The sequence below is a fragment of the Blastomyces gilchristii genome (genome assembly GCF_000003855.2).
Source record: "Blastomyces gilchristii SLH14081 genomic scaffold supercont1.20, whole genome shotgun sequence".
Lineage (NCBI taxonomy): Eukaryota > Fungi > Ascomycota > Eurotiomycetes > Onygenales > Ajellomycetaceae > Blastomyces > Blastomyces gilchristii.
In genome coordinates this window covers 642,745-764,640 of record NW_003101663.1, presented here as the reverse complement: position 1 = coordinate 764,640, position 121,896 = coordinate 642,745, and the positions used below count along the sequence as shown (strand labels likewise).

The window sequence follows — 121,896 nt, the reverse complement described above, 5'->3', positions numbered from 1 at the left end:
GATAAAATAAAGAAAGACTGTAACAAAACAAATTATTAAAAGATAGTATATAGCTGTTTTAACAGACTATATCTGGTTCATTTCCTCCTCTTCATATTCAGATAATTCTGAATTTAGCCATTTTCTTGTAGCTGCTTGAGTTTCTGATAGAAAGTCTATTAAGTATTTAATTCCTGTCTCAGTTGAGAATAAGAATCTCATATTTAATTGATTTAGATCATACTTCTCTTTCAATCTGACTCTGAGACTATTGTATAATGCACAGTGCATTACAATATGCTCAGAATTCTCATTTGTATTACAGAATGAGCATTCTATTGAGTCAAATCTATCATCAAATCTTTGTATATAAGATTTGAAATAGCCATGTCCTAGTTTCAGCTGTATTATAGATGAGAATATTTTCTTTTTACATTTAATTGAACAAGATTTCCACTTGGGCTTTGTTTCAAATCTTGAATAATATATACTCTTCTTTTGTTTCTGCCAGCTTTCATTCCACTTGTGTAAACAAGATTCTTTTATTTTTCTCTTTATAAAAGATCAGGACATAATTTTTTGAATAGATCTGCTTAATTCTGCACTCTTTTTTACAGCTGAATCAGCCAATTCATTGTCATGAATATTCATATGAGCAGGAACTCAGTGTAGATGAATAATCAGCTTTGATGTTCTTCTCTTTTGAATTTTCAAAACAGAGTTTAAGATCAGTTCAAGGTTCATTTGACTATTATGAATCTGACTATTTCTAAGTCTTTTTAAAGCAGCTTGACTATTAGAGAATATTCATGTCTCTTTCAAACAATTTCCTCTTCTATGAGATTTTATTTCAATGAGTTTGAAAGCTTTCACTATTGCAAATAGTTCAGCATCAAAGACTTCACATTCAGAGTCTATATTTCAGAAATCTGAGATAAAATTGATATTATCTTCAGTATAAGCAATGTCTGCGCCTAATCTATTCAAGTTCTCATTTTTTGAGCCATCTGAATAAATCAGAATAGAGTCTTTTATATTGATTGTAGAAATCCTCTTTGAATGCTGTTCATATTCTTTCTCTTTTAATAGTTCACTTATTTATACATCTATAAGAGATTCAAGCTTTTCTCTCCAGAGAGATAACTTCTCATGATCAACTTTTTCAACATTTAAAGAAGAAAATTGATTTTTAATCAGAGAGCATAGTCTGTACAGTTGAGAAGGCATTTTCTTTAAAGAATTATTTTCATTTCAATCAAGAAATCTATTTCAATCCAGTTCATTTCCAGAGTTAATTGATGGAAATGAAGAAGAGACTCTTTCTCTGATTATATGATTTGAGCTCATCTTTATAACTCTCAGAGCATAGTTCATACAGGCCTTTTCAAATCTAATAGCAGAAGAAGAAATTGAAGCTTCAATTTTCATTGCTTTAATAGGAGATGATTTGAATGCTTTCAGAATTCTTCTCAAGGCTCTGTTTTGCAGACTTTGAAAGAGTTCAGTGAAATTCTCTTGATTATTTTATCAAACTTAAACTTCATAATCAGCTACTGATGTAATACAGGCTATATATAACTGTCTCATAGCCTGAAAGAATAGACCTCTCTCTGTATTTGATAGTCTGATTATGTTATTCAATAGTCTTTCTGCCTTGACAGTTCTTTGTTGAATGTGATATTTAAAATTCAACTTGAAGTTTAATCATACTTCTAATCATTTGACATTTACACTGGGTTTAATCTCTCTATTTAAAAGAGTTAGAGATAGTTCTTTCTCATTGAATCTAGAAAAGAAATGAATTAACTCAGTTTTATTCATATTAAATTGAATTTGATTGATATCTGCTCTAACAAAGATTTCCTTTGCAGCTTCTTCAATCACTTTCAAATTCTCTTTAATAGTTTTTGAGCTGTAGACTAGATCAATATCATTCACATAACTCAGAGACCACACTATTCTCATACTTCTATTTTTAAATAGATATGCAGTGTATATTGCAAATAAAATGAGCAAGATTGAAGATCCCTGTGATACTTCTATTTTTATCTCAGTCTTGTCTTGTTTCATTCCATCAAAGAAGAGTTGTATACTTCTTTTAGACATAAAACAGTTAACTCATTTTATTAGAGAAAGTGGCAGTTTTAATATCTTTAATATCTGAATTAACTTTGACTTTGAAACATGATCAAATGCTTCTTTTATATCAATAAAAACTGCAGTTGAGACCAGACTCTCATGCTTTGCTATTTGAATATCATGAATAACTGAGAGAACAGTGTCAATTGCAGAACACTGTTTTCTATCTCTCATTTATTCACTGAATAAAAGAGAATCATCTATAGAGCTTATAAAAGATAGTTGAGTAGCTATTATCTTTTCTAAAACCTTTCCTAGGCAGTTCAATAGAGATATTACTCTATATGACTTAGAAATTGAAATTTTTCTATTAGGTTTTGCAAGAATCACTCCAGTGACTTCTCTCCAGCATTCAGAATGATATCCATTTTTCAAGAGATTGAAAAAGAGCTCAAAATATTCATTCTTTAAGTAGGAATATGTATTCTGAATAATCAAGTGATTAATTGAATCAGAATCTGCAGCAGTTTTAACAGAACTTGAGAAGATAGCTGACTCTAATTCATCTTGTGTAAGATCAGGTCATTCTCAGTCATTTTCATCAATGTAGTTGAGAAGTAATATATTCTCTTCCTCTGAATCTGAATCTGAATCTGAATCTGAATCTGATGAGTTCTGAAAGAGAATTCTCATGAAAGCTTGACATTTTTCCTCAAAAGAGTTTGCTGTATATGATTCATTCTGAAACTCATATTCTAAGGCTGGAAGTTTTGCTACACTTCTTGTTTTAGTATAGTTAAAAGCTTTAAAAACTTCCTTCTCTTATGCTTCTTCAAGAAATTTATTCCAGCAGTCTGTTTTAGCTCTTTTAATATCTGAAAAATATTCATTTCTGACAGCTTTGAACTCTTCATCAGATATTACATCATTCTTTCAATCTCTTCTAGCAGTAGCTAATTCTTTCCTTTTAGATGAGATATTCTCATTTTATCAAGGTTTTGAATACTCAGAAGATTTTCTCTTTGAAATATTATCTCTAACACTTGTTAGAATAATAGATGTAATAAGCTTCACTCTATTCTTAAGCATTTCATTTGAGATATCTTGATCAGAATTTCAATATAGCTCATTCTGTCTCTCAGATTTTAACAGTTTTATGCTTTCTTCAACTGCTTTTCAATCAGCTTTTTCAAAGTTATACTGATTAGAGAGAAGAGGATTTTCACTCATTTGTTTTTCACTCAGTTCAATATCAAATTGAATAATCTCATGACCTGATCCTGATGTCTCATTTAAATTAATAAACCAGTTTACAAGTCTTCTTTTCATTAGATTTTATGATATGAAGATTAGATCTATAATAGACTTCTGTTTCATGTCTTTTCTAAAGAATGTTTGTTGATCAGACTTATTAATCAAATCTATTGAATGCTCAAAGATTTATTCAATTAGATTATCAGCTCTTACTGCTCTCTTACATTCTGAATTTCATCAGAGATGATGTGTATTGAAGTCTTCTACAATTATAGAGTTTCTTGATAAAGTTATGTTCAGAAATCCTCTATCAATTGTTCAGATATTGTTATATTTCTTCAATGACTTTTCATTATAGATATTTATGAGCTGTATAGTATTAAACTCATTTTCTTTATCTATAATGTCACTCACCAGAATATCAGGGTCAGACATGATATCAAATCTTAGATTAAATTGATATCTTGATCTCTTTCTTTCATAGATTACTACTCTTGACTTTATCTCAGACTTTTGAGGTAAAAAGCAGTAGTAGCTTGAGTGAGAAATGACATATTTTTGCTCAGCATCAAAATTCAGCTCCTGAAGCAGTATAAAATCAACTTTTTATTCAAATACAATTTGAAGACAAGAATAAATGCAATTTGAGTTTCTATTCACATTATTTTGAATAAATGTGATTTTTGAAGAGTTTTTAAACTTTTTTTATTATTTTTATTGTATATTTATACTAAAAGAGAGTAGAGTAGAATCTAATCACTATCATCAGATAGTAGATTATAACTGTTCTGAAAAGTAGAAATCTCAACTGCTTGCATTATATCTAGTTTATCATCAGAGTCATTTCTCAATTCTCTAATCTTAACAGAAGTTTGAGAATTCAAATTCTATTTACATTTCACTGAAGAATTGAAGTTTGAAGACTTAGATAATTGAGAGTTTCTTCTTTTTGAGCTTGCAGTTGTGAGTTTACTGGCTTGACTATTCTCTTCAGTTCTAGGTTTACTCTGAGCTTCATCTTTTCTCCAGTTCTTTTGAGTTCTTGGAGCAAACATACATTCTTTTGAGCTAGATGCATGTTTTTCTTTGCAATTAGAGCATTTAAGCAGAGTGTGTTGACATATTTCATCTCTTTTTGAGCATGTTTCACATTTATGCTCACTAGTTTTATGATCTCTGGCACAGAATGCACATTTTGAGTCTCTGAAACAGAAGATTGCAAAGTGTTCATATCTTTGACAGTTTGAACACTGTGTTTGAGTTTTGAGATTCATTCTTGAGTCTTTATATTCATGAACTCTCATTTTCAAACCTGCTACTCTTACTTCAGAGATTCTTTAACTATTTTATTGTCTTTATATATACTAGAACAGAGACATTTCTTCTGCTTTGTCTGAACTCAATTGAATTTAGTCATATAGACTTCTTTCTCAGTTGAATAGAGTTGTATTCTTCTAATTCATTTTTGAGAAGTAGCATTTCTTCTTCACAGTCAAAAATTTCAACTGAAATATCATGAAGAATGAATTTGTCTCACTTTTCATCTCTCTCAGATAGAATTATTGTGTTTAACAAAGATTCTACTGCTGATCTTCAGAGATTCTCATTCTGAATAAGGAATTCAGCACTGAATTCAGGCATTGTAGTCAGAATGATGGAGTTTTCAAAGAAGAATGACTCAATTGAAGCTATAACTGGTTTTTGAACTTCAATATCAGTCATTAACTGAGAAAAGAACTGCTGATTAATTTCATTTCTAATTCTGAAAATGAGGTTTGAGCTTAGCTTATTTCTCTGCAATATGTTCTGATTTGAGACTTTGAGAATAAGTCTTCTATCTCTGAAGATTTGAAGATTTTTCTCTTTTTACATTTTTTTCTTCACTCTTCTATCACTAGAAGTATGAGCAGTATTCTTCTCAGTTTTCTCAGAATTTTGAGCAGATTTTGAGATAGCAGATTTAGAGACAGCAGGTTTAGAGGCAGCAGATTCAGCTGCTTGAGCATATATTTTCTTCTGATTTAAAGAAGAAGAAGAAGAAGAAGTAGAAAAGAAAGCAGAGTAAACTGAAGAGTCAGTGATTGTATTAGAAATTTTCAAAGTTTTTTGAACTGTGTTTGAAATTCCAAGTTTGAACTTGATCATTTCCTGTAGTTGTCTAGCCTGAGTATGAAGAATTAACAGAACTTCTTCATTCATCTCACTCAGACACTGCTTTTCAAGAATTTTACTTGCTTTTTCAAGTTTCTGTATTTCAAGAACTTGTTGTTTCTCTATTTCTTCTTTCTTTCTTCTCTTCAGAATTTCAATCTCAGGAATAGCATTTGAGAAAGCATCTTTTTCCACATCAACTGAGTGTACTTTTGAACTCATTGTTCTTACTCAATGAAAAGTTGATCAGACTAATTCAATTGAGATATTTATTAAACTCTTTTGAATTGAAAAGTTGATCAGACTGTTTCAATTAAGAGATTTCTAAGTCTGTTTTCAATTGAAAAGTTGATCAGACTATTTCAAAAGAAGAATAGCAGACTTTTGTGTATAAAACACCTGATTTTTTTCACACTAGTTCAGTAACTAGGTTAGATTTTTGAAGAGAATCTAATAAACTAAAATTGATTTTTAAGATAAATCAATAAAATCTTTACAATCTCTTTCTTGGGATACAGTGAGAAAAAGTATGATATCAATTGATAGTAAATCAGATGATATGACAGTTTTTGAGAGAAAAACTGACAAAAAATAAATTAATTTTTTGCAGAGAAATTGATTAAAACTATTCAATTTTATTCTAAATTATTCAATTCTTCTCACACAACAAGTGTGCAACTCAAATCAGTTAATAAAGAGTGTAAAAAAGAATTAAGTATTAATAAAAGCTCTTCAGCCACTGAAAAAGTAATTCTTATTTAAAAGAATATGAAATTATGACAGAAAACAACTCTGTTTTTAATTCTTTATAAGAATATTGTGTAAAATCCAGAGAAAAACATCTTACTTTTTCAAGAGAAGTAAAAAACTATTTCTAAGATCTTTTTTTTTTTGCATTAACTGCTGCAGAAGAATGAGATAGAAACTGCTAAGATATGCACTACTGTATACTCTCTATCAAGACTTTCCCTCTTCAGAGTCTTGATATTATAGAGAATATAAGTCTGTTTCTATATAATAATGTAAATATTGTCAGCAGGATGTAGAGAAACTGGTTATTTATATCTCAAAATAGAAGACTTTGTCAATGATTATATCAATATAGAGTTAATTCTCAAATTCAATAGAAATCTAGTGTTGCTGTTCTCAATCCCTTGCAGAATCTATTGAATATTGAGGTATTAAAACTAGATTTAATATATCTCACTGTGCAGGGATCAAAGGCTCAGTCAGACCTTGGGGTATACTGATTTTATAGTTGTCGTGTCTGCCGATTATGTATCGAGCACAGTTGCTGAGGTATCTTTTTGTACTTTTCTGTCGCGGATGGGCCAGATTGAGAGGGGTGGTACGAGGGTGAGACTCGGTGTTGATGTCTAGATACACTGAAGACAGACCGCGGAGGTTGCACTTCAGAAGTGGCTGTTGGTTATGTACTTGATATTATCGCCGAGGTATCTTTTTGTACTTTTCTGTCGGGGATGGGCCAGATTGAGAGAGGTGGTACGAGGGTGAGACTCGGCGTTGATGTCTAGATACACTGAAGACAGACCGCGGAGGTTGCACTTCAGAAGTGGCCGTTGGTTATGTGCTTGATATTATCGCCGAGGTATCTTTTTGTATTTTTCTGCCGGGGATGGGCCAGATTAGGAAGGGCGGTACGAGGGTGGGACTTGGCGTTGGTGTTTTGGAACATCAAAGATGGACAGGGTTTTCGCGGAGGTCGCTCCTCAGATATCTCCACAACTACAGATCGGGGATCTTCCAAAATCAAGAAGATTGGTGCATATGGCTAGGTCTCTTCACCTTACAATTTGTATGGCAATTTGGCCCGGGGTTGTGGTGTGGTAGGGGGGAATGGGGGATAATCCCACGCAGGAGTTCCGAACGACGTCTGGTTCACGTTTGGCTGGATAACTCCACCACCACACGGGGTATGCGGTCGGCGATGGGGTCAAAATGCTCGTATGATCGAGGGCTTTTCGATGGATCTATCGGCGGGTTCTTATTCGAAAAATCGAGCGAGTTCGTGGTGGAGCGGTTGGAAAGATTTGTATTGATATCAGAAAGTTTCAATATCTGAATCTTTTTCTGATCAGAGTATTGCACTCAATGATCAATTGTCTGATGCAATTGAAGAGTCTGAACAGTCATCTCATATATTGAACTTTATCATATTCTAATATTCTGTATCATATTCAGTGATGTAACTGATTTGTTTATTTATTGAATATCATGAAATCATTGTTATTATTTAGAAGAGATACAAATTACATTAGCAATGTTTCAAATCTATGATATTTAAATTATTAGTCAATCTATTCAAAATTAACAGTAGCATTATCAAAAAGTGTTATTAAAAAGTAATATTAAAAAGTATTATCAAAAAACATTATCTTTTACAAAGTGAATATAAAAGTTACTTGAGTAATCACTTTCATCTCATTCTTATTTCAAGAATCAGTCATCTCATTATTCTTTGTCTCAATGTTAAGATTCTTTATCAGTGTTTACATCACAAGTTAAATCACATGAGTAATGCAGAGAATATGACCTTGTTTATCATTTCAGAAATGCAAAGTCAATTTTTACTTCAAGCTCTTCATTATAGTGTAGTTATTTACAGTATTATCAGTTATAATTACAAGAAGACTGAGACTAATATTTCAATAGTTATTTTTAATCACAGTTATTAATATCTCTGTTATATAATTCTCAGTATGACTACTAATCAATGATTTAAATCTAATTAATGTCTCTTGATAAGTTCAGTTCTCATCAATGTAATAACATGTAACTCTTATAAATGCAAGATTATTTGTACTAGTTCATGCATTCACTGTAAGAGACACTCTTCAATGATTCTTCAACTCTGATTCTAGATGTTGTATATTAACTTTGTAATGTGTCTCAAGATTGAACTGAAGACAGAATTGATGTGAAATATAAAGATTTAAATTAAGTATTTAAAGAAGTGTTCAGAATTCAGAGTTTTCAATTAATCAAAGAGAAAGATTCAGAGATATACACATACAAAGTAATTATTCACAGAAGTTATTAGATGAGAGTTGTGAAATCAGAGTACTGATACAGAGTTATTTTCATATAATTTTCTTCAAATTAGAAAGTTAGTATTATTAAAAATCATTATCTGATAGAGTAACTTACTAGCTCAGTAGTAATTTTCTGATTATTTTTCTTTTATTATCTATATTCTGATAACTTCAGATGTCAGAAAATTCCTTCAGAGTTATAATTAGTTTATAATAAATATTTTTAAATGAAGTTATAGTGATTGTAGTAAAGAGATAACTCTTCAGTAATCTGCAATACAATCTGTTGATAATTATTTCATAGTTCATCTCAATGTTTATGTTGAGTTTTTCATAAATTTCATGACCTGAAATCAGATGTGAAGAATGAAGTGATTATTCACTATAATTGAAAGAGAGTATTCTGTGTTATTATTATTATTATTATTATTCTTTCATTATACTCATATGCAAGCGGAGCTTATGATGAGTCCTTGCGTGATGTTAAATACAGGTCAAGTGTTGATTATACAGGAGGAAATACAGGTGTTGAGATCACGCCAAGATAATAAGAACATAGGAAAATACAAAGAAGTGACAATTAGATACATGCAATAATAACTTCCCAGCTCAGGAACATAGAGCAATTCATTGAAGCGATTTGTACACCTCTGTATTTATTAGAAACCTGAGGTGCTTGAGTTCTGGATTTAATGCATCCCCTGCGGGTTTCGAACCCACGCGCCTTGGTTTCCCACGCCAAGGTGCTACCGGGTGGCCGCATTAACCATTCGGCCACCGGGGCGAGTATTCTGTGTTGAATTGTAAACAATGTAGACTTTATAATTCACAGTGATTTCTTGAAGAGTTTATGAATCTTCAATAGAAGTAAAAGAAGTGAAAGAAGTAAATTCAGAAGATATGATAATAATTTGAGAAAGATGATAATTTATTTTCAATAACTGATCACTGATGTGTGTAAGAAGAATTAATATAAGAGAAAATAATCTTGTTTCTTAGCTTAGTTATAATTTTAGTACTAACTCAGATTGAATATCATTGATGTATAAAAGTAAATAAATAATCTTGATTAATCTCTGTCATATTTCTTGAAATATATTAATATTGTAAAAGAGAGTATTATTAAATTACATTATCAGATAATATTATTAAAAATATATTAATATTATAAATATCAATGTTGAAAAAAATGTTGATACTTATACATTATAGTAATTTGTGAATCATGATAGTTAAATATATATATATATATATATCATTCCTGACTTGATTACAACTTGTACAATAATTTTTGAAAACTCAAAATCAATTTTAATTATTAATAATTAAAAACTTAAACTTATAACTAACTAATATAAAAAGAAAAAAAATCTACTTCTTCTCTTTCTCATTCTTCTTATTATTCTTCATAATTCACTTCTTATTCTTCTTCTTCTTCTTCTTCTTCTTCTTCTTCTTCTTCTTATCTGAGATAATAATCATCTCAAAATCTCTCTTCACTATCTTCTCAGAGAAGAGTTTCTGCTGCTCTCTCTTAGCCAGGTTAATCTGTGTCTCAAAATCCTGTATTTTCTGATCTGTTGTCTCAGGTTTCATCTCAGTAGTAAGCAGATTGACATGCTCAGAGAGCAGGACTGTCTTCTTAATATTCTGAATCATGAAGCATATTTGAGACCTGAACAAGGCCTCAATTTCCTTCTTCTCTGCCAGCTTCTGCTAATCAATTAGAGAACAGAAGTATTATTAAAAATCATTATCTCTCAATAAAAAACTTACCAGTTTTGACTTCTTTGTCTCTTACTTTAATATCTTCTCAATCTTCTTCTGCTATTACTTATTTACAGTAACACTCTTCTTCTCTCTCTCTCTCTTTATCTTGATCTTAAATCATTCTTAAAACTTCTTCTGATCTTATCACTATTATATGAGACTCTTCACTGTCTTCTTTTTCAATCTCTCACAGATGATGTTATCTGCATTATTTCTATACTTAGTTCAGTCTAAATCTATCAGAAGTATTACTTAAAATTATTATTATTCTACTTTCTTACAGAGTCTCTTCAAGATATTATAATATATTTTACAATCTATCTCTCTGTACTTGAATACTTTCTTCTTCTCTCTCTTCAATCTGTGATAATACTCACATGTCTTAATAATTCACAGAACTGCAGAATATTTGAAGAGAGATGACATAATTAATTTTAATAAGTATTAAAGAGAGAGTGAAGATAGATAATAATATAATAATAATAATAATAGTGATGATAATAATAGTAATAGTGATGATAATAATGATAATAATGATGATAATAATGATGATGATGAAAGAGAAAGTGTATTGAAATATATTATTAACTTATCAAATATAAAGAGATAAAGAAACTATTAACAGCTTTCAGAGATATACAGAAACAGCTACAATGTTGCATAGCAACATTATCTTCATTCAATGCATGCACTATTGATATTCTTTGTATACATTTATCATATAATCTATATCAGAAATACATGCAGAAAACAGATCTTTGTTGCTAGAAAGAATGATTACAGCAATTCTCTGTTTTCATATTATAAAGATAAGTTATTCTCATTTCTTTCTTCTCTCTTTTCTCTTCTTCTTCAATTCATCACTAAGTTTAAGCTAGTATGAAAACTATTAAAACACTCATAGAAACTCTCAAATTGAAGAGTATAAACTAATTAAATTTTAAATGCAGATGAATTAAATTAATTCAATAATACTAATTATTTATTTTCTCTTTAATAAAACAACAGTCACATCTTCTCTCTCTCTCTCAAATGAAACATGACTCATGAAAAGTGAGTATCATATCAGACTATAATGATTAATACAGCCTCAGCATGCAGAGCTGTATACACACAGTGTGTGCTGAACTGAAAGACTGTATAAGTTGCAAACTGATAGCAGTATTTCAGAGAGAGCTGTGCAGTGTGAGAAAGCTGCAACTCTTGATCACATGTGCAGAGAATGAATTGCTACAGTAAGTGTATATGTATTGCATGAAAGTAACACTTTTTGATAACACTCAGTCTCTGATATCATGAAAATAGAGTCTCTCTGTGAGATTCATTTTTATCAGAAGTTAGAAAATCTTATATTTTTCAAGATCATCTTCACACACCTTATCTGTGAAATCAATGAGAGAAATCATCAATTCCAGTATTCTGTTCTTAATATTATTCAAGTGACAGCAGAGTTCACCCTGATCATACTTTTTAAATGTATATTTTCTAATTATTCACATTTATACAGATATATACTGATTATTTATTAGATAATATTAAGACAATGACTTATTACAGCTGTGTTACTCTCACTGTGAGAAATACACAGTTGATAATAAACATTGTAAAGACTCTGAAGAGTGAGTATTTTAGAGATACTGTGACTCTGTGATCTTGATTTTTTTTATTTTTATTTTTTATTTTTTTCTTTTTCTTTTATTTTTTTTTTTTATTTTGATTTTTTCTTGTATTTATTTTATTTTTTGTTTTTTATTTTTTTTTGTATTTTATATTTTTTTCATAATTAAAATTATATGAATTATAATCTGTGTTTAGAAAAGTAATAATATTTGATAACACTCTCTATTGAATTTTCAATAAATAAGCACTATATTATGATATTATGTAAGTGAGAAGTAATTTCATAATCTTATTTAATGCTATTCTCAATAATGAGATCAGAATGAAAATGTGACTAAGAATTCAAACATATTCTTTATCTGAAACTAGATTTTTATTTGAAAAGTGAATCTGAAACCTTTAATATTTAAAATAATGTGATTTGAAATTAATGTGATGAACACAAATCATAATCAGAAGTAATACTTTTAGATAACATGATAACTGTAAAGTTTGATTCTGATCTCAGACACGGTCACACGGTCAGTCTAAGTATGACAGAATATAAGAATCTCACTTCTATATAAGATCAGCAGATTACTCTTTCTTAATAATAAAATACTATTGAGATATTACTCTGACTATTCTTACTTATGAAATAAAAGAAGAGTATTCACTCATTATCTATATAGAATAACTAAATACTGACTTCTTATTAAAGAAGTCAGTGATTTGTTTTTCTTCTACTGAAAGATATATAAGAGTTACTGTATTTCTCATATAATCTTCTTAGTATACTAAGTATTATATCTGTGATATTCTTATAATAACTCTGTAGTCTACAAGCTTACTACTTAAGTAAGATAGTTAAGTTTACTTATACAGCTTCTCAATAACTATCTTTATATAACACTGCTGACTAGTTATTACTTCAGTTCTATTATATTATATACAGTTACAGATTCTATAATAAATAAGTCTGAACTCTCTCTATTATTCTAAATATATTAATACTTTATATAATTAATAATAGTCTTTTAAGTCTGTGAACAGTCTATTGAAACAGATATATTATCAGAAATTAAGTTTTATTACTATGAGATTTATAGTTCTGATATATCTTCATTGACAGCAGTCTGTAAAAAGAAAACTATTATTCAAAGAGCTTACTATATTATCAGATATTATAGAGAATATCTCTTATTAACTTTATTCTTAACTCAATTAAGAAAACAGCTGCAGTTATTATCTTTAATAATTAATTTATCTCTTAGTTCTATAGATCTCTCTTCAGTCTTTTATCAATTATCTATATTATCATTTAACTTATTCTCAAGTTAATCTTATTTCACTTTACAGATATGCTTTTACTACAGTTACAGTTCTATCTCTTCTATTAATAAGCTGTAAAATCAATCTTGCAAAGTCTTCTGTTTTGAGCTTAGCTCTGCAATGTCTTTGTACACAGAGGCTCGTGTGCATTAAGATATTTTAATAATTAGTTGGGTAGAGGTGAAGTAAAAACATTTCATTCATTCATGTACATGTACGTCTGAATAGCCATTGCATAACTGCTATCCAACTTTGTCTCCTTATCACGGGCACCCTGCCCCACGATGGACTGACTACGCATGCAGTTAATCCGAGTCCGACTGAACTCATGGCCACAGTCCTGGTTCCAAGCCAGCTGAAGTCCAGGAGACCGCCGTCACAATCCAATCCAGCTTCCACATGTTATAAAGGGAGCAAGAGAGTCCCATGACAGCACACCACTTGTCAACTTCCGGGAGCTACGGAGTTGAAGATACCTAGTATCTTCTTCCTATAGGCAGTAGAAATGAATGAAACCCGTAAAGAATACAGAAAGAGGCAGAGGACCGCCACTAGGAGGATTCTAAAGCACCTTGATAACTACCACCACCACGACCATCGCCATACAGAGCTGTAACAAGGGACAAGGCAAATGAGGAAAAGGAATCAAAAGCTCATAGATATACAGGGTTCCCACCCAAGCCAAACCGCCGGGTACGTTTAGATGCTTAAAACTTGGAACCCGTTCACTCCTTCATTCCGCTATTGCCATACGCCTTCTACACCTCCTACATCGGCTCAGCTGTCCCCAAAACGAGCAATTTTCAACTTGAATATGAACCCTGTTTACTGCCATGCTATGAGTAAAATGGTACAATTTTTCATTCCCAAGAGTCATCTAACCACTGCTCCAGCTGCTAAAGACCATAGAGAATTCAAAATATAACTGTATTCAAAAGATTTTCATCACATCATAAGATCATAATTCAGGCCATCAGCTAGCCATCGAGATATGTATGCGTATCCAGGTTTTTTGTAAAGCTCGAATGAAACGTTTCATTCTCTTTCTCTTCCCAGTAGAGGTAGGCCATGAAGCGAGCATAGAAATCTTCGTAAAGGGGCACTCTATTCTTGATCCCAAAGGTCCATGCGTTCAGCACCTCTAATGGATATACTGCATTTTCACCTTGGTACATATCCTGAATAAACTGCCACCAATATATTAGTATCCCACTTTTCCAAAATCTCTACACAAAAGAAAAGGGGGGGTTTAAGTGACATCTCTACATACGTTCCTCATCAACCAACGTCCTCTCCCTCCAACTCTCCTCCACCCACTCAACCCCAACAATATGCGGAATTTGCTTCCCAACCCCAGCCAGGGATGAAATCGCCCTCCTTATTTCAGCAACGTTTGTCACTAGCATGCCAGCCTTATCGCCGGAACTTTTGCTGTCGACTACAATATGCGTGATACGTGGATCCTTCATGTCACTGTCGTCCGTGATGGCTTCGCCGCCGGCGAACTCCACAAGGTTGGAAGCGAGCTGGAGGCGCTGTGCTAGGATATGTGGTTTTTTGCCTTTTTCGTCGTTGGACTTGGATGGAGGCGTGGCAAAGTATATGACTAGTCCTTTGAAAAGCCAGCCGGGGGATAATGGGTTGTTCGATACTGTTGCGGTTGGTGATTCTTGTTCATTCAGGCTGTGGGATTCGAGTTGGGATTCTAGTTGGGATATACTGGAAGGGGGTAGACCTGGCGCTGGGGCCATAGCGTCGAGGAGCTGTGGGGGGTGTTAGTTACATATTATTGTTTCTCCTTGTGAAGGGAGACGTTTATCTTTTACAAACGGGAAGACATGAATAAGGAATGGAATGACCTTTTTGAGTTCCGAGGCATCGATATCTCGAGCATAGCTATCGGAGTATTTATCGACGTTTCCGGCAATTTCTTCCTCTTGATCTACCGTTGTGAAGAACATGTGTCTTCCAGAGTTGATAAATTTCTGGTCAGGTAATATGTACGGCAGGAAACGAAAGAAGGAGAGCGGATATGAACTAACTTTGGTTCCAACGGAATAAGCAGGTCCGGAAGGCCATGATCCCTTTCGTTTTGTGATAAGCAGTCGAAGAGCCATGATGGCCGGATGACGTTCTCCTTCGCGTTCTTTTGAAGTGAAGCTACCTTAACAGTCCCTGGGATACGTTAACATAAGCCTTCCCGCATGCCATGTTCAGATTACATTATCATCTTCTACTTACTGCGATCAGCGATGCAAATTGTATTTTCTGCGGCTGTATTTGTCTGATATATCTTGCCGCCATTTGCTTTCACGAGTTGTTCAAGCTGCGCCTTGGTTTTCTTAGGCTGGTGAACCGATTCGGTCATGACAACTAATGAGCTTGTGAGCACATCATCCAAACGCAAGGAACTGGGGCCACCTACAAAAATTGAGTCCATTAAACAATTTCCCCGATGGACCCGCATATTTAGTCTTCTTGCCTCCGTCGTAACCGGCAACTGTCAAGGGCTTCTTCGTAGTTCTCCTATGCCGTAGCTTGCGAGAATCGTCAACCTTGAATTCCTTTTCTTTCACTTCCCTTTCGATATTTGACTTGAGGTCCATAAACTCCTGGATCGACAAGGCACTATGCCAGTCCTTATCCATGCGTAGCCTTTTAAAGCGCGGGAACCGCACCGTCAGGCCGAGGCGGAACTGGTCAGTTGGGGTAACTGATGAGGCCTTTACGCAGAGAACAACAGAATCTTCAGGCTTTATCCATACGTCAGGTCGTTCGTATTGTAGATCACCTCCAGCAAGTTCAATGTATTCAGTGGGGGGTCGTTTTGGATCCCAATCAATCCACTTCCCATCGGTATGATGGCGAATATTTGCATAATCAGCAGCAGTAAAACCTCCTCCAACTTTACAAAATGAATAGCATTTTGTAGGATGATCCCCCTTTTTGGCATGTGATTCATCTACTCTTAGTCCACATAGGAAACTTGATAGAGCGCCGCCTCGACGACCAGAGCCATAATATCCGCCAATTACGATGCAGTCGAGAGATTCACCAAACTCAGTCATATATTCGGGTTTAACCTTCATCCAGTCATCGTGACGTTCATTTAGACGGTATGGAGAGTTGGGGTTCTTCAGAACAAGGCCTTCAGATGCTTCGGCGACGACTTTCCGGAGTAAATGTTCGATATCAGCGGCACTGTGGCCAATTTCGTAAGTGTGAATTTCGAAACGGCGATGCACAGGAATAACGCTAGCTTCAAGTGCTCTTCTGCGGTCCTTCAACGTGTATCTCGTGAGTGGTTGGCCGTTTAGGAAAAGGATATCAAATATACGAAATAATGGCCTCTGCCCTGTCGAGAATGGATTCCTTTGCTCGGCTAGTGCGGCACTCTTGAGAGTCCCGAAAGGAACAATCGCATCATGCTCAGGGTCCCAGGTAATCATCTCTCCATCCAGGATGATGCTTTGAACACCATCCGCAAAGGCCTTCTGGAGATGTCTCGTGAGCGCCCCGTTCTCGTCAAAGAATCCATTACCGTACAGATACGTATATTCCTTGGCCTTTCGCGACCAGAATACAAACCTCTTCCCTCCAGGTATCGAATCGTCGGACTCCATATGGAGCTGCATACGTTCTCCGTCAAGCTTCTCCTCAATCCAAAAAGTTGGATCGTCTTCGGCCAGCCTCATCTTTTGGATCATACGTTCAAACGATTGCATTTGAAACTGAGCGAGCTGAGGCTGAAAACACTGCATCAGAGTGACCTTGGCTTCATCCCCTTCCAAGCGAATATCTGGGTTATAAAGCTCCCAGCAGACTCGGCGAAGACTGCTAGAAATACTAAACAATGCCTCTGCATCCGGGTGCCAGATATTGAAAAGTGTCCGTTCTGTGGCACCGACTTTCATTTGTCGTAGAATAATCCGGATAAGCCACATCAACTCCTCAGGGTTCATCATTCTGTAAAAATATGCAAGAATAGGCACCTGCTCATCTTCCTTTGAAGCTGCGGACAATTTATCTAGTTGCTCATTAACTTCTTCGATGGTCATGTCGCCCACCTCAGTCCTCAACGGCCTCTTTGATATGACTTCGAAACAGCGTCCGGCAAAGTCACCAGCCATTCTGCTCGCAAAACTCTGCCCGGGAACTTTCCAGTTCAATAAGCTAAACCCATCCTCGGAGTTCTTGTCGATTTTCATGACTTTCACCAGCAACTTGCCGATGGCTTTCTCCTTCAATCCATACATAGCTCGATCTCTGTCTTTCTCTGGAATGATCAAGCGAAATGCAGGAAATATATCGTCACCCACTTCTTTCTTCCATCGCGAAATGAACCTCTGAATTATGTCCCTTCGCCGCTCTTGTGGGCTTAGATGGACGGCAGCACCATGTCCATGAGGGCCGACCTTTCTTCGCGCAAGCGCCGGGCCGGTTGGACGCTTTTTGTTTTCATTGAGAGGGTTAAATAGGGTTAGGAATAAGTCATGAAATGGTAGGGTGGGTGAGTGGTTACGAGGGCGATTGGGATATCTAGGAAGGTGTTATCAGTCATTTTCAAGGGGTGCCTATTTTTATGTGTATTTAATGAGGCTTACCTCTCGTCCAGGTCAGCTTCGCCGTTCGGGTCTGCCTGTCGTAGACCGTCTGGTTCTTGTTCTCCATCCGAATCCATCCCGAAAACAAGAGAATAAATATAAAGGATATGTTGATGGTTGGGTTACAGAGTTTCTGGCAAGCATTGCCATGGAGCAATGACCGTGGACGACGGCGCCCTCTATATATACTCTGTACATGGTCTCCAGGCAGCACATCGCGAAGGTCGCGCCAACGCACGTGATCTGATGTCATCCACATGAATTCACAATTAATTGTCTCAGGAAAAACTTCAAATATATAAAATAACGGCACCTATTTGTTACGGGATGAAGATTAACTTTACCAGGGTGGATAGCAGCAGTAGACTAGATCATATTAGAACTGAATCTTGAAGAAGAAGAAGAAGAAGAAGAAGAAGAAGCTATCTAAGCTAGAGGTGAGCGGGTGGATATGAGATGGCGAGGCTTGTATGAGTCACCTGACCATGCCCTATGCCCTAAGATCCTTATATTCTGCCTTCTCACCTCCGCCGCAGGTCCTTCCTTCTGTGGTTAAAAATACATATATATATATGATGATACATTAATATTTGTGATTCATTGCTAGTGAGACAAGCCCTGCTCTAGTTACAGCTGATAAGAATTCATTGCTAGCAGAACAAGCCCTGCTCTAGTCACAGCCAGCAGAACAAGCTCTGTCTCAGAATTTCTAGCAGAACATACTCTGCTCTAGAAATTACAGTAGTGAGAACTCTCAGCCCTACTATATATTAGAATTATATGCTAGCAGGATGAGCTCTGCCCTAGGTTCAGTGCTGATTATTGTATTAGATCACTATGTTGATATTATTATAATCTGTGATATTGAACTTGAAATGAGAGAAGTATATCTACTTAACTGATTATTTCAGCTGATACACTGAGAATAATATTACTGAGTGAAGAAGACTGCAGTCAGTGTAAGTAGTACTTATAGAAGATCTTTATATGTGATTGAGTATTGATAAGATGAGTGAGATTTATTCACTCATTAAACTAAGATTCTTTTTCAAGTTAATATATGAGAAACTTGACTTTGTTTTCTCTTATAAGTTTCATATCTAAAATCTCATCAATATCATAGTCTTCATTCATATTATCTATCTCTGAGTGAATAATCTCTGAGAGTGTGTGATTGTTATTGATTTCTATAACTCTGTGAGATTCTAGAAGAGAGATATGAAAAACATTATATATACAGTATAATGAGAATAGTGATAGCTTGTAAGCTTGAGTGTCAATACATTTTTATACTGTGAAGAGTTCTAGAAACTTATGATTCAACTTCTTATTAAGATATCTTATTTTTATATTTTTATCATTGAGAAAGACTAAATCTTCTTCTTTGAATTCTTGAGAATTGTTACAGATATAGTAAGTCATGAGATCTTGAATATATAGTAGATAAGAGTAAGTCTCTTCTTGAGCTTCTCTGATTAGTATTATATGATATTCAGTATCTGAGTGATTCAGTTCTGAGACTGAGAAATTGAGTATAGTCAGTGATGATGAATGATGTTCTAGATTTATAAAAAAGAGTATAATATCTAGTGCTGAATAAACTGAATTGCTGTATACAAACTCTGCAAGAGTTAGAAGATTCATTCAGTTAATTTAAAGATAGTCTATATAAAGATAAATATAGATTTCTAACTCTCAGTTCTGTTTTTCTGTTTATTTATCAGTCTGTGAATAATATACTGTTGAAAGTCTGTGATCTGTGTTCAGAGTTTGTAAGAGAGTTTGTTAAAATTCTGAGATAAATAGATAATTTCTGTCTGAGATGAGAATAGTAGATATATTATATAGATAAACTATGTTATTAATGAAAAGATAAGTAAGTGTCTCTGAAGTAATATTAATGACTGTAGATATGTAGTATGACCTCTTTAATTATTTACAGATAATGATTAGAATAATATTAAAGATAGCTTCTGTTACTGTACAGAGTAATTTAGAAAGATCAATGATGAAGTTGAGTGTAACTGTATATCAGTTAACATTTGAAATAAGAACTGGTGTTAGCTCACTGTATATACAATGTGATATAGGTTTTACACACTTACATGTCTCACACTTCTTGCAATATTTATCAATTTCTTGATATATATGAGATCAATAGAATCAGTGTTGAATTAGACTGTATATTTAACAGAAATCAGAGTGATCAGTGATAAGAGCATCATGAAAGTATTCTAAAAGAAGTTACTTTATAAGAAGATGTTCAGAGACTACAATACAATTCTGATAGAAGAGCAGTTCATTCTCAATAGCTTAATTCTCTAGATAATTATAATTAGTAAGAGAGATAAGAGATTCAAGATTCTTTAGAAGATGTTAGTATATAATGTCTAGAAGTGAGCTGAGAGTGAGATCATTCTGAATATCTATAGCTATCAATATAGTAACTATTCTGACTTAATAAAGATAATCTTACAATCTGTTCAGAAAGTAATGAAAATTGTTATTAAGCTCTGTCAGCTTCTCTGACTTTGATCTGTAGTCTGAGTACTGATTAGAAGTATCTGTTAAGTTTTTATAATCTTTCTTATACTTAATAACAATGTCTAGCTCACTCAGATACTGTGTTCAGCAGATCTGATAATAACTGAGTACTTTAATTGTTAGAAAGAAAAGAAGATTATTATAATCACTATAAATAACTATTTCATGATAATTACTCTGTATAAAGTGACTTCAATATCTGATTAACTCTATAATAGTCAGCATTTTCTGATCATATATATTATAATTATATTCTACATTTGTCATTTTTCTGCTGTAGAATGTAACTGAGTGTAGATATTCATCTGCTTCTTTCTGTATAAGAATTTCACTTATAATATAGTCACTGATATCACAGAAGATTATGATTTCTAATTTATTAGAGTAGAAGATGAGAAGAGAGATCTTGATAAATTCATCTTTCAGCAGCTGAAAACTGAAGCCTTCAGTGTCTATTCATAGAAAGATCTTATTAGCTTTCAGTAGATTTATCATTGATAGAGTAACTTTACTATAGCAGTGTATGAAGTAGTGATAAAAGTTACAGAATCTCAGAAATTCACAGATATCTTGAATAGATTTAAAAGTGAGTCATGATACTATAGCTTCTACACACTTTGAGTTCATTCTTATGCTGTGATGATCAATTATATAGCTCACAAAGTCAATTTCTTTCTGTAGAAAGCAGTATTTAAAGAGGTTGTATATCAGCTGAGCCTGTCTGAATTTCTGAAGCATCTTTCAGACATGTTGTCAGTGAGTCTCTAAACTATCATCTTTTATGTATATGATAACATCATCTATGTAGACCACAGTAAATTTATCTATATATAAGAGAAGAACTGTCTGAATATACTGTTGAAAGTGACTGAGAGAGTTGCAGAGACTGAAGAAAATAACCAGATATTCATAATTTTCATAATATGTTTTAAAAGCTGTGAGATATTCATAACTCTCTGTAATTCATAGCAGATGAAAGATGTGAACCAGATCTAGCTTTATAACTTATTGAATTCTGTTAAATCTTTTCAGAAGCTCTGAAATTAGAGATATTATATATTAATTTTTGACTGTGATTGTATTTAGATTTCTGTAGTCAATATAAAATCTTTTAGAGCTGTTCTTCTTGAGAGTGAATAATACTGAAGATGCATGAGAGCTTTTACTAGACTGAATAAATTCTTATTTCAAATTCTCATCAATGTACTTCTTCAGAAGCTGTAGTTTCTTCTCACTCATATTATATAGTGAACTCTTCTTGAGAGTTTTATTATTTATCAAAGTTATCTTCATATCTGTATCTGAACATGGGGGAAGAGAGTTTGCTGTGAGTAGATGAAAAACATTCTGAAAATCCTCTAATTGAGGTAGCAGAGTGTCTGATACTGATTGTGTTAATTCAGAGAATTGTAATCAGGCTATGATGAGAATCATTTTCTCTCTAAGAGATTCTCATAATAGAATATCTTCTATATCTTATTAATATATCTGAAATCTGTTGAATATCTGACCTGTGTTTCAATGAATGTCGGGGTTCATGTTATATAGCCAGAGCATGCCTAGGATAAGAGATAAGACTATTGACATAGAGTGAAAGTAGTGTGTGATCAGCTGTCTGTCAGAGTTTGACAGAGTCAGTTTATAGATAAAGAGAGCTGTTTAATATAAGCAGTACTGTAAATTCTTCAGAGAGATCTCTGCTACTGATATTTTAACAGTATTTAATACTTCTATCACTTTTGAGATTATGATATTTGACTCTGTATCAGAGTTAACTAAGACTGAGAGAGTGACACAGCTGAGATATTTTATATTAGAAAGAGTGTTGAAGATATAATGTATAAAACATATCATGTTATTGAGAGCTGAGACAGTATTGAGAATTAATATATTATAGCAAATGATCTTCATGAATAAGATGTATTCATTAATCTGCTAAGTGAAGAGATTAACTTAAGACTTGTTTATACATGTGACTGTCTCTAGTAACATGCTGATTCATTTTTTAGTTTTGAAGAGAAGAATGAAGAGCATGTGACAGCACAATCTAAGAAGACTGTGTATGAGTAATTATTAATAATCATAGATATAGAGGTATTCTGACAGTTATAGATCTCTACAGATAAGTGTATAGAGACTGATATTAGATGAGTATAGCATTCTGCTATTCAGTGTCTTATTTATTCATATCAGATGCAGGCATCTTCACATTGATATTTTCAGTATTTATTATCTATAATGTTCAGATTCTTGTTGCTACTGTATAATAATCTGAAACAATCTCTGTTGACAGTGATATTAGAGATTGTATTATTTCATATAAAATCAAATTTAACTTAACAGTTCTATGAGATGAGTTAACATAATATGAAAATATAACTCTTTATTATTGTGACAGCCTTCTTTCATTCAGTGAAGAATACTGATCAAGTATTAAAATAGACTTGATTAATCTGATAAAGAATTAATGTTATCAACTTAGTACAGAATGTAATATATAGTATAGAATCATTTCATTTCAAGTCTGCTATAATAATCTTAAAGTCAGTAATAAAGTCTACAGCACATTGATTGTATTGCATATAAAGAGAGTTTATTCATAGCTCTGCAGTGAGAGCTGTGTTGATCTCTCAGTAGTTATCACAGAGTCATATCTTCAGAATATCTCAGATGATAATATACATATCATATTTTATTTATATTCACTGAACACATTAATAAATCTTAGAGCTAAGATAGCTGATACTGAAAGAGATTTTGAAGACTTCATTGATAATAAGACATTCACAGATATTATCATTCATATTTAGTAGTCAGAAACAGATGTCACTAGTCTTATCAAAGATATCTGATTCACACAATTTCATCTTAGTAATAATAATTATAAGTTGATGATGAATCAGAGCTGAGAGTATATCTTTCATATAAGTGATGACTTTCAGTATTTTCAAACATTAGATGAGTTGTGCATTGACATCAGTTATTTAATAGTTCTGAGTGATTAGTTCATTGACTTGATCTGTAAGAGCTTGAATTTGTGTGATTTGACTGAGTGCCATTTTTTTTTGCTGCAGAACACTGCATATGAAGATGTAGAAAAAAAAAATGCTGCAGATCTATGACTGATAGTGAGATGAGAAGATTCAGTAATGTTACAGAATGAAGATTAACTTTACCAGAGTGAATAGCAGCAGTAGACTAGATCATATTGAAACTGAATCTTGAAGAAGAAGAAGAAGAAGAAGAAGAAGAAGCTATCTAAGCTAGAGATGAGCGGGTGAATATGAGATGGCGAGGCTTGTGTGAGTCACCTGACCATGCCCTATGCCCTAAGATCCTTATACTATTCTATTGCATCAAATCATTATAACTGAGCACTTGTTATCCTTTGTCTTCTTTAAGTTTCGGGTTTTTTTTTTTTTTTTTTTTTTTTTTTTTTTTTTTTTTTTTTCCCTCTTTCCTCAGTGCTTTTATTTCGAAAGCACTCAGTCGATCCTTCATTCTTGTTACTTGTAAATAGAGCAGAGGAAGTAAATTATATTGGAGAGAAAAAAATCGCAGGTTATCATTGCGGAACAATGGTGGTAAAATTATTATTTAATACGGATGTTACGGGTGATCCAAAAATAATCCAACCTTGAAACTTCATGGAGATTACCCGATCTGGTATGGGATAGGGCTGAGAGGCCAGGCTAGCTGAGTTAACCAACGTCCCATCCTACCCCTGAACAACAATGCTCAATGCGACCTCCCAAGATAGCTTGACTGCTTCGACGGTATGGTATGATACGCTTGTCGAGTCCCTTCAGGCAGCATACAGCCTCACATAAGCAGTTACCTATTATAGCCCGTACAAACTTCTCAGTTTCAAGCAATCTAATATCAAATACCGTGGAGCGTTTCACATCGCGAATTCCTTCCGGTCGATCAAGTGCCGTGAAGCGCACATCAACAATTATGATGAGCCAGTAGAAAGATACATATTCAAGTTTTGGAACCGCCCAAGTATATAGAAAGAGAATATCATCGAGTACGCCCACCAATCAGATGCCCCCATGACGGACGACGATCTCAATCGCGACTTGGGCTCACGAGCAGGGTCTCAACGGCCCAAACAGCCACCTGCAGTCCCATCCAAACCCAATGTTCAATCCGCCGCTCTGCGTGGAGCGTCATTAGCCTTTGATGCGAATGGATCAGGCAAGCTCACAACAACACAATCTGCCAACAGCACGAGGAATTCGAGAAGGCTTGCCGCGATGGATCTGGGCCCCCATAGATTCGAAACACAGGATGACGATATGCAGCAGGATACATTCCCCCAAAGTTCTGCGGGGATAGTCGGGGACCGGATTAAACTGTTTAGCGAAGCTCAAGAGTCCACATTATCACAGACTGGATCCAATCGCGACTCAAACACATCTCGCCCAGGAACGGTTGGTCCCCAGCAGATCGCTGCCGAGCTGGCTGTAGGCAAATCTACAGCGCGGACTTCACCAGCAGTACCGGCTAGGGGAAATCGGGGACTTAGTTCACCAGTTCAGCAAAACGACCACAGCCAAGGTCTCTATGATGGACCATCTGCTTCAAGTATTTTACCGGATCTGATGAGCCGAAACGACTTCCTTGGTGGACAGAATAGCCCTACGAGGGCATCGCCAGTCGTTGCAGATAAGAACAAGCAGTCTAATGATCCTCGCGGGCTTCAGAATGTTGGCCCCGGGGGACCGGATGGCCTGCCAAGGAAGGAGCCTACGGGATCCTCTTTACCTTCCAGCTCAGTTAACAGGGAGATATCACAGCCATCACCGCAAGACCTACAAAAGAGGCCTTCTTTTTCTCCAGGCAACCATGGCCCTCCGTTACCACCAAGGCTGCCAATGGCTACTGCGAATAAACCCAGCCCATCACAACAAAAGATCCCAGCGAAGAATCTAGTTACCAAGGCCGCCATCACCATTGGAAACGAGCCAAATTCTGCCAACACAGCAAGACCTATGAGTATCCGTTCCGCGATTACAAACACCGGAGACCCAAGATCCCAATTGTTACCTTCCCGATCTTCCCGATCGAGCCTGCGACCCCATCATTCAGGGTTGTCTGAAAGTTCATTGGCTGGTGCTTTAGCAGCTTCATCTTTAGCATCCTCAAGAGCACCATCCCCGTCCAAAAAGACTCCTCCACCACCACCACCACATCGAGGTTCTCGCTCCCGCGCTTCACTAAACCCCCTACATAGCCCTCACAAGAATGAGTCTCGTACGTCCAGTCCCGCCAAGGGAATGAGACAAACGTTGCGCCAGGAACCAAAAAATGACGATGAAGCCAAACGGCTGAAAAAGTTCCACCGTCATCGTATAATCAAAACGCATCCAAACAAGCATCGTGAGGGCGATCGAAAACGGTGGCGAGATCGAATTACGGACCGCGAGCGGAAACGGTATGAAGGGGTATGGGCTGCGAACAGAGGCCTGTTGATTGATGAACGCAGCCTCCCTGGGGCCTCAGGGGCCCCGCTACGAGATATGGTGTTGAATCTCGTGGTGAAGGATATATGGTCCCGGAGCCGACTACAGCCCATCATCCTTGGGCAAATTTGGGATCTTGTCTGCCACGACAGTAGGAGGATGCTCACTCGCCAGGAATTCGTGGTGGGCATGTGGCTAGTCGACCAGTGTTTGAAAGGACGAAAGCTTCCAATTAACGTCTCCCAGAGTGTATGGGATAGTGTTCACATTCCCGGGACTAGCTAGATTCCGATACCTTTGATTTATTATTACATGTAACTATTCATAATGATGTATTCTTATGGGATGTAGTTCTGCAAAATAACCAATAATAGCAAGCTCGGGTCGGGTCGAGGAGTTCATAAAGAAATCTACGGGCTGTACTCCGTACACATCAATTTATGGATACTCTCAATGCCCGCGTCTCCTCTGCTCAAGCATGGTGCTCTCGAGCTGTTGTTGTTCACAAAAGCGTCCGCCATTTCAGAGAGTATAGAGCAAACCCCGGATCAGCCACATCGGGGTTTGCAGCACCCATGGCTTCGGCGCTGCTGAATAAGCCGGCAAACCGCCAACACATGACCGTGACCAACGCTAACATCGACCATACATACCATAACCACCCACAGTGCTTGCACAGGAAAAAACAGTATACATACGCTGTTCTTCTGATTCGAGGTTATTGCTTTTATCATCTCTACTGGCCTCAGTGTAGTCAGAATTCGCCGGGTATAGTTGGGCAGCGATTTGGCTTGCTTTCCAGGGGGGAGGAAAAGCTACAATTAATTGCATTGACTGCCATATCGTGTGCCTCTTAGCTCCTTGATGGATAGCGGCACCGGCAAGGACATGGTGATGGCTTCACTCCATGACCACCAGAATAGCCAGGCCCAATTTGAAAAAATCAAAAAGCAAACGGCGCGCAAGAAGTTTGCCAAACCGCCTGTCAAGGTAGCTTGTCTGTCCTGGTGAGTGTGTTCGTCCTCCTCTTGCACTTGGGGCATTTTGATCCAGCCCTTTTCAAAGTGTGGATGATGCATGTTTGCTTTTTTTTTTTTTTTTTTTTTTTTTTGCCCCCCCCCGCTCACACTTCATACGTTTGATGACCTTTGATGGACTCTCATGAATAACCCGAAATTCGCCATTAGCCGCGCTTCCAGAGTAAGATGCGATGGAAAAGAGACATGTTCAGGGGTATGTCCAATGTCCCTGCCCCCAGTCCCAGCGATGTATGGACAAGCAGAGCGGAAGCATTTTTTTTGCTAAACACTATTATTTTTAAACCCAGTGCGCCAGTAAGGGGAAAGAATGCAGCTATCTCCCTAGCAAACGGGGAGGCCCACGGAAAAAAAAAGTGGGACAGCCCTCGTCCCTGGGTTTGGAACCCCATGATAAGTCATGGGTGTCAACATTCCCTCTTACCCGCGTACATGAAGGTAAATGAGCACTATCTGATAGTTAACTATTATGTTTGCGTTTTTTTTTTTTTTTTTTACTTGTGGCCGGAAGACTAAAAGTACTTATCGACCTATCTTTATTAGCGGTGTTTGATCAATTCGACTCCCTTGCTGTGCCAGGAGCTGGATTGAGACATCTTGACTTTTCTCCGGAAGTCCAGTCGATGTTTGAAGATTTAATGGTACCTGCTAGTGGAGATGTATCGCGTGCTACGCTAGCTACAGAGCCCGTTCCCGTTAATATGCCTAGCCAGGATCCCTCACGGGTAAGGGTATACGGTAACGAACATGACATGTAGGTGTTTCCATGCCTTCCATGTAGGAATGATAGATGATACAGCGTTCACTCTTCTAGGCGCCATAGAAATTTTGCTAATCTGGTTTGCAGATTAAATGGATATTACATATTTATCCATCTATATTTTCCGATATTCCCTCCTGCACATGCTCCCATCGCAGTGGACCGCCCCCTGGATTCCCCAGGGAAATCTTCTAATCCAAAATTACAGGCCACAGAAACACCCTTGGGTTATATACCGAAGTCGCCCATAAGCCTTGCAATATCAGCCATTCTTGCACTCGTTCCCCATCCAAAAGACCCAAATCCTTCTTCACCAGAGTCAGTGCTCCTTCGAAGGTCGTATGCTCAGTGGTTTTCTAAAGCCTCCTTGGACAGCGTTGAGGCGGAATCCGATCTTGCGGAGTCCGCCGCCAACCCTTCTCAGGCCCTTCTCAATGAACATCCCGTCCCTAAACGACCATCGCTTCACCCGCACGTACCTGTTGAATTAGAAGCCGTTCTAGCACTTCTAATTCTTAGTGTTTACGAGTATGCCCAGCGAGGAAATCTTGTCAAAATGCGGCACCGTGCTGGTCAGGCTTTTGTTACGGCAATGAATATGTCGTTGCATGCGTTGCCACCTGAAGATAACATTTATTCTGAAGCGAAACGACGCGCTTGGTGGATGACCGTATGCAAAACTCTAGTCCCATGGAAGTTTATCATATCCATTGAACTAATATATATATGGCCCTGCAGTATTACAGCGTTTGCCAAGGTTCAATCGTGAGCACGACTGTAAGTTTTACTAAAGACGCTAGGATATATATTTTTCGAATGCTGTGGCTGAGATTTATCTTTCGATGAAAGCCTCCTACAATCATTCTCAACGACCCGCGATTTGTGACCCCGTTTCCGCGTTTTGCTTCGGACCCAGAGGTAAGATTAATTCATATTTTAATACCCAGGTCCGTGATCTAATTCATCTACCGTCTAGGGTTGGTCAATCCTAATGCGAGCCCAGCACGCTCTTGTTGCTGGGACTCAATTCATTCTTGATCTTAATCAAGCCCTAAAAGCCCGAGGCAACATGTCATATATATACGAGCGGATGAAAAAAGTTGACGCTTGGATTCGGCCCGTTTTGGCCCACGCCACGACTACCCCATCTATGCCTCCCTTGAATGGGATGACTGATTCTGAATCAATAACTGCGCAAAGTATCCGAAAAATATCCCTTCTCAAGCTTTCGAGGTAAGATCACTCCGTATAATTGCGCTCCTTTTTTTTAGTGTACATGAACAGCGGAACTGATGGTAACAGCGCCCACATCAAAACTCACCGTTTCCGTGCATTCTTGGATATCCCCATTTTTATCAAAAAACACTGCGACCTCACTTGCGCCAGCATAGGGTACCTAGGGCATGAGGCCGACGCACAAGGAAGCTCAAAGCTTTGCTGCGCTTCAACCAACTTATCTAATATTCCTACAATACCTCCGTCGGGTCAATCTCCATCCTCTTGCTCGACAACATCAGATGTCTCTGGCGCCACCACATCCTCCTCAACTTGGGTTAACGAGGATGCGTTTCCATTCACGAATCACGAATCAACGGAGATCTGTTTAAACTCCGCTCTCACCATCGCTCACATGTTCCGCACCCTCCCGTATCCGACCCCAATATACGATGATAAGGATCTAGTAAGTATCTCCCCAAGGTCGCGATCGCCTTCGGATGATCCTGCTTCCGCCCTTCCACGGACTATGCCTTCTTTTGCTTGCTGTGCCATGCAGAGCAGCTATGCCATGCTCATGCTTTATTATAAATCTCGAGTCATAGACCACACTAGCAGTGTAGAAGGAAACCCACTAAAACCCTCTGACGACTTAGCGGATGAGCTTCAGTATGGTTTGGAGTGTGTGATATCTGCCGTTAGAAACTATTCAATAGCGTTTGAGGCGCTGGATGGAATGAGAGGTTAGTAGTTTACACTTTTGTTGAGAGCTCCTTTGTTGGAATAAATCTAATCATTGCCCTCTTTTGGTCGTGCTAGACGAAATTGAAGGCGCTTTCATGACAGCTTTCCCGCAGCCATAATTAGCCCGCAGAGTTTCTTCGACTATCTTAAATCTAGTCTTCCCATCTCGGAAATCACGTCAAGCCTCTGCTCCCGCTCTCTGGCTATCGCGAACGACCAAGCGGGATGCTAAATTTGCAGCGGATACATTTCACTTATCTCCTCTCTCTCTCTCTTTCCTCTTTTTTTTTTCGCTCTCTCCTCACTTGCAGCGGATTTGAATGATTCCATGACCCACCCTCACTTTACGCCTGATTTCACATATATTTATTTCCAGGATATATTTCCCTTCATATACATAATCTTTCTGGATATGTTAGCCTCATTTTTCATCATACCCGCCAATTTTCTTCTTCCTTCTCCTTACCACCTCCCTTTTTTTTCGTCTTCATTTTCGTTTTTCACTTTTTTGTTTGGGATGTCGCCTGTCCATTTATTTAGGTTGGCCTAGAGGTCATATTTCTTCCCGGATACCTCTCTCCCTTGTATATTACACATCTTTCTGCCTTTTCTTTCTTGCAATTTTTCTCGTCTATATACCAATATCGTTAGTCGCCACAGTCCCTCAGTTAGCAATCAATGCATAATGCGTGGCGTATTTTTTTCGGACTTATTATACACCCTTGTTTCCCTTAACCCTAACACATTCCACGTAGCTTCTTCACTTTCTGACATGTTCCTCTGTAACTTATAAGATGCGTATTTGGTTACCGTTACTAAATTACATTATCTATTTACATTAGATCACATCACCATCCCCCCCCCCGCGTTGAACAGCTCGACAAAGGAATATCATATCCAAGACAGGCAGGAACCAGGACGGAATAAACGACACACATCAACAAGATAGTAGAACGTGTGCGTACACAGGACAAAATCTATCTATAATGCCGCTAAAGAAAGAAGCAGTGGGCAAATGAAGAATTCAGAAGAATAGAAAGCAGCGACATTCCAAACGCACCGCTTTTCCTGGGAAACGAGAACAACGCCATTCACTGACCACGCTGTAAAATAGATATAGACAGGAGAAGGTCAAAGAGGCATCGCTCAAAGCTTAGACCTAATCCCTTCAAGGCGAAACTTGACATCTTTCAGTACCTTGCTGGAAGGCTTCCAGTCGTCAAACAGCTTCAGGAGCTCCGAAGTTTCCTCGGATAATTCGCGTCGCACGTATTCTTCCTCCAGGACACCTCGCATGGCGAAAGGGAGGATGTATGGGTTTCCGTTTGGTGAACGGCTCGATGTGTTTATTTCTAGTTTGGCATTGGGAACGGGAAGCGTTTCGAGCGTGAACTCGATAGCGAGTCTGAAAGAAAACGAATTGTCAATAGATTGCACATTTTGCTGAGGGTATCTCATGTATTTTTTTTTTTTTTTTTTTTTTTTTTTTTTTTTTTTTGGCGCTTTGTTTGAAGAGAGGAGACTGTAAAATCTCACCGGTAAAGTGTTTCGTCGTCATATAAACGGGAATGGCCTTCGCCAGAATATAAACTTCCAGCAAGGGGAGAGCTAAGCTCCCGAATAAGCCCGTGATCAGATATTCCAAGGTTACGTAGTTTCATCGCGAAACCAACGAGTTGTGATAGGCTGTATGAAGGGGTGTTGTCAGAAAATGTTGCCTTTTTGACCGAGGATATAGATATTTTCTCACAAACTGGGAGCGTGGACTCTGCCATTCACAAAGACCGCTCGGTAAATATGGGGATGCGAAATAGTTGAAAAAATAGATGACTGGAATTGAATGAAATCAGCATTTTCTATGCTTCCCATATGCACAGCAACACTCCTACAAGAATGTACATACCTCTAATGACACCAGTTGATCATCTATGCTTCCCACATACACAATCTTCACGCCGAAGTCAAGAGCAGTTTCAAGCGCTGCCAAGTGGTCCTGTGAGACCTTGCTCTTTTGGTTCGCGAAATCGAATAATTCGCCAGCTGATCCACTAATCCAGCGAGATCGATACTCGGGAAATGGCCCTAGATTGACACCCGCCATGGCGCATATGCCAATATGTGCAGAGCTCACACAACCAAAAGCTATCAGCTTCGCAACCAGCATGGTCGCGACCGGAACACCCTGGCTATGGCACGCTACCAAGATGAAATCGGCCTTCTTGATATCATTGATATGATTGAGGAGCAATTTCCAAAGCAAATCTACACGTTCTGAGATGCGCCCCTCACCTTCAAGAGCTATTTTCTGGATTTCACACGAATATCCATGGGACTCCGTCCATGAGGAAATAGCCTTCGCTGCCATAGTTGAAAATTTGACGGATGTGCCTGTCGGTTGCCCAAGGACAGTGCGAATTAACGGTGCTGGAAATAATCCATGTACCCCGATCGCAAGCGCACGTTTCACACGTGGTGGGTCATTTGTCAGTGTTACATGGCGGGGTTCGGGGTAGTTGTAAGAGAAGAGCAAACTACCAAGTTGCCGAATAATACTAGGCCGCTCGGGTACAGGGAAGCTAGCCTTTAATGTGGGAAGCACCTGGTTAGGGAACGAAATCTTCGTTGTCGAAGCAGCAGGAGACCTTTCCTTCGTAGGTGCAGTGGTCTTTTTAATGCTTGAGTTGGGTTGTTGGCCGGGCAATACTGCTTCTGCTGGAGTTGGCGTCGCTACCTCAGGTTCCGAAACCCTAATCGACGCCGATGCCTGGTTTTGATATTCCGCAGTGCCAGTTGAATCCTCTGTTCGTTCTAGGTTCTTAGTGCTTGTCCCAGCAGGCCTTGTCTGTACCTCTCTGTACCAAAAGAACCAACTATATGACGATGCTGCCCTTGAAGGAGCGACTGTCATATCAACATTGCTGCTGTCCGATAGGAGTGCCTTGTGGTCGGTCTGCAGATCTATATCACTAGACTCTGCAGCGGGAGTTTGAGTGTCCGCACTTGTTCTACTCTCTTGCGCATGACTCTCATTTTGCCAGTTTTCCGCTTGTTGCGAGGAAGCGGATTTACCACCCCACAAGAACCAGGCTCGCTTTGTAGGAGCTGGGTCCTCAGGGGCAGTAGATTTTTGCTCAATTGTAATTGTAGGCTGTTCAGTATCATTTTGTTCGGTTTCTTCGTCTGCACGGGGTAACGGTTCATCTTTGTTAGATTGTATGGCTACTCCAGCAGCATTGGCCGACTGATCTGCTTGCCCTGGCTTCGGAGTGGATTCGCCGCCGATTCTTGGGAGCGGAATCCAACCAAGCCAGCCTGACGTCTGAGTAGGCTGTGTGTTTTGATTTGTTTTTTTATCTTGATTACTATCCGGAATGGTGTCCGCCGGATCACTGAGTTTCTTGGTAACTTTGCCGTTTTGGGCGTCTATCGAAACAGTCGGTAACATGGGCGCTGAGCCACCAGTTATACTATGCTGTGTGTCGCCTTCAACTTTTTTGTCGGATATCGACATATCCGGAACGGAAGCGGAGCCAATTGAAGCAATATTGATCCGTGTGGTGGCTACTTCCGCAGGCAGTGACCTCGTGGATCCTCCGATTTTCTTCGTAAGTCCGATGGAGGGCGGCCTAACAGGTCGACTTTGGTTATGAGGCGTTGAAACTGACGAGTTCCGCTCCGGCGTCAAAGCTGCTTCAGCAGAAATGCTCTCACGAGCAACTTCCGTGACCGCGGGTGCCTTGGGCTTGCGGGGCCAGGATGGGTTATACCAGGTCTAATCAATTACTCAAAAATTACCACAGAACTTCCTACACAACGTAGCAAAATCTGGCTTTCTTACCGTCCTATTATCATTTTTAATGTCTAGCGTTCGCGTCTCTGCGGAAGCGTCAGAGTCCACGGGGCCAGCCTGAGAGGCGGCTGCTGGCTCGCCGTTTTCGTCGTTTGGATTCACCCGCTTTCGCGGTCCCGCGGGCGCCATCGATAGGAGAGGGAACTCATAACACAGAAAACAGTCAATATGACAAGTAACTATTGCGGCAGTGTTGGGGTCGGCAAGGAGGGCGAGAAAAGAACCGTTGGAGGAGAGTCGTGGAAGCTGTTCGATCTGTTGTCTGTTGTCTGTTGCGCCGCATCGTGGCTCAGGAAGGGGCTTGGCGCGGAATGACCATGATGTAATATCATATGGATGTTTGCATTTGTCATGTGATCGGGCTTGAGGGCTGTGGCTGGAGCGAGATGTCTTGGCAGGCACCAGCCTCATCTGGAAAAAAACATCGGAAGAAATGCGGGAGAGCAACAACAGCAGCCACAACGGTCGAAAAACATACCGCAACGGCCAATTTGTTCGGCAGCACTGGTTGGATTCATGTTCCTGATTGTCTTCCAATCCCTGCAGTTTCGGTTTAATTGATCCGCCTAGCAAAGGTCAGCCATGGCCATCCAGAAGAAGGTAGGTATGCGAAAGCTCCTCGCGCATTCAGTTTTTGATCGCATTCTAACAGTCACTACTAGCATGGCAAAGGCCGCTTGGACAAGTGGTATAAGCTAGCAAAGGAGAAGGGCTATCGAGCTCGTGCTGCTTTCAAGTTGATCCAGCTTAACAAAAAGTATGGGTTCTTGGAGAAGAGCAGAGTTGTAATCGATCTTTGTGCTGCACCTGGCGTAAGTTCCTGTAACCATGCCCCTCCGGCTCCCTGTTGCTCCATGTATACTGATCAATGTTCCTGGACCATTGTAGTCGTGGTGTCAAGTTGCTGCAGAATGCATGCCCTCACAGTCTCTAATTATCGGCGTCGACCTGGCGCCCATAAAACCGATTCCCAAAGTCATTACTTTCCAGAGCGATATTACCACGGATAAATGTCGTGCTACGATACGTCAGCATCTTAAAACGTGGAAAGCAGATACTGTTCTCCATGATGGTGCACCAAACGTTGGTGTAGCGTGGGTTCAAGATGCTTTCTCTCAAGCAGAGCTCGTACTTCAGTCTCTGAAGCTCGCCACCGAATTCCTGGTTCCAGGAGGAACATTCGTTACCAAAGTCTTCAGGTCAAAAGATTATAATCCGTTATTGTGGGTATTTAAACAGCTTTTTAACAACGTGGAGGCCACAAAGCCCCCTTCGTCACGAAACGTTTCTGCCGAAATTTTCGTTGTCTGCCAAGGTTTCAAGGCCCCCAAACACATCGACCCAAAATTCCTTGATCCTAGACATGTCTTCGCCGAGTTGCAAGATCCTACTCCAAACCACGAGGCAAAAGTGTTTAATCCTGAGAAAAAGAAGCGGAAGCGAGATGGGTACGAGGAAGGAAATTACACTCAATTCAAAGAAATTCCCGTCAGCGAGTTCATAAACACGACTGATCCAATCTCAATTTTGGGAGAATACAACAAGTTGAGCTTTGAGCAGTCAACTGGTGGAGACCTTGCTTTGGCAACCCTCGCGCGACTTCCAGAAACCACAAAGGAAATTCAACTATGTTGCGAAGATCTCAAAGTTTTGGGGAAGAAAGAGTTCCGTAATTTGTTGAGATGGCGAATAAAAGTGCGGGAAAAGTTTGGATTAGCTGTGAAAAAAGGGCCTAGTAAACCAGATGAGAGCGAAGAGGTAGCTGAGGTAGAACCAATGGATGAGGAGCTTGCAATCCAACAGGATCTACAACGGATGCGGGACAAGGAGACGTCGAGGAAAAAGAAGGAACGAAGAAAGGAGAATGAGCGAAAACAAAAGGAAATAGTACGGATGCAGATGCATATGACAACCCCCATGGAGATCGGTATCGAACAATCTGGACCTATTGGAGAAGGCGCTATGTTTGCACTTAAGCCCGTTAACCGTGCCGGTGATGTAAGCCAAATAACAAGCGGCAAGATGGTGCCTGTTGAAAGTGACGATGAGGAGGACGATTCGTCAACCATTGATGAGGACTCAGATGAAGAGGAAGATCGGTTAGAGCGCGAGTTAGATTCCATGTACGAACGATACAGAGCTGATCGGGAGGATCGGGATGCAAAATTACGCGCCAAAAAAGCTCGCAAAGACTTTGAAACGGAGGAATGGGAAGGGATTTCTGATTCCGATAAAGAGGGTAGCGAGGATACAGATGGCGACGATACTAGGTTGCACGATGCAATTCCGCGACCTGCTGTTGATAGCAAGGGCTTGTCTAACAAAGCTGCGATGTTTTTCGATCAAGATATATTCCAGGGCTTAGGAGACCTGGGTGATGAAGATGAGGAAGATGAGGGAGGTGAGACAGGTTCTGAGGGAGAGACTGCAGCTCAGCAGCAAGAAAATGGAGCGGAAGATGATGAGTATTCTGATGTTTCTGAGAGCGACGATGATAATTCGGAGACCCAACAGCCCCCAAAGCTTGACAGGAAACAAACATCCGAGAAACGTGAATCCAAAAGTAAAATGAACCCGAAGGGAAATGATATATCCCCTGACTTTGAAGAGGAGGAGAAACAAGATCCCCGAAAGAAAAATGGACAACTTGGTAAACCTTTGCCCTTCTCAAGTTATTTCCTGGGTCTAGAAGTAATCGACACTAACAATTCATGTCAGACATCGACATAATAACAGCGGAAGCCATGGCTCTTGCCCAACAAATCGTCACGGGCGAGAAAACAACACAAGACGTCGTCGACGACGGATTCAACAAGTACACTTTCCGCGACAACGACGGACTCCCCGAGTGGTTCCTAGATGATGAAGGCAAGCACTCCAAACCCCTACGACCAATCACCGCCGCCGCAGCGGCCGCAATCCGCGAAAAGATGCGCGCCATAAACGCGCGCCCTATCAAGAAGGTGCTGGAAGCCAAGGGCCGCAAAAAGTTCAGGGCTGCACAGCGGTTGGAGAAACTGCGCAAGAAGTCTGCGTTGCTGGCTGAAGACGAGGCGCTGAGCGAGAAGGATAAGGCGCAGACGATTGCGCGCATGATGAGTCGCGCGATGAAGAAGAAGCCAAAGCAGAATGTGAAGCTTGTTGTGGCGAAGGGGGCCAATAAGGGTATTTCTGGCAGGCCCAGGGGGGTCAAGGGGAAGTATAAGATTGTGGACTCGAGGATGAAGAAGGATATTAGGGCGGAGAAGAGGTTGGCGAAGAAGAGGAAGAAGAATTAGGGGTTGTTCTTCTTTTTTTTAAGGATGATGGGGATTTTGTTTTGTTAATTGTCTAAATTTAGTATATGGCCTACATTCTATGCTCACTTGCGGGAGGAGTTTAGAGTATGGGATGGATAAAAATAAGATCAAAGAGAATAACTATGCTACTTCTCTCCTTCAGCTGGGCTTCAAGCTCGAAATGATGCTCTCAAATCCTAATTAAGTGCTGGCTCTGGTCGAACGGTTTGAAAAGAAAAATGAAAATTTAAGCGCAGGATGCTATCATCTTTATCCATTTCTCCACTTTAAGATAATTTCCCCGCCCAATATACTTAGAATCAAAAAACATATCATCCTTATTCAGTCATTGTTTACTCCGTAAATGTCATTAGATACAATGAATTTATCATCATGAAGCGCAAAAGAGAGATAGTAATGTACAAACATACATCCCTGCCATTCAGACTACTTCCATCAGCCATATATACACTTTTTTCCACATCTGCCCCCCTCCCGAAAGTCCCACTCACCCGGCACAATAAGTGCTCTTCCTTCTCAAAAACTCCCCATACCTCCACAATAACACAGGCGCCACAATCCCCAACCCCGCCGAAATGAACGCCAACAATGCATTCCCCCAGCCCAAACCCAACCGAGCATACAGAGTAGGCGCAAAGAGCGGGAAACTAAATCCAGCCAACGTCCGCAAAAAAGCAGCCGCGCCCGTCGCGGACGCAGCATATTGGGTGTATGCATCTACAACGTAGGCCTGCGCGCACTGGAAGCCGATGATGAGGCCCGTTGCGAAGATGGCAGATGCGATGTTGGGGATTATCCAGTGGATGTGCGGCTGCGCGGTCCAGCCGTAAGTCATGAGGCCGATGGGCACTAGGAGTCCACCGGGTAGCATGAGGGGGATGCGGAATTCGGGACGGCCTGGGTCGTTATAGTGGGCTTTTAGGCGTATGTAGATCTTGGGGTTGGTTAGCTTCTTTGATTTTAGATTTTGGGATTCCGCTAGAAGTTAGGGATGGATTGAGGTGGGAGATCTGGGTTAACCAGGGGTAGATGAAGCATATACAACTTCTTTACTGACTCTGTCCATGATTGGAGCGCATATTTGCAGGCCTATCACAAACCCGACGCCTAGAGACAGGTAATTTAAACTTGCTATGTCGGTGGTTTGTTTGTATACTCCTTCCCAAACGAGGGGGAAAGATGAAAGGCTGTAGAGAGATGTTAGTTATGTGTTTTGTCTCCCTCACGTATGGGAGAAACAAAATATTCATTAAACAGTACTACTTACACCAGATACATGAGCCCATATAAATATGCTCGATATAACGCGAGGGCCTGAATTGTTGGCTGTGTGCCCAGCATAATGAACGGCCTAACAAGGCTTTTGCGCAAAAGGATACTGAATGTACTGTTTTCCATTTCCCATTTGGTCCGCAAAGCATTATTTCCGGTGCTCTGTCGTAGCTTTTTAGCTTTATTTGCCAAAAGTTTAGGTGCATAGGTTTCCTTGAGGAAAAGAAAAGCCACAACTTGGACACCTGCGTCAGCAATGGAGACGGACCAAAAGATCCAGCGCCAGGTAGTGTGTTTTGCTATAAACCCCCCAGCTTTGTGGTAGTTAGTTTCAAGCGTGATTCTTCGAAGGGCTTGTGCCGTGTCAAGTGTATTTCACTCACCAACAGGGCCAATAGCAGGGCCAATGAAAGGAGCCAAGCTATATACAGCTATGGATTTCCCACGCTCCTCAGCTCTCCAACAATCGCTAATGACTCCTCCACCCAGCTATTTTTGCCAGAAAATTAGGGCGAAAGGAAATTATGCATGCTTTTTTTAAGGGACGGACGTACAGCTTGTGGTGCGCTTCCTCCAAGACCACTAAGAAACCGAAACGCCAGGATTTGTTGCTTGGTTTGCGCAAAACCACATGCAGTGTTAAAAACCAAGTAGAATAAGTTTGCCAGCTGCAGGATGGCTACTCTGCCGAATATCTCTGACAAAGGGCCCAGTACAAAAGGGCCAACAGCATATGCCAGGAGGAATATTGACATGACTAAGACTTGCTCCATAGACGAAGTAATGTCAAATTCCTTCCCTATCGTGGCTAACGCCGGTGCCACCATGGTGGATGACACAGGCGAGATGAAGGTGAAGGACGAGACGATAAGCACGGCAGCCCACTTCGCAGAATGAGCCCAATTGAGAGGATTTTCAGGGTCTTCTGGACCAGACCAAGTAACCTGTCCCATTCAGCAAACTAGACCATTGAGGAAACAAGAGTCGGGGGATTTACCAGATTTGGATCTTTACTTGAGCTTTGTATTAATGCCAGCCTGGCGGCTTCAGCACCTTGGTATCCTTGATATTGTCCACATCGGGTCGGATCTTAGATACAGAAAAGGATGAGTCTCATAATAAAGGAAACGGCTTGAGGCTTGAACTCCTTGTGGTTGAGCTACTCACTACATTCTTCAAAATTGTCACTTGAGAATCTACCGTTGGGAGAGTGATAGACGTATTCCGCAAACGGTGTGAAGCTTAACGGTGGGAGTTGATATTCATCTACAATCGTAGAAGTGCGAGAAATGACGGACGGGATAGAAGGAGAAATCCTCCCATTGCGGGAATTGCGTGTTTCCATTGAAATTTTGCGAGAAGCCCCAACAATAGAATATGGTGAAAGTAAACGAGTGTATGGCGTTCCGATCTTAGATGAGATCAGGCATAAAATGCAGATCCATCTGGCATTTTGAAGACATCAGAACATCCGAAAAATATCGGAGACACTTTTCAGGAACCTAGGAAAACTGTTCCACACCGCCACGATCATTTGACTGACCATGCAGGATTCAAAGACATTCTGCACTGCTAAGAGTGGTAACCCTGCATAAGAGAGCCTTAGGAATTGATTCATCATCATTACTATGCCCACATTGTAACAAGTAACAAGAAACCTGATCAATTAGAGATACTATACTCGGTCGGAGCTTTGCCCTGAATGTCAGGATCAACGGTGACACTGCTTTTTAGGTGAAATGGTTCTAAGCTTCTGCTAGCGCTCGTATTATGCATGCAAGTTAAAACCAATCAACATCCCGAAGCACCCACGGAGACTGTGCGGAGAATAATAATGTGTAGAAGATGTATGGACATGCGGCATGCCATGCTATAGTTAGAAAAGCATCGAACTGATGACGACTCGTGGCTGACGTGGTTAAGCAGCCACAGCCGACGTTGGATTAAGAGTGGATCAAGCTATGGGGCAGCTATGGGGCAGCTGTGGAGCAACTGTGGAGCAAGACATGGGGCCGAGGCTGTGGCTGTGCCAGTGCAGCTAACCAACAGCCTGGGAATGAAGAATGAATGGAGGAGCAACTACTCCGTACTCTGTAACGAAGCAAGGCAATTCATATTAGTACAAGGCTAGCGACAACGGATTCTGCATTGTTCATCCCTCAGCCCTATCCTTGTATGTAATGTACATGTGACTTACCTTTCTTCCCCGGCGGCGATGCTCGGCTAAAGTTGACCCTTGAACTCGGCCACCCGAAATCCATGCCCTAGATTTTGCTGGTATCTAGAGTATCATGCTATGATCGGACGTCCACCTTAGTGGTAGCCCTATGGCGATGACGACCACTCCTGCGAGCATATACTTCTTGATACAACGGGAAACTTCTGCCTTCAAGGGCTACTCTCTAGGTATCTAAAAGACAGTCAGAGACACCTTTGTCTCGGAGAAAACTGCAGCAGTAGATCCCGACATTGCACTGCCCACGTTTCGAGTGAGACAACCGAAAACACCAGAGCTACCTGTGAGTCTGCACCCTTAAGCGTTGCTGGGTGACTGGCCTTGCATAGGCCCTGGTTGAAACCTTCCCGTGTCATCCCATGCTGAGCTAGATTGCCCATGATTTGTTGGAGGAGAAGGTTGGCAGGGGCAGTGGTAGGTAGCCGCTGGTGATGGAGCCAACGGGCCGAGTCCGAATTCGGTTGCTGGCCACGTTATAGATTTCCTTTTTTGCTCAAGTAGGGCTTTCGGTGTTATCCTGCCAATGAAGGAAAATTGAAAATTCTCTTCTTCCATGCCCGAAGCCGGTAGCGAACCCGGCGTGATTCCCAAGGCCTTCCTCCTATTGGCAGTGATAATCCTTCGTTTTGTTGGTTCATCGACTTGCTTGACTGATTTGGTTTTAAGGAAGTCGGATACGCGTCACTATATACGTGTATCTTTTGCGCAGGCCGTTTCCATGCTAGAATAGAATATAGGCTAAACGTCGAACAGAAATGTGAAAAGCTTCCATCGATGAAGAACGGAGTGAACCAGGCTATCAAGACATCATTTCCGCAAGGCGCACGGTAGTTAGTACGACTGATTTCACATGAAGTCAAATGACACTGATATCGAAAGATCGGGCCGCAGCAAGATGACTTTTGCATACGCAGCCCGGTGGTGGCAGGGCTAGTAGGACCATCAGGAACATAAATTAGAGCCGGAGGACGCATATTGTTGCATAGAGTAGATCAGTATCCTCTCGTTGAAACATGTTGTTCCATGAACAAATCATACATTCGCTTTATTCTCTCGTTATATCCATATTTGCCCTTATCAAGCAATCTTATACGCTCGTTTGCACACCCTCGAAACCGCGATCCAAGACAAAAATGATAGCACAGGTCATTCCCATGCAGATGCGCAACGATGATCCCATCAATATCCCAATTCCACCGCCAGAAGTGCAATCACCCTTGCGCATCCTTGTTTGTCCATCGGGATTCAAGGAGAGTCTCGATACACTTGTCGTAGCTGATTGCATCGAAAAGGGAATCAAACGCGTCCTCCCAAATGTAATCGTGCAGAAAGCCCCCTTATTCGACGGAGGAGAGGGGTTCGCCCATGCCCTTGTTGCCACCACTGGTGGAGAACTTCGACATTTGAAAATCACCGGCCCTGTTAACATTCCTCTCATCTCGCATTATGGTATCCTTGGTGGGGACCAGTCGAAGAAAACTGCCGTTGTAGAAATGGCTGCTGCCGCAGGGTTGCGCTTGGTTCCCAAAGACTCTCGTGACCCAACCATCACAACTACTTACGGAGTCGGTGAGTTGATGCGCGCAGCCCTAGATGAAGGAGTGGAGCGACTCATCGTCGGCTGCGGCGACTCAGGAACCAACGATGGAGGTGCTGGCATGCTCCAGGCCCTGGGTGCACATTTTTTTGATATCCACGGAAATGAGCTTGCGCCGGCAAGTGGCGGCGCAGCCCTTTGCACAGTTGCAGATATAGACCTTTCCGGCCTCCATCCCCGTTTAAAATACGTTGAAATTGAAGTCGCGTGCAACTGCCAGAACATCCTGTGCGGTCCTAAGGGCGTTGCACGTGTATACGGACCGCAAAAAGGCGCGACCCCCGCCGAGGTCGAGCTACTCGACACCGCACTGAATGCCTACGCTTCCGCCGTCAGCAGAAAGCTAGGGCGCGACATATCCACCGTCCCTGGCAGCGGAGCTTCTGGCGGAATGGGTACCGGCCTCCTACTCCTCGGTGCCAAGCTGCGGCCCCGTTACGAGGCAGTGACAGAATACTTCGGCATCAACGACGACCTGTTCAGAAACTGCCATTTAGTATTCACTGCGGAGGGACGCCTTGACTCTCAGACGCCGCAGGGCAAGATCCCCGCAGAGGTCGCTTTGCGTGCGAAGAAGCATGGGTTGCCCGTCATTGCGCTTGCGGGTACAGTTGGCCCCGATGCTGCGGCCAATTATTTGATTGGCATCGACGCTTTTGCGAGTATAATGCAAGGACCGATACCTCTTGAGGTCGCTATTGCAGATGCAGAGCGGCTTTTAACGGATGCGGCGGAAAGTGTGATGCGTGTGTTGATGTTGGGCCAGTCGCTGCGAGTTCGAGATAGCGTCGTCGCTGGTGGACGCGCTTCCTTGCTGGTGCAGCCTCCTAAATAACTCATTTATATGTGTATTAAGGTGGGCTTGCTTGCTTGAGTGACTCACTTGCTTGTGGATTATGTTACCAATGTACAGATTATATATACACACATTTTGCCCCTCTGCTCTCCACGTAGTTTGTCGTTCCTTTTGTTTGAGCTAATGTTCAGTTTCAATATCTTAAATGTATTGATCAAAATTCTAATGATCAATGATTGTTAATATATTATAGTTTTCGAGAAAAGGCTTCATTTCTTTGACCATTCTTGATTTGATGAATGAGGCTAGGGATGCGTGATTCAGCAGAGATGGATGGACGTTGCCTTCGCTTGACCCAACCTCATCATCTACGGCAATAAATATATAGTTACTCTCTGCTCTGTATTGAGTATTATGTGGAATTAAGCTTTTACACTGAAAAACATTTCAAAAAATTCATTTGACTCAAATGTCACTATTGGCTGCTGTAATTATCAAAGAATAATAACTTGTCCTGATTGACTGAAGTGATAAACTTCAGTGATAGTATAGTAGTTAGTTACTCTGTTGCCATTTGAACCCTGCTATGAGAATGCTCAGTCTGAGTGTCATAGTGAATATTCCAATCCACAAGCTTTGTATCTTGGTATAATAAGATCAAGACATTGGAGCACTCAGTCTGCAAAATGACCACATCCAGTGAGTTCCACACATCTCTCTCTTTCTTGTAGACATCCCATCCCCTTGGTGGATACACTGTTGCAGCAGCCGTTTGTAACGGCTGATGCACCATACAAACACGGGCTGACCACGATAAATAAGCAACCGCAACTTGTTCTAAGTCGGGACTGAACACCATAAACCGTGGAACAGCTGTGCTCCCGGTCCGAGCTAAATAAATAAGCGGGGGATCTTGCATGAACCTCCGTCTCTGCTCTATTTATTAATAGTTCCAGTTTAGCCTGCCATTACGCCGCTCGTCCCGCCCCTCCTTAATGGGGGTATAAATTCAGCAGAGAGTGCTTCCCCGCGGCTCTCAGTAGGTCCTAAGTGCTGAGGAACTCATCAAATTCAAAGTGTAAGAAGGTAGACAAAATGAAAGACATCAACAACTTGCCTATCGTTCATTGTAGGAATGTCAACCAATCACCCCGCCCCCCCCCCCCCCATGTTAACCGGCCAAACAATGTGAGGCCCCAGGAGGATATCGTAAAACCTAGTACATACGGAAACTTTTTTTTCTCGATGAGGCTGTGATAGAGAGTGAGATAAACTCAGCATGCCTACCCTCTCGTCGGGGACTAAGGTTGTATCATCCTACGCCTATGGCAGGTCTTTGTGGGGAAAGATGCGCCAAGATCATCGCAGAGCTGCCTGACGGAACCACCAAAAACAATTTCCTGAAAGTGGTGTTCTCGGAGCTCTCTTGTGAGAGGCTATTTTCCTTGCTGACATGAACGTGCTATGCAGGTCTTCAAGGGGCCAACTGGTTCGATCATGTGCGAGGGAGAATTCGAATTCATGAAGTCTCTTCACAATGTCATGCCAACCATTACCCCGAAGCCGTGGGCCTGGGGGGAATATAAGAAGAAAGAACGTTACTTCATGCTCACAGACTTCAGGGAAGGTCGGCGGTGAGCAGCGGTCAAATTTACAGCAAGGTTTGGCCCAAGCTGCACAAGAAGTCCGGTTTCCCAACTGGCAAATTTGGCTTTCATACCACACTACCTGTCACGGTACAGCAACTCAGGTCACTGCGAGATGGAAGGACTCATGGGCCGCACTTTATCGAAAACAACTAGCCCATACATATGTTCACGACGGATCTCGACAAAAACGGACGCTGGCCTGAATTCGAACGGCTCTGCGATCTGACGTTTGAGTAAAGTCATTTCAAGACTTCTAGATCCTCTTCAGAGCGAGGACAGAAGTATAAAGCCGTGCCTCCTTTCATGGAGACTGTTGGGATGAGAATACAGCAAGATACGTGGAGACGGGAGAACCATTTATCTTCGATGCCGGCTCGTTCTAACGGCCACAACGAGTACGAGGTGGTGGGAACCTGGAGAGCATCTCGACATCGGTTGAGCAGTAACTAAGGCTTATGTAAGGGCCTATAAGCGCAACTTTGCCGGTATGTATCTTGACATGAAATTGTTGTGATTCCCCGAAGGCTAATAATACGGCGAAGAGGATGATTGGGGTGGCAGAAACCTGCTCAATTCCTTGGGATTCAACATTGGAACCGCTATCTTGATTCCAGGCTGCAACCAGTGAGAAGTGGAAGTCTTACGCTCATCCTTTCCCCCGAAATTAATACTCAAATATATACATATGTATATATATATCTCTCTTGTAGGGTATTCGAAGATATGAAGGAATTGTGCCGCACCTACTGCCCTGGTGATTATCGTTTACTTGTTAAAGGGCCACAAATCCGCGCGCAAGATGATATGTACTCGGAGGCAAAGGAAGCAGAGGATGAGGAAGAAGAAGGAGGAGGAGGAGGATGAGACTTATTCCCGTAATCTGGTTGCAGGCCCAAGTCTAGGTCAAGTCGATCTTGGAGGTTGGGTTGGATGTTAGTTATCCCACCCAACGAGTGCTATGAACTTTTAATGAAGCGTACAGAGTACTCTATAGTTACTCCGGTTTCAGACACAAGTGATCCTATCATGAAAAACACGTAGGGGAATATAGAGCTCCAGGCCAGGGCTCAAGGCTTCGCTAACCGATAGACCCCTATATATATATGTGTGTGTGCGCGCTTTCATCAGCCCTTTCCAGTTGCTCTCGCTGCGTTTTCTCCTTTTCATTTCTCATAATGAGAATATCTGTGTGGCATAGCGGAATAGCCTCTCTCAATTTTGAGGCTATGGGTTTGTTTGTGCTTGAGCATCGACCCTATACATGTATGTATTATTACGCTTACGGGCGACATAAATAGAAAAAGCACACGAACTCAAGCAAGGATAGGCATTAGGCATCTATCATGAAAGCAGGCTTTACCTCGAGTCAACAAGCATAGACCATATAGGGACCGAATTTTCAGCCATTAAGACACAAAAAGCAAAAAATCAAAAACCATCTGTGTTCTCTCGCAGGGCATGATAACTGTCTTGGCAAGGATATGAGTATTGGGGAATAATGTGAACGAAAAAAATAAAAATAAAAATAAAAAATAAAAATAAAAAATAAAAAATAAAAATAAAAATAAAAATAAAAATAAAAATAAAAAATAAAAATAAAAATAAAAATAAAAATCGAAAATGATAAAAAAAGGCAGAAGAGAAGAGCCATCAAAAACACTTTTGAAGTATGGTATAAAGTTAACCGCCCGAATTTTTTATCCCGAACTTCTCTAATCATCTACAGAAATTGAAAAAGAAAAAATATATATATATATATATATATATACGTGAGAAAATCTTTCTTCTAAACGCAAGAAAGGGACCGATGACCATCAAGGGAAAGGGGAAAAATACAAAAGAAAGGAAGTCACGATTCCTCCTTCCCCTCATGATTAACCACCAGGAAAGAACAGAACACAATCGCCGCACCAAGCCAGTACAGCGCGCTAGAGTACTGTCCTTGGATGAAAATCTGCGCAACAAGCGAAAGTGGAATGGTCAGGCTGAGGCCGACGGTGACCACCAGCGGTGTTGTGAGGAGCATGGCATATGCCCAGAGGATGTCGGAGACAAGCGAGGTTAGGGAATTAACCTGGGTATATCGTTAGCCTTTTTAAATCCATAAAAATGTTTTTCAGGAAGGCAAAAGAAAGAAGGGGGAGGAAAGGAGTGCGTATATAAAACACATACAATCACAATCAACCAAATCCGTCCCGTATGCGGCAACTCAAACGTCTCCCAGCCCGCCACGTGAAGTATGATCATACACGGCCATAGTAGGACAGTATTGATGAACCCCACCAGCCCGAAGAACAGCGCCATGTTAACTCTACTCTCATCTCCAACCTGCTTCTTCATCACGATCGTATACACGCCGTATAAGATGGCGCTGAAAGCGGCCATGGCGTCGCCAATGGCGATTTCAGTGGCCGATTTGTGCGGGAACGAGCCGCGGTTTTCATCGTTGTTGGCGCCGGATAGGTCGACGCGGGAGATTAGGACGATTCCGGTTAGAGAGGCGAAGACGCCGAAGGCTTTGCGGATGGTGAATTTCTCCACGCCCAGGACAGCGCCGAATATCAGGGTCCATACACCTGCGGGGATACATGGGTGAGATTAGTTGAAAACAAAAAAAGAAAAAGGTGCATGGGAAGAAGGGGGGGGGAATACAGCCAGAGCATGTGCTAGAAAGTGGAAAGCTTAGAGGAAACGAGTGTAGTTCATACCACTTGTGGATGTTAATATGGTCGTACTTCCGACGGTTGTGAATTGAAGACACGCTGCGGCGAAGTAATTTGCCTATTTTTGCGAGATTTATCTCATGTCAATAATCCAATTTTCAACAAAGGAGCCCAGAATACATAGAAGCTTTCCCACATACCATAAACTATACAGATATGTTAGTGAATGAACCCGTTCTAACAATCAAACCCAAAACAAGAAAGGAGGGGGTGGCCATTTCTTACCCACACCAAACAGAACTCCAAGCTCAACTTGGCCGTAGCCTTAAAACCCAATCTCTCCGGAGGAGCATCCATCTTATCATCGTCGTCGTCACCCAGCGCGCCATCATCCGCCTGCAGCACCCGCTGGTATCTCTCCCCCGGCACAGAATCCCCGGGCGCACTCACATCATCATCCGCTGCTAGAAACGGGCGATATTCGTGCGCGGCCCCGTGTGAATCCAGTTGCTCGAGAAGCGCGCGGAATGTAGTGTCTTTGGATAGTTTCCCGGCTCTCCATATGCGGAAGAGTCTATGGCCGAGAATTGAGAGGAGGGGGACGATAAAGAAGGTAGTGTTGACGTATGTAACGAAGAATGGCTTGGAGTAGGTATCGTCTGAAAAGATAGTCTGCGTGGAGAAGGGAAAGGAGCTGTTAGAGTCCCGGTTTTTGGTTCCATAGGGGTGTGTTGTTATGTATGCAAAAATGAAAAGGGAAGAGATAAAATAAATCCCGACACCAACATGTTAAACTGACTCAGAAACGGCCAGTTCAATATGCAATAAATATCCAAGCAAGCAACATTCATACAAAGAGAAAAAGAAGAAAAAAAAAAAAAAAAACTCACACTGGCCAAAAAGTTCGACGTCGTCCACAGCACAACCACAATCAGAAGCAATATAATTCCCAATGTCCGCCTGGCGATCCCCAGGGGCAACTTCTTCGCACCGCTCCGTTTCCGCTCTGAAGTCAGCGACCGGGATGTGGATCTGGACCTAGGCCGTGCAGGCGCAGGAGCAGACACAGATGACGTGACGCTTCCCGAAGCTTCATCATCGACCTGCATGTTCTCAACAGGAGTCCCATCATGGTGGTGATGCGGCTGCTGGTGCTGTTGCAACAGCTCTCCTCCATCACCTCCTCCGTCCATCAGCCGCTCCGTACTCCTTTGCATTTTTTCCTTTCGCGTGTTCTCCGTTTCGGGATATGGAAATAACCCTCCAGCTTCCGCCCCCCCGTTTGTTTAAGATGTGTGGGCAATATTATGATCTGGATGTGATAGGGTGAATCACAGTAACTACTCCTCCAGAAAGAGCTATGGTGAGTGGTCGTGGGATCTCTGCCATGTGCATAGTGAGCTATAACGAATGCGTGGGGACCGGGGAGATATATCGCTCTCAGAGGAGGAGGGATGCCACATTTGGTCTCCCCACCGGGAAAGAGAGGAATGGATTTGTTGTTTTCGTGGCTCGTGGGGATTTTAGCCAGAGCTGAAAAAGTTCAGCATCAACAAAACTTGCATGGTTGTTTGTTGCACGCTGACGGACAAAGTTGTAGCAATTGAGTTAAAATGCAGGCCGTCGTCCCCCGGTTTACTACTGGGACTAGCGCGGGAAGATCTGACCAAACGCGAACCATCTGCGGGGATCCGTATTTTGTAACTCCAATCTGTATAGAGGTCTCATAAACAACTGGCAAAAAGATCCGCCTTCATCTACGGAATAGAGTGGAGGATAGGTATGTACGGGAACATGTTCCCTCGTTGTAAATAGCTGTTGTTAAGCAACAAGTTTCCTTTAGTCACTCTAGACATCTAACTTTCCAAACTCTATTTCTCGTGGCATGGCCTGCTGGGCCTTTATATTTCCAAAATAAAGAATAAAAATTCAATACATTACTGGCTCCGTTCAATATCCACATGTATGTTCAGAAAAAACCCCGCTCTGTCAACTTCTCGAGAGGGTGGGAATGAATTAAGTATAGCGAGAAACTATATAGGTAGCAATATCAAAAAGTATTGACAAAAACGCCAGGAACACCAAGATGAACAGAACAAGTGGGGAAGGGGAAAAGGAAAAGACGGAAGAAAGATGAGAAATGCTCATGGAGAAAAGTAGAACAATATTTCCACGTAACAAAGGGAGGACGCCTCACTGAAAAAACATCTTCCACAGGACTTTGGGAAAGGTGCAAAAACAAGATACTTTCCAACGGGTGATTGATGCGTAGATGACAGTCTAAGGTTATCAGGCATGGGGGGGTATGGGTAAGACTTGATGGAATGGAAAATATTAGCAGGCACAGCTGTCACGATCGTTATCAAGGTGGATGTTAATGGGATCAGCAAAATCTCCGCTGTACTCTTCTGATTCTTCCTGCACCAGAGCGCTCTTCGCGATTTCTATTTTCAGAAGCATCATAAGTTAGATCATAGAGATGAAAACGCTTTCGTGAGGAATGCAGCTCCTTAATAAAAACCTACCTTCAAAGGCCTGCTCGACATTGATCGCCTCTTTGGCGCTAGTTTCGAAGTAAGGAATATTCCCTTTGGACTGACAATATGTCGTGGCTCGTTTTGAAGATATCATTCTTTTGCTTTCTTCCACGTCGATCTTATTCCCCAGCACGACCTATAACCCGGTGACCATGTAAGCGCATACCCTTGAGAAGGTAGAAAGAACCGGCAAATAATATATATGTGTGACCTGCTTGGAACTACTTACAAAGGGAAAACTTTCAGGGTCCCGCGGGCTCGCCTGGATGAGGAATTCATCCCGCCAGCTATCCAAGGTCTCGAAGCTTTTGGAATTATTCACGTCGTATACCAAAACACAGCAATCGGCTCCGCGGTAGAATGCCACCCCTAGCGACTGAAATCGCTCCTGCCCGGCCGTATCCCAAAGCTATATTCAGAGAAGAGATAGCAAAGGAGTCAGCAATAGCTCTTGCATACCGCAAGGGAGTCATGTTCGCCAGGCAGGACGGCGAGACAACAGGTAAACAAGGGAGAGGCCATACCTGCAGTGTCACCAATCGGTCATCCACCAAAACGTCCTTTGTAAGATAGTCCGCCCCGATCGTCGCCTTGTAACTTGAGCTATATTTCTTGTTGACCTGCCATGCTCCCAACATAAAATGAAATAAATAAGCTTCATGTTCTTCTTCCCATAGTCATCCAATATTCATATATCATAACGGAAATTGCCGCAGATGGTAGACAAGGAGCTCAGTGCAACTGACATATTGGTTCATCAAACTCGTCTTTCCCACGCCGCTATCACCAAGGACGATGACCTATATATTTCCAAAGAACAGAGAGAGCACAGTTAGTAAGGTGGCAAGTTGGAAGGCGGTTTGCTGTGACGAAACAGCCAACGAAACGAACCTTCAAGAGGAGCTTCTTTCGGGTAGCCATATCTCAGACGTAACCGCTCAGGCGAGGATGTACACCACAATAGAGGGAAAGCGGAGGGGGAGAGGGAGAGGGAGGGGACGGGCGGGAAGGGATTTATAATAGAGGTTGGCGGCAGGGGAAGAACTGCTGGGGTTGGATCGTTCGAGAAGTGCGGAGAGAGAGAGGCCTGGATTGGGTAGTTATTTGGAGGAGTAAGGCGACCTAGTCCAATTCCACAAGCTGTCTCTGCCTGGGCTGTCTGGGTAAGTCGGCGATAAGGACAACACGTGGAGGGGGAATAAGAAGCGGGGTTATATATAGTATTAGAGTCAAGTATATGTGTTGGGAAGAACAAGCGACTCAATGCGAGGATGAGGATGAGAAGGGTGTGTGATGTTGTCGATTATTATTATTAATTGTCGATGGGGATGTTATGGGGAAGAGGAAGCATCAGCCAACCACAGCCACAGCCACAGCCAACCAACAGCCGTTCACTTGAACTTGGCCAATGCCGGGGGCGGAGGGGGCTAGCCTGTTTGGGGACTACTACTAGGCCTGCCGCTGCCTTTTGAGGAAATCTCTGCTTGCACGGGAATGACGTTTTTTACTAATGACGGAGTTGTATGTAACATACATATCATATCAAGGGATTATTAGTTATTGATAAATATCAGAACTGTTGAGGGAATATCAGAACCACCGCCATTCTTCTTAGTTGTTCAGGTAGTAGACCTGGGATGGGCGTCTCTTGTATTGTACCTAGTACGCTGTAATACGTAATACACCAATATCAGAGTTTCCTTCCTCTGGTCTTGTACTCCGTACAGATTGAAGCAGTGGCCATATAATCACGTATCGTATCACCTTGTACTCTGTATGTAGCTTAGGGATAGTTATACCTCTATAGTCTGTAAGATGGGGGTGCGGCCACTCAGAGCATCCCATTTTCGTCGCTGTTTTAAGCTCATTCCTGGCCACGTGACTCAAAACCTACGCCGCTTTTATTTCAATATCACACCTTATCTCAGCAAGCTCAGACGCTTCTCCAGATATTCATTGCAGGAAGCAGAAAACTTGACCTCGCTAAGTGCGCCACTTGACCTCATTATGTAAGCTGACCTCGCAAATGTGGCCCGTGCCACTACCTGACCTTGCTCAATACATCTTTTCTTGTAATTTGAAACCACTCTTTCTTTCTTAATTATTTACCATCAATTCTACAATCAATTCAAAATCAATTTAAAATCAATTTAATACTGAAATTATTCTTGAATTTAATAATAATACTGAATTGATTATTAACTGATTTTCAATCAATTATTAATTACTTAAATATACAGATTAAATCTATTTTATTACTATAATTAATTAATAATTAATTCAGAATCAATTCAAAATCAATTCAAAATTAATTCAAAATTAATTTAATACTGAAATTATTCTTGAATTTAATAATAATACTGAATTGATTATCAACTGATTTTCAATCAATTATTAATTACTTAAATATACAGATTAAATCTATTTTATTACTATAATTAATTAATAATTAATTCAGAATCAATTCAAAATCAATTTAAAATTAATTCAAAATTAATTTAATACTGAAATTATTCTTGAATTTAATAATAATACTGAATTGATTATCAACTGATTTTCAATCAATTATTAATTACTTAAATTATAACATGACAGAACTGAAGCAGAGGCTAGTCAGTGATATTATGTAAAGATAGTTATTTGAAAAGCTGTATAAGTGAGCTTAACTATCTTGCTTAAATAGCAAGCTCATAGGCTACAGAGTTATTATGAGAATATCACAGATATAATACTTAGTATACTAAGAAAATTATATAAGATACATAGTAACTCTTGTATATATTTCAGTAGAAGAAAAGATGAATTACTAACTTCTTTAATAAGAAGCTAGCATCTAGCTATTCTATATAGATAATGAGTGAATACTCTTCTCTCATTTCATAAGCAAGAATAGTCAGAGTAATATCTCAGTAGTATCTTATTATTAAGAAAGTGTAATCTGCTGATCTTATATAGAAGTAAGATTCTTATATTTATTAATCAGATCTTTCTATAATATATCTGAATAATATTATAAAGTGATTAAAAACTAGTTTAGACAGAATAAAATTATTCATATGAAAGTAATAAGTTATATGAAATTATAATAAGATCTTGATATAATTAAGAGTATGATAATACTCTTCTCTTTAAAAATATAGTTCTGATACTCTCAAGATTACTGAATTAGAAATTATCTTTATTATATAGTAACAGTTATTAACTGATTAACAGTGCATGTACTGTATATAATATAAAGAAATAGATAAGTTTTTCTACTAACTGTATAGATCTTTCTTTTCTCATCTTCATTCAAATTAAATATATGATAAGTGAGTTTCTTATATATTAATTTAAAATATGAAAAACATAGTTAATAAGTAGCTTTATAGATCTCTTAATATATTTCATTCTATATATAAAATTCTCTATAAAAGTGATATATTTTAGAGATAAAGTTAATAGTAGTGATAGAATTTTTTGAAAAGATCTTCTCTCTCTTTATAAAATATTTTTCTTTTCTCTCTCTTAATTATAATAGTGAGTGTATGAGAGTATCATTCTTAAAGAATAATAAAGAACTTATTCTGACATTTTCTAGTAAGTAAATATCTTTATAATGCAGCTGCAGTCTCTGTAACTGTTAAGAAAGCTCAGTTGAAGATGAAGACAGCAGTGTTGACAGACTGTAGAAGTACTGCTCTTATTATCACATCTTCTTCTTCTTCTTCTTCTACTTCTCTTACAGCTATAACAGTAGTTACTATATCTTACAGTGAGATGTTATCTCTTCTGTCAGTCAGTTCATTCATATTCAGTTCTTTCTCTGTCTCTCTCACTGCTGTTACAACACTGCTCTCTTTCTCAGTCAATACAGTGATATATAATCTCATATGATCATTCAGAGAGAAATCTGAGAAGAGCTTGATTTCAGAGACAGTGACTCTGAGAAGCTTAATCTGTAGTTTCTCTTTCACAGCACACTCAAGCTCTGCTCAGACTGCTACTAAGTTGAATTCACAGAATTCTGCAGTTTCTTTATCTTCTCTCTGTGAGAAGGCTTCAGTGTAATCTCTGATCAGTATTACTACTTATCTACACTATGCTAAGCAGCTGAAGAAGAAAGAGATTTTATATACTTATTTCTTCTTTCACTTCTGTTATTTTTATTATATTTATAATAATAACTTCTGTCTCTCTGTAAGTATTATCTCACAGAAAGATATTATATCAGCTCTGATAAAAAGTCTAGATACTTAAGTAGTATAGAGTGAGAGTCTCAGAGCTCTAAGTATTAATAAATTCTATTAAGACTGAGAAGATTCTTCTTACTCATCTGTAAAAGAAGATGAAAGTATGAATCTCTGAGATGAAAAAACATCTCAGAATAACTAATCTTAAGAAGAGATTAGTCAGTACTGCTATTAAAAGTATTATAAAGATTAATTACTGATTAAAAAGAATCTCACTTCAATTGAAACAGATGACTGAGATACTTTATAAATTAATAAGTTAATACTTTAAGTATCTTTTATACTCTTCTACAGCATGCTTCTCTGCAGTATTATAGTATTAACTTCTCAGTAGATAAAAATATCAGTGCTGAAGACTTTAACAGTGAAGAATGAGTTTAATAAAGATATAATTATTAATAAGTAAACTCTGAAGTTCTCTCTTTTTACTTTTTCAGTAGACTGCAGTCTCATTAGAATAGCAGCAGCTCACAGATTAATAATATCAATCTTTTTTATTAATTTCAAATATTTCTTTCTTTTCTTATTAATCACTTCAGAAATTTTACACTTGTGTAGTCTCATTAAACTTCTAAAAAACCTCTTTGAGAGAAAATAGAAGAAGAGTGCTACAGAGTTTATAAGATATCAACTTATTACTATGAGATTATCTCTAAAAATTCTTTAAGAAAAAATAAGAAGTCTCAAGCAGTATTTCTTACTCAATGTCTCTGATATGTAACAGAGTAATCTCTAGACTGACCGTGTGACCGTGTCTGGAATCAGAACCAGATTTTTTAATAGTTTTATTATCAATTTGACTGATCTCATTACACAGTTTTATCATTAGATAGTAGTCTCATACTGTCTCAGTGAAACTTACTGTCTACTCTTATCACATTTTTCAAATGAGACCATGATTTTCACTTCTCAATTTAAATTATTTTTATTGCTTTAAATGACTTTAAATCTCATTTGAGTGTTATCAAAAAGTGTTACTTTTTAAAAAATTAAAAATAGTCTAAAAAAAACCTTAAAATGTCTAAAAATAGTAACTTTATGCCAAGAATGAGACTAAATAGAATCAAATGGAACTACTTTCTCATTTTTTTCAAGTCATGATTTCATTTTAAGATCTGATATATAGTCACTTTACATGTTTTTTTGATAACCAGTCTCAGCGGGATTCACGTCAAGAAATGTATGAGACCAGACTAAATAAGATCAAATGTGAAATTCATGATTTCAGCGGCTAGTCTAGTAATCTCTACTAGCTATCTCATAGCTTGTAATCTCTTTCTCAGTATTTTTCAAATATTTAAGTAATTCTTATAAATTCTCTAATGATAAATAATCTTCTTATTTCATAAGATATTGAAGCTTACTGTAATATGTTTACTTATTCAATATTTTCTCTATAAAATATTCAGTATCACTCTCTATCTTAATATTATCTGACTGAGATAGCTCTATTTCAGAGCATTGCTTATAGAGCTTTAAATAGAAAATATGAAAAACAGAATAAATTGATTTTAATTCTGTGAGTAATTTCAACTCATATATCTACTTACTTATTACTCTTATTACTAGAAAAGATTCTAGTTATCACTCACTGAGCTTCTTATACAGTCTTATTATCTTAATATTCTTTGCTGAAAGTAGTACTTAATTCTCTATTAAGAACTTCATTGAAAGATATTTTTAATTATAGTATTTTATCTACTGTTTCTAAGTATAGTAGATGCTTTTCACTGTCTTCTTATAAATTTTATTTAAAAGTTTCAATCTTACTTTTACTTTTAATACTGAGAAATACTTCATTCTCTGTATCTATTCAATATTCTGACTGTCTATTTCTCTCTTTAAAACATTATTTATAATATCACTGAATAATGAAGAATTATATTTATAATAAGTATAGAAAGAAGATATCTTTAAGATTACATTCTTTATATTATTATATATAAATTTGATGATTAGAAGATATTTAAGTCAATCATTCTGATAATATAAATAGAATACTTAAAGATACTATTCTAATATCTGATTCTGATGTTCAGTCTAATCATCTGTCTGCAGATGAAATACAGTACTGAGAAGACATTTTATTATAAGATAATAGTAAAAAGCTGATCAGTATTTACTGATAAAGAGAGATTCTTAATCTGTTATTAATAATTTCAGAGTACTGTAATTATAAATGATAATATCTAAAAACAGATCAGTCAATTCAGAGGCTTTAATCTTTTTATAAGTAGAAATATATCTGATCATCTTTATAAAGTAATTAATAATAACTAAAATTGAGTTATATTCTTTGTGTAAGAAATCCCGCTTCTCATGAATTCTTTACCTCTATTCCTATCTCTCATGTAATTAATAGAGCTAGCGGCTCTTGGCTACACACAACTATATAGACTGGAGTTCACAAATACTATTTATAACTCAGCTTGAATGCTATTATACATTTGATCTCTACATTTTATCTTTCTATCATGAATACTTCTAGTAGTTAACAGTACATATCATGTCAAGCTGTAAATACCTGAATAATCATCTGTGAGCACTTATTCTTACATTTCAAGCTCAGTCAGTCAGCAATCACTTATTATAACTGAAAGAACTAGAAACTTATATACTTTAATTTCTGTGAACTCTACTGCAGATACTCAGAAGCAGTTATCTGAATCATGAATAATCTCTGTGAAAGAAGTCTCAGAGAACTTATCAATCACTTATAAGATATTATTCTCTATATCTGTGACAGAGAAATTCTCTGAACTCATGAATAAATCAATCTTAGTGAAGAACATTCTTGAGTATCTTCTACAGAATCAAGCTATTTTTCTATAAGAAATACTTACTGTTTGTAAACACTCTTAAACTGAGTCTCTAGACATAATCTTCAGAGATACTTATGAACTGAAAAGAAACTTTCTTAAGCTATAATCACTTAAGATTACTTATCAAACTACAATCTATAAAAGCTTTTACAAGTTTGTATTTGAAATTGACTTACAAGCTCAGCTGTGTGATATGAAAGATAAAGAAGCTGTTATCTATATAATAACAGATCTCTATTATACTGAAGTTAAGAACTGACTGAATTATTTAGAGAATAATTATAAGAGATTCTACTGATCTATTCTCAAGATCTATCTAGAGAATAAGTTGAGAGATTCTGTAAGTCAGACAGAGAACATCTGAACTGTAATCATCAATATTAGAAAAAGAGATGAGAAATCTGATGAAGACTACTTACAGTACTTTATAAAATTATGATGTAAATTAAGATCTGTGAAAATAGAGCTCTGAAACAAGATCTGAATAATGATATTTATAAAGAAGCTGAATAAAGATATATAGAATAAGCTCATTGAGTAAGACTCTAAGTTCTTAACTCTGAAGAAACTGATGACTCTCATTCACTACTTACAGATTACTGTGAGAGTCACAGATCTGTGAAAAATGAATTATTAATCAGCTCTATAAGAGTCAGAATAACAGAGAACAGATTTATCAGAAAAAGATAATAAGATATAGAGAGATTTGTATCTGACTACTGAGCAGAGAGAAAGAGCTTCATAAGCTCTTATAAACAGAGTATATAATAGAGAGACTAAGAAAAAGAGACTCTACTTTATCTGTTCTAAATCAGAATATCTTTATACAAACTGTCTGAATAAATTAAAATAGAAATTTAAGAAGTTACAGACAGAGTCAGTAACAGTCTTCTTAAAGATCTTAAAGTTAATATCTGAATCTGTTACTTCTCTGATAAAAATACTTGCTTATAAAGAGAGATTATACTGCAGTACTGCTATCTCACAAGTATGAAAAGTATTAATGAACTCAGAATTTCAAATCACTATAATGTCTCTAAAGCTTGCAGAGTGAATAAGCTGAAAGATGAAAACTGAGAATCTACTCTTATAATAAGCAGAATATAAGAACTCAGATCTGAGAGCTGAGAGACTTATAAGAATTATTTTTGAATTGCAAGATCTCTCTGAAATCTGAAGAAGATTTATAAAAACTGTGATTATCACAGATATCACAGATAATATGTATTTAAGACTTATATAACTTTAAAGATATAATTCATACATAGCTGTCTGTAAGTTAGGTTTATACTTCTGATTAGTGTTAACAGACTTACTTACAGAGATAGAATCAGTTGATACTGTAGAGTTAATTAGAGAAGATAAGCTTATCTATATAATAACTTTATAAGTGTCTGAGAATCTCACAGTTATGAAAACTGAGCTTCAGATATTAGAGAAATACTGAGATCTTATAGAGATATTCAGCTCAGTAAAGATAGCTGAGCTTTCTTCTCACTATGAGAAGAATCTGATAATAGATTTAATAGAAGAATAAAAACTCTTCTGAGAATTAATCTATAAGCTCTTTCATTATAAGACAGAGATCTTACAGATCTATGTAAAGAAGAATCTGAAGAATGACTTTATCTAATCTTCACAGTTCTTTATGAAAGTCTCTGTAATATTTGTGAAGAAGAAGAATAAAGATCTCAGATTATATGTAGATTATCACAATCTGAACTTTAAGATAATAAAGAGCTGCTACTCTCTGTCTCTGATTGAGAATATGATTAACTGTCTTACAGAAGCTATTATATTCACATAACTGAATATAATTAATATATATATATGACTGTGAATATAATCTGAGAATGAATAAAAGACTGTCTTTAGAACTGCACTGAAATTATTTAAATATCTAGTAATGTCTTTTGATCTGATTAATATCTCTGTGATATTTCAGTCTTTTATCAATAAAATACTTTATGTATATCTGAATGTCTTCATGATAATATATCTGAATAATGTGATGATATACTTTACAAAGAAGAAAGAACACACTGAGCATGTATGAAGTATATTAAAGATCTTAGATGAGACAGAACTGTATATTAAACTTACAAAGTATAACTTCAGTATCTATCAGATTAATTTTCTAGAATATATAATTATCACAGATGATATTCAGATGAAATCTTCATAGATTGAGACTATTCTATTATAATCAGAGTTAACTAGTATTCATGAGATTCAGATCTTTCTAAACTTTGTGAATTTCTATAGAGGATTTATCTTTATATTTATGAGAATCTTCTTGACTCTTATAGATATGCTGAAGAGTGAAAATAAGAAGAAGTTATTCTATGAATAGAGAATGAAAAGATTATTAAGAAGAGAGAACTGTAAGAACTTTCTTATCTCAGAAGCTTATAAGATCTTTATAAGATTAAAATAGATATTCACAGATACAGTGATACTGTTTCACTTTAATTTCTTACTCTTAATTAGATTAAAGACAGATATCTTCTTCTTTATAATTTCAGAAATAGTCTTATAACTACAGTTAAATAAGAACTGAGTTTCAGTGATCTTTTTCTTATGAAAGATATAACTTATAAAGATTAACTATAGTATTCATAATCAGAAGCTTTTTATAATAGTGAAATTCTTTCATCACTGATATCACTACTTTGAGAGTCTTATAACAGTGATTACTATTAGAACTGATTATAACAGCTTATAATAGTTTACTTTAATTAAGAAACTCTCACAGCAGTAGATTCACTGAGCTCAGAGACTGAGTGAGTTCTGATTCAAGATAGAATATATTAAGAGAACTAAGAACTCAGTGAATGAACTCTCTCACAGATCAGACTATATTAAGAAGATTAGAGTAATAGATACAGAGAGACTAGAGAAGATAGAAAAACTTCACAGAATGCTCAGACTGAGTGTTGTGAAGAGATTAACTGAAGAGTCTCTCAATTCTCTGTAAGAGAAGAGAAAAGAGAAAGAGAAGAAGTCTGTATAACTACTTCTTATAACACTGAGAGTCAATACTCTGAGAATCTCTGTGAGAATTCTTGAAAAGAGTATCTATAATCTGAAGAGTTTGCAGGCTTTGAGAAGCACTGTAGAAGATCTGATATAAGAGAAAACAGAGTATAAGTCTTTATAAGATCTTTTATTTAGATTATCTGAACTGCAACTGAAGAATGAATATACTCAGTATATTCAGAAACTGCTCATAACAGAGATTAACTCTGCAGAAATAAAGAATTGAAGAGACTTAAATAATCTCTTATGAAGAGAGAGTCAGATTTATATATCTGTGAATAAGTTTCTATATATAGAACTTATTAAAAGATATTATAACTCTTCTCTAGTGAGTCATTTTACAGATACTAGAACTTATAAGTTACTTATAAGAAAATACTTCTGACTGAAGATGTGAGAACTTATAAAGAAGATAGTGAATTCTTATGCTATTTATCAGGATTTGTGAGTAGTACAGTTCAGACTATATAGAGAACTTACTTCTCTACTCATTCTGCAGAAATCTTGAAAATAGCTAGAAATAAATACTCTTATAAGCCTCTCTGAAAGTAAGAATATATATAATATCTGCTTTGACAGTGTGCTGATGATAGTGAATCACTTTATCAAGATAACACACTTTATACTCACTTATAAGAACTTAAAGTTAAAGAATTTAACTTACATCTTCATCTGTAATATAATTCAATTGCATAGATTATCTGTGAATATTATCTCAGACAGAGAATCAATCTTTATAGAAGAGTTTCAATCTGATCTGATAACTATACTGAAGATCTTATAAGATTTAAGTATAGCTTTTCATCAACAGACAGATGATCAGATAGAATATCTAATAAGTATATTAAAATAGTATCTGCAGTACTTTATCAATTATAATCAGAATGACTGAGTGTATTGATTATTACTCACAGAGTTCATATATAATAACTCAAAGTATATTAGTACAGATAAAACTCTCTTTAAGATACTCACTGAGACTCATTCATGAATAATCTTGATAAATTCACAAGAGTACACTATAGAGTGTAGTAATGCTTATGAATAAGCTGAGAGAATTCAGAAGATTCAGAAGAAAGCTTATAAATTCTTAAGAAAGACTTAAGAGTATCAGAAGAGATACTATGACTTCAAGCATATTATAAAGAGTTTTAAGAAAGATAATAGAGTCTGACTAAGTCTAGAAAATATTATTATATGAAGATCTAGTAAGAAGCTGAATTTCTGTAAGAATAAGTGCTCACAGGCGATTATTTAAGTGTTTGCAGCTTGGTGTGATATGTACTGTTAACTACTAGAAGTATTCACAGTAGAAAGATAAATGTAGAGATTAAATGTATAATAATATTTAAGCTGAGTTATGAATAGTATTCATGAACTTCAGTCTATATAGTTATATATAGTCAAGGGCTGCTAGCTCTATTAATTATACAAGAGATAGAAATAGAGATAAAGAATCTGTGAGAAGTAAGATTTCTTATATACTCTCTTCTCTCTAAGACTTCATCTGTGAAGCCTTTCACTGAGTGACTTCATAGAATCAGCTCAGCACTGCAGTGATACTCACTAAAAACTCTTTATATCTATAAAAAATCTCAGTGAGAAAAAATCTCTTATTACTGTAAAGAGAAAAGAGTCTGTTACTCAGTTTCTTATTTCATGAAATTCTTTATAATTTACAGATTCTTCTCTGACTATCACACAGATTCATCTCATATCTTTTATATAGAAGAGTTTCAGTTGACTCTTAATTATTTCTATAAGATTCTTATGTAATTATTACACAGATTCATCTTACAGATGAATCACTCTCTGTAAGATTACTCTCATTAAAGAGAAGTATTCATAAGTTAATCTTTCACTTATTCTTATAAATCATTATTCTTTGATACTGTAGAATTATGAGAAATTTTTCATTCTTTCATTAACTCTGTAGAATTGTAGAATCAAGATATTTATAATCTATAATCACTCTTTATAGTCACATAGAAAGATTCAGGTCTGTAATTCATAATTACTCTTATTTACTAGAGTAATTTAATTATTTCACAGAATCACTCACAGTGTAAGTAAATCTCTTTAAAGTAGTATAAATATTTCAGATCTGTCTGTAAAATCTCATCTTCTTTTCTCTTTTTCTATAATAGCTCTTATTCTTATAAACTGTGAGTATCTTCATTCATCTGTGAAGTGTTTTTATTCAGATAATAGAGAAAGAGTGTTTCTGATAATATCTGTATATTAATTCAAGAACTTGTTAAGAATAAAAAAATTTTTAATTTTAATATCTTTATAAACAATGTCTGACTGCTGCTGAGCTTTTTATAAGTGTCTTCATAACTTCTCTAATTATTTTTTACTGACTGATGAAGCAGAAATACTGCTGCTTATAACTGTGTCTTCATCTTTCTCAGCTCTGTCACTGCACCTGATCTTCAGATCAGTAGCTCATCTCATGTCTTTCTCAGATCAGTCTCTGACTTCAAGTAGTACAGTCTCTTTCTTTACTGTAAGTCTTCTTATAAGTAATTTCTTACAGACTCTAGTTAACAGTTCTTGTAAAGCTCTCAGTGTTATCAGTGTCTTCTACAGTTCTGTGAGCCTATGATCACCTTCTCCCTGTTCACACAATCTCTGATCAGATATATGTAAATATGCCTAGATTCTCTATCAATGATTCTCACACTGCAGCGCATTTCTGCAATCTCATTGTTAATGAGAGATGAGTCCCTGAGTATCTGTAAAATCCAGGTAATCAAGGTAATGTGAATATTATAAATTCATAACAGAAGTTAATCTAAATAGATGAGCTCTCTCTCTGTATTATTATTATTATTATTATTCTTCCATTATACTCATATGCAAGCGGAGCTTATGATGAGTCCTTGCGTGATGTTAAATACAGGTCAAGTGTTGATTATACAGGAGAAAATACAGGTGTTGAGACCACGCCAAGATAACAAGAACATAGGAAAATACAAAGGAGTGACAATTAGATACATGCGATAATAACTTCCCAGCCCAGGAACATAGAGCAATTCATTGGAGCGATTTGTACACCTCTGTATTTATTAGAAACCTGAGGTGCTTGAGTTCCGGATTTAATGTATCCCCTGCGGGTTTCGAACCCACGCGCCTTGGTTTCCCACGCCAAGGTGCTACCGGGTGGCCGCATTAACCATTCGGCCACCGGGGCGCTCTCTCTCTGTGTCTCAATTGTTTTCAGACTGAATATCTCAGTATAACTGAGAGAGTGAACACAGCTTTATAAGAAATATCTGATCACATATATAGACAGTCAGCTTTCAAGATTCTGCTGCAACTGTATATACTCTAATATCTGACTTCTCTGAAGTCTGTGTATTTCTAACAGTCTTTATATCAAATGTAATAATTATCTGTATCACAGATATAATACTTTCTGCTTCTTTGAAAAGAGAAATTAGTAGTTATGAGAGAATTGAGTGTCATAGATAATAAGAATGTGAGTTTAAGTTTTCTTTATTTTTTCTTTATTAGTCTTTAAATTGTATTCACAGTTCTGTTTATTTTCTTATTTTTTAACTTTAATAAGAATATGATTTCTTCTTCTCTTATGTACACTGTAGACTGTTCATCTCAGTAGAAACTCATTATCTTATAGACTAGAATTTATAAATAACAGTATTAATATCTTTATCACAATCAGATTCTTAGTGAAGACTGTATTATTCTGACTTATTAGAATTTATAATATAAAAGTCATGTCTCAGCTTCTGCAGATGTCTTATCTATCTGAATAATTCTTAAATGAACTTATTCATCTTATCAGAATACTTTTATCACTGAATCTTGAATCAGAGTTTATAATCTCACTTCTCTAAGTCAATAATTTCTTTGATCTGATATTCTCTTTCACTCTCTAGTACTTTATAAATAGAGTGATAAATTACAGAGTTCTCTTCTGAGAATTTCTTATATTCACAGAGTAAAGAGATATGAAAAACATTATATATCTATAATTTAGATAATAGTTTCAATCTGTAGAACTGCAAACTAACTTTCTTCATAATCTTATAAGACTCTATTCATAAGAGATTCAGCTTCTTACTAGATCTTCATATAATGATGTTTTCTAGACTCAGTCAGACTCTATCATCTTTCTTAAAACTCTTTATAATATACTTAAAGTTATAGTATCTCTTCTAATACTCTTGAGTCTTTCTTAAGAATTTACAGACTTTCTCTCAGATCTTCTGAATTCTCTCAGTCTGTTCATAAGTATTATTACACTCTATAGTGTACTCTCACAGATTTATCAAGATTATTCATAGATAAGTTTCAGTGAGTATCTCAAAGAGAGTTTTATCTATACTGATATGTTTTAAGTTATTGTATATGAACTCTGTGAGTGATAATTAATACACTCAGTTATTCTAATTGTAATTGACAAAGCACTGCAGATACTGTTTTAATATACTCATCAGATATTCTATCTGATCATCTATCTGTTAATGAAAAGCTGTGCTTAGATCTTATAAAATCTTTAGTATAGTTATCAGATCAGATCAGAACTCTTCTGTGAAGATTAATTCTCTATCTAAGATAATATTTATAGATAATTCATGCAACTGAATCATATTATGAATAAAGATATAAGTTAAATTCTTTAATTTCAAGTTCTTGTGAGTGAGTATAAAGTGTGTTATCTTGATAAAGTGATTCACTATCATCAGTATACTGTCAAAGCAGGTATTATATATGTTCTTGCTTTTCAGAAGACTTATAAGAATATTCATTTCTAGCTATTCTTAAGATTTCTATGAGATGAATAGAGAAGTAAGTTCTTTATATAGTCTGAACTACACTATCTGTGAATTCTGATAAATAGTATAAGAATTCACTATCTTCTTTACAAGTTCTCACATCTTCAGCTAGAAGTATTTTCTTATAAATAACTCATGAGTTCTAGTATCTGTAAAATGACTCACTAGAGAAGAGTTATGATATCTTTTAATAAGTTCTATATATAGAAACTCATTCATAGATATATAAATTCAGTTCTCTCTTTATAAGAGATTATTTAAGTCTCTTTAATTCTTTATTTCTGCAGAATTAATTCCTGCTGTAAGCAGTTTCTGAATATACTGAGTATATTCATTCTTTAGTTACAGTTCAGACAATCTGAATAGAAGATCTTATAAAGACTTATACTCTGTTTTTTCTTACATCAGGTCTTTTACAGTACTTCTTAAAGTCTGTAAACTCTTCAGATTATAGATACTCTCTTCAAGAATTCTTATAGAGATTCTCAGAGTGTTGACTCTCAGTGTTATAGAGAGTAGTTATACAGACTTCTTTTCTCTTTCTTCTCTCTTCTCTTATAAGAGATTGAGAGACTCTTCAGTCAATCTCTTCACAACACTCAGTCTGAGTATTTTATAAAGCTTTTCTATCTTCTCTAGTCTCTCTATATCTGTCACTCTGATCTTCTTAATATAGTCTGATCTATAAGAGAGTCTGTCTGCTGAGTTCTTAGTTCTCTTGATATATTCTATCTTGAATCAGAACTCACTCAGTCTCTGAGTTCAGTAAATCTACTGTTATAAGAGTTTCTTAATTAAAGTAAACTGTTATAAGCTGTTATAATCAGTTCTAATAGTAATCACTGTTATAAGGCTCTCAAAGTAGTGATATTAGTAATGAAAGAATTTCATTATTATAAGAAACTTCTAATCATGAATGCTATAGTTGATCTTCACAGATTATATCTTCTATGAGAAAAAGATCACTGAAACTCAGTTCTTATTTAACTATAGTTACAAGACTATTTCTGAAATTGCAAAGAAGAAGACATCTGTCTTCAATCTAATTAAAAGCAAGAGATTAAAGTGAAACAGTATTACTATATCTATGAATATCTGTTTCAATCTTATAAAGACTCTGTGAGCTTCTGAGATAAGAAAGTTCTCACAGTTCTCTCTTCTCAATAATCTTTTCATTCTCTGTTTATAAAATGACTTCTTTTTATTTTCACTCTTCAGCATGTCTGTAAGAATTAAGAAGATTCTTACAAATGCAAAGATAAACTGTCTATAGAAATTCACAAAGCTCAGAAAGATCTGAATCTCATGAATACTAGTTAACTTTAATTATAATAGAATAGTCTTAATTTGTGAAGATTTCATCTGAATATCATCTGCAGTGATTATATATTCTAGGAAATTAATTCAGTGAGTACTGAAGTTGTACTTTATAAGCTTAATATACAGTTCTGTCTCATCTAAGATCTTCAACATACTTTACACATGCTCAATATGTTTTTTCTTCTTTGTAAAGTACATCATCACATCATTCAGATATATTATTATAAAGATATTCAGATATATATAAAGTATTTTATTAATGAAAGACTGAAATACTGCAGAGATATTAGTCAGATCAAAAGACATCACTAGATATTGAAATAATTTCAGTGCAGTTCTAAAGACAGTCTTTCATTCATTCTCAGACTGTATTTACAGTCATGTATATATATTAATCACATTCAGTTGTATGAATATAATAGCTTCTGTAAGACAGTTGATTACATTCTCAATCAGAGACAGAGAATAGTGACTCTTTATTATCTTGAAATTCAGATCACAGTAATCTATACACAATCTGAGATCTTTATTCTTCTTCTTTATGAATATCACAGAGACTCTCACAGAGATCTGTGAAGATTGAATGAAGTCATTCTTCAGATTCTTCTTTATATAGATTTACAAGATCTCTATCTTATAATAAGAGAGCTTATAGATTGATTCTCAGAAGAGTTTCTACTCTTCTATTAAATCTATTATCAGATTCTTCTTATAATGAGAAAGAAGCTCAGCTATCTTTACTGAGCTGAATATCTCTGTGAGATCTCAGTATTTCTCTGATATTTGAAGCTCAGTTTTCATGACTGCAAGATTCTCAGATACTTGTAAAGTCATTATATAGATGAACTTATCTTCTCTAATTAACTCTGCAGCATCAACTGATTCTATCTCTGTGAGTGAGTCTGTTAACACTGATCAGAAGTATAAATCTGACTCATAGACAGCTATGTACAGATTGTGTCTTTGAAGTTATATAAGTTCTAAGTATATGTTATCTGTAATGTCTGTGATAATCACAGTTTCTGTAAATCTTCTTCAGATTTCAGAGAGATCTTGTAATTCAAAGATGACTCTTATAAGTCTCTCAGCTCTCAGATCTGAGTTCTCACACTCTGCTTATTATAAGAGTAGATTCTCAGTCTTCATCTTTCAGCTTATTCACTCTGTGAGCTTTAGAGACATTACAGTAATCTAAGATTCTGAGTTCATTAATACTTCTTATACTTGTGAGATAGCAGTACTATGATGTGATCTCTCTCTGTAAGTAAGCATTTTCATTGAGAGAGTAACAGATTCAGATGTCAGCTTCAAGACTCTTAAGAAGACTGTTACTAACTCTGTTCATAACTTCTTAAATTTCTATTTTAATTTATCTGAACAGTTTGTATGAAGATGTTCTGATTTAGAACAGATAAAGTAGAGTTTCTTTTTCTTAATCTCTCTGTTATATACTCTATTCACAGAAGCTTGTGAAGCTCTCTCTTTCTACTTAGTAGTCAGATATAAATCTCTCTATATCTTATTATCTTTTTCTGATAAATCTGTTCTCTGTTATTCTGACTCTTATAAAGCTGATTGATAATTCACTCTTCACAGATCTATGACTCTCACAGTGATCTATAAGCAGTGAATAAGAGTCATTAGTTTCTTCAGAGTCAAGAACTTAGAGTCTTACTTAATAAGCTTATTCTGCATATCTTTATTCAGCTTCTTTATAAATATCATTATTCAGATCTTGTTTCAGAGCTCTGTTTTCACAGATCTTAATTTATATCATAATTTTATAAAGTACTGTGAGTAGTCTTCATCAGATTTCTCACCTCTTTTTCTAATATTAATAATTACAGTTCAGATATTCTCTGTCTGACTTATAAAGTCTCTCAACTTATTCTCTAGATAGATTTTAAGAACAGATTAGTAAGATCTCTCATGATTATTTTCTAGATAATTCAGCCAGTTCTTAACTTTAGTGTAATAGAGATCTGTTATTATATAGATGATAGCTTCTTCATCTTTCATATTACACAGCTGAGCTTGTGAGTCAATTTTAAATACAAACTTATAAAAGCTTTTATAGATTGTGATTTGATAAGTGATCTTAAGTGATCACAGCTTAAGAAAGTTTCTTTTCAGTTCATAGATATCTCTGAAGATTATGTCTAGAGACTCAGTTTGAGAGTGTTTACAGACAGTAAGCATTTCTTGTAGAAAAATAGCTTGATCTTATAGAAGATACTCAAGAATGTTCTTTACTGAGATTAATTTATTCATGAGTTCAAAGAGTTTCTCTGTTACAGATGCAGAGAGTGATATTCTATAAGTAATTGATAAGTTCTCTGAGACTTCTTTCACAGAGATTATTCATAATTCAGATGACTGCTTCTGAGTGCCTGTAGTAGAGTTTGCAGAGATTGAAGTATATAAGTTTCTAGTTCTTTCAGTTATAACAGATGATTACTGACTGACTGAGCTTGAAATGTAAGAATAAGTGCTCACAGACAATTATTCAGATGTTTGCAGCTTGATATGATATATACTGTTAACTACTAGAAGTATTCACAGTAGAAAGATAAATGTAGAGATCAAATGTATAATAGTATTTAAGCTGAGTTATGAATAGTATTCGCGAACTCCAGTCTATATAGTTGTGTGTAGCCAAGGGCCGCTAGCCCTATTGATTACACGAGAGATAGGAATAGAGGTAAAGAATCCGCGAGAAGCGGGATTTCTTACAATCTCTTATAGATAGAGTCTTACAAGATTATAAAGAAAATTAGTTTACAGTTCTACAGATTGAAACTGTTATCTGAGTTATAGATATACAATGTTTTTCATATCTCTTTACTTCATGAATATAAGAAATTCTCAGAAGAGAACTCTGTGACTCATCACTCTGTTTATAAAGTACTAGAGAATGAAAGAGAATATCAGATTAAAGAGATTATTAACTCAGAGAAGTGAGATCACAAGCTCTGATTCAAGATTCAGTGATAAGAGTATTCTGACAAGATGAATGAGTTCACTTAAGAATTATTCAGATAGATAAGATATCTGTAGAAGCTGAGATATGACTTTTATACTGTAAATTCTGATAAGTCAGAATGATATAGTCTTCACTAAGAATCTGATTATAATAAAGATATTAACACTGTTATTTATAAATTCTAGTCTATAAGATGGTAAATTTCTACTGAGATGAATAGTCTGCAGTGTATATAAGAAAAGAAGAAATCATACTCTTATTAAAACTAAAAAATAAGAAAATAAACAGAGCTGTGAACACAATTTGAAGATTAATAAAGAAAAAATAAAGAAAACTCAAACTCACACTCTTATTATCTGTGATATTCAACTTCTTCACAACTATTAATTTCTCTCTTCAAAGAAGCAGAGAGTATTATATTTATAATACAGATAATTGTTGTATTTGATGTGAAGACTGTCAGAAATGTATAGACTTCAGAGAAGTTAGATATCAGAATATATACAGTTATAGTAGAGTCTTGAGAGCTGAGTATCTGTATATATAATTAGATACTTCTTATGAAGCTGTGTCTACTTCTTCAGTTATACTGAAGTATTCAGCCTGAAAATAATTAAGATATAAAGAGAGAACTCATCTGTTCAGATCAACTCTCATTGTGAATTCATAGCATTTGTATTATCTTAATTACCTGAATTTTACAGGTATCTGAGAACTTATCTCTTATTGACAATGAGATTGCAGAAATGCGCTGCAGTGTGAGAATCATTGATAGAGAATCTAGACATATTCACATATATCTGATCAGAGATTGTGTGAGTAGAGAAGAGATGATCATAGATCTGTGAAATCACAGAAGACACTGACAACACAGACAGCTTTACAAGAACTGTCAGCTAGAGTCTGTAAGAAATTACTTATAAGAAGACTTACAGTAAAGAGAGAAACTGTGCTGCTTGAAGCTAGAGACTGATCTGAAGAAGATATGAAGTGAGCTACTGATCTGAAGATCAGATGTGATGACAGAGCTGAGAGAGATGAAGATACAGTTATGAGTGATGATGTCTCTGCTTCATCAGCTAGTAAAAAGTAATCAGAGAAGTTACAGAGACACTCACAAGAAGCTCAGCAGCAGTCAGATATTATTTATAAAGATATTAAAATTGAAAAAATTTTTATTCTTGAGAAGTTCTTAAATTAATATACAGATATTATTAGAAACACTCTCTCTCTATTATCTGAATGAAAACACTTCACAGATGAATGAGAATACTCATAGTTTATAAGAATAAGAGCTGTTACAGAAAAAGAGAAAAGAAGATGAGATTTTACAGACAGATCTGAGATATTTATACTTAGACTAGCCGCCGGGATCATGAATTTCACGTTTGATCTCATTTGGTCTGATCCCATACATTTCTTGACGTGAATCCCGCTGGGACTGGCTATCAAAAAAACAGGTAAAGTGACTATATATCAGATCTTAAAATGAAACCATGACTTGAAAAAAATGAGAAAGTGGTCTCATTTGATCTCATTTAGTCCCATTCTTGACATAAAGTTACTATTTTTAGACATTTTAAGGTTTTTTTTAGACTATTTTTAATTTTTTAAAAAGTAACACTTTTTGGTAACACTCAAATGAGATTTAAAGTCATTTAAAGCAATAAAAATAATTTAAATTGAGAAGTGAAAATCATGGTCTCATTTGGAAAATGTGACAAGAGTAGACAGTAAGTCTCACTGAGACAGTATGAAACTACTATCTAATGTTAAAACTGTGTAATGAGATCAGTCGAATTGATAATGAGACTATCAAAAAATCTGGTTCTGGTCTCAGACACGGTCACACGGTCAGTCTATTTATACTACTCTAGAGAGATTTACTTACACTGTGAGTAATTCTATAAAACAGTCAGATCACTCTAGTAAATAAGAGTGATTGTTAATTGTAGATCTGAATCTTTCTATATAACTATAAAGAATGATTGCAGATTACAGATATCTTAATTCTACAATTCTACAGAGTTAATGAAAGAATGGAAAATTTCTTATAATTCTACAGTGTCAAAGAACAATGATTTATAAGAATAAGTGAAAGATTAACTCATAAATGTTTCTCTTTAATAAGAGTGATCTCATAGAGAGTGATTTATTTGTAAGATGAATCTGTGTAATAATCATATAAGAATCTTATGAAAATGATTGAGAGTTAATCAGAACTCTTCTATATAAAAGATGTGAGATGAATCTGTGTGATAGTCAGAGAAGAATCTGTAGATTATAAAAAATCTCATAGAATAAGAAACTGAGTAACAGACTCTTTTTTCTTCATAGTAATAAGGGATTTTTTCTCACTGAGGTTTTTATAGATATGAAGAGTTTTTAGTGAGTATCACTACAGTGCTGAGCTGATTCTATGAAGTCACTCAGTGAAAGACTTCGCGGATGAAGCCTTAGAAAGAGAGGAATATGTAAGAAATCTCACTTCTTACAGATTCTTTACTTCTATTTCTATCTCTCACATAATTAATAGAGCTAGCAGCCCTTGGCTACACACAATTATATAGACTGAAGTTCACAAATACTATTCACAACTCAGCTTGAATACTATTATACATTTGACCTCTACATTTTATCTTTCTACTGTGAATACTTCTAGTAGTTAACAGTACATATCACGCCAAGCTGCAACACCCGAATAATCACCTGCAAGCACTTATTCTTACACTTTGACTCTTATCAACTTCAGTAGATCAACTATGAAATTCATTGATAGATTCTATTATAAGCTCTTTAGAACAGGCAGTGATATTAATTTACTATATTACTTATACTACAGAATCTTTATTCTTTAACAGATATTATAAGTCTTAATATACTCTTTAATATCTGTTCAGAGCTTATCTTAAATATATTTATATTTTAGAAGCTTTTCAGTCTTCTCTAACTCAAAGTACTCTGTATGAGAATCATTATAATAAATTCTTAATAACTTTTAACACACTGCTCTGCTATGAGAGATGAAGACTGAATTATTTAGTAGTAGAAGTTTATATTCTTCTAGTTATCAGTAACTTAATTTCTTAGCAGCACTGCTCTGCTCAGAGTCTGTCTCTTTTAAGTTCAAATCAGATTCTTTCTTCTTCAACTTCTGAATTTAAGCTGTAGTAGAGATATCTCTCTTCTGTAACTTATTAATGAATTTTAAAAGTAGTCAGATTGAAAGATTATAGACTGTTTCATTCTTTATCAATTCAATAATTGTAAGATATAATATAAGAAGCTCATAATCTTCAGTATCAGTCTTTTACAGAGATCTGAGTTTTCTTTCATCTTCTATACTAAGTTATACAGCTGTCTTATCAGTATTATTTCTGAGCTTTAGAGAATCTTAACTCTCTACAGTTAGCTTTTTCTGCAGTAATGATAGAGATTCTTTTATAGAATTCTTCTTCATATTAACAATATTATAATCAGACTGTTTAGACAGTGTATTAACAGAATTAAGCTGATCTGAACAGTATCAGATATAGAAATTATACTCTAAAAGCAACTCTGCTCATCTGACTTGATATTCTATCAAGCTCTTTATTATCAAGAAGTAACACAGATTTGCATAATCAGTGAGAACTTACACTGAGTATCTACTACTCTGAAGATAATATTATCAGATCTTAAAGAATTTAACAATTACTAATATCTTCTGATTATAGATATCATATCTTCTCTGTATAAGTAATAACTTCTTGAAGAAGAAGATCACTGATCTCTATTCATAATATCTTATAAACTTTATAAAAAAGTCTTCTCTCACAGACAATTTTTGTCTATTTCTCAGAGATAATTATTCTCTGATTCTTCAATATGAAAGATCTTCAAGTGTCAACTGTGAAAAGATTTCATAGATCTCATTTTTGAATATATCAGTCTTACACTGACTGAGTAAATCAGAATTAAAGTGATTCAGTATTATAATATCTATAAAAAGCTTGTTTTAATTGTGTAAATATCTGTACAGTGTCTTGAGTGAGAATAAACAGTTCTATTTTTCTATCTTTCACACTTCTCTTTAACAGATCTGTAAGAGAGACAGTAATCTGTGAATATGTATAGATGAATTATCTATAGAAATTTGTAAATTCTAGAAATATCTGCATCTTGTAATATATCTGTAGTATTAGTCAGTTCTTAATAATGAAGACTTAGCTTCTATTCATTGAAATGCTCTTTATCTTAATAATATAATCTAAGAAATTAATCTTCTATATGTAGAATAAGCATTTTTCAGTGTTTATATAAAGTTGATACTATCTCAAGTGACTTAATACTTCTTGAACATGAGTATCATGTTCTTTCTTTATTTTTAAGAAGATTAGAATGTTGGTTAAGTATACTATACAGAAGATATTAACAAGACCTTACAGCATCTTATTTATATAGATCTGAAAGATGACTGAAGTATTATAAAAATTAAAAGATAAAACAAGATATTCAAAATTACTGTACTTAGTATAAAAAGTCATTTTTTAAACATTGTCTTCATTAACTCTGATTCTATAATAGATATTTTATATATTAATCTTTAAGAATATCTTTGCTTCAGATAATTAATTAATCATCTTATTAATTAATAGTAATAAATAGTAATTCTTAACTATTATCTTATTAAGGTCTCTATAGTCTATATATAGATGTAGTCTATTATTCTTCTTAAGTATAAAGAGTATAGATGTCTCTGCTGAACTCTTTGATAAATATATTCAGTTCTTTGATTGTACTTCTTCAAGATATTTATGCAGAACATTCAATTCTTTTACAGATAAGTTGTAAAGAGATCTGTATAATACTGTTACACTGTCTTTAAGACAAATCTTATATTATATCTTGATATCAGAAAACTTTACTACTTTTCTTTTTAAAAAGACATTCTTAAAATCTGTAAAGACATATTATGTATATCTGTCTTCAATGATGAATACTGCTGCTAATCTTGTAGTGAGAGTGATAGTCTCTTCATCTATTCTCAAGTCTCAATCATCTGCTATACAGTATATTAACTCTATCTTTTTCTCAAGATTCTTCTGATGAAACTCTTCAGATTTCTCTATTACTATCTCTTTATTAGTGAGATAGTACTGTCACATCTGAGTGACTTAGTTAATGAGAGAATTGTTTTCTCTCAATCACAGAAGATCTAGAATGATGTTCTTATCTATAATATTAACTATGTAAAGAAGCAGACTGCTCTTCTTAAAGATTTCTTCTAAGTCTGTGACTACATACTTCACTTGAATTATGTCAAAATAATGACATTTTATTTCATCAGTAAATTTCATATAATCTGACAGATCTATCTTCTTTCAACTCTTTATCAAAGAAAAGAAATAGAATATGAAGTTAATATTTATCTTAGAGTTAAGTAGGCATCTCACTGATATCTTCTCATTCAGAGTATATATTATAATTGTAATATAAACTTGAAGATATAAGAATTATCAATTCTTTTCTTTCTCTTCTTTATCTTCTATGAATACATTTGTCAGAAGAGAAGTTAACTTTAAGAAGATATCTTCTCAGTTTCTTCTCTTCTTCAGCTTCTTACAATCACTGATATAGTAATTATCAGCTCTGTAGTTGAAACAGAGATCTTTATCAAATCTTTTTTAACATTTCTTTACAGTGAGTGAAGAATTAGAATACTTGAAATTCTTCTTTACTTTCTTCACACTGAAGCTGTCATGACATTATTTAGATTCTATTATTAATTGCTTAGAAGAAGTTTTGTTAATCTTTTTCTCAGAGAATTGATTATTTAAATAAATTCAGAAAGTCAGATTAACAAGCTCAGTGTAATTAGACTGGCCGCTGAGACTATGAATTTCACATTTGATCTCATTTGGTCTGATCTCATACATTTCTTGGCATGAATCCTGCTGAGACTGGCTATCAAAAAAACATGTAAAGTGACTATATATCAGATCTTAAAATGAAACCATGACTTGAAAAAAATGAGAAAGTGGTTCCATTTGATCCCATTTAGTCCCATTCTTAGCATAAAGTTACTATTTTTAGACATTTTAAGGTTTTTTTTAGACTATTTTTAATTTTTTAAAAAGTAACGCTTTTTGGTAACACTCAAATGAGATTTAAAGTCATTTAAAGCAATAAAAATAATTTAAATTGAGAAGTGGAAATCATGGTCTCATTTGGAAAATGTGACAAGAGTAGACAGTAAGTCTCACTGGGACAGTATGAGACTACTATCTAATGTTAAAACCGTGTAATGGGATCAGTCAAATTGATAATGAGACTATCAAAAAATCTGGTCCTGGTCTCAGACACGGTCACACGGTCAGTCTAAGTGTAATTAATTGATAAACTCTGATATTATAATATTATTATTCATATCTTATGAGTTAGCTTTATAAGATAAAGCTGTGTTTTTAATTGATTCAAATCATTAGTTAATTTCTCTCAATATTCTTCAAATCTTGTATTCAAATTGAAAGAATTCTTATTATCTTATTAATATAATAAGTTGAACTGCTGTATCACTGTGAAGCTGTAATTACAGTAATCTTTAATTTAATTCAGTAGAAAGTTCTTGAATTCTTCTTAAGTTATAATAGTATTGATATACTCAAGCTTTCTCTTCTTAATAACTCAAGTAGTTGCAGAGATGTCTTCAAGAAGGTTGACAGTGTATATTACTTATATCTTATAAGTATTATACTGACTTAAGTTAAGGTGAAATTTTCATTTAAGAGTACAGATAAAGCTGTGAAATTCAGATAAGATATTTCTCTTATATCTCAGAGAATCTCTGATCTTAATCTCTCTATCTTTATAATAGATGTAGATGTGTAGAGATCATGGCAGTGATAGAGCAGTTGAAGAGCTTATATTAAAATGTGTAGTAATTTCAGAAATCTCAGATTTCTGTCAGAGTAGAGATGTACACACTCTAGAGAATGATATAGTGTTTCTCTCAGAGAGTGAGATCAGATCAGTCTTAATACAGATGTATAAAATTATATCAGTCTGTTAGAGCTTGACTGATTCAAACTTGTAATCAGATTAAGTGATTTGAATTGTAATATAACAGAACTGAAGCAGAGACTAGTTGATAATATTATATAGAGATAGTTATTTAAAAAGCTATATAAGTGAGCTTGACTATCTTACTTGAATAGTGAGCTCATAGACTACAGAGTTATTGTGAGAATATCATAGATATGATACTTAGTATACTAAGAAGATTGTATAAGATATGTAGTAACTCTTGTATATATTTCAGTAGAAGAAAAGATAAATCACTGACTTCTTTAATAAGAAGCTAGTATCTAGCTATTCTATATAGATAATAAGTGAATACTCTTCTCTCATTTCACAAGTGAGAATAGCTGAAGTGATATCTCAGTGACATCTCATTGTTAAGAAAGAGTAATCTGCTGATCTTGTATAGAAGTGAGATTCTTATATTTATCAATCAGATCTTTCTATAATATATCTGAATAATGTCATAGAGTGATTGAAAACTGATTCAGACAGAATGAAATCATCCGCATGAAAGTAATGAGCCGTGTGAAACCGCAATGAGGCCTTGACGCGGCCGGGAGCGTGATATAAATATATAGATTAAATCTATTTTTATTACTATAATCAATTCAAAATCAATTCAAAATCAATTTAAAATCAATTTAATACTGAAATTATTCTTGAATTTAATAATAATACTGAATTGATTATTAACTGATTTTCAATCAATTATTAATTACTTAAATATATAGATTAAATCTATTTTTATTACTATAATTAATTCAGAATCAATTCAGAATCAATTTAAAATTAATTTAAAATTAATTATTAACTATTTTTATCTTGATATATTTTAAAATTCTGTAAAATATTTTCTTATATTCTATATAAATTTATCTGTTTATTTAATTGATTATGAATCAGCTATACATACTTTGATTGATTGATAAGCTGAATGAATAAGTGAATTGAAAGATTGAAAGTCAATTACTAACTGATTATTACTGTATTATGCGAGGTCGGAGTCATGATTATGTAATGAGATCAAGTGACGCACTTAGTGAGGTTAAGTTTTCTGTATATACTATTCATTGCTGTTTTAACACTGAATTGATGATTATATCATGAGCTAACCTTAAATAAGCAATAAGCTAACTTAAATAGTAAAATCAGATTATATGAGTGATAATATCTTGCAAAGCATCTGAGAAGAAACAGTTTCTGATTATTAATAATACAGGAATAATTTACTCAGTACTCTGAGTATAAAAGAGAATTTTAACTCAACTTCATAGATTTATCATTTCTATATTATCTTAGAATCTTAGAATAATAATGTTCTCATAATATATCTGATTTTTATATTCATATCTTAAGTTCTTAGAATAGAAGTATCATCTCAAAGTTAATCAGTGTGTTTTTAAACACAGAAATTTTAATTCAATTTCTCATATAAAAAAAGCTCTTAGAAATTCTGAGATCAAAAAATATAATCATTTTTAAAAGTATATATCTATCTTAAATATAGATTTTTTTGAAATATTAAAGAAATATTTCTATTCTTCTTCTCTTTAGCTATAAGCTAAGGTGATTTTCAAATCTCAAAGATATATGAGTATATAGTAATAGAAAGTCAAAGTTAAAGAATCTGAAAAATCCTTATAAATCTCAGAAATCTTTATTGAAGATGAAATTATTTCTTCTCAGATTCTCTGATGAAAATTCCTCTGAGTATATAACTTGTATTAAAAGTAGATTAGTATTATACTGAATTAGTTAATAATAATGCTGTAACTCATTCAAACTGAGTCAGAGAGTCTGAGCCTGCTGAGATAAATCACATCTTAAATCTTTTTAACTGTAACATGCGGAACTGAAGTGATGACTAGTCAGTGATATTACATAGAAGTAGTTGTTTAAAAAGCTGTATAAGTGAGCTTGACTATTTTACTTGAATAGTAAGCTTGTAAACTACAGAGTTATTGTGAGAATATCACAGATATGATACTTAGTATACTAAGAAGATTATATAAAACATGCAGTAACTCTTATATATATTTTAGTAGAAGAAAAACAAATCACTGACTTCTTTAATAAGAAGTCAGTATCTAGTTATTCTATATAAACAATGAGTGAATACTCTTCTCTCATTTCATAAGCAAGAATAGTCAGAGTAATATCTCAGCAGTGTCTCATTATTAAGAAAGAGTAATCTACTAATCTTATATAGAAGCAGAGTTCTTATATTCATCAATTGAATCTTTCTATAATATATTTAAATAATATCATAGAGTAATTGAAAACTAGTTCAGATAGAATAAAATTATCTGTATAAAAGTAATAAGCTGTGTGAAACTGTAACAGAATCTTAGTATAGTTAAGAGTGTAATAATACTCTCTTCTTTAAGAATATAGTCTCTATACTCTCAAGATTACTGAATTAGAAATTATCTTTATTATATAATAATAGTTACTAACTGATTAACAGCATATATACTATATATAATATAAAGAAATAGATGAGTTTTTTTACTGACTGTATAGATCTTCTCTTTCTTATCTTCATTCAAATTAAATACATGATAAGTGAGTTTCTTATATATTGATTTAAAATATGAAAAACATAGTTAATAAGTGACTTGTAGATCTCTTATTATATTCTATTCTATATATAAAATTCTCTGTAAAAGTAATGTGTTTTAGAGACAAAGCTAACAGTAGTGACAGAATTTTTTGAAAAGATTCTCTCTCTATAATATATTTTTTTCTTCTCTCTTCTTATCTGTAATAGTGAGTGTATGAAAGTATTATTCTTGAAGAATAATAAAGAACTTATTCTGATATTCTCTAGTAAGTAAACATCTTTATGATGTGACTGCAGTCTTTATAACTGCTAAGAAAGTCAGATTGAAGACAGAGATAGCAGTGTTAATAAGCTGTGAAAGTACTACTCTTATTATCATATCTTCTCTCTCTTCTGCATCTCTTATGATCATGATAATAGTAGCTGTATCTTGCAGTGAGATATTATCTCTTCTGTTAGTCAGTTTATCTATATTCAGTTCTTTCTCTACTTCTCTCACTGCTATTATGACACTGTCTCTCTTCTCAGTTAATATAATAATATATAACTCTGTGTGATCATTCAGAGAGAAATCTGAGAAGAGCTTGGTTTCAGAGACAGTGACTCTGAGAAGCTTAATCTATAGTTTCTCTCTCACAGCATATCTGAGCTCTGCTTGAAATACTGCTAAGTTAAGTCTGCAGAGTCTCACAGTTTCTTCATCTTCTCTCTGTGAGAAGACTTCAGTGCAGTCTCTGACTAGCACTACTACTTATCTGTACTGTGTTAAACAGCTGAAGAAGAGAGAAATTTTATACACTTATTTCTTCTCTTACTTTTATTATTTCTGTTGTATCTGTAATAATGACTTCTATCTTTCTATAAGTATTATCTTATAGAAAGATGTTGTATCAGCTCTGATAAGAAGTCTAGATACTTAAGCAGTACAGAGTGAGAGTCTCAGAGCTTTAAGTATTAATGAATTCTGTTAAGACTGAGAAGATCTCTCTTACTTATCTATAAAAGAAGATGAAAGCATGAATTTCTGAGATGAAAAAATATCTCAGAATGACTAGTCTTAAGAAGAGATTAGTTAATACTGTTATTAAAAGTACTGTGAAGATTAATCACTGATTGAAGAGAATCTTACTTTAATTAAAGTAGATAACTGAGATATTTTATAAATTAATAAGTTAATACTTTAAGTATCTCTTATACTCTTCTACAGCATGCTTCTCTATAGTGCTGCAGTACTAACTTCTTAGTAGATAAAGATATCAGTGTCAGAGACTTCAACAGTGAAGAATAAGTTTAATAAAGATATAATTATTAATAAGTAGACTCTGAAATTCTCTCTTTTTACTTTTTCAGTGAGCTGCAGTCTCATTAGAATAGTAACAGTCTGTGAATTAATAATATTAATCTTTTTATTAATTTTATATATTTCTTTTCTTTTAACTGCTTCAGAAATTTTACACTTATATAGTCTTATTAAACTTTTAAAAAACTCTTTGAGAGAAAATAGAAGAAGAGTGTTACAGAGCTTATAAAATACTAACTCATCACTATTGTAATTCAAAGGTTGCTTAAGTCAGTGTACGATTACAGGCGTACGCCGGCTTCTTATATATTGTAATATCGTACACTAAATTAATTAGCAGCTGCTATGACCTCTTTACACTCATAAGCTAGTAGTTTGAAAGTGGCTGTGTTATTATCTGACAGTTATATATTCTTTCAAATCACATTCTCTCTCATCAGATTCAGTCACGCTCACATGATCATGTTATACACTCTAGCTTCATGCGGATTAGCTCATCACTAGCATTTTATAATCATATAATCTATTTCTGATTCAGCTAGTGTTCTGTGTACACTCTTACAAAGAAACTTTCACTATATTATATTACTTCTTCACTAACTTTTCTTATTCTTCAATCATCTTCTTCATCATCATTATCATTGAATACTATTATTATCTCATCTCAGATTACTGTCTCTTCTTCTGTTTAACATCTTCTATCTATTTATCTATTACATTGTATGTGTTTCTAGTGATGATCTCTTATTCTCATAATAAGTGTTCTCATAGTACTCATATCAGGCAGTTTATTAGCAGTAAGTGTAATATGTTGTGAAATATGATCAGAACTTGTTTATCTTCTAACAATCATCAGAACATACTACTATGAATGATATATCTTCTTTATCTTCTTATATATTCTTAACTGTTTTCTTCTCAGTGAGTTTCTGATCATATTTTCTGACACAATTTTATATAAACACAGATACTGATGTTTATTTTTATTCACATAGAATCTTTATACATTGACAGATCTGTGTCTGTCAATGATAGTGAATTCAATATTGAATCATTGATCAAGAATCTGAAGAATGTAATAATGAAGAAATTATCTGTGTTATATGTAATTAAGTCTTTCACATCTCTTTCTGTCTCTTCTGCTACTGCTTCTCAATCTTCTATATCTATCTCTGTGTCTGATTCTCCTGCTTCTGCTATCTCTGTTTCTGTGACTTTCACTTCTGCTACTTCTGCTTTCTCTGGTTTTGCTGTCTCTGCTTTCATTATCAGCTCTCTCTGTTTTAAGAAGATATTGTGTAAACTTAATGAATCATGTTTATCAGTGTATACACTTCTGCTCTTTCTGCTGACTTCTAGAATGATTTATTGTACAAAGACTGTGTATAATATGACTATCTGAAGCTCAGTCACAGACACTGATTATTACATTCATTTTAAATATTTGTAATAAGAGAATTATTTATTTATATCAGAGAATCACTTCTCTTCTTAACAGTGTCAAGATTGTAAGTCTTTTTCTTTTCATCTTTTCTTTCTGATACTGATTTTTCTGTTCTTAGAAGAAATCATTATGAGTTTTACTGTGTATGAAGTTGTGATATTCACAGATATTAAGAAACTTTTCATAATTATTAAATTCAATATTGCAGGTACATTCACTCTGATGAATATCTTCAGAATGATCAACTTATATCAGTCTATTCTTTGACATTTGTTATCTAACTTCATAGTGCAGATGAAGAATATCTATATTTTCAGAAACAGAAATGCAGATATTGTACTCTTTTACACTCACAGATGTGAGGCTTGTACATCTTATCTAAGATGTTATTATAAAAATGAGCTGTTTATATACTGTGTTCTATTTTCTGTATTCTCTCATGTCTCTCTTTCTCTTTCTGAGAAGCCTCATATGTGTTGTAATTGTATATATAACTCTAAGATCAGTGAGTGTTTATTCAGTAACTATTCTTATCTCTGATTTTGTGATTTTCATATACTAATAATGATTCTTAGTTGCTTCAGTGTCAGAGATCATTCTAATCAAAGATAATAACATCACTGAGACTACTCTCTCTCACTCTTAAGCTTCTTTCATCACTTTCTCTTTCTCTTCTATGAGAAAGATTGTGTGTACATTGAGTTATAAGCATTCAGCTCTGAGTGACTTCTGTCATCATTTATTCAGTTCTGTATCTTCTTCTTCTTCTGTTTCTTCTGTCTCTGCTCTCTCTGCTCTGACTTCTAATTCTGCAGATTCTGTACTCTTCTTCAATTTCTCTATGTATATGCATGCGCATTTCTATATTGACATTTCAGTCAATCTTGTGATAAATGATATTAATGTTGTACACAGAGTGATAGAGAAATCAGAGATATACACAGCATTGTTGTAAGAGTGACTTACAGCTCTTGAATCTCTTGCAGATCTCAAGTTTTGAGATTTCCTTTTTTGGCATTTTTCAGATGATGTGATGTTGAAAATAGATTAAATGTGTAACATATAAAAATGAATGAGATGTGTATAATAATATTTGTCTTTTACAGCTGATTCTTATGATTGATGATCAATTTATTATCTCTTTTCTTACACTTTTTCTTTATCTGCTAGTCACTACTCTTACATGATCTCTATATAGTACAGTGTTCAGTGACTAGATTCAGCAGCTTTCATCTTTTATGATTCTGTCTTGTATATTATACTGTCTCTCTTCACTTGCTCAAATCACTATAGTAAATAACTCATTGAAACTAATCTCATCTGATCTCTGAGTGTTCTCAGAGATTGAGATGACTTAATCTCACACATCTGTGAATATTTCAGATAGTTTGTTCTCTGTGATCTCTGTAATTGAACTGATATAAACAGTTGAATTCAACTCTGAATTTCTTTTTCTTCTGCAATCTGATTCATGTGCAAGTCTGCTGCTTTGAGATTACTCTTTACTGTATTATATCTGCTGTCTGCAGTGTGTTATTGTATAATCAGCTACAGTTTCATCACTTATTGAAGTATGATATTTATCTGATTTCTTCATTTCTTTTTATTCTCTTCTTATAATTGTGAAAAGATTGAAATAAGTGAGATTATCTGATTCATAAATGTCTATAATTTCTCTTACTTTGTGAGACTTTTCAATTGTAAGTCTCTTCTTTTTCAATACTGATAATAGTGCTGTGAATAATTATAATCTGCTCAGATCTTGCATCTTTACTTTTACAAGTTATGAATTATTTATTAAGTTATGTAAGACTCATCTCTCTGATTCTTTCAATGTGTACATTCTCAGAGAATGTGATTTGAGTATTTTATATAATTCAAATTATCTAGATTGAAACTTCTCAGAACTCTTATTATATACAAGAACTCACATTCTTATCTTGAGACTTGATTTCTTAACTAGTGAGTCTCATATTCTTTTTGATTGAATTGCTCAGTTCAGAAGTAACTCATTAGCTTTTGCATATGTGTGACTGATCTCTTTCAATCTTGGTTCTGCATCTGTGACTGTTGCATTCACAACTGCTATTTCTGCTGCATCTGCAACTGCTGTTTCTGCTGTATCTGCAACTGCTGTTCTCTCTCTCATCTTTTCTGAAGCATTCTCCAGGATGCACAGATGCAATTCATACAACAGGTAGAATGATGAACACTTGAAGACTGCATGCTGTTGAATTCACATGATCAATAGCACCTGCTCAAGATATTTATCTCATAGTCTTGTAGACTTACTCACTAGATATTTTATCAGTATGTTACTCAAGATTTCATTCAAGTGTTTCATCTTCTCATTCATTCATAGATGATATGATGTTGTTCTATAATGTCTTGTCTGTAACTGACTTATGAAATGCCTTATCACTTCTTCTATGAGATTTGCACTGTTATCAGTTAGAATCTCACACAGCATCTCATAGTTGACATAGATCTCATTATATAGAAACTTCATTATCATCTTTTCTATCATCTCTGAAACTGCTTTTACAACTGATCAGTCAGTAGTGTAATCTATAGCAGTGATTATTCATTGATTTTCATTTAATATCTGCAGTAATATGTCTATGAGGTTCATCTCTCATTGTTTAAATAATTGTATTATACACTTTATCTAATATTACACTTTCTTATATTCTAATTCTTTCTTAGATTCTTTTGCAATCTGATAATTTGAGCACTTGTGAGTATATATCTGAATATTCTCAGTCATGCTTAGTCAGTATACTCTTAATTTGAGTACACTTATGAGTTCAGAGCTTTCTAAGTGACTAAATTCCTTATGCATATGAGTTATTAAGTTGTATCTAAATGAAGATTCTAGATAGAGAGCTTCTGTGTATTCTAGATTATAGTAAAGCATAACATTGTTTTCTAATTTTCTCAGCTTGAAGTTCAGAAGCATCTCTTCTACTACTCTTATAAGATACTTATTATTCAACATCTTATCATTCTTTAAGTGAGAAATCATGATGTTCACTCATTCTGATTTCTTGCATTCTCTCAGTGTGTTTAATGTGAATATTTCTTATATCTGATTCATAGAACTCTCACTCATGAAATCAGGTCTGTAACTGATTATATCAGATATTATAGTATCTGATTTCTTTCAGTATTTAATATGAAGATTATACACTTGAAACTCTGAGATTCAATATACTAAGTGTTTGAAAGGTTTTATCATTGATTGTAGATAGACAAGGCTTTCATGATTTATAATCACTGTTATCATATATGTGTTGTCAATATATCTATCTCACAATGCCAGTGTGTGCTTGATTGCTAGTAATTTCTTTTTATACACTGAGTAATTGAGCTCAGTATCTGATAGTTTTCTATCATTATATATCACTGAGTGCAGCTTGCTGTTCTTACTCATCTGTAGAAGAGTGTCTCTGATAGCTTATTTAAATATGTCTGTCTTAATGTAGAAAGATTTATCACAATCTGATTGAATAAGTACTGAGAATGTTATTACACATTTTCTCAGTGTGAGAAAAGCCTCTTTACATACAGTATTTCAGATAATTGAATAAAACTTCTTCTTTCACAGATTTGTATCTGTTTCTCTTAAGAGATCTGAGAGTGATATAGATATTCATGTGAAATTCTTGATAAATCTGCAGTAATATGAGATCAACTCAAGAAACTGTTATATATGATGTATATTTCTCAGTCACAGTTAATTCACTATGACATTCAATTTCTTCAGAATAAGGTGTATACAGTCATCATTTACTACATGTTCTATGAACTTCAACTCTTCTATTTTAAACACATACTTTGTTAATTTGATATAGAGCTTATACTCTGTCAGAGTTGTAAGTACTTTATTGAGATGCTTTAGATGTTTATTATATAAGTTTGAAAAGACTAGAATGTTATCAAGATATACAAGATATGAGATTTTATTCTATTTATGAAGAATTATATTCATCATTATTTAAAAGATAATAGACATATTTATCAGACTGAATAATATTATTAAAAATTTGAACTTTCTTCATTATATATTAAATATAGTTGACAGAACTGATAGTTTATCTACACAAATCTATCAGTATTCTGAGAGAAGATTAATCTTTGATAGATATCAGGTGTTTTCAACTGTATTCAACTGTTGTTGAATCTATGATAGTGAATATTCATTCTTGATTGTAAGCTTATTAAGTACTTGATAATCAATACACATCTGTCACTCTTCATCTGCCTTTTTCATGAATAGAACTGAAAAGCCTCATGTGCTTGATAAGAATTGTATGAGATTATATTCTAGAAGATCAGTGATCTGACACTTCTGTTCTTCAAGATACATCTGTGACAGAGAATATGTATTCTGATTGACTGGTTTTGCATTCTCTATATCAATCTCATGTATAAATCCTCATTTCAGCAGCAATTCTGATAAAAGATCTGTTTGAAAGATCTTTTCATACTTCTTCAGAAGCTTCTTTATACACTTGTTCTTCTGCATATCTTTTATCTTGGTTTTCTTCACTTCTGAGTCCTGTATAACATACAGAATGCTTTCAGATAAGGTCTTATAAATTATTCTTTTTACTTATTAATGTGTAAGCAGATTTAATTCTTCTATATCAGAGATGTGAAATATTCTTCTCATATCAGTTAATAGAATTGTATGAACTGTTTTCTTTCTATCAGTCAACTGCATATGATATGTATGTTATTAAATCTGCAGATTGAATCTTTGAAATTAATTGAGTCTGAGAATAAGATTGTATTTCATATTCTGCAGCTCTTATGCTCAAATATAGCAAGATCATTCTCTAAGATGTAAGAAAACTCTTACTCTTGTAAGTAATATCAAATATCAGTTATCAGATAATCTTATATGTCAGAAATTCTTCACTCAGCAGATCTCTTTCAATCTTCAGATTATATAATTATTAATATATTACATAGAAGCTTCTATGTCTGCTAACACTTTTACAGTCATCTCTTGATTCTTATTCAAGTGTCTCTTATACATTAATATTTCAGATCTCAAGATATTGAGATGAGTGTTCACTTTATTCTCACTCACATCTCAGTCAGAAGCCTGCTTTCTCTTAGTATTCACAGAATTCAGAGAGTTATCTAACACATACATCTCTTTCACTTTGAAGACTTTTCATAGAATATCAGTAAGTGTCTTCAAGCTCACTGATTCTGCTAGTTTTTTAACTCTCTTGCTTCTCTTGACTGTGCACACTGAGTGCAATCTTTTGTAGTATGATTTTAATATTTATAGTTGAAGCAAACTTGATGCTTACAATATCAAGATTTTCACTCAGAGAATCTCTTTTTCAGAGAATTCAGCACTTTAGTGATAATATTCAGATCTAGATTCATCACATTCAGATATATGACTTATGTTATAGAAGTCTGATTACTCATTCTTCACTGAGATATACTCAATTACAGTATTTTCTGTCATAATTGACTCACTTGTTTCTGTATAATGAGAATATTATATACTTTCTCCACTATTTCTGACTGTGAGGTTAAGCATTTTCATTTCACTCTTAACTTGAGTGTAAGATTATGAATGAAGATCTGTAAATAGAAAGATGTTGAAAGCTCTTCATTCAATATAAGATAGTGTAAGCTGAAGTGTATAAAGTATGATGTAAGATCACTCACTTATCTACACTCAGTGAAGTATTTGTAATACTTATCTCATATATTCACTTTCTCAAAGTTGTATAAGATTCATTTGAAAAACTTATTTCATATTTATAAGAATGAATATTACTTCAGATCTGTGAGATTTATCTTTTTATCAGCTATTTATAATAACTTTGCTTTTCTGTGTAGAAACATAGCAGATCTTAAGACTTGTTAAAATTTCATTAACTGTCTGTCTGTGAGTTCATATTCAATTCAATAATATAATTACATCTAACTTAGTCAGCTGATTGCAGCATTATTTTTTCAGTTATTATTAAAGCTTGATAACTCTGACAGATCTTCTGACTTGATATATTTCATACTCAGATTCTCATTCTGCACAGTAGTCTCTGATGATATATATGCTTCTGAAGACATCATGAATAATCATGATGAAATCTTCAGATTCAGTGTAGTCATCTATCTGTATAAATATTCAATCTCTCACTGCAGATCTAAGATCTGGTTTTCTCTATTCTTATTAATAATAATGATTATGTCAGTGAAGCTCTTCATAGTGAATGCTTAATCTGCAGTGAATGTCAATTGTTATTTGACTTTCACCTCAGTCTGTCACTGTGTATGCAAGGTCTCAATCTCATTTAGAATTCTTATACATGTACAAAGCTTCAATTTCAGTTCAGTGATCTCAGTCACTTTTCTTACTGCTTTAAGTAAACTCTCTGAGAGATTCTGCATATCTTTCAGTTCAGATAGCAGAGAAGAATGTTATTTATATTGACTAGAGAAGATATTCATTTCAGTGATTTCTCATTAACTGTATAATGTCTATTATTATATCACTGTATTATTATATTACTATATTGTTATATCACTATATCATTATATGATTTCTGTTATTATTATACAACTCTGATAATGATCACTCTCTCTCTTTTTATTCTTCTTTTGAGTAGAGAGTGAACTTCTTTGAATCTGATTCATCACTCTTATTCTCTTTCTCACACCTCATCTGTTCACATCTCATATGTGACATTCATCTGAGTGTGAAGTTTTCCCCTCAACAAGCAAAGCAGCATTAATTGAATACTCTTTCACTCATCACTTTTTATACACTATCTTTTGAGGTGTTCTAGAACCACACTGGCATGATAACTACAAATCACTTCATAGATGAAATTATCACACTCTGAAGAAGCCTGCACTTCTTCCTGGTTTTTAGACATGCTATCAGATGTGATTCAAAGATTGCTTAAGCCAGTGTACAATTACAGGCGTACACTGGCTTCTTATATATTGTAATATCGTATGCTAAATTAATTAGCAGCCGCTATGACTTCTTTACACTTGTAAGCTAGTAGTTCAGAAGCGGCCGCGTTATTATCTAATGATTGTACATTCTTCCGAATCACACTATAAGATTATCTTTAAAAAATTCTTTAAAAAAAATAAGAAGTCTTAAGTGATATTTCTTACTTAATATCTCTGATATATAGTAGAGTAGTCTTTACTAGTTATCTCATAGCTTACAATCTCTTTCTCAGCATTTTTCAAATACTCAAGTGATTCTTATAAATTCTCTGATAATAAATAATCTTTTTATTTTATAAGATATTAAAGCTTACTGTAATATATTCACTTATTCAATATTTTCTTTATAAGATATTTAGTATCACTCTCAATCTTAATATTATTCAGCTGAGACAGCTTCATCTCAAGATATTACTTATAGAGCTTTAAATAGAAAATGTGAAAAATAGAATGAATTGATTTCAATTCTGTGAGTAATTTTAACTTATATATCTACTTACTTATTACTCTTATTACTGAAAAAGATTCTAGTTATCACTCACTGAGCTTCTTATACAGTCTTATTATCTTAATATTCTTTGTTAAAAGTAGTACTTGATTCTCTATTAAGAACTTCATTGTGTGATTCAAAGGTTGCTTAAGTCAGTGTACAATTACAGGCGTACGCCGGCTTCTTATATATTGTAATATTGTACGCTAAATTAATTAGCAGCTGCTATGACCTCTTTACACTTGTAAGCTAGTAGTTCAGAAGTGACTGTGTTATTATTCAATAGTCATACATTCTTCTGAATCACATTCTCCCTTATCAGATTCAGTCACACTCATGTGATCATGTTGTATACTCTAGCTTCATGCAGATTAGCTCATCACTAGCATTTTATAATTATGTGATCTATCTCTGATTCAGCTAGTATCTCATGTACACTCTCACAAAGAAACTTTCACTATATTACATCACTTCTTCACTAACTTTTCTCATTCTTCAATCATCTTCTTCATAGACTGACCGTGTAACCGTGTCTGGGACCAGGACCAGATTTTTTGATAGTTTCATTACCAATTCGACTGATCCCATTACACGGTTTTAACATTAGATAGTGATCTCATACTGTTTCAGTGAGACTTACTGTCTACTCTTGTCACATTTTTCAAATGAGACTATGATTTTCACTTCTCAATTTAAATTATTTTTATTGCTTTAAATGACTTTAAATCTCATTTGAGCATTATCAAAAAGTGTTACTTTTTAAAAAATTAAAAATAGTCTAAAAAAAACCTTAAAATGTCTAAAAATAGTAACTTTATACTAAAAATGGGACTAAATGAAACCAAATGGGATCACTTTCTCATTTTTTTCAAGTTATGGTTTCATTTTAAGATCTGATATATAGTCACTTTACATGTTTTTTTGATAGTCAGTCCCAGCGGGATTCACGCCAAGAAATGTATGGGACCAGACCAAATGAGATCAAACATGAAATTCATGGTCCCGGCGGCCAGTCTACTTCTTCATCATCATTATCATTGAACATCATTATTATTTCATCTCAGATTACTGTCTCTTCTTCTGTTCAATACCTTCTATTCATTTATCTATTACATTGTACACATTTCTAGTAATGATCTCTTGTTCTCATAACAAGTGTTCTTGTAGTGCTCATACTGAGCAGTTCATTAGCAGTAAGTATAATGCATTGTGAAATGTGATCAGAACTTATTTATCTTCTAACAATTGTCAGAATGTACTACTATGAATGATACATCTTCTTCATCTTCTTATACACTCTTGACTGTTTTCTTCTCAGTGAGTTTCTGATTGTGTTTTCTAGCACAATTTTGTATAGACACAGATGCTGATATTTGTTTTTATTTATATAGAATCTTTATATGTTGACAGATTCATGTCTGCTGATGATAGTGAACTTAATATTAAATTATTAATTGAGAATCTGAAGAATATGATAATGAAGAAATTGTTCATATCATATATGACTGAATCTTCTGTGTCTCTCTCTGCCTCTTCTACTGCTGTCTCTCAATCTTCTACATCTGTCTCTGTGTCTGGTTCTCCCGCTCTCACTATCTCTGTTTCTGTGACTCTCACTTCTGCTACTTCTGCTCCCTCTGGTTTTGCTGTCTCTGCTTTTATTACCAGCTCTTTCTGTTTCAAGAAGATGTTATGTAGACTTAATAAATCATGTTTGTCAGTGTGTACACTCCTGCTCTTTCTGCTGACTCTTAGAATAATTTATTGTATAAAGACTGTGTATAACATAACTATCTGAAGCTTGATCATGAACACTGATTATTATGTTCATTTTAAATATTTATGATGAGAGAATTATTTATTCATATCAGAGAATCACTTCTCTTTTCAACAGTGTTGAGATTGTAAGTCTTTTTCTTTTCATCTTTTCTTTCTGATGCTGATTTTTCTATTCTTAGAGAAAATTATTATGAATTTTACTGTGTATAAAGTTGTGATGTTCACAGACATCAAGAAACTTTTCATGACTATTAAATTCAATATTATAAGTATATTCACTCTGATGAATATCTTCAGAATAATTAATCTGTATCAGTCTATTCTTTAATGTTTATTATTCAACTTTGTGATACAGATGAAGAATATCTGTGTTTTCAGAAATAAGAATGCAGATATTGTACTCTTTTACACTCATGAATATGAGACTTGTATGTCTTGTCTGAGATGTTATTGTGAGAATGAGCTGTTAATACACTATGTTCTGCTTTCTACATTTTCTCATGTCTCTCTCTCTCTTTCTGAGAAGCCTTGTGCATGTTATAATTATATGTACAACTCTAAGATTAGCAGGTGTTTATTCAGTAACTGTTCTCATCTCTGATTTTGTGATTTTTATATACTAATAATGATTCTTAGTTGCTCCAGCATCAGAGATCATTCTGATCAAAGATGACAATGTCACTGAGACTACTCTCTTCTGCTCTTAAGCTTCTCTTATTGCTTTCTCTTCCTCTTCTGCAGATTAGGTTGTGTGCACACTGAGTTGTAAGTATTTAGTCTCAGATGACTCTCACTGTCATTTATTCAGTTCTGCACCTTCTTCTTCTTCTATTTCTTTCACCTCTGTTCTCCCTGCTCTGACTTCTGATTCTGCAGGTCTCATACTCTTCTTCAATTTCTCTATATGTATGCATGCACATTTCTATATTAGCATTTCAGTCAATCTTGTGATAAATGACATTAATGTTGTACACAGAGCAGTAAAGAAATCAGAGACATGCACAGTGTTGTTGTGAGAGTGACTTACAGCTCTTGAATTTCTTGCAGATCTCAAGTTTTGAGATTTTCTTTGTTTTTGATGTTTTTCAGATGATGTGATGTTGGAAATAGATTAAATATGTGATGTATGAAAATGAATGAGATGTATATAATAATCATTTATCTTTTACAGCTGACTTTTATAATTGATAATCAATCTATTATCTCTTTTCTTTTCTTACACTTTTTCTTTATCTGCTAGTCACTACTCTTACACAATCTCTATATAATACAGCATTCAGTGACTAGGTTCAGCAGCTTTTATCTTTTGTAATTCTGTCTCATACATTATACTGTCTCTCTTCACTCACTCAGATCACTACAGTGAACAGCTTATTGAAACTAATCTCACTCAATCTCTGAGCATTCTCAGAAGTTAAGATAACTTAGTCTCATGTATTTATAAATGTTTCAGATAGTTTATTCTCTGTAATCTCTGCAATTGAACTGATAGAAACAGTTAAATTCAACTCTGAATTTCTTTTTCTTCTGTGATCTGACTCATATACAAGTCTGCTACTTTGAGACTGCTTTTTACTATGTTATATCTGCTATCTGCAGCATGTTATTATATAACTGACTACAGTCTCATCACTTATTGAAGTATGATATTTATCTGATTTCTTCATTTCTTCTCATTCTCTTCTTATAATTATAAAAAGATTGAAATAAGTGAGATTATCTGATTTGTAAGTATCTATGATTTCTCTTACTTTGTAAGACTTTTTAATTATAAGTCTCTTCTTTTTCAACACTGATGATAGTGCTGTGAATAATTATAATCTACTCAGATCTTGTATCTTTACTTTCATAAGTTATGAATTATTTATTAAGTTGTATAAGATCTGTTCCTCTGATTCTTTCAATGTGTACATTCTCAGAGAATGTAATTTGAGTATTTTATATGACTCAAATTACCTAGGTTGGAACTTCTCAGAACTCTCATTATGTATAAGAACTCATGTTCTCATCTTGAGACTTGATTTCTTAACTAGTAAGTCTTGTATTCTTTTCAATTGAATTGCTCAGTTCAGAAGTAACTTGTTAGCTTTTGCACATGCATGACTGATCTCTTTCAATCTTGATTCTGTATTCATAACTGTTATGTCTGAAACTGCTATTTCTGCTGTATCTGCAACTGCTGTTTCTGCTGTGTCTGTAACTGCTGTTCTCTTCCTCATCTTTTCTGAAGCATTCTTCAGGATGCGCGGATGCAATTCATACAATAGATAGAATGATAAATACTTGAAGACTGCATGCTGTCAAATCTGCGTGATCAATAGCACCTGTCTGAGATATTCATCTCATAGTCTTATAGACTTGCTCACTAGATATTTTATCAGCATATTGCTCAAGATTTCATTCAAGTATTTCATCTTCTCATTCATTCATAAATGATATGATGTTGTTCTACAATGTCTTGTCTGTAACTGACTTATGAAATGCCTCATCACTTCTTCTATGAGATTTGTACTGTTATCAGTTAGAATCTCATACAGCATCTCATAGTTGATATAGATCTTATTATATAGAAACTTTGTCATCATCTTCTCTATCATCTCTGAAACTGCTTTTATAACTGACCAGTCAGTAGTGTAATCTATAGCAGTGATTATTCATTGATTTTCATTTGACATCTGTGATAATATGTCTATGAGATTCATCTCTCATTGTTTGAACAATTGTATTATACACTTTATCTGATATTATACTTTCTCATGTTCTAATTCTTTCTTAGATTCTTTCATGACCTGATAATTCAGACACTTGTAAGTATACATCTAGATATCTTCAGCCATGCTTGACCAGTATACTCTTGATTTAAGTACACTTATGAGTTCAGAGCTTTCTAAGTGACTGAATTCCTTGTGCATATGAGTTATCAAGTCACATCTAAATAAAGATTCTAGATAGAGAGCTTCTGTGTATTCTAGATTACAGTAAAGCACAATGTCATTTTTCAATTTTCTCAGCTTGAAGTTCAGAAGTATCTCTTCTACTACTCTTATAAAATACTTATCATTCAATATCTTATCATTCTTCAAGTGAGAGATGATAATATTCACTTATTCTGATTCCTTATATTCTCTCAGTGTGTTTAACATGAATGTCTCTTATGTCTGATTTGTAGAATTCTCATCTATGAAATTAAATCTGTAACTGATTACATCAGACATCATCATGTTCAATTTCTTTCAGTATTTGATATGAAGATTATACACTTAAAACTCTGAGATTCAATGTACTAAGTGTTTAAAAGATTTTATTATTAATTATAGATAGATGAAACTTTTATAATTTATAATCACTGTTGTTATATGCCTGTTGTTGATATATCTATCTCATAACATCAGTGTATGCTTGATTGGTAGCAATTTCTTTTCATATACTAAGTAATTGAGCTCAATATCTGATAGTTTTCTATCATTATATGCTATCAAGTGCAGCTTGCTGTTCTTACTCATCTGTAGAAGAGTGTCTCTGATAGCTCATTCAGATGCATCTGTCTTAATATAGAAAGAATTATTACAATCTGATTGAATAAGCACTGAGAATATTATTACATATTTTCTCAGTATGAGAAAAGTCTCTTCATACACAGCATTTCAGATAATTGAATAAAACTTCTTCTTTCACAGATTTGCATCTGTTTCTCTTAAGAGATCTGAGAGTGATGCTGATATTTATGTGAAATTCTTGATGAATCTGCAGTAATATGAGACTAACTCAAGAAACTGTTATATATAATATACATTTCTCAGCTGTGATCAATTCACTATAACATTCAATTTCTTCAGAATGAGATGTATACAGTCATTACTCACTACATATTCTATGAACTTCAACTCTTTCATTTTAAACACACACTTAATTGATTTAATGTAGAGCTTATACTCTGTCAGAGTTATAAGCACTTCATTAAGATGCTTCAGATATTTGTTATATGAGTTTGAAAAGACTAGAATGTCATTGAGATATATAAGATATGAGGTTTCATTCTGTTTATAAAGAATTATATTCATCATTGTTTAAAAGATGATGAGTATATTTATCAGACTGAATGACATTGTCAGGAATTTAAACTCTCTCATTATATATTAAATGTGGTTCACAGAACTGACAGTTCATCTACATGAATCTGTCAGTATTCTGAGAGAAGATTAATCTTTGATAGATATCAGACATTTCTGACTGTATTCAACTGTTGTTGAATTCATAACAGTGAATATTCATTCTTGATTGTAAGCTTGTTAAGTGCTTGATAATTAATATATATCTGTCACTTCTCATCTGTCTTTTTCACAAATAGAACTGAAAAGCCTCACACACTTGATAAGAGTTGTATGAGATTATATTCTAGAAGATCAGTGATCTGATACTTCTGTTCTTCAAGATATGTTTATGACAGAGAATATACATTCTGATTGACTGATTTTACATTCTCTGTGTCAATCTCATGTATGAATTCTTGTTCTGGCAGCAATTCTGATGAAAGATCTGTTTGAAAGATCTTCTTATACTTCTTCAGAAGCTTCTTCATACACTTGTTCTCTCACATATCTTTTATCTTGATTTTCTTCACTTTCAGGTTCTGTATAACATACAGAATACTTTCAGATGAGGTCTTATAAATTGTTCTCTTTACTTATTAATGTGTAAGCAGATTTAATTCTTCTATATCAGAGATGTGAAATGTTCTTCTCATATCATTTAATAGAATTGTATGAACTGTTTTCTTTCTATCAGTCAACTGTATATGACATGTATATCATTGAATCTGCAGATTGAAGCTTTGAAATTAATTAAGTCTGAGAATAAGATCATATTTCATGTTCTACAGCTCTTACACTTAAATATAACAAGATCATTTTCTAAAGTGCAAGAGAACTCTTACTCTTACAGATGATATTAAATATTAATTATCAGATAATCTTATATATCAGAGATTCTTCACTCAGCAGATCTCTTTCAATCTTCAGATTATATAATTATTAATATATTATATAGAAGCTTCTATATCTGCTAACACTTTTACAGTCATCTCTTGATTCTTATTCAAGTACTTCTTATACATTAACATTTCAGGTCTTAAGACATTGAGATGAGTGTTCACTTTATTCTCACCTGCATCTCAGTCAGAAGTCTGCTTTCTCTTAATATTCACAGAATTCAGAGAATCATCTAACACAGATATCTCTTTCACTTTGAAGACTTTTTATAGAATATCAGTGAGTGTCTTTAAGCTCACTGATTCTATGAGTTTTTTAACTCTCTTGCTTCTCTTGACTGTGTACACTGAGTGTAATCTTTTGTATCATGATTTTGACATCTGTAGTTAAAGCAAGCTCAATACTTACAATATCAAGATTTTCACTCAGAGAATTTCTTTTTCAGAGAATTCAGTGCTTTAGTAATGACATTCAGATCTAGATTTATTGTATCTGAGTGTGTGACTTGTGTTGTAGAAGTCTGATTATCTGTTCTCTGCTGAGATATACTCAATTACAGTATTTTCTGTTGTAATTGACTTGCTTATTTCTGTATGATAAGAATATTATATACTTTCTTCACTGTGCCTGACTGTGAGATTAAGCATTTCCATTCTGCTCTTAACTTGAGTGTAAGACCATGAATGAAGATCTGTAAATAGAAAGATGTTGAAAGCTCTTCATTCAATGTGAGATAGTATAAACTGAAGTATGTGAAGTATGATGTAAGATTACTCACTTATCTACACTCAGTGAAGTGTTTATAACACTTATCTTATATATTCACTTTCTCAAAGTTGTACAAGATTCATTTGAAAAACTCATTTCATGTTTATAAGCATGAATATCACTTCAAGTCTGTGAGATTCATCTTTTCATTAGTCATTCATAATAACTTTGCTTTTTCATGTAGAAATATAACAGATCTTAAGACTTATTAAAATTTTGTTGACTTTCTATCTGTGAGTTCATATTCAATCTGATAATATGATTGTATCTGACTTAGTCAGCTGATTACAGCATTATTTTTTCAGTTATTATTAAAGCTTAGTGACTTCAGCAGATCTTCTGACTTGATATATTTCATACTCAGATTCTCATTCTGCACAGCAGTCTCTGATGACATGTACACTTCTGAAGAGATTGTGAATAATTATGATGAGATCTTCAGGTTCAGTGTAGTCATCTATCTGTGTAAATATTCAATCTCTCACTGCAGATCTAAGATCTGGTTTTCTCTATTCTTATTAATAATGATGATTGTATCAGTGAAGCTCTTCATAGTGAATACTTGATCTGCAGTGAATGTCAATTATTGTTTAACTTCTATCTCAGTCTGTCACTGTGTATGCAAGGTCTTGATCTTATTTAGAATTCTTGTATATATACAGAGTTTCAATTTCAGTTCAGCAGTCTTAATTACTTTTCTTACTGCTTTAAGTAAACTCTCTAGAAGGTTCTGCATATCTTCTGATTCAGATAGCAGAGAAGAGTGTTATTTGTATTAACTAGAAAAGATATTCATTTCAGTGATTTCTCATTAATTGTATGACATCTATTATTATATCACTGTATTATTATATCACTATATTGTTATATCACTATGTTGTTATATGATTTCTATTATCATTGTATAACTCTGATGATGATCAACTCTCTCTTTTATTCTTCTTTTAAATAGAGAGTGAACTTCTTTGAATCTGATTCACTGCTCTCATTTTCTTTCTCACATCTCATCTGTTTGCATTTCATACATGGCATTTGCCTGGGCATGGAGTTTTTTCTCAACAAGTGAAGCAGTATTAATCAGATGCTCTTCTGCTCATCACTCTTTATATACTATCTTTTGAAATGTTCTAGAATCATACTGGCATGATAACTATGAATCACTTTGTAGATGAAATTATCACACTCTGAAGAAGTCTGCACTTCTCACCAGTTTTTAGACATGCTATCAGATGTGATTCAAAGATTGCTTAAGTCAGTATATGATTACAGATGTACACCGGCTTCTTATATATTGTAATATTATATGCTAAATTAATTAGCAGCTGCTATGGCCCCTTTACACTTATAAGCTAGTAGTTCGGAAGCGGCCGCGTTATTATCCGACGGTCGTACGTTCTTCCGAACCACAATTGAAAGATATTTTTAATTATAGTATTTTATCTACTACTTCTGAGTATAGTAAATACTTTTCATTATCTTCTTATAAATTTTATTCAAAAGTTTTAATCTCACTTTTACTTCTAATACTGAGAGATACTCTGTTCTCTGTATCTGTTTAATATTCTGACTATCTATTTCTTTCTTTGAAATATTATTTATGATGTTACTGAGTAATAAAGAATTATATTCATAATAAGTATAGAAAGAAAATATTTTTAAGATTACATTCTTTACATTATTATATATGAATTCAGTGATTAGAAGATGTTTGAGTCAATCATTCTGATAATATAAATAGAATACTTGAAGATACTATTCTAGTGTTTGATTCTAATATTCAGTCTGATTATCTATCTGCAGATGAAAAGTGATACTGAGAAGATATTTTATTATAAGATGATAGTAAAAAGCTGATCAGTACTTACTAATGAAGAGAGATTCTCAATCTATTATCAATGATTTCAAAGCACTGTGATTATAAATAATGATATCTAAAAACAGATCAGTCAATTCAGAGGCTTTAATCTTTTTATAAGTAGAAATATATCTAATTATCTTTATAAAGTGATTAATAATAACTAAAATTAAGTTATATTCTTTAACTCTTGTTAACTTTGACAGATTAACTATGAAATTCATTAATAGATTCTGTTATAAGCTCTTTGAAATAGACAGTGATATTAACTCACTGTATTACTTATATTATAAGATCTTTATTCTTTGATAGATATTATAAGTCTTAATATACTCTTTGATATCTGTTCAGAGCTTATCTTAAATATATTTATATTTTAGAAGCTTCTCAGTCTTCTCTAATCTGAAGTGCTCTGTATGAGAATTATTATAATGAATTCTTAATAACTTCTAATATATTACTCTACTATAAGAGATGAAGACTGAATCATTCAGTAGTAGAAGTTCATATTCTTCTAGTTATCAGTGACTTAATTTCTTAGTAACACTGTCTCACTCAGAGTCTGTCTCTTTCAAGTTTAAACTGAATTCTTTCTTCTTCAACTTCTGAATTCAAGCTGTAGTAGAGATATTTCTCTTCTATAACTTATTAATGAATTTTAAAAGTAGTCAGATTGAATGATTATAGACTGTTTCATTCTTTATCAATTCAATGATTGTAAGATATAATATAAGAAGCTTATAATCTTCAGTGTCAGTTCTCTGTGAGAATCTGAGTTTTCTTTCATCTTCTATACTAAGTCATGCAGCTGTCTTTTCAGTACTGTTTCTAAGCTTCAGAGAATCTTAACTCTCTGCAGTCAGCTTTTTCTGCAGTGATAATAGAGATTCTTTTATAGAATTCTTCTCTATATTAATAATATTATAATCAGACTGTCTAGACAGTGTATTAGTGAGATTAAGCTGATCTGAACAGTATCAGATATAGAAATTATACTTTAAAAGCAGCTTCACTTATCTAACTTAACATTCTGTCAAGCTCTTTATCATCAAGAAGTAATACAGATTTGCATGATTAGTAAGAACTTACACTGAGTACTTACTACTCTGAAGATAATGTTATCAGATTTTAAAGAATTTGATAATTACTAATATCTTCTGATTATGAATATCATATCTTCTCTGTATAAGTGATAATTTCTTGAAGAAGAAGATCATTAATCTCTATTCACAGTATCTTATAGACTCTGTGAAAAAGTCTTCTCTTATAGATAATTCATTATCTATTTTCTTAGAAATGATTATTTTCTGATTCTTTCAATATTGAAAGATCTTCAGTATTAACTGTGAAAAGATTTCATAGACTCTATTTCTGAATACATCAGTCTTACACTGACTGAATAAGTCAGAGTCAAAGTAATTCAGTATTATAACATCTGTAAAAGCTTGTTTCAATTTTATAAACATCTGTATAGTGTCTTAAGTGAGAGTAAACAGTTTTATTTTTCTGTCTTTCACACTTCTCTTTAACAGATCTGTAAGAGAGACAGTAATCTGTGAATATATATAGATGAATTATCTATAGAAATTTGTAAATTCTAGAAATATCTGCATCTTGTAATATATCTGTAGTATTAGTCAGTTCTTAATAATGAAGACTTAGCTTCTATTCATTGAAATGCTCTTTATCTTAATAATATAATCTAAGAAATCAATCTTCTACATGTAGAATGAGTATTTTTCAGTGTTTGTATAGAGTTAATACTATCTCAAGTGACTTAATACTTCTTAAATATAAGTATCATGTTCTTTCTCTGATTTCAAGAAGATTAGAATGTCATTCAGATATATTATATAGAAGATATTAACAAGGTCTCACAGTATCTCATTTATATAGATTTGAAAGATGACTGAAGTATTACAAAGATTAAAAGATAAAACAAGATATTTAAAATTACTGTATTTAATATGAAAAGTCATTTTTTAAACATTATCTTTGTTAACTCTGATTCTATGATAGATATCTTATATATCAATCTTTAAGAACATCTTTGCTTCAGATAATCAATCAATTATCTTATTAATTAATAATAATAAATAGTAATTCTTAATCATCATCTTATTAAGATCTCTGTAGTCTATGCATAGATGTAGTCTATCATTCTTCTTAAGTATAAAGAGTATAGATGTCTCTGTTAGACTTTTTAATAAATATATTCAGTTCTTTAATTATGCTTCTTTAAAATATTTATACAGAATATTCAATTTCTTTACAGATAAGTTATAAAGAGATCTGTACAGTGCTGTTATATCATCTCTAAGACAAATTTTATATTATATCTTGATATCAGAAAACTTTACTACTTTTCTTTTCAAAAAGACATTCTTAAAATCTGTAAAGAGATGTTATATATATTCATCTTCAATAATAAATACTGCTATTAATCTTGCAGCAAGAGTAATGACTTCTTTATCTATTCTTAAGTTTCAATTATCTACTATGCAGTATATTAACTCTATCTTTTTCTCAAGATTCTTTCAATGAAACTCTTCAGATTTCTCTATCACTGTCTCTTTATTAGTGAGACAGTATCATCACATCTAAGTAACTCAGTCAATAAGAGAATTGTTTTCTCTTAATTATGAAAGATCTAGAATGATATTCTTATCTATAATATTAACTGTGTGAAGAAGTAGACTGCTCTTCTTAAAGATTTCTTCTAAGTCTGTAATCACACACTTCACTTGAATTATGTTAAAATAGTGATATTTCATTTCATCAGTAAATTTTATATAATCTAACAGATCTATCTTCTTTTAACTCTTCATCAAAGAAAAGAAATAGAATATGAAGTTAATATTTATCTTAAAGTCAAGTAGGCATCTCACTGATATCTCTCTATTTAAAGTATATATTATAATTATAATATAAACTCAGAGATATGAGAATTATCAATTCTTTATTTCTTTCTCTTCTTTATCTTCTATGAATATGTTTGCTAGAAGAGAAGTTAAGTTTGAGAAGATATCTTCTCAGTTTCTTCTCTTCTTTGACTTCTTACAATCACTGATATAGTGATTATCAGCTTCACAGTTAAAATAGAGATCTTTATTAAATCTTTTTTAATATTTCTTTACAGTGAGTGAAGAATTAGAATACTTGAAATTCTTCTTTACTTTCTTTACACTGAAGCTGTCATAGCACTGTTTAGATCACATCATTGATTACTTAGAAGAGGTCTTATTAGTCTTTTTCTTGAAGAATTAATTATTCAAATAGATCTGAAAAGTCAGATTGACAAGCTCAGTATAATTGATTGATGAAGTCTGATATTATAATATTATTGTTCATATCTTATAAGTCAGCTTTATGAAATAAAGCTGTGTTTTTAATTAGTTCAAATTATCAGTTAATTTCTCTTAATATTCTTTAAATCTTGTATTGAAATCAGAAGAATTCTTATTATCTCATTGATATAATGAGTTAAATCACTGTATCACTGTGAAGCTGTAATTGTAGTAGTCTTTAATTTAATTCAGTAGAAAGTTCTTGAATTCTTCTCAAGTTATAACAGTATTGATACACTCAAGCTTTCTCTTTCTAATAACTCAAGTAGTTGCAGAGATGCCTTCAAGAAGATTGATGATATATATTACTTATATCTTATGAGTATTATACTGACTCAGATTAAGGTGGAATTTTCATTCAAGAGTATAGATAAAGCAGTGAAATTCAGATAAGATATTTCTCTTATATCTCAGAGAATCTTCAATCTTAATCTCTCTATCTTTATAATAGATGTAGATGTGTAGAGACTGTAGTGATGACAGAGTGATTGAAGAACTCATATTAAAATATACAGTGAGTTCAGAAATCTTGAATTTCTGCTGAGATAGAGATATATACACTCTAGAGAATAATGTGATATTTCTCTCAGAGAGTGAAGTTGAGTCAGTCTCAGCACAGATGTATAAGGTCATATCAGTCTGTTAGAGCTCAACTGATTCAAACTTATAATCAGATTAAGTGATTTAAATTGTAATATATGAAACTGAAGCAGTGACTAGTCAGCAGTGTTATATAGAAATAGTTATTTAAAAAGCTGTATAAGTGAGCTTGACTATCTTGCTTGAATAGTGAGCTTATAGACTACAGAGTTATTGTGAGAATATCACAGATATGATACTTAGTATACTAAGAAGATTGTATAAGACATGCAGTAACTCTTATATATATTTCAGTAGAAGAAAAACAAATTACTGACTTCTTTAATAAGAAGTTAGTATCTAGCCATTCTATATAGACAATGAGTGAATACTCTTCTCTCATTTCATGAGTGAGAATAGTCAGAGTGATATCTCAGCAGCATTTCATTATTAAGAAAGAGTAATCTGCTAATCTTATATAGAAGTGAGGTTCTTATATTTATTAATCAGATCTTTCTATGATATATTTGAATGATATTATAGAGTGATTGAAAACCAGTTCAGATAGAATGAAATCATCTGCATGAAAGTGATGAGCTGTGTGAAACTGTAACAGAGTCTTGACGCGGCCGGAAGTATGACATTAACAATCATTTTTCATATACATACTCAGAGATAGTGATAATCATGATGTTGTATCTGCAAGCTATCAATACTCAGCCTCTGTAGTACAGTGATGCTTAGACTGGTCACTGAAACTAGACTGATCACTGAGACTATAAATTTCATATTTAATCTCATTTAATCTGATCTCATACATTTCTTAATATGAATCTCACTGAAACTAGTTATCAAAAAAACATGTAAAGTGACTATATATCAGATCTTAAAATGAAATCATGACTTGAAAAAAATGAGAAAGTAGTCTCATTTGATCTTATTTAGTCTCATTCTTGATATAAAGTTACTATTTTTAGACATTTTAAGGTTTTTTTTAAACTATTTTTAATTTTTTAAAAAGTAACACTTTTTAATAATACTTAAATGAGATTTAAAGTCATTTAAAGTAATAAAAATAATTTAAATTAAGAAGTGAAAATCATAATCTCATTTGAAAAATATAATAAGAGTAGACAGTAAGTTTCACTGAGATAGTATAAAACTACTATCTAATATTAAAACTATGTAATGAAATCAGTTAAATTAATAATAAGTCTATTAAAAAATCTGATTTTGATTTCAGATACAGTCACATAGTCAGTCTAGTCAGAATTATGAATTTCATATTTAATTTTATTTAATCTGATTTTATACATTTCTTGATGTGAATTCTGCTGAGACTAGTTATTAAAAAAATATATAAAGTAACTATATATTAGATTATAAAATGAAATCATGACTTGAAAAAAATGAGAAAGTGATTTTATTTAATTCTATTTAGTTTCATTCTTGATATAAAGTTACTATTTTTAGACATTTTAAGATTTTTTTTTAGACTATTTTTAATTTTTTATATATATATATATATCATTCCTGACTTGATTACAACTTGTACAATAATTTTTGAAAACTTAAAATCAATTTTAATTATTAATAATTAAAAACTTAAACTTATAACTAACTAATATAAAAAGAAAAAAATCTACTTCTTCTCTTTCTCATTCTTCTTATCATTCTTCACAATTCACTTCTTATTCTTCTTCTTCTTCTTCTTCTTCTTATCTGAGATGATAATCATCTCAAAATCTCTCTCTACTGCCTTCTCAGAGAAGAGTTCTTACTGCTTCTTCTCAGCCAGGTCAATCTGCATCTTAAAATCCCGCATTTTCTAGTCTGCTGCCTCGGGTTTCATCTCAGCAGTAAGTAGATTGACATGCTCAGAGAGCAGAGCTGTCTTCTCAATGTTCTGAATCATGAAGTGTATTCAAGATCTGAACAAGATCTCAATTCTCTTCTTCTCTATCAGCTTCTGCTAATCAATTAGAGAACAGAAGTATTATTAAAAATTATTATCTCTTAATAAATAAAAAACTTATCAGTTTTAACTTCTTTATCTTCTACTTTAACACTTTCTCAATCTTCTTCTGTCATTGCTTATTTACAGTAATACTCTTCTTCTCTCTCTCTCTCTTTATCTTAAACTTAAATCATTCTCAGAACTTCTTCTGATTTCATTACTACTGTATGAAACTCTTCACTGTCTTCTTCTTCAATCTCTCACAGGCAGTGTCATCTGTATTATTTCTATACTTAGTTCAGTCTAAATCTATCAGAAGTGTTACTTAAAATCATTATTATTCTACTCTCTTATAAAGTCTTTTTAAGACATTATAACATGTCTTACAATCTGTTTTCTCTCACTTAAACACCTTCTTCTTCTCTCTCTTCAATCTGTAACAGTGCTCACGTGTCTTGATAATCTGCAGAACCGCAGAATATTTGAAGAGAAATAACATAATTAATTTCAGTGAGTATTAAAGAGAGGTAAAGGTAGAAGAGACAGTCAGAAATGATATAATAATAATGATGATAATGATAATGATAATAATGATGATAATAGTGATAATATTGATAATGATAATGATGATGATGATAATAATAATGATAATAATAATAATAATGATAATGATAATAATAAAAGAGAGAGTGTATTGAAATATATTACTGACTTATCAAATATAAAGAGATAAAGAAAATATTAACAGCTTTCAGAGATATATGAAAACAGCTACAGTGTTGTATAGTAATATCATCTTCATTCAATACATGCAGTGTTAATATTCTTTGTATGCAGTTATTATATAATCTATATCAGAGATACATGCAGAAAACAGATCTTTATTACTAGAAAGAATAATTGCAGTGATTCTCTGTTTTTATATTATAAAGATAAGTTATTCTCATTTCTTTCTTCTCTCATTTCTCTTCTTCTTTAACTCATTACTAAGTTCAAGCTGATATGAAAACTATTAAAACACTCTTAGAAATTCTCAAATTGAAGAGTATAGACTAATCAAATTTTAAATACAGAAGAATTAAATTATATTCAATATTACTAATTATTTATTCTCTCTTAATAAAATCACAGTCATATCTTTTCTCTCTTCTCTTAAATGAAACATGGTCTGTGAAAAGTGAGTACTACATCAGATCATAATAATCAACACAGTCTCAGTATGCAGAGCTGTATACATGCAGTGTATACTGAACTGAGAGACTGTGTGAGTTACAAACTGATGCCAGTATCTCAGAGAGAGTTATGCAGTGTGAGAAAGCTGCAACTCTCAGTTATATATACAGAGAATGAATTATTACAGTAAGTACATATGCATTGTATGAAAGTAATACTTTTTAATAATACTCAGTCTCTGATATTATGAAAATAGAGTCTCTCTGTGAGATCTGTTTTTATCAGAAGTCAGAAAATCTTATATTTTTCAAGATCATCTTCACTCATCTTATTTATGAAATTAATGAGAAGAATCATCAATTTCAGTATTCTACTCTTAATATTATTCAAGTGATAGCAGAGTTCACTCTGACCACACTTTTTAAGTGTATATTTTCTAAATATTCACATTTATACAGATATATACTGATTATTTATTAGATAATGTTAAGATAATAACTTATTATGACTGTGTTACTCTCACTGTGACATCAACAGTCAAACCGCTCCATCACGAACTCGCTCGATTTTTCGAATAAGAACCCGCCGATAGATTCATCGAAAAGCCCTCGATCATACAAGTATTTTGACCCCATCGCCGACCGCATACCCCGTGTGGTGGTGGAGTTATCCAGCCAAACATGAACCAGACAGCGTTCGAAACTCCTGCGTGGGATTATCCCTCATTCTCCCCTATCACACCACAACCCCGGGCCAAATTGCCATACAAATTGTAAGGTGAAGAGACCTAGTCATATGCACCAATCTTCTCGATTTTGGAAGATCCCTGATCTGTAGTTGTGAAGATATCTGAGGAGCGACCTCTGCGAAAACCCTGTCCATCTTTGATGTTCCAAAACACCAACGCCAAGTCCCACCCTTGTACCACCCTTCCTAATCTGGCCCATCCCCGGCAGAAAAATACAAAAAGATACCTCAGCGATAATATTAAGCACATAATCAACAGCCACTTCTGAAGTGCAATCTCTGCAGTCTGTCTTCAGTGTATCTAGACATCAATGCCAAGTCTCACCCTCATACCTCCCCTCTCAATCTGGCCCATCCCTGACAGAAAAGTACAAAAAGATACCTCAGCAACTGTATTTGATACATAATCAGCAGACACAATAACTATAAAATCAGTATACTTCAAGATCTGACTGAGCCTTTGATCCCTGCACAGTGAGATATATTAAATATAGTTTTAATATCTCAATATTCAATAGATTCTGTAAGAGATTGAGAATAGCAACACTAGGTTTCTATTGAATTTGAGAATTAACTCTATATTAATATAATCATTGACAAAGTCTTCTATTTTGAGATATAAATAACCAGTTTCTCTACATTCTGCTGATAATATTTATATTATTATATAGAAACAGACTTATATTCTTTATAATATCAAGACTCTGAAGAGGGAAAGTCTTGATAGAGAATATATAGTAGTGTATATCTTAGCAGTTTCTATCTCATTCTTCTGCAGCAGTTAATGCAAAAAAAAGATCTTAGAAATAGTTTTTTACTTCTCTTGAAAAAGTAAGGTGTTTTTCTCTGAGTTTTATACAATATTCTTATAAAGAATTAAAAACAGAGCTGTTTTCTGTTATAATTTCATATTCTTTTAAGTAAGAATTACTTTTTCAGTGACTGAAGAGCTTTCATTAATACTTAATTCTTTTTTACACTCTTTATTAACTGATTTGAGTTGCACACTTGTTGTGTGAGAAGAATTAAATGATTTAGAATAAAATTAAATAGTTTTAATCAATTTCTCTGCAAAAAATTGATTTATTTTTTGTCAGTTTTTCTCTCAAAAACTGTCATATTATCTGATTTATTATTAATTAATATCATACTTTTTCTCACTGTATCTCAAGAAAGAGATTGTAAAGATTTTATTGATTTATCTTAAAAATCAATTTTAGTTTATTAGATTCTCTTTAAAAATCTAACCTAGTTACTGAACTAGTGTGAAAAAAATCAGGTATTTTATATATAAAAGTCTTTTATTCTTCTTTTGAAACAGTCTAATTAACTTTTCAATTGAAAACAGACTTAGAAACCTCTTAATTGAAAAAGTCTGATCAACTTTTTAAAAGAGTTTAATACATATCTCAATTGAAACTAGACTGACCGTGTGACCGTGTCTGAGACCAGAATCAGATTTTTTGATAGTCTCATTACCAATTCAACTGATCCCATTACACGGTTTTAACATTAGATAGTAGTCTCATACTGTCTCAGTGGGACTTACTGTCTACTCTTGTCACATTTTCCAAATGAGATCATGATTTTCACTTCTCAATTTAAATTATTTTTATTGCTTTAAATGACTTTAAATCTCATTTGAGCGTTACCAAAAAGCGTTACTTTTTAAAAAATTAAAAATAGTCTAAAAAAAACCTTAAAATGTCTAAAAATAGTAACTTTATGTCAAGAATGGGACTAAATGGGACCAAATGGGACCACTTTCTCATTTTTTTCAAGACATGGTTCCATTTTAAAATCTGATATATAGTCACTTTGCATGTTTTTTTGATAGCCAGTCCCAGCGGGATTCACGCCAAGAAATGTATGGGACCAGATCAAATGAAACCAAATGTGAAATTCATGGTCCTGGCAGCCAGTCTAATTGAAACAGTCTGATCAACTTTTCATTGAGTGAGAAAGATATGTTCAAAAATACACTCAGTTAATGTGGAAAAAGATGCTTTCTCAAATACTATTTCTGAGATTGAAATTCTGAAGAGAAGAAAGAAAGAAGAAATAGAGAAACAACAAGTTCTTGAAATACAGAAACTTGAAAAAGCAAGTAAGATTCTTGAAAAGCAGTGTCTGAGTGAGATAAATGAAGAAGTTCTGTTAATTCTTTATACTCAGAATAGACAACTACAGAAGATGATCAAGTTCAAACTTGGAATTTCAAACACAGTTCAAAAAACATTGAAAATTTCTAGTACAATTACTGACTTCTTATCTTGCTCTTCTTTCTTCTTTTCTACTTCTTCTTCTTTGAATCAGAAGAAAATGTATACTCAAGCAGCTGAATCTGCTGTCTCTAAACCTGCTATCTCAAAACATGCTTAAAATCCTGAGAAAACTGAGAAGAATAATGCTCATACTTCTATTGATAGAAAAGTAGAGAAAAAAATGCAAAAGAAGAAAAACTTTCAAATCTTCAGAAATAGAAGACTTATTCTCAGAGTCTCAAATCAGAACATCTTGCAAAGAAACAAGCTAAATTCAAATCTCATTTTCAGAATCAGAAATGAAATTAATCAGCAGTTCTTTTCTCAGTTAATGACTGATATTAAAGTTCAAAAATCAGTTATAGCTTCAATTGAGTCATTCTTCTTTGAAAACTCTATCATTCTGACTACAATGCCTGAATTCAGTGCAGAATTCCTTATTCAGAATGAGAATCTCTGAAAATCAGTAGTAGAATCTTTGTTAAACATAAAAATTCTATCTGAGAGAGATGAAAAGTGAGACAAATTCATTCTTCATAATATTTCAGTTGAAATTTTTGACTGTGAAGAAGAAATACTACTTCTCAAAAATGAATTAGAAGAATACAACTCTATTCAACTGAGAAAAGAGCCTATATAACTAAATTCAATTGAGTTCAGACAAAGCAGAAGAAATGCCTCTGTTCTAGTATATATAAAGACACTTGAACAGTTGAAGATCTCTGAAGTAAGAGTGACAGGTTTGAAAATGAGAGTTCATAAATACAAAAACTCAAGAATGAATCTCAAAGCTCAAACACAGTGTTCAAACTGTCAAAGATATGAACACTTTACAATCTTCTATTTCAGAGACTCAAAATGTGCATTCTGTGCCAGAGATCACAAAACTAGTGAGTATAAATATGAAATATGCTCAAAAAGAGATGAAATATGTTAACATACTCTGCTTAAGTACTCTAATTGCAAAGAAAAACATGCATCTAGCTCAAAAGAATGTATGTTTACTTCTAGAACTCAAAAGAACTGAAGAAAAGATGAAGCTCAAAGTTAATCTAGAACTGAAGAGAAGAGTCAAGCTAGTAGATTTATAACTGCAAGCTTAAAAAGAAGAAACTCTGAACTATCTAAATCTTCAAACTTCAATTCTCCAGCTAAATGTAAACAGAATTTGAATTCTTAAACTTCTGTTAAGATTAGAGAATTGAGAAATGACTCTGATGATAAACTAGATATAATGTAAGCAGTTGAGATTCCTACTTTTTAAAATAGTTATAATCTACTATCTGATGATAGTGACTAGATTCTACTCTATCTCTACTCTCTTTTAGTATGAATATACAACAAAAACAATAAAAAAAGTTTAAAAACTCTTCAAAAATCACATTTATTCAAAATAATGTGAATAGAAACTCAAATTGTATTTATTCTTGTCTTCAAATTATATTTGAATAAAAAGTTGATTTTGTACTACTTCAGGAATTGAATTTTGATGCTGAGCAAAATTACATTATTTCTCATTCAAGCTACTACTGCTTTCTATCTTAAAAGTCTGAGATAAAGTCAAGAGTAGTGATATATGAAAGAAAGAGATTAAGATATCAATTTAATCTAAGATTTAATATCATGTCTGACCCTGATATTCTGGTGAATGATATTATAGATAAAGAAAATGAGTTTAATACTATACAGCTTATAAATATCTATAATAAAAAGTCATTGAAGAAAAATAACAATATCTGAACAATTGATAGAGAATTTCTGAACATAACTTCATCAAGAAACTCTATAATTGCAGGAGATTTCAATACACATCATTTCTGATGAAATTCAGAATACAAGAGAGCAGTGAGAGCTGATAATCTAGTTGAATGAATTTTTGAGCATTTAATAGATTTGATTAATAAGTCTGATTAATAAACATTCTTTAGAAAAGACATGAAACAGAAGTCTATTATAGATCTAATCTTCATATCACAAAATTTAATGAAAAGAAGACTTGTAAACTGATTTATTAATTCAAATGAGACATCAGAATCAGATCATGAGATTATTCAATTTAATATTGAACTGAGTGAAAAACAAATGAGTGAAAATCCTCTTCTCTCTAATCAGTATAACTTTGAAAAAGCTGATTGAAAAGCAGTTGAAGAAAGTATAAAACTGTTAAAATCTGAAAGATAGAATGAGCTATATTGAAATTCTGATCAAGATATCTCAAATGAAATACTTGAGAATAGAGTGAAGCTTATTACATCTATTATTCTAACAAGTATTAGAGATAATATTTCAAAGAGAAAATCTTCTGAGTATTCAAAATCTTGATGAAATGAGAATATCTCATTTAAAAGAAAAGAATTAGCTACTGCTAGAAGAGATTGAAAGAATAATGTAATATCTGATGAAGAGTTCAAAGCTGTCAGAAATGAATACTTTTCAGATATTAAAAGAGCTAAAACAGACTGCTGAAATAAATTCCTTGAAGAAGCATAAGAGAAGAAAGTTTTTAAAGCTTTTAACTATACTAAAACAAGAAGTGTAGCAAAACTTTCAGTCTTAGAATATGAGTTTCAGAATGAATCATGTACAGCAAACTCTTTTAAGAAAAAATGTCAAGCTTTCATGAGAATTCTCTTTCAGAACTCACCAGATTCAGATTCAGATTCAGAGAAAGAGAATATATCACTTCTCAACTATATTAATGAAAATGACTGAGAATGACCTGATCTTACACAAGATGAATTAGAGTCAGCTATCTTCTCAAGTTCTGTTAAAACTGCTGCAGATCCTGATTTAATTAATCACTTGATTATTCAAAATACATATTTCTACTTAAAGAATGAATATTTTGAGCTCTTTTTCAATCTCTTGAAAAATGAATATCATTCTGAATGCTGAAGAGAAGCCACTGAAGTGATTCTTGTAAAATCTAATAGAAAAACTTCAATTTCTAAGTCATATAGAGTAATATCTCTATTGAACTGCCTAGAAAAGGTTTTAGAAAAGATAATAGCTACTTAACTATCTTTTATAAGCTCTATAGATGATTCTCTTTTATTCAGTGAATAAATGAGAGATAGAAAACAGTGTTCTGTAATTAACACTGTTCTCTCAGTTGTTCATGATATTTAAATAGCAAAGTATGAGAATCTGGTCTCAACTGTAGTTTTTATTAATATAAAAGAAGCATTTAATCATGTTTCAAAGTCAAAGTTAATTCAGATATTGAAGATATTAAAACTGTCACTTTCTCTAATAAAATGAGTTAACTGTTTTATATTTAAAAGAATTATATAACTCTTCTTTGATAAAATGAAATAAGACAAGACTGAGATAAAAATAGAAGTATCACAGAGATCTTCAATCTCACTCATTTTATTTACAATATACACTGCATATCTATTCAAAAATAGAAATATGAGAATAGTGTGATCTCTGAGTTATATGAATAATATTGATCTAGTCTACAGCTTAAAAACTATCAAAGAGAATTTGAAAGTAATTGAAGAAGCTGCAAAGAAAATCTTTGTTAGAGCAGATATCAATCAAATTCAATTTGATATAGATAAAACTGAGTTAATTCATTTCTTTTCTAGATTCAATGAGAAAGAACTATCTCTAACTCTTTTAAATAGAGAGATTAAACCCAGTGTAAATGTCAAATGATTAGAAGTATGATTAAACTCTAAGTTGAATTTTAAATATCACATTCAACAAAGAACTGTCAAGGCAGAAAGACTATTGAACAACATAATCAGACTATCAAATACAGAGAGAGGTCTATTCTTCCAGGCTATGAGACAGTTATATATAGCCTGTATTACATCAGTAGCTAATTATGAAGTTCAAGTTTGATGAAATAATCAAGAGAATTTCACTGAACTCTTTCAAAGTCTGTAAAACAGAGCCTTGAGAAGAATTCTGAAAGCATTCAAATCATCTTCTATTAAAGTAATGGAAATTGAAGCTTCAATTCCTTCTTCTGCTATTAGATTTGAAAAGGCCTGTATAAACTATACTCTGAGAGTTGTAAAGATGAGCTTAAATTATATAATCAGAGAAAGAGTCTCTTCTTCATTTTCATTAATTAACTCTGAAAATGAACTGGATTGAAATAGATTTCTTGATTGAAATGAAAATAGTTCTTCAAAGAAAATGTCTTCTCAATTGTACAGACTATACTCTCTGATTAAAAATCAATTTTCTTCTTTAAATGTTGAAAAAGTTAATCATGAGAAGTTATCTCTCTGAAGAGAAAAGCTTGAATCTCTTATAGACTTATAAATAAGTGAACTATCAAAAGAGAAAGAATATGAACAGTATTTGAAGAGAATTTCTACAATCAATATAAAAGACTCTATTCTGATTTATTCAGATGACTCAAAAAATGAGAACTTGAATAGATTAGACACAGGCATTGCTTATACTGAAGATAATATCAATTTTATCTCAGATTTCTGAAATCTAGGCTGTGAATGTAAAGTCTTTGATACTGAACTATTTGTAATAGTGAAAGCTTTCAAACTCATTGAAATAAAATCTTATAAAAGAGAAAATTGTTTGAAAGAGATATGAATATTCTCTGATAGTCAAGCTGCTTTAAAAAGACTTAGAAATATTCAGATTTATAATAGTCAAATGAATCTTGAACTGATCTTAAACTCTGTTTTGAAAATTTAAAAGAGAAGAATATCAAAGCTGATAATTCATCTGCATTGAGTTTCTGCTCATATGAATATTCATGGCAATGAATTGACTGATTCAGCTGTAAAAAAGAGTGCAGAATTAAGCAGATCTATTCAAAAAATGATGTCCTGATCTTTTATAAAGAGAAAAATAAAAGAATCTTATTTAGACAAGTGAAATGAAAGCTGGCAGAAACAAAAGAAGAGTATACATTATTCAAGATTTGAAACAAAACCCAAGTGAAAATCTTGTTCAATTAAATGTAAAAAGAAAATATTCTCATCTATAATACAGCTGAAACTAGAACATGGCTATTTCAAATCTTATATACAAAGATTTGATGATAGATTTGACTCAATAGAATGCTCATTCTGTAATACAAATGAGAATCCTGAGTATATTATAATACACTGTGCATTATACAATAGTCTCAGAGTCAGATTGAAAGAGAAGTATGATCTAAATCAATTAAATATAAGATTCTTATTCTCAACTAAGATAGGAATTAAATACTTAATAGACTTTCTATTAGAAACTCAAGCAGCTACAAGAAAATGACTAAATTCAGAATTATCTGAATATGAAGAGAAGAAAATCAACCAGATATAGTCTGTTAAAACAGCTATATACTATTATTTAATAATTTGTTTTGTTACAGTCTTTCTTTACTTTATCTTTTTCTTTCAATTTCTTTCTGTCTATCTATTTAATGTGTCTATCTTTAAGACTGTGTTCTCTTTTCCTTTGTTATGATACTGTCAAATGATTTCAAAGTATCAGAAGATGTTAAAACACTGCAATTTGTAAACAGTTTTTGTATTCTGAGATGAAATTTTCTGATTTTATATATCTGAAATTGATGAATGTATAATAGTTAACTTTACAGATATAGGAAAAACTCTGAGAACTAAAAGTTCTCAGATAGATGTCATAGTCTCTGACTGCATACATCTATAATTGAAGAATAATAATAATAATAATAACTCTCACTGTGAGAGATACACAGTTGATGATAAACATTGTAAAGACTCTGAGAAGTAAGTATTTTAAGAGTGCTACAGCTCTGTGATCTTGATTTTTTTTATTTTTATTTTTTATTTTTTTCTTTTTCTTTTCTTTTTTTTTTTGTTCATTCTGATTTTTTCTTGTTTTTATTTTATTTTTTGTTTTTTGTTTTTTTTTTATATTTTATATTTTTTTTATACTTAAAATTATATGAATTATAATCTGTATTCAGAAAAGTAATGATATTTAGTAATACTCTCTATTGAATTTTCAACAAATAAGCACTATGTTATGATATTATGTAAGTGAGAAGTGATTTCATAGTCTTATTTAATATCATTCTCAATAATGAGATCAGAATGAAAATGTGACTAAGAATTCAAATATATTCTTTATCTGAGACTAGATTTTTATTTGAAAAGTGAATCTGAGACCTTTAATATTTGAAATAACATGATTTGAAATCAATGTGATGAATACAAATCATAATCAGAAGTAATGCTTTTAGGCAATGTGACAACTATAAAGTTTGATCCTGGTCTCAGACACAGTCACACGGTCAGTCTAGTCACTTTACATGTTTTTTTAATAGTCAGTCTCAGCGGCATTCACGCTAAGAAATGTATAAGATCAGATTAAATGAGATTAAACATGAAATTCATGATTTCAGCAGTCAGTCTATTCTCAATGAATGACTGTCATTCTACATTCACTTCTATGAAGAAGAACATCAATTTCATAAATAATAATAAGAAATTAATTGTATACACAGCAGAATTTATTCTACAGTTCTATTAATTCAGTATCAGATCTCTGCAATATCTGACATTTAATACACATTCTGATATGAGCTTCACTGCAGAATTTCTTGAACAATTCAGCTCTCAGTCTATATCAAAGAACTGAGCTGTATATAAGTATACACTCTGATATCTACAGAGTTCAATCAATAAGAGTATAATGTATTACAGAGATGCTGAAATTAAATCTGTAGTATACACAGATGCTGATTGAGTCAGTAGAGATTCAGAATTCTGTTCAACTACTGATTATATCATCTATATAACAGATGACCTCATTGCATGACAAAGCTGCTGATAAACAGAGGTCTTTAAGTCATTAACAGAGGCTGAATATATTGCATTCTCTGAGACTGTATATAAGCCTGTCTGTCTCTGAGAGCTTCTAGAAGATACTGAATTCATTTCATCTCATCTTAACAATCTGAATGCTGATAATTATCTCATTCTCATCACAGTTAATGATCTGACTTCTACAATTCATGCTGATAATAAGTCTGTTATAGAGCTATTCTCTTCTGAAGTAATTTCATATCACTTGAAGTATATAGAGATTCATTTTCACATTCTTCAGAATCTTATTTATAAGAATGAGATATCTATCTGATATATTTCATCTGCTGAGAACATAATGAATGAGCTTACTAAATCACTTAAAACATTGAAATATACACATTGAAAGAAGATTATGAAGATGAAGAAATAGAGGAATAAAAAATAATGTATATTATAACTGATTTTTCATTACTTCACATTTTTCAGTCATTTTTTGTACCTGTACTTGATTTGAAGGTGAATTTTGTATATAGCATCATGTATAGTTACACTGATAAGTGAATGTATCAGGTCATATAATCTGACTTACTAATTCTTTCATTATATAACTTTTCACAATCTAGTCAGAAAGTAGAAAACTTGATCTTACTAAGTATATCACTTAATCTTGTTATATAATTATAACTCTGATCTCACATAATATAGTAATAATCAGTTAGTAATTGACTTTCAATCTTTCAATTCACTCATTTATTCATTCATTCAGCTCATTAATTAATTAAAAAGCATGTATAACTGATTCATAATCAATTAAATAAATAGATAAATTCATATAGAATATAAAGAGATGTTTTATAGAATTTTAAAATATATTAAGATAAAAATATTTAATAATTGATTTTAAATTGATTTTAAATTGATTTTGAATTGATTTTGAATTAATTATTAATTAATTATAGTAATAAAAATAAATTCAATCTATATATTTAAGTAATTAATAATTGATTGAAAATCAATTAATAATCAATTCAGTGTAAATTATATAAATACTTACTTTATTATTAAATTCAAGAATAATTTCAGTATTAAATTAATTTTAAATTGATTTTAAATTGATTTTGAATTAATTATAGAATTGATTATTAATTAATTATAGTAATAAAAATAAATTTAATCTGTGATATTTACTCTTACTACTTCTCAGAGCTTCTATTTCTTTCTTTCTAAGACTTTCATCTCTTTCTTTCTGAGACTTCTGTCTCTTTCTGAGACTTCTGTCTCTTTCTGAGACTTCTGTCTCTTTCTGAGACTTTTATCTTTTCCTTTCTAAGGCTTTTATCTCTTTCTTTCTGAGGCTTTCACTTCATTCTTCTGTAAAAGTCAATCACAATAAACAAACAAGCATGTATATATATATATAGAGGCATCTGCTCATCTTCATCTTGAAGAATAAGATAAGATTTATCTTTTTACATGTACAATACATAATCAGTATACACTACAGATAATATATGCTGCAATTTGATAACATATCTTATTAAGAATAAGATTCTCAGTTCTCTTAGATTCTGCTTCATCTTCAAAAGACACAACACTGATGATTAGTCTGAATTGTGAATAATAAAGTTCAGTTAACTGATGATTGATCTGATTGATTTCTCTACATTCTTTTCATCTTTGAGAAGATATAATACTGATGATTGATCTGAGTTATAGATAATAAAGTTCAGTCAACTGATGATTAGTCTGATTGACTACTCTATCTTTTTCATCACTGCAGCTGATAATTGATTCAGTTGTGATAGACTCACTCTATACACATCTGTTATACACTGTAATGAAGCAGAATGAACATCTCACTAGAAGTAGCTCTCATCAGTCACTCTGCTCTGCCAGGCTGAATGAGTCTGCTGAGAAGTAAGCTTCTCATAAACTCACTCAGAGATCTGACACTGAGTGTGTCTACTCACACATAACAGCAGAGAAACACACTATCATAATTACAGAGATCTGACAGAATGCAAATAAATAATATAATAGTATCAAGAATCAAGTCACATTATACAATCATGTTAAGACAGAGAATATTCTTATGAGAGTGTTCATCAGATATTACAACAATGTTAAAATGACTTTTGACTCAGTTTCTATTATAGAATGAAAGAATGTTATTAATTCTTAACTACAGACTTTTCATACAGAGGTTATAAAGCATATAAAAGAAAGAGAATCAATAGCTTTAAGCTATATTGAGTTTAATGATCAGAGTCATGCTTCTTTCAATGAAGTCACTGTATTAGATATAATTAAGAAGTTGAAGTAACTGAAGTCTCAGCTGACTCAGTGAGAAAGCAAGCTAGATGAGTATGAGTATCAGTTAAATCAGCAGCAGAATCAGCTGAATAAGTGTATCACTCTTATTAACAAGTATATCAATAAGCTTCAGAACAATCTTCAGTATTTAATAGATAGAAGAAGCTGACTGATAGAGATATGAAGCAACTTCTGTACAGAGAAAGCAGTACTTATTACTCAGAGATAAGAGCAGCAGTATGAAAATCAACAACAGTAGAAATAACTGATTCAAGTTGAAGATGATAATTCTCTTACTGAATTCTCTCAGTGACTGAATGTCTTATTTAATAAAGACTTTGAATTATCTTCTAGAGTTCTGTGAATACCTGCAATCTCAAGAGAGCTATATAATACTGAGTGAGATATGTTCAGAGACAGAACTCATCACTTAAACATAATAAGAAATATATTTAATTTCACATGAGAGACAGATATTCTGTACTTTATCTATAACATAGAAGAGAATCAAGTCTGTAGAGAGTAAGTATCTGCAGTACTCTTAAAGAAGAAGATCTGTCTCATTTATAATTATAATGACTTTCTGTTAGATAATAGATTCTATTCATTCTCATAGCAGATCAGTGATGTGATTTATTACACTGAAGATAATGAATAAGAATATCTGACACAACTGAGAGTGAGTAATATTATACTGTTTAATTCAGCAGAAGCAGATGTAATAATATTCATCAGTTATCTAGAGTTTATTATTATATAGAAGAGAGAAGATACAGTACTCTGAGTCTTTTTATTATACTTAAAGAGACAGATATTAGAATGATACAATAGTCTGTCTACAGAAATGAGAAAGAGTATAAGCACTTTTCTTCTCATCACAATCAGTGAGCTGAGATGAGACTTTCAGCTATCTGAGAGAGAAGTCTGAGTGAAAGCTTAAGAACTGTATTTCTTCTTTAAGAAGTCAGATAAGCTGTTATTGATACTGTATATCTCACAGAAGATTAACTTACTATAAGTTATCTCAATCTCTGACTTCACAATAATAAAGAGACTTCTATGAGAAGAGTTGAAGTTGAATCTATCTCTAATTATATCTCTTATTTCTATCAAGCATCTGAATGACTTCTGAAGAAGAATTAGAGATAATAAGTCAGTCACTTAATATACTTAAACTGATCAAAGAACTCAATTCACTGAATATATACAAGACTTCAGATAATTTAATTAAAATAATGACTGCTGCTCTTATCAGACTCTCTTAATCAGATTATATATGAAAACTATCAAGTTATCTATATCTGCTATAAACTCTGTAGTGACTTCTTTCATAAGCATCTCTGCAGTGAGTAGACTGTTAATTAGATATGCAGAGAGTAAATCATCAGCACTCACAGCAGAGTACTATATATGTGAGAGCTCTTATTACATTAACTGCTGTCTCAGAAAAGAGAATCTAGCAAATCAAGTTAAATGAGAGAATAATAGAGAAGAGAATGATAATCTATTATAACTAGATCTCAGTCTAGATTCTGATAGTGAGTTAGAAAAATAGATAATAAGTCAGATACTGAGAAGTCTGTCTTATTCATAGATACTCTCTCAGATAATTATCTGAGTATGTTTAACACTGATATATATACTATCACAGTGTGTGATGTCTTTATAAGAGATTAAGAATATGTTAATAGACTGCAGTACTTATTCTACATCTTTCTTATTATTCTTATTAATATCTTTTAAGATGATCTCTCAGTTTGTATTGATACAGGCATGAGTATATTGCTTATTAAATACAGTGATAGTAAGCTTTATTCTTCTCTTAAATACTAGTTACTACTCTGTCACATGACTGATATATGCATATTTAAGAAGTTAGTTCAGATACAAATGAATCAAATCTATTTATATTAACAGCTCTTACTCTAAAGATGAATGATGAGACTCTTTTTCATCTGAAGAGTGAATTTCATCTAATGTAATATCTTAAGTATAATATAATTATAGTAAATGATATATTATCATCAGCAAGAGTCATCATCAATATTTATAATAAGTGTATTATATTTTATAAGAAATATGCTATAAATATCAAGATCATCAGAGATACTATCTATATAAGTAGAAACTCTCTCTCACTATAAAAGTAAAAAAAAATCATCATCTGCTCTGCAGATGTCTATATTATTAATAATGATTTAATTGAGAAGTTATTTCTATTTTCTATCTCATATATGAAATTATTTCTATTGACAGATATAGAAGATCATGATAATTCTCTTCAGATTTTTATGATAAATACTCTCACTAAGTGAGTTAAAGCACAGATATCAGATCACTGAGTAGCAGATAATTATAAGATAATTCAGAAGATTATTAACTGATATTATAAACTTTTTAATCTTAATCTGAGATTATTTTCAGACAATGTGAAGATGCTGCTACAGTTTATTAATGAAGATAATTTTTTCAGACTGAAGCAGTAATTATATTCTCTCTTACAGAGAGATTAGAAAGCAGCTGATCAAATCTTGAACTCACATATTTAAAATAAAAGAATTGAGAGAGTTTCTCTTAAAATCAAGAACTCTATCACTTTTCTCACATTTGTAATCTGATATAAAGAGAAACTGTATATAATTGTGAACTTGTAGAAGATCAATCTACAATTACTTTCAAATATATATTCTTTACTGATATAGCAGAATGTTCTGCAGTCATTGAGCAGTTTCATAGTATTCTTATTAATGAATATCTGTTAAGACTTCTTTTAACAGCTCATAGAAGATTCTGATCACTTTAAAATCATCTTTATTACACTGCACTAAGAGCTTGAACACTTTACAGTTGCTATAATGAGATTGATAATCTCACTCAGATTCTTTCAGTAATATATAAAAGAGATACTAATATAATTCTTATGATAATTTATCTTAATCTATATCAATAACATCATCATCTTCTTATATTTGCTAAATAACTATCTTTATCATATGTAGATAGTATTCACTGCTCTTGAGATATCTGAAGTAATAATATTCTTATTTAAATATCATTTCATCTACTTCTCTGTGTATTTACTGAGTCATTATATTAACTGACTGAGAATATTCACTCAGAAGAAGAAAATAGCTGCTATCATAAATCTGATCTTCTCTATAACTCTTGAGAAGCTGAAGAGAGTTATCAGTCTCTTCAACTACTACTGCAACTTTGTGAACTTCTATACAGATAAGATAGAAGCACTAAAAACACTTAAAATCAGAATGCTGTATAACAGCCTCTGAACAGGTTAGAAAAGAGCATTGTATACAGCAAGAACTAAATTGATTAAGTTTAAAGCATCTCTGCAATTTCAAGTTCTACTCACAGAGACTTAACTTTTCTTCAATACTGTTAAACAGATCTTAATGAACACTCTCACAAGAGTATACTCTGACTTCAAGTGACTGTTCATTGTGTATATAAATTCTAGTAAACAGTATGAAATAGAAATTGCACTGCATCAGATGAGCACTGATAAGATTGAGAGACTTATTCTATTTCTATCACAATGATTGAATCTGACAGAGAGACAGTATTAAGTGACTGAATTAGAGTGCTTAGAATTGATGTGAGCTCTGAAAAAGCTTTCTTAATATCTCAACAGTAAATTCATCATTGTGACTGATTACATTGCACTTATATTCACTCTTCAGTCATCTGTCACAGATCATCAGAGCAATTGATTGATAAATTGAGTTCTGACTCTTAGTATGTATATTCTGTACATGAAAATCTGCTATTGTAAAGACACTTTATATCACAATATTAATACTCTCTTCTAATTACACACTTTCACAGACAATTCTGAAGAGATTTCTCAAGATAATTAAGAAAAGATATATCAAGTACTTGCTCAGTAAGCTGATAAAATCAAGAATGAGTTCATTACTACTGTATTTAATATAGATGTCACTCTCTTAAACAATATCAAAGACTAATTATATAAGAATCTATCAGCTGATTCAGCCTTGAAAAAGATCTATTATAAAATGATATGAGAGGGAAAATATCATTTATTCACACTTCAAGACAGTCTTTTATTCTTTGTCAATAACTGTCTCTGTATTACATAGACCTTAGTAGGAGATCTCATCTGTATATGTCATAATACTATCAGACACTCAGATCTTCATCAAATAAAAGACATTATGTACTAATTCTTCTTCTTATCTCACACTTATAAACAGATTCTTAATTGCATCTCACATTGTCTCAATTATTAACTATCTAAGTTATCAAATCACTTTCAGTGAGAAAAATCACATCTCATCTCATCTCTGAAAGAATCATTTGAGATTCTATTAATTGATTTTATTACAGAATTGCTGATAAGCAACAGCTGTGATACAATACTGACAGTTACAGACAAATTCTTGAAAGTCATCATTCTAATCATCAGATAAGAGAAATAAAATACTCTGTGATAAGTGAAAGAGTTCTATAGAGAAGTAGTCTGTTACTGACAGCTCTCACTGATCATTATCTCAGATAGAGATTCTAAATTTATATTATAATTTTGAAAGAGCATTCTTCAACAGATGAGAATTAAGAGCTGAATGATAACTATCTACAATTCTTATTCAAATGATCAGAGTGAGTGAATCAATCTCACTATTGAAATCATCTTACAAGTGCTTCTCATAGACAAGTATAAATCATCTTAAAGAATTCTACTCAATCAGATGAAAAGAGTTCTGAACTCAGTAACTGCTCACTCAGCAGTAGTCTTTCTCTTTGAATTACTTACAGAAGTCAAGTCAAGATAACTGCTGC

General features: G+C 33.8%; 10 protein-coding genes and 2 pseudogenes across 14 annotated transcripts; 5 read left to right on the top strand and 7 right to left on the bottom strand.

Annotated features, from left to right (window-relative positions):
* Positions 1–6,302: 6,302 nt before the first annotated feature.
* Positions 6,303–7,546, top strand: BDBG_17670 (uncharacterized protein; the record flags this gene model as incomplete). The annotated part of the gene is made up of 2 exons (XM_031725335.1): positions 6,303–6,762; positions 6,918–7,546. Exon 2 carries the CDS (start codon positions 7,100–7,102, stop codon positions 7,544–7,546), a length of 447 nt encoding a protein of 148 aa, XP_031580386.1. The 5' UTR covers positions 6,303–6,762; positions 6,918–7,099.
* A 1,665-nt stretch (positions 7,547–9,211) lies between these two features.
* On the bottom strand, positions 9,212–9,300 carry BDBG_17669 (annotated as a pseudogene). The gene has a single exon. The product of its transcript is annotated as a tRNA-OTHER (tRNA).
* A 4,087-nt stretch (positions 9,301–13,387) lies between these two features.
* On the bottom strand, positions 13,388–18,135 carry BDBG_07791 (the record flags this gene model as incomplete). 2 transcript variants are annotated; one of them, XM_031723258.1, is made up of 7 exons in its annotated part: positions 13,388–14,404; positions 14,488–14,980; positions 15,077–15,182; positions 15,260–15,392; positions 15,459–15,590; positions 15,643–17,756; positions 17,822–18,135. In XM_031723258.1, the coding sequence occupies 7 exons, from the start codon at positions 17,896–17,898 to the stop codon at positions 14,379–14,381; spliced, it is 3,081 nt and encodes a 1,026-aa protein (XP_031580384.1). In that variant the 3' UTR covers positions 13,388–14,378. The 2 variants fall into 2 exon arrangements, with proteins under 2 accessions (XP_031580384.1, XP_031580385.1); XM_031723259.1 differs by having other exon boundaries at positions 14,372–14,395; positions 17,822–17,898.
* Positions 18,136–26,491: 8,356 nt separating this feature from the next.
* On the top strand, positions 26,492–31,047 carry BDBG_07789 (C6 zinc finger domain-containing protein). Its single transcript, XM_031723257.1, has 10 exons — positions 26,492–26,840; positions 27,021–27,066; positions 27,161–27,308; positions 27,414–27,624; positions 27,718–28,300; positions 28,369–28,407; positions 28,480–28,548; positions 28,607–28,863; positions 28,933–29,588; positions 29,665–31,047. Exons 1-10 carry the CDS (start codon positions 26,698–26,700, stop codon positions 29,706–29,708), a joined length of 2,196 nt encoding a protein of 731 aa, XP_031580383.1. The 5' UTR covers positions 26,492–26,697; the 3' UTR covers positions 29,709–31,047.
* Positions 29,708–33,724, bottom strand: BDBG_07788 (uncharacterized protein). Its single transcript, XM_031723256.1, has 5 exons — positions 33,428–33,724; positions 31,493–33,361; positions 31,340–31,419; positions 31,126–31,275; positions 29,708–30,994 (listed from the first exon to the last, which is right to left on the bottom strand). The coding sequence occupies exons 1-5, from the start codon at positions 33,566–33,568 to the stop codon at positions 30,736–30,738; spliced, it is 2,499 nt and encodes an 832-aa protein (XP_031580382.1). The 5' UTR covers positions 33,569–33,724; the 3' UTR covers positions 29,708–30,735.
* Positions 33,671–37,254, top strand: BDBG_07787 (AdoMet-dependent rRNA methyltransferase spb1). The gene is made up of 4 exons (XM_002621902.2): positions 33,671–34,039; positions 34,102–34,251; positions 34,328–36,089; positions 36,158–37,254. Exons 1-4 carry the CDS (start codon positions 34,022–34,024, stop codon positions 36,715–36,717), a joined length of 2,490 nt encoding a protein of 829 aa, XP_002621948.1. The 5' UTR covers positions 33,671–34,021; the 3' UTR covers positions 36,718–37,254.
* BDBG_07786 lies at positions 36,776–42,994 on the bottom strand. 2 transcript variants are annotated; one of them, XM_031723254.1, is made up of 9 exons: positions 42,727–42,994; positions 40,208–42,670; positions 39,178–40,101; positions 39,008–39,099; positions 38,565–38,954; positions 38,394–38,499; positions 38,006–38,324; positions 37,784–37,925; positions 36,776–37,672 (listed from the first exon to the last, which is right to left on the bottom strand). In XM_031723254.1, the coding sequence occupies exons 3-9, from the start codon at positions 39,353–39,355 to the stop codon at positions 37,226–37,228; spliced, it is 1,674 nt and encodes a 557-aa protein (XP_031580380.1). In that variant the 5' UTR covers positions 39,356–40,101; positions 40,208–42,670; positions 42,727–42,994; the 3' UTR covers positions 36,776–37,225. The 2 variants fall into 2 exon arrangements, with proteins under 2 accessions (XP_031580380.1, XP_031580381.1); XM_031723255.1 differs by having other exon boundaries at positions 37,796–37,925.
* BDBG_07785 (glycerate kinase) lies at positions 40,102–43,223 on the top strand. The gene has a single exon (XM_002621900.2). It carries the CDS (start codon positions 41,260–41,262, stop codon positions 42,676–42,678), a length of 1,419 nt encoding a protein of 472 aa, XP_002621946.2. The 5' UTR covers positions 40,102–41,259; the 3' UTR covers positions 42,679–43,223.
* Positions 43,224–43,964: 741 nt separating this feature from the next.
* On the top strand, positions 43,965–45,152 carry BDBG_07784 (uncharacterized protein; the record flags this gene model as incomplete). The annotated part of the gene is made up of 6 exons (XM_031723253.1): positions 43,965–44,048; positions 44,110–44,273; positions 44,297–44,375; positions 44,442–44,521; positions 44,546–44,683; positions 44,999–45,152. 6 exons carry the CDS (start codon positions 43,965–43,967, stop codon positions 45,150–45,152), a joined length of 699 nt encoding a protein of 232 aa, XP_031580379.1.
* A 247-nt stretch (positions 45,153–45,399) lies between these two features.
* On the bottom strand, positions 45,400–48,804 carry BDBG_07783 (uncharacterized protein). Its single transcript, XM_031723252.1, has 6 exons — positions 47,842–48,804; positions 47,237–47,623; positions 47,152–47,157; positions 46,997–47,069; positions 46,461–46,864; positions 45,400–46,362 (listed from the first exon to the last, which is right to left on the bottom strand). The coding sequence occupies exons 1-6, from the start codon at positions 48,166–48,168 to the stop codon at positions 46,138–46,140; spliced, it is 1,422 nt and encodes a 473-aa protein (XP_031580378.1). The 5' UTR covers positions 48,169–48,804; the 3' UTR covers positions 45,400–46,137.
* A 4-nt stretch (positions 48,805–48,808) lies between these two features.
* On the bottom strand, positions 48,809–51,077 carry BDBG_07782 (Ras-like protein Rab7). The gene is made up of 6 exons (XM_002621897.2): positions 50,380–51,077; positions 50,235–50,288; positions 50,013–50,108; positions 49,718–49,897; positions 49,477–49,624; positions 48,809–49,395 (listed from the first exon to the last, which is right to left on the bottom strand). Exons 1-6 carry the CDS (start codon positions 50,407–50,409, stop codon positions 49,286–49,288), a joined length of 618 nt encoding a protein of 205 aa, XP_002621943.1. The 5' UTR covers positions 50,410–51,077; the 3' UTR covers positions 48,809–49,285.
* Positions 51,078–62,688: 11,611 nt separating this feature from the next.
* BDBG_17668 lies at positions 62,689–62,777 on the bottom strand (annotated as a pseudogene). The gene has a single exon. The product of its transcript is annotated as a tRNA-OTHER (tRNA).
* Positions 62,778–121,896: the final 59,119 nt, after the last annotated feature.

What these genes read in the sequence shown, in the direction of transcription:
- BDBG_07789 (XM_031723257.1), top strand. Translation starts at nt 26,698, where the DNA reads ATGGATAGCGGCACCGGCAAGGACATGGTGATGGCTTCACTCCATGAC. An exon ending in AAGGTAGCTTGTCTGTCCTG is followed by an intron (nt 26,841 to 27,020) that starts GTGAGTGTGTTC and finishes ATTCGCCATTAG; the next exon opens with CCGCGCTTCCAGAGTAAGAT. An exon ending in GACGCGCTTGGTGGATGACC is followed by an intron (nt 28,301 to 28,368) that starts GTATGCAAAACT and finishes ATGGCCCTGCAG; the next exon opens with TATTACAGCGTTTGCCAAGG.
- BDBG_07788 (XM_031723256.1), bottom strand. Translation starts at nt 33,568, where the DNA reads ATGGCGCCCGCGGGACCGCGAAAGCGGGTGAATCCAAACGACGAAAAC. An exon ending in ATCAACTGGTGTCATTAGAG is followed by an intron (nt 31,420 to 31,492) that starts GTATGTACATTC and finishes ATTCAATTCCAG; the next exon opens with TCATCTATTTTTTCAACTAT. An exon ending in GACGACGAAACACTTTACCG is followed by an intron (nt 30,995 to 31,125) that starts GTGAGATTTTAC and finishes GTTTTCTTTCAG; the next exon opens with ACTCGCTATCGAGTTCACGC.
- BDBG_07787 (XM_002621902.2), top strand. An exon ending in ATCTTTGTGCTGCACCTGGC is followed by an intron (nt 34,252 to 34,327) that starts GTAAGTTCCTGT and finishes GGACCATTGTAG; the next exon opens with TCGTGGTGTCAAGTTGCTGC. An exon ending in AAAGAAAAATGGACAACTTG is followed by an intron (nt 36,090 to 36,157) that starts GTAAACCTTTGC and finishes AATTCATGTCAG; the next exon opens with ACATCGACATAATAACAGCG.
- BDBG_07786 (XM_031723254.1), bottom strand. Translation starts at nt 39,355, where the DNA reads ATGGAAACACGCAATTCCCGCAATGGGAGGATTTCTCCTTCTATCCCG. An exon ending in CAAGTAAAGATCCAAATCTG is followed by an intron (nt 38,955 to 39,007) that starts GTAAATCCCCCG and finishes TGAATGGGACAG; the next exon opens with GTTACTTGGTCTGGTCCAGA. An exon ending in GAGGAAGCGCACCACAAGCT is followed by an intron (nt 38,500 to 38,564) that starts GTACGTCCGTCC and finishes TGGCAAAAATAG; the next exon opens with CTGGGTGGAGGAGTCATTAG.
- BDBG_07785 (XM_002621900.2), top strand. Translation starts at nt 41,260, where the DNA reads ATGTTGTTCCATGAACAAATCATACATTCGCTTTATTCTCTCGTTATA.
- BDBG_07783 (XM_031723252.1), bottom strand. Translation starts at nt 48,168, where the DNA reads ATGCAAAGGAGTACGGAGCGGCTGATGGACGGAGGAGGTGATGGAGGA. An exon ending in CGTCGAACTTTTTGGCCAGT is followed by an intron (nt 47,624 to 47,841) that starts GTGAGTTTTTTT and finishes TTCTCCACGCAG; the next exon opens with ACTATCTTTTCAGACGATAC. An exon ending in CATATTAACATCCACAAGTG is followed by an intron (nt 46,865 to 46,996) that starts GTATGAACTACA and finishes GTATCCCCGCAG; the next exon opens with GTGTATGGACCCTGATATTC.
- BDBG_07782 (XM_002621897.2), bottom strand. Translation starts at nt 50,409, where the DNA reads ATGGCTACCCGAAAGAAGCTCCTCTTGAAG. An exon ending in ACCGATTGGTGACACTGCAG is followed by an intron (nt 49,898 to 50,012) that starts GTATGGCCTCTC and finishes CTCTGAATATAG; the next exon opens with CTTTGGGATACGGCCGGGCA. An exon ending in ACCCTGAAAGTTTTCCCTTT is followed by an intron (nt 49,625 to 49,717) that starts GTAAGTAGTTCC and finishes ACCGGGTTATAG; the next exon opens with GTCGTGCTGGGGAATAAGAT.